Source organism: Protopterus annectens, chromosome 5.part0 (genome assembly GCF_019279795.1).
Source record: "Protopterus annectens isolate FY-2018-M chromosome 5.part0, PAN1.0, whole genome shotgun sequence".
Classification (NCBI taxonomy): Eukaryota; Metazoa; Chordata; order Ceratodontiformes; family Protopteridae; genus Protopterus; species Protopterus annectens.
This window is the reverse complement of record NC_056735.1, coordinates 729,857,673-730,001,851: the sequence shown is the minus strand read 5'-3', so window position 1 is coordinate 730,001,851 and position 144,179 is coordinate 729,857,673.

Genomic DNA, 144,179 nt, shown 5'->3' with positions numbered 1-144,179 from the left:
AATCCTTGCTGCAAACCAACATAGTGTTTTATCACAATTTTAAGTGGTGTCTTTCATTGCTTTCAACCTCTTAACTCTAGAATCAGGGACAAACGCTGAAATAATCAGGGACTTTGTTTAAATTATTAGTCCTATTAACTTCTGAAGCTGACAGAATGAAAGAATGTGAACCAACATGCATCTTCTGATGAAAATGGAAATAAAAGTCTAAACCAACTTTGCTAGAAGTAGTGAATATAGTAATAGAAATAAAACGACTAGAATTAGGATCTTTAGAAAAGGGAAGGAGCAAACTGCATAGTAAAAAATGGGAATTGTGGGAACAATATATGCAGAGAAGGAACTAGATTTAAAAGAAGGCAGGATTTGAATGAACTGCATAATGCTTAACTGACAATGACTGGATAGATTATAAGTGGTGTACAATGTTTGCAACTACAGTAGTTTGAGTGGTGTCTGTGATGCATAATGTTTGCAACTAAAGTGGTGTCAATGTTTGTTTTTCATTTATTTAAATGTAAGATTGCCTGTGTCATATGTAATAATTTAATAAAGGTGTTTTTGTTAAAAAAACATGCATCTTCTAAAGTCAAAGAAGTCTATAAGTCTGATTATTGTCATTATTTATTAACAATAATCTACATTTTTTCTCCCCATATCTCTAGCTTTAGGAGAGATTATGAGATACAGAGCAAAATATTGGGTCTATATTATAACAACAAAGTTTCAAAACTTTGAATGTTATAATATCGACCTCAAAATTTCGAAACAGCATAACATCGAACATTCAGAATAGTGAATGTTTTCCCAGGGAAAATATTCGCTGTTTCGAGAAACATACACACAACACAAGCACACCAAAATAAACAAACCACACACATACACTTAAAAAAGCCCTACTTCTAACCCTACACTAAATCGTACTTACACTAAAACCTATCCACTTACCTTAAGCCAACCCTAACCCTAAAGTCCCTAACAACCGCACACACACCTTACCCGCTCCCTAACCCTAAAGTCCCTAACTACCGCATACTCACCTTACCTGCTCCCTAACCCTAAAGTCCCTAACTACCGCACACTCACATTACCTGCTCCCTAACTCTAAAGTCCCTAACTTCTGCACACTCACCTTACCCGCTCCATAACCCTAAAGTCCCTATCACACACTCACCTTACCCCGATCCATTCGCACAATTATCTTAACCCAATCCAGAACCTCCATTCGCACACTTACCTAAACCCAGTGCATAACCTTCGCAACACAATGGAGTAAATAGTGAAGCCACGAAACGGCCGACCAAAAGTTTACCCTAGGTACATTTTCGACATTCCAAGGCTTCGCTATTATGCACTTTCGATCTACATCAGTCGATATTATAACATTCGAAATTTTGAATCTTTGTTGTTGCAATATAGATCACAAAATATTGAGACAAAATCAGGGATGACCCTGAAAATAAAGGTCAGTTGAGGAGTATGATATCATTTCCTTGTATTAAGTTTCTTTAGCAATGTCAAACAGTCTTCTCAGATTCCTGCTCTATAGTAATTCAAATGCGGGTAGACCCAGATGAAGCATGTGGTACCTCTTTCATTGAGAATATAGATAGAGTAATATCAGAATCCCAGTTTTACCATCTGTTTTCATAACTTTGCTGAGCATGAATTTTAGTGTTTCATTCTATGTTTCTACTAATTAATTGGACTGCAGATGAAATGGGAGTTGGCTGTAGACATGTTTTCCTTATGTATTCCTTTCACTCATTTAACTATTATTCCATTATTACACAAAAAATGCAAAGAAGAAAAAAAAAACTTACCAAAAAATGGTATGTTAGAGACTGGTCAAATTTTCTCTAGTCTAAAAGGCATATTAAGTGCCATTTTTACAGTTGGTGGAAAATACCATAATCTCAATGATAATCAAATAATCTAGATAATGTTTAGACCTAGGGACTTCAGGCAAGATTTAACTAGTTCAGCCAGGCTTGGATCCATTCCACAGTGGCTTGAATGAACAGCTGAAACTGAATTCATAATATCTTCACAGTCAGCCTATCTGAAGCAACAAAGATCATCCTTGTAGCACCTGGGTGCCTTCAAAGGGTATGCTTTCAGGCTCTCAGACTGCTTGTAGTTGTGGCAGCTATAATGTGAATTAAGTTAATCCCCCAATTTTTAGGACAGTAGACTCCTCCTGCACATGATGGTCCTTTTAGTGGAACTTAAGAGATCAGCAGAAAGGCCTCCATCTATTCATTAGACACAGTTTGCAAACAGGAAGAAGATCTTCATCTGTGCAGAACGGTATCTTCAAACCCCTTATTTGCTTCCAGTTTCCAAGTTTTTCTGACATATTTCAAACACATTATTTACTTGGATCATAGACATTTCATAATCATTGTGTATTATATTTCTGGCATTTTTGCACATTACAACTTTGTGGAAAGCAGAATTATGACACTACATTGGTTCATTAAGTAATTCCTTAAAGGTGTCCAGAGTCTTTATTCCCCATAATAAAGAACTTCATAATTGACAGGATTACCCATCACAACTGAACTATTTCAATGGCACTTGTAGTTCATCTTTTCGAGCATAATATTCTTGGTGGTCATGATTCTACTCTTAGGATTTTGGGGCTAATTGTTCTTATTTGCATGGAACCATGTTTGTTCTTTCATGAGGACTGCACATCCTGTAGGACTAATCCATTGTTCCTTCAAAAAATGGTTTGGTTTCGAAACTGTCAAACCAATCCTTTTGTCAGACTTTTTTCTTTGCAGAGGTAGAATCCAGGGCACAATCAAACATTAATTTTGGATGTGTACTGGTTCTTGCATTGTGAATGTACATCTTCAGTTCAAGTTTTACCTGAGTGGTCACAGGAGTGCAGAAGCACAGAATGGCTATGTGTTTAAATTACTGCAAGTAAAAATGGGGGTGGTAGTTTCTGAGCAAACCCTTTCCAAGTGGATTGCCAAATGCACTGTGTTTAACAGTCAAGAAGCTAACTAGCCATTTTAAATTGCTGTTACAAAGTTTGATGCTTCCTGAAAAGCTTGCTTCAAACATATCTCACTTGTAGACATCTGTGCGTCAGCCATATCATTAGTGTTTCACAACTTCACCATGTGTTATTATTTGGACTACTATTTCAGAAGTCAGGCTGTCTTTGGTATCTTGGTGCTTCAATAGCTGGACTTCTAATCCCTTGCCTTTATACCTTCCTCACCTGTAGCATCCTGGCTTAGTTACAGTGTCTGGTGTTCCTGACCATTATCGACCGCCTGAATTCCATTCTGCAACTGTGGAATAATTTAGTCTGTAATCTTTTACAAAACTTCCCCTCATTTCTTCCTTACTGGGGTTCCAAGGGCCAGTGTATGGCTGCCTAGAAACATTCCTTTATTCTGTTATTATATTTTCACACATTATTCATTATTTTAGAGTTGCTAGCCTTGCCTTTTATTTGGATTTCTTTGAAATTTGAATGGATCTGTCTTCAATGTGTCCATCATTTTTTTCAGTTGTTATTTTATTGTTTGGATCTTATTATCACTGCACATCTGCACCACCAGAGGAAATCTGCAGTACAGACGTTTATGATAAAAACTTCACTTGGATGTCCTCAGCTTCTCTTTTTATCTATTCCTGTACAGACAGTACATGTCATTTTGTCATTCAGGAAGTGAGCATATTAAGAAAATAATTGGCTGATTTTTGTCTGAGATAATATAGAGGAGTGAATATCACTTTCTGAAATTCAAGTGAACTTGTATGTTGATTTCTATGCTTATTAATAAGTTTGACTATTGGGTACTTTAGATTGAAAAGTAAGGACATGGAACCCAGTGTGTCTTCTGGAAAAAAAAAACACGACTTTGTTGATATGACTGATGTTTGCAAGTCTACATTTTCAGTGTTATTAACTTCAGCAATACTTTAGTTCACTTCTGCAACACCAGCCACTCCCTTTAATTACTATGAAATAAGTTCCCTCAGTCCTTTCAAAAGCTAAGAATACTTTATCCATGGGTCCTGGAAACATACCAGGTTGCCTGATTATCAGTGCTGAATATTGCCTTTCTGAACCCCTACTTAACCTCTTTTATCTGTACCTCTCCACTGGTTTCATTTTTGCAGCCTGAGGAAACAAACATTACAATACCATTACAGAAGGGTGGCCAAATCATGGACTCTGCTAACTGTAGACCCACTAGTCTCACTAGCATCATATGTAAATCCGTAAATTGCATTATTTCAGACTTCAGTAATCTGGACATTGAAAATCTCTTAATCCTGGACCTTCATTAATTCGGTTTTGTCAAAGGAATATCCTGCCTCTTTAACCTCATTAATTTCTTTGAAAAAGTAACTGAAGCAGTGGATAGTGGTTATGTAGTGCATGCAGCATATCTGGACCTGGTCAAGGCCTTTGACAGTATTCCCCATTCAGGCATTATTGACACACCTATAAATCTGAATATAAATCCATATATTGTGCAGTTGATATCTTAACTGGTTGTCTGACAGAACCCTTGTGGTTAGAGTGCAACTTCTAAAAGAAACAAGGCTACAGTAGGGCTCAGTTTTGGGCTTTCTCCTATTTTGCATGTTTTTCACAGACCTTTAGGCCAGCACTTCTGGCCAATGGTTAACCAAGTTTCCAGAAAACTGTAAATTGGATGCTGTTATTTTATCTTCAACTGACTCACAGTTGCTCCAACAGCGATTAGACCAGGTTAACAACTGGTGGAAGGGCAATGGTCTTAAATTAAATATAAACAAATGTAACATAGTTCATTTTGGTAAACAAAACAATTTTACTTACTATGTAGGAGATACATCCCTCCAATCACACACTGTTGTAAGAGATCTAGGCACACTTACTGATAATTCATTACTGTTTGACCATCATGTGCCCACAGCAGTTTGGAAAGCCTTTTATCTGACTCATCTAATTTCCAAAGGTATCTCCACTAGATCAAAAGAAGTTTTAATTCCCCTTTAGTCATATCTTATCAGACCCATTACTGAATATAATGCACCTTTTGGCATGTATTTGTCTAAACATATCATACAACTTGAGAGACATCAGTGAAACATTACCAAAAGATCATTGGCTTCAAAAACCTAACTCATCAGGAGAGACGGACAGCCCTTTTTCTATACTCAGTCTCTTACAGACTCCTTAATGGAGATTTTTGCCTAGCCTTTTGAGCTGTGAAAGACCAAATCCTAATTGATAACATATTCCTTTGCAGAATTAATGGTACCTTAACAGTTAAAGGAACTAAATCTTCTTCAGCAGATAAATAAAATGCATGATAGATTCATACCCCAACATATCTCTTACCTCTGGAAGAAACTTTCACAACATGTCAAGCAATGTAGCATCCTTGCCACCATCAAGTTAAACTTAGATAACTGGATGGCAGCTTCACATTCTCCTTTTGAAATGTTCTGCAGACTTTTTGCCTCATATTTACCAATGAACCTACAGACCTATTTACAGTTGACTTTTTTTGACTGTTAAGATTTTGTATTTTGTTTTGCTTGTGTTTATTTTCTTTCAGGATTTATAGTTTATGCTTATCACAAAAGTTTAGCATTCTAAACATCCCTTCTGTAATGTCATTATGATGGTCTTGTGCTAATCATTCATAAACATAACTGAATTAGTTAAGCAGTGTTTTCACTACATAGTTTAAGAAGGAATGTAGAGCTATTATTATTTATGAACTATGTCTACATTTCAGCTTTAGTTGTATCCAATTCATTAGATTAGTGTTTAATAATTTAGCTGTTTCTTTGCTGAAGTCATGTATGTCATGTGTTGATTTGTTCTTCATTGTTTAATTGATTATATGAATTCTAAATGATTTTGTCATGCAGCTTCAAAAAAGGCACAATATTAAATTTGATTTTGATTGATTTTTTTAATTCATTTTGAGGCTTTCTCTTTATTACCTTTAAGTTTTTTTTTCATTTTTGGAAGACAAGTTATGGAAATAATTTCATTTAGAAGAGTTTCGGAACTGCCAGTTGTTATGTGTGCTGAATTTTCACTATATTCTATAAAGGGGATTATTAGTCCCTACTAATTCATCTTTTTTGTCAAGGGTTATAGCAAACATTGATTTATATCAAAAAGTGCAGCTCTCTGTCTTCAGGCTTCATTCTTAAGGAACATGTTTTTCATATAATAGTTCCTAGAAGACAATTCCTTCTATTATCAGATCTGTTGTTGTCTTTCGGCTTTTCCCGGTTAGGGGTTGCCACAGTGGAACTCTGGTCCGCTAATGATTGGCAGTAGATTTTCATGGTGCCGAGTTGCCAGCTCGACACCCAACCTTCAACGAAGGCACGCCCATTCACGCATGTCTTTCAGAACACCACTCGACCTGCGGGGAGGACATGCAGACTCCACACAGAAGGCACTCCCCGCACACTAGCTGAGAATCGAACGGGAGAACCTCTTGCTGTGAGGCAACAACACTACTGCTGCATTGCATTAATTTGTGTGTCTTTTGCATCAACACATTGGACATTCCAGTATTTCAGTTGGACTGTTGGCTGTAAAGCCTTCAGACAATTTTGTTTGCAAGTTCGTTCATTACTCTACCATAGCAGCAGTCACTCTCATGACCTTCTTTAGAGGTACTTTTTTTGCTGTCCTGAAAGAAGCGGTATGATCTTCTAACTACACATTTATAAATCATAAGCTGGATGGTGTTTCCAAAAGTTTAAGTGGATTTTCTAATGTAGTATCCTGTGGATACAAGCTGGCACCTTCTCTCACTATTTGGATTAATAGCTGAGTATGCTACTCAACCAAACTAGGAAGACAGAGATAATTACATACTGTAATACGGTTATGTGAGCCATAGCAATGGATGACACCCTTCAGCATATCCTGCAGCATAAAAACAATGGGTATCTTTCCTCTGCTACTTTCCTAGACCTATCTAAAGCATTTGACATGGTCCCACACAAACAACTTATCTCTGTCCTCAATAACTTATCCTTCTCTCAATCAGTCACCAACTGGTTTCAGAGTTACCTGTCTGACCGCCAGCAAACCATTGTATGGCAGAATGACATATCTCCCCAACTACCTGTCTCCATAGGGGTTCCCCAAGGATCCATCCTTGGACCCCTACTCTTCTCTGTTTTCACCAATAATCTACCTCTGCCACCAAACATGGCACACTCATACAATACGCAGATGACTCATCCATCATCTGCTCAGTCCCTACCCAAACTGCAAAAAGTCACACAGGAAGCCTTTTCCTCTGTTGAAACTTGGTTATCCGATGTCCAATTAATACTCAACCCAAACAAAACTAAACTACTAATCTTCCAACCCACCAAACATACTCAAAACAACTCTCACTTTAACATCACATCAAAAGACACCACTATATACCCAAGTGAACACATCGAATTGCTAGGAGTGGAAATAAACAATAAACTAAAATTTGCCATTCACATATCCATGACCATAAAAAAAAGTCCACAAAAAACTAGGAGCGTTATACAGAAATAAGCAACTTCTCACCAAAGCAGAAAAGATTTCAATAGCAAATTCCCATCTTATCTCCACCCTACTTTATGCCTCTCCAATATATACCAACCTAAGGCAATACGATCTAAACAAGCTAGAGACCTGCTACAACAAAATCGCCAAATTCGCCACAGGGGCATCCTACCGTAGTCACCACTGTCTCTCACTTGCTGAACTGGGCTAGCTTGAACTCTCTCACCTCCTTCAGTGGTATCAACTCTCACTTGCCCGCAAACTAGTAAACCATCCACTAAATGTCCCATCCCTCCAGAATCTACTCCAACCCTTTCGCACCACCAGACCACTAAGATCCAGCAAATAAAATCACTTGCAGATCACTAAAGCCAATAATTCTGCTGGTGAAGCACTATTCTCTTGCACCATAGCCAAATTATGGAACTCCCTCCCACCCACAGATACCTCCATACCATCATGCATCCACTTCAAAACTTTACTAAAAGCGCACCTAAAAACATGCTGGCTATGCCCTTGCAACTCCCACTCTAAAAACACCCACCCATCCAACCACTACCTTTCTTTCCACTCCACTAACTACCTTGATTATAGCAAGCTCAGATGCTCATAAGCCTAGTACTTATTATACATCAGGAACGTCTTATTGTAACATTTGTTAATGTCTGTTATGTACTTCACAGATAAAGATTCTAGTTGTCTACTGATGTACTATGTTCTTCATCTGTAAATATGTTGTAAGTAATTGCTATGTTATATTGTTAATCGCTATATAATCCAATGTAACAACTGTCTGTTTATTTTAACTGTGGAGCTTTTCTCCTCAGGCCTCCGCTGAAAATGGACCTACGTCCAGTCGGACACTCCCGGTCAACAAATGTAAATAAATAAATAAATAAACAAATAAATGACTGAAGTGTTCTTGTCTTCACAATAAAGTCCCACCAGCCATTCCCTATTGTATTTTTTTAGCTTAAGTGTTTTGGTCTAGAAATATTGTTATGTTGAACAAAATATATTTTTAGACAATGTTCAATCATCCTGACATGTATGGCGGGTAAGCATGTTACTTTAACAAGGTCCAAATGTTAGGAAACCAAAGTGTAATGGCTGTGTAGAATGTTTGGTGGCTGTAACTTTTACTGTCATACTTGTCCTGGGATGGCCACTATGACAGCATGGTGGATTAAGTCTTTGTCGAAAAATATCCTAATTAAAAGAAAAATGTAACTTGTTTGACTGATTTTTCTGTATTAAAGAAGACTCATTTCAGAAGGGATGAAGGGGGACAGTTTAAAGTCATTACATTGCTTTCATATGCTTTCCAATGTCTTATTTTTTTTTTTGTGCTTTTGTCACACATACTGTCCTCACTGTGCTGAGTTTAACAAATGTACTATCTGAGGTAGTGCTGAATCCCTTGCTCATTTTTTAGAAATGGATAGAGAAAATCAGGGATCTTCATGCCCTATGATGTCCACCAGTTCTTCTGATTGTGACTCCTCTATCAAGGGTAGGGAGAAATTAAAGTATTTGTGGGTGGCAGACCACAAAGCTTTGTCATCAAATGGTCCACACAGACTAGTGGTTGTTGAAGGATAGAAGATGCCTTCTCAGTCCTTATAATGAGTGAGGGTATGTCTGAGGTTGCAGTCAAATACCTTTTGTAGACCGATATGCTTCATGGACCCTCATGTCTGCACAAGCCAAAGGACTAGAGCTGTTGATTAGGTCCAAGGTCATTCTGTAGGCCTCAACTTCTGACTCCCATGCTAGATCTTCACATAGGGAGGGTGGAATCTCAAAATCATCTGAGGGTTCATCAGTTGACTGTGTGCAGGCTGTGGCTATCTGCCCTGCCCTGGTCCCAGTACCACTGATGCCACAGCCAGACCCAAGCCTAAGGCCAAATCAAAAAAGATTCTTCCTGGGTTGCTTCAGCCTAGGCATTATGTTTTTCAACCCCAAAAGGCCTACCAGTAGGACTTTCTTAGATTGTCTAAAGTCCTAATCTAATTCAACATGTTGCTTCCAGACAGCACAGTCCAGCTAGACTTCCTGTTACCACAGAATCTGTTTTTGGATAAAAGAAAGAGGGAAACCCAGGAATCCTCTGATTCTTTTGACTCAGATATGGATGACTTGGCTTATGTAGACCAAATTTCTATTGGCTCATAGGCTGACTCTGACTGATGATATCCTAGCTTCAGCCTTACCACCTAAGGATTTCACCTTTGGTAAGACACTCTATAAAATTAAGGAGTATTTCCACTGGGAAGCTCAGGACTACCCCCAGTCCAAAGTGAGTGTCAGTGAATTCTTGAAGCTACATGAGCATAAACCTTTGGCTATTTCTCCAATACTAGAAGTGGTGGGAGACATCATATTGGACTCTTCCTTGCATCCTGACTCCCAACCACATATTCCTAGGAAACCAGACTGTTTTATTGGGTTCTGGATTCTCACAAACACCTGTTTAGGAATCCTACTTCTGATCCTGACTCCCAACCAGATATTCCTAGGAAACCAGACTGTTTTATTGGGTTCTGGATTCCCACAAACACCTGTTTAGGAATCATACTTCTGATCCTGAAGTGGTAACTCGGGATCCTCATGGAACTAAGGGCAGCACTTCTAGGAACCCTTTGGCAAATGAAAAAGAGGGAAGACCATTAACAGATATGGCAAAAACATCTATACTTTTGACTCTAGCTATGAACGCTCTCAGTTACCAGTTTCATATAGTTAAATACCAAGAAACTCTACTTGACCATATGAAGGCAAATCTGGAGGGGGTGGAGGAGTGGGCTCTCTCCATAGAATTGCTAGATATCTACAACTCTCTTTCTCAAGTTTCTAAGCATTCTTTACACTATGGGCTTTGATACTTTGGAAGCATCAAGCATGGTGGCTGCCTCAGGGTCTGTTATCTGCAGACATGCTTGGTTAAAGGAGCAACCCCTTCCACAGCATGTTAAGTCTGAGATTCTGGATTTAGCAGAAATTATCCCATTAAAAGAGAGAGAGAGAGAGAGAGAGAGAGAGAGAGAGAGGGAGAGAGAGAGAGAGAGAGAGAGAGAGAGAGAGAGAGAGAGAGAGAGAGAGAGAGAGAGAGAGAGAGAGAGAGAGAGAGAGAGAGAGAGAGAGAGAGACCCTGACCCCAGGCATCCAGCAGGGAGCAACCATGACTCAGCTGGGCCCCTCCCTATTCTCTTACCCTCAAGTCCCATGTTAACCACCCCCTTTCCCAACCTTCAAACCTTACTGTCCTACTACAAAACAAGAGGGGAGACATTCCCTCTTCTACCACAAATGGACCAAAATCACCCAGGACATATGGATGCTAAGAACTATTAAAACCGGTTACAAACTTTCTTTTGACTCTCAGGCAAATCCTGTAGGCATTCCTTTTGTCTCACTAAAATTATTTTGAGAGGCTGTGGCCCCAGTAGGTCTACTGCTGCAGCAAGACTTCATACAAGGGGTACCTCCCCTCGAAAGGGGAAATTGGTATTATGCCAAACTTTTTCTACTCCCAAGAAATGAGAGAACCTGGAGACCCATTCTTGATCTTATCAGATTAAACAGGTTCTTCTTTGTTCCCAAATTCAAAATACCATCCCTCCAAAAGCTCTACCTGTATTAACACTTCAGACATTATTGGTCACCTTGGATCTAAAAAAAATGCTTACCTACAAATTCCCATTGCAAAGTCTCACAAGAAGTATCTTCATTTCAAAGTTGGTGGAAATCACTATCACTCCTCTACCCTGCCTTTGGCTTGCTTACTACGTCTAGAGTATTCACCAAGTACCTGGCTCTAGTAATCTCCTACTGCAGGACAAAGAGCATCCATATATACCCCTACCTGGATAACCATCAGATCTAAGCAGATTCCATGGAGTAATTTCTACCAGCCCTATGTCTCACTATGGACATTTTCTCCAGTCTAGAATTCACCATAAAGCTGAAAAAGTCCAATCACACCATCTCAAAAACATTTTTTTGTAGGGACTTTGCTGGACACCAACCTACAGAGGGCTTTTCTCCAAGAGGAAAATATCACTTTACTGACACAGTACTTCCAATCTCTTCTTTGCATTTCATTAATTACAACAAGAGAGGTCCTGAGAGTATTGGGTTACATGGCCTTGTGTATTGTAATGATTCCTTTATCCAGAATGCACATGAGGAAGATTCAGTGGTGTATCAGAAGTGTATAGAACCAACACAGTCCCTCAACAAAAAGATTTATCTCCTTCCCAGTCTCAAAAGAGAATTAGAATTTTGGATCTCTGCTTGCAATCAGAACTTAGGGGTGCCCTTCAGGATTCCTTCTCCAACCCAGACCTTGACCACAGATGCCTCAGACCTAGCATGGTGGGGGGGGGGGCATTCCAATGGAATTCAAGCACAGGGAAAATGAGAAGCAAGCGTTTAAAAAGACACAAAAATGAACAGGAGATGATGGCTATACTGAAGGGCACTGCAGCTTTTAAAGAATTTTAAAGACTTACAGAAACCAGGGACCTTACCTATAAAGACAGACAACACCACAGTGATGTGGTATGTAAACAGACATGGAGGATCTCAGTCCTATCTGCTGTGTCACCTAAAAATGTCTCTGTGGGACACAGCTTAGACTTTGGGTCTGCACCTTCTAGCTCAGTACCTGACAGGGGAAAACTATTAACAGACCACCTCAGCAGGTCAGAGGTAATTTCACATGACTGAACCCTATAGAAGGACATGTTAGTACTTATCAGACAATCCTGGGGTGTGCCAGAAATAGACATGTTTACTTCAAACCAAAACAAACAGCTGGCCAATTGGATAAGCAATTCACAAAGAAGCAATGGGGGGATATATGCATGTCTCCCAAATGTGCAACAAAATCTAGAAGATTTAGGATCTTTGCTTGGAAGTGTTTACATAGGTATTTTTATACCTCAAGTAGACTCAAAGAAATGTTCCTCAGGTAGACAGCAAATATTGAAGGTGTGATGGGGAAGAAAGAGGTAACTGGGAACATATTTTCTGGGAGTGTAATGAGTTGGCAGACTTTAAAGACTCCCTGCAGACTGTTCTGTCAGAAATACTGGGTAAGCAGATTGTTGTAACTAAGGAAATTATTTTTTTGAGCTATGATACAGATTTGGAATTGCCTAGACATAGTAAGGCTTTGCTGAGTCTAATTATGAGTCTAATTATGATGGCTGCTAAAAAAGCAATTACTAGAAAATAAAAATCAAAGTCTAAAACAACTTTACTAAAAATAGCGAAGATAGTAGCAGAAATAAAACAATTGGAATTGGGATCTTTAGAAAAGGGTAGGAGTAAATTACACAGGAAAAATTGCAAATGTGGGAACAATACATGCCGAGGAGGAACGAGGTATAAAAGAAGTCAGGAATTGAATGAGCTATGTAATGATTGACTGACAGTAACAGGCTATATTATAAGTGATGTATAATGTTTGCAGCTACAGTTGTGTTGGCATGGTTTGTAATGTATAATGTTTGCAGCTGAGGTTGAGTTGGTATGGTTTATTTTCATTTATATAAATTTAAGACTGCCTATGCCATACATGATAATTTAATAAAAATGTTTCTTGTTAAAAAAAAAAAAAACAGCTGGCTGAGCATCCCAAGGCCTGGAAAATGGATGTCTTTCCTGTCTTTCCTTCCCACGGACAGGTCTGTTTCTTTACAAATTTCCTCTTATTCCTCTCATCCATATGTTACTTCTGAAAATCTCCAAGAGTAATACTGATAGCACCCTTTCGACCAAAGCAACATTGGTACCTTCTTCTCAACAGCCTAAGCAGGGAGAAGAGAAGGTGGACCTGTTGACTTACAAAAGGGGAACCATCATGCACCCCAATCTCAGTACCTTGAGGTTAACAGCTTGGCTAATATACTGATTGATCCTCAAGTCCTTTCTTTGGATGAGGATGTGCTAACTATCTAAAGGGAAGCTAGAAAACCAAACATTAGAAATTCCTATATATCAGAATAGAAAAGGTTTTCTGTCTGATTTTAACAAAAGAGCATCATTCTGAGGTCAACAAGGATCTTCCAAGTCCTAACCTGCCCTGCACACTTATTCAAGTCTAGTTTATCCTACTGTTCCATTAAGATTCATACTTCAGCCATTTCTACCTTCCTCCCTTTGCAGCCTCCTCTTTTCTCTCAGTCTCTTATAAAGCAGTTCTTTAAATGTTTTACCCACCTTAGATTACCCAAAAGAGCTTCATCACCTCCTTAGGACCTTAGCTTTATGCTGGAAAAACTCACTTTACCACCCTTTGATCCTGCAGCTAAAGGTGAAATAAAATTCCTTCCATGAGAAACAGCCTTTCTGGTGGCTATTTCTTTTGCTAGGTGGGTCTTAGAACTGCAAGCCCCCATGTGCACTGAGCTGTTTCTTATTTTTCACAAGGACAGAGTTACTCTAAGAGATAATCCCTCTTTCATGACCAAGGTATTTTCTGAACTTTCCTTAACCCAGATTATGCATCTTTCTGCCTTCTTCCATCACCCAGAAAATCAGGGAGAATGTATCTTTCACTCACTAGATGTTCACAGGCAACTCTGGTTCTATCTGGACAGGACAAAGTAATTCACAAAGTCCAACCAACTCTTTGTAGACTTTGCAAAAAAACAAATTGTGAATTTCTGTCAGCAAACTTACTATTTCAAAATGGATTTCTGGCTGTATTGCCTTTTGCTATCAACAACATGGAAAACCATTTACCAGAGCTACAGCTACAACTAATGCTTTCCTTAGAGGAGTTCCCACCATTGAAATTTTAGAGGCTTCTACTTGGTCCTCTAGCTATATCTTTACTAAACATTACAACTTACCTGTTTTCTCCAGAACCATAGTTGGTTTTACCTCTGCAGTCTTGCAGGGCATCTTAGCCTCTGCCTAAATTGCCTTCCAACCTCCCCCTTTTCAGCATTGGGAATCTTCCCTCATCATTATTACTGCAACAGTGAAACATGATGAACATTGTACAGTTGTGTCTACTTACCATAAATGTAGATGTTCGAGTGTCTTCACTGCTCCAGTAGCTGTTTCCTCCCTCCTTCCCCGCTGTAATCTTTTGTGGTTGGGGTGGGAACTCCTTTCCTATCCCTACTCCCATCCATTTCACACACTTTCTCCTCCCTCAGGTCTTTAGGGCCTGTTCTCCTCCCTCAGGTCTTTAGGGCCTTTTCTCCTCCCTCAGGTCTTTAGGGCCTTTACCTTCTTCAGTACACTGGTGACTTTTGGGTGCCTTATGCTCCTGCCCTGATGTTAAAGCTTGGGGGCTTTTTTGAGGGGGCAAGAAAGACCTGTAAGATGGAACTGGTAGATTACCCTTAAATGCAGATATCCTGATGTCAGGTACAGGGTGTGCTCCAGCCTAAGAAGAGGGCTTAAAATCATTGATATTCAGGCTGGCCAAGGGCTATAACTGAAAGAATAACCCACACCGTTATTACTGTAACAGTGAAGACACACAAGCATCTACATTTATGGTAAGAAAGAAATGTACTTTCTTCTTTAAAAAAAATTCAACTTATGGATCAGATGATCTCAGATGACCATCAGGAACAGATCTAGTTTTCCTTCTCAAAGTGGCTATGGAGCCTTTTACTGCTTCAGAAAGAGGAATGATTTTTATTGCCTTCTCTTCTTTGTTCTGAAGAAATTGTGAGTTCTGTTTGATCCTTGACCTTGGGCACTTCTTCCTACACATTCAGTTCATCAGGTTCCAGGTGGCATCAGTGGATGTGACAGACTAATTTCCCCACATCAGCATTCTGGAGACTTGCAGACATTTTTGAGATTTCTCTTTAGGACAGGCTTACCGGTCCCCAAGAGTATTCTGCAAGGTATTTATTGCCTGTGATAGTAAGAGGTACTACAGCAGAAGGGACTTTTAGTGTTCCTTTATTTAAGAAACTTCCTCCTGGATTTTCCTGCAGATCAGTCCATAAAAGAGGCTGTTTCTTGGACCTAACATAGCTGAAGTCCTTATGAATCACCTCAGACCTGGGGAGAAATCTGCTTTGATTCTGATGCTGAAGATGATGATTTTTAATGATTTGGAGTTTCTTCTGTGTTGTCACTTTCTACTTGATGAGAGAGCTGAGGAGATCACTGTCTTATTTTCTGGTTGTAAAAGTAGAGGTAGGTGTAAATTTACACCTTTCTGCTTCTCCTTGGCCTTATGGTCAACACTATCTTTAGTGTCCTTTCTGGCTCGCTTCCATATGATTAAACTCTTGTTGAAAGTGAGGTACCAGTGGCTGTAGAGTCAGCATGCTGTCACATAAATGGTCTTGGTTTCTGAACCTTATCATCCTGCTCTAAAATGGTGGACCAGTTCTTTCAATCTGAATGAGGTTTTCCTTTATATCACAGAGGCAGTTGCATGTTCTGATAATATATGCTTTGTTCACAGGCTGGTGACCCCACACAGGGCCCTTACTAATGCAAGAGAAATGATGAGCAGGAACAGGGACTTCACATCAACCTGCTCAATTTAGGGTGACATTGCCTGCTGTTGGGACTGTGGAGAGAGTGTTCAGATTTCAAACTCATGCTTGTCATTTCAGACAGCCAGGCCAGATGTGGTGCTTAAAGAAACAAACTGCAAGCTGTGTAACATTGTTGACAGCAGGTTCAGAAGACCTCATTTGGTCTTTCAAAAAGCCTGTATTACCTTAGGACTAAGACACATTTTCTTCCACAGTGGTTTTGAAGCTGCCCTTTAACCAGCCCATCTGTCACCCTGTTTTCCTCCTTGGATTTGAATCCAGGAGTAGGAGGGCCCTTCTTACTTTAGACATTCACTGCCAAATCAGGTTTGGCCTAAAAATGATGTACAACCTCAGGAAACCTGATGAGTTTTTAGTCCCCTTTGCCTCAGAAGAAGAAGCTTTGAGACTAGCTTAAGCAGACTGTCAATATAAATTATTAACTGCATTGTTATTACAAAGAAGTCAGCTGCCCATTGGTTGGGATAGTCAGTGGTTATTCTTCTAGAGTAATTGCTGATTTTAGTACATGCTTCAAGAATGTGCTCATTGCAGACATTTGCACCACATTTTCTTGGTCAATCAGTACAGACATCCCTAAGCCCTACAGCTCGGAAGCACCTAAAAAATAAATGTTTCATATGAACAGAGTTATACAGAGTAGGTCTGGGAATACCTTTCTTTTTTCAGTGGAATTAAATCATGGCTTGCACAGACAATGGGTACATGAGAGCTGGCAGTCTTTGAAGAAATATACCGAAAAACAGATCTCAGAAAGGAAAGTTCAGCTGTCACTTAATAAAGGGACCCTTTTAAAGATCAGCTAATAAGGCAAGAACTCTTATATCTGCTAGATACTTGTGAGCAATAATCTTTGATGCTACTCTTCAATGTTAACATTACCATTTTCAAAAATTCAGATTTAATTCTGTACTACAAAAAGATTTCTTTGTAACTCTTCTGTATAACCAATGGTATTTTGCCAGAGGGTTTTATTATAACTTCTTTTAGTGCCGTTTCTGATTCAGTGCAAGTGCGCTAATAATTAACCACAATAAAGTCAGTATGCTTCTTTGTCATATCATGTTTTGATATTTTATTATTATAGTAGTACAGTCTGTTTCAGGTAACCCAGTCTCTTAGCAACTAGACAACTACCTGGGCATATAGCTGCTAACTGTTTATATGTACAATGCTTCCAATGTGGAACATTCTTCTCTGTTGCAATTAAATATTCTTATTTAGTTTATTTTTTTAACTCTGGAAATTATCCTTTGGACACATAACACAGAGTAATAAACTGTGTGTTGTTTTGCTTACTTATTTCAAATACTGGTACTCTCTGATCTTGCATTCCAAACTGAAAGTAAGTATTACTTCTTGGAAGACTTCCTTCAGTTGATTGTCATTAGCACTGTAAGTTTAGAAAACGTATACAAGATCAACAGTTCACACTGACCTCTGGTTTATTTAATTTTCCTTTTTTAAAACACTGACCTGAAGTGGACCATTTTGGCTGTAACTGTGATGCCCGCACCCTGTCCCAGCAATCAAGGAGCCTCAGTCCTCACCACAAACACAAGTTAGGGGCGTCCCATATAGGAGAAAAGATAACAAATACACACAGTAAAGTACAATTTCCCTTAAGAGCACACAGAGATCACAGTCAGTCCAGGGCTGGTCGCTCCCTTGCTCTCCAGGTCCCCAATAAGACTCCCCACTGGCACAGCTATAGGGTCCAGAACTCAGCCTAGATGGGCAAGCTAAAACCTCCAGTACCCTCTCTATCCAACCAGTGCTTCGTGTCCCTGCCCAAGTAGCTGACACACACACTTTGAAATAAGAGTTTATACAACCACACAGACACTCCTGGGAAAGGCTGACACAGGTTCTCCAGCTGTGCCCCTATTACCCAGACTATACGGTAATAATTTCTGCCACCACCCAGCTAATAATTATCAGCTACCCAAAGGCCCTTAAAAGGGTGTCCAATTATTACTGTGCAATATTATTATTATTATTATCCAATTGATGTGTGACTGAACAGCAAAGCTATTGGAGTGACTTGGCCCAGGATCAATATTAAGCATGCAATGTACTCTAGAGCTTAATTATCTCTACACAAAACAGCCACAGTTAAAAGGGGTTTAAAATATTTAATAATAAATAATAAAAACACAAGACAATATTTCTACTACACAGTGCTAGTCAAGATTTCAGAGATCACAGAGAAATACTTAATACCCGCGGTGGTGGTGCTGTGGTAGCATTGTTGCCTCCCAGTAAGGCGCTGTCCAGTTCGATTCTCAGCTAGAGCGTCTTCTACATGGAGACATGCGTGAATGGGCATACCTTCATTGAAGGTTGTGTGTCAGGGCTGGTAACTCGGCACGTAAAAATCAACTACCAATAATTGGCGGACCGGAGTTCCGCTGTCACGACCCCTAACTGGGAAAAGCCGAAAGACACAACAACAAGAAATGTGGGTACTGGGTAAACTTTGAAGGAAGATGAAGACCTGTTGCTGATCCTGCTTCACAGCTAGCATGCTGAGTGGTAACCTAAATAAAAACCCTGCATGTTTGACTAGGGGGTTGTGTATGTAATATAGTGCGATGTTCAGACTTCAATCACCCCCTCCCCCTCACCCTTTCATCACTTTGCACCCTTCCCTTGTTTTATTAGTCTGGTGCCCCTACAGACTTGAGACTTCTTGGAACCTTTTTTTTTGGAAGCTGGACTCTTGGCAGTAATTCATGTTTACCCAGTTGGGCTGTCCCGGTTAACAAAACAGTGTTATATGACATACAATTTATTACTTGTTTACTGTTCATGCATACCCAACAGTTATCATAGCTCTCACATGTTGTACCATGTTACTAAATGGCAGGGGCTGTTTATCAGTTCAGGAAAGGATGTTTTTATGTTTATCTAAGCTTTGCTGAAAGGGTGGGAGGGGCTTGCTGTCAGCTCACTGCAGCTGAACGAAGAATCTCTGAGATTGCTTGTTCGCACACCGCACTATAGTGGGGGGATCGGGAAATAGGAAATTTACCCTTTGTTTCTTAATCTATTTTTCTTTGCTGTTAATCTTCACCATTCAGAATTTTTAGCCTTAAAGTCTGTATACTTCAAGCATTAAGGTATTATTATTATTATTAATTGTAGGTATGTATGCATTTATTACCAGAGCAGCAGGACAGACAGACACTACAGTAGTATAATGCGCCGTTGAAAAACTAAAAGAAAAAACTTGGCTTCACTTCCTTTAGGATTGCCTTACACATGCTTGAGGTGGTTTTTGTAAGGATGTGTGTTTTATCCAGGCAGGCCACCATGAGATTAATAAAAAAATTGGGAGCAGCTAATGGTCTTCTTTGTAGTTTGATATTTTAGTTCTTCTGCAGCAGGGCATATTTTCTAAAACTAGTATTATCTGACATGACAAGTAAAATAAATACACAGCACAGTGTAGAGGTCACAGGTCAGTATTACTGATGTGTTCTTTTTTGCTTCTGCAACAAGGCAAATAATTACAGATGCTACAACAAGCTCAGCTCAGCTGAAATTTAGCGATATTATATGAGTTTTCTATATAATTTTTTTTATCTCTGTTTCACAAAGTTTTGGGAATGTGGTTAGTTTTATTAAGTCAGAACACATTCTCTTTAATAGTGCAAAATGTATTACATTGTTGCACAATAAGTTAGGTTTTTGTCAACTAAAGACAGAAATGGGTGGTGGAATAATAAGCGGCTTGTTCTGAAACCAACTGATATTTGCTTACTGTCAACTTCTACTTTGGGCAGTGGACATTTCAAACAAAGGTCCGCTGAATTCGTAGTTCTGCTGGTGCTGGTTTGATAATGTGCATATAATATTTGGTGAGGCGACAAGCTAAAATAGATAGCCTGAGGTGTTTTTCCCCTTCCACACATAACCATCCAGTAAACTAATTTCATGCAAGACTGGATTAGCAATACAAATCTTTACAAGTATTGTCTTTAGAATGCTAAAATTAGGAAGCATCGTCAAACAGTGTTTGTAGTGCAATCTCAGTCGGAGGAGAGTTAGTAATATGTGCTAATAGTTTGTGATTGTGATTGTGACCAGGTGTAGGATTGCAGGTCCATTTGTATATGTAAGTTGCTGCTGCCTGGATCTGCAAAAGGGGGGTGGGGCACCCCTAGCCCTCACTCCATGGTTCCGGTGCCCATGCTGGAAAACCACACAAATGCAGCATTCCAGGGATCCGACTAAGGCTAATTAGCCATGTGCTCTCCCCTAGAAATGGCACCAGCATGTAATAATACAACAGATTGATTCAGAGAGTCTCTCTACTAAGTTGTTTTGTTTGTTTGTGCATTGTGTTTTGCCAAAGTACACCCTTTCATTCTTCTGGCATGAAAGGTTAGATGCAGATGTCCATGAAGGAGTCTATAAGAGACTGAGTACAGAGAAAGGGTTGCCAGTATCTCTTGATAACTAAGATTTTTGAGACCACTGATTTTTTTATCTATGAATTTTTGAGGTCTCTCTAGTTGTGTGATATGTTTAGACAAATGCATGCCAAAAGGTATATTATATTCAATAATGGGTCTGATAAGATATGAATAAAGTGGAATTAAGACTTTTATGGATATAGTGGAGATGCCTTTGGAAATTAGATGGGGTCAGATAAAAGGCTTTTTGAAATACCGTGGAGACACGAATGGTTAAATGATAAGGAATTATCAACAAGTAAGTGGTAAGTGAAACTGTTTTGTTTACCAAAATGAACTAAGCTACATTTTTAACATTTCATTTGAGGCTCTTATCCTTACACCAGTTGTTAACATGGTCTAACCTATGTTGGAGCAATGGTGAATCAGTTGAAGACTGAATAGCACCCAATTTACACTTGTCTGCAAACTCTGTTAACCATAGGTCAGGAATGCTGGCCTGAAGGTTTGTGAAGTATATGCCAAATAGGAGAGGGCCCAAACCTGAGCCCTGTGGTACAACACTAGTAATTTGTTTGCTTTTAGAAATGCCAGCTGCTACTCTAACTACATGGGTTCTGTCAGACAATAAGTTTCACCTTTACCACATGATATAAGGATTTATATTCAGATTTACAAGTGTATTAATGCCTTGGCCAGGACCTCACCACTGCATGCACCGCATAACAACTATCCACTGCTTCAGTTACTTTTCAAAGACATTAATGAGGTTAAAGATGCAGGACCTTCCTTTGACAAAGCCAAATTGACGAGAGTTCAGAGTTAAAGAGATTTTCAATGTCTAGATTAATAATGTCTAAGATAATGCACTCCATAGCTTTACACACAAAGCTAGTGGGACTAATCTATATATAGTTACCAGGGTCTGTGTTTAGGCCACCTTTGTGTAATGGCACTACACTGTCTGTTTTCCAGGCTTCAGGAATGTAACCAGTGGAGAGGATTAGCTTAAAGAGATTAAGGAGGAGTTCAGAAAGGCCACTTGGCACTCATATTTAGGTGACCTAGTATGTTATCAGGGTCCATGGATGAAGTATTCCTAGTTTTTGAGAGGGTTGAGAGAATGTGTTCCATAGTAATTAAAGAGGTTGCTGAGACTGTGGAACCTGTGGAATAGCTTTAACTGTAGGTTAGTTAGGATATTAGCTATTTCCTTTGGGTCAGAGAATGTAGTAGTATTGTGGAATAGCGCCATACACTGTTGGATGTTACCTCTTAACTTCCTGACATGGTTAAAGAACAATGTGCAGTTATGTAGTGGCTATTTTAAGTTCATTAATTCAAAATGGTTTCCTTAAGCTCTTTGTTAGTTTGCTTAAATGTGCTCTTAAATAGGTAAAATGAGACCTCTTATAAGCATTAAGCAGTTTCTTTCTCTTGTTATATAATTTACTTATACGGGTGTTCAGCCACAGGGATTTGGTTTTAAATTTGTCATTGTATTTGCTGTGGATAGGGACTGCCTTACCAATGAAACTATTTAAGTGGGAGTAGAAGTCAAAGGCATAGGTCACAGCTTTCACAGTGGTGTTCTTCAGAGAAGGATTACTGCAAAATACATTTACGTCATCAAGTAAATGAAGAAGATTTTCTTTTGACAAGTCCCTAAACACAGAGCTATTAACAGAGGAAGCATCATCATTTTTAAAGGTAAAGGTCAACAAATTATGGTCTGATTTAACAAGGCATGATGATACATATGGAGCTATGCAAGAAGTGGCCATATTTGTGAGGACTAGATCAATGATATTAGGACCTCTAAGGGGATGGTTAACTATTTTGGGAAAGAGTTAACATTTATAATGTCAAGCAAGCACTGTGCATGCTGACCATTGGCAGTGTAGGTCAGCCGGTTTATTGATGGATAGCTGAGTTGAAGCCCCCCCCGGCAGAAAAGTCTTGGGTTTAATGGGAATTTCAGCTAATGTGTTAAGGTAGCTACCATGCTCAGAAGGGGACGTAGAGGATGTTCTATTAGATAGCTATAAAATGGCAATTAGTCTTGTTTATGATAATTTAGATTTGTAGGAGTTCAAATGTGATGTCCCAAGGAATGTGTTATGAGGTGATATTATCCTTGACAAATACTGATACTCCCCCACAACTGCCAGTAGGTCTGAAGACATGATACACATTATACCCAGAAATAGAGGGATTGCTTTCATTGCTCTGAAACCATGTTCCTGTAACTACTTATATATGAATGTGTTCAAGTTGCAGGAGATCCTCAAGTCTGGGCATTGTTTTGTTAAGACTCCTGGCACTGAGTAGAGCCACATTAATTTGTTCCAAATTAGACAGTTACTAAGTTGGAATGTCCATCAGATGAACTCTATGTAAAAAAATGCACAATGGGGAAAGCAAAGGCATTAGCTAGAATGCAAAAGCCTAGGTATGAGAGGTGTAGACTATCCCTGGCACAGCAGAAAGGCTTGTCAGTCATCTCATTCCAAGGTAATGGATACTAGATCCTAGAATGACACCAACTACATAGCCAGTTATTAAAGCCAGTTATCTTGCCTTTGAATCTTGGCTTCATTCTGGGTGATGGCAAAATACCATTCAAGACCAGAGATTTTCCTGCCTCAGACACATGCATAGAATGTCCCTCTAAGTAAAGCATTTAAAGTTATTCACCCCCACATGGACTCCTGTCATGTCATAACATTATTTGTCCTGATGGAGAGATCTAAGAGCCCTAGTTACATCCCTGATCTTGGTTCCAGAAGGATAAGTAACTGTCACCCTATTCTTAATCAGTCTGGTGAGGGTGGTGTCCATATGCCATAGAATAGCATCACCTATTACTAAAAAATCACCATGGTTTGATGCAGTTTCAGCTTTGGAATCTGCACCCTTGTGACTCTTACATGTGAAGGGTGAAAGTAGGTGTGTTCGTGTGTAAGCTAATGTCTGAGGTTTCTTAGTCATTAGTCTAGGAGATTTAGGCAGTGTTCTTTTAACAACCTCAGCATAAGTTGTTTAAGTGGATGTGCTCTATGCTAATTGTGCATATGTGTTGTGCTTAGCGAATGTGTTCTGAGGTGAGAAGGTAGCCTCCAAGTTAAATAAATACTTGCACCCCTTACATACTGAATCACTGTGACGTAACAAGAAAGAATTTTTGGTAAATCATCATCATCATCATCATCAGCCCCCTTTTTCCCATTTTTCTACATGGGGTCGGGGTATCATGTTAACTGTTGCCAACTCTCTTGATTCAGTGCCACACTCCTGCCTCCTTCAACACTCATGCCTGACTGTCACAGATCTTCTTTCACACAATCCATCCACCTCTTTGCTGGACATCCTCGCTTCCTCTTAACTTCTTCCTGTCTGTCCCAAATCTTCCTCACCAGATTGTCTTCTGCTTTCTACACGTGCCCAAACCAACATAATCTGTTCTCTTTGATCTTTCCTGCAATTGGAGCTACTTTGGCTTCTGCTCTTATCTCCTCATATCTTCATCTGTCCCACAGTGTGCATCCTACCACCTTTTTCAGGCACTTCATTTCCATCACCTCTAGCTTCTTCAACTGTTCTGCCTCTACTGACCAGGTTTCTGTACCATACAATAGTACTGGTAGCACCACTGTCTTGTACACCTTACTTTTCAGCTTCTTTGACATTCTTCTGTCAGACTACACCTGATACTCTATGCCAGTTGGCTGTAGCCCCTCTGATTCTAACTTTGACCTCTTCATTCAGACTACCCTTCTCCTCAACTACCCCTCCCAGATATTTGAAGCTGTTTACCTGTTCCACTATCTTCCCTTCTATCTATATTCTCAGCTTCTTCTGATTTCCCCAATTTGCTGCCATTGCCACCATCTTACCTGTGCTTAGTTTTATCCCGTATGCCTTCAGATTTGCATTCCACTCTCCTATCCTTTGTTGAAGTTCTAGGTCAGAGTCTGCCTGTACTGCCACATCATCTGCATACAGCAGCTTTGTTGATCCATCCCCTCCAGCCTATTTGCTAATGTAGTCCATCACCAGTATGAACAGCAGTGGGCTCAGAGCTAAGCCCCGATGTACACCCACTCCCACTGGAAACCCCTCTGTGAGGCCGAACACTGTTCGTACTAGAGTCATTGGGTTCTTGTACATAGCCTGCACTAATTCTACCAATGTTTCTGAGACTTCAAACCACTGCAGTACTGCCCAGATCAGCTTTTTTGGGACCTTGTCATATGCTTTCTCCAAGTCTAGGAATCTCTCCTCATCTTTAGCTTCTTCACAAGTATCTGCCTCAATGCAAACATCGGGTCAGTAGTGCTGCATCCTGATCTGAATCCTAACTGCTCATCTCCCATCTTACGTTCTACTACTTTGCGTATCCATTTATCAATCACCCTCTCCAGAACTTTCATGCAATGTGATAGGAGTTTGATGCCTCTGTACTGCCCACAGTTGTGGATTCCTTTTGTTCTTGTACACTGGCACGAGTATGCTTATTCTCCAGTCATCTGGGATACGCCTTTCCCTCCACACTGCTATTAGTACCTTCAGGAGCCATTTCTCCCCTATCTCACCCAACATCTTTATCATATCTGCTGTGACCTGATCTGAGCCTGCTGCTTTCCCTGACTTCATCTTCCTTAGTGCTGTTCTTACTTCTTCCAGAGTGGGCTCCTCTTCTTCTCTCATTGTAGGCTGTTTCTGGGGCAGTACCGCTTCTGTGGGGTTTTCTTCATTCAGAAGCTGCTGGAAATACTTCTTCCATCTGCCTTTGATGTCCTCTGGACTAGTGAGCAGGTTGTTGCTGGTATCCCTTATGAAGGATGTCTATCAGTTACTTTGTGCTCCTTACTGAGTCATCTTCCCGAAGTTGGTACAGTGCCTCTGATGCCCTGTTCTTTGCTATTGCAACTTCTTTCTTAGGTTCTTTGTTAGCCAACCAGTAGTTCTTCCTAGCCTGGTCAGTCTTTTCTGTCTCCCACTTCTTCCTGCACTCCTTTCTTTTGATGACTTCCTGGACTTCTGCATTCCACCACCAGCTTTCCTTATGTACCTTATTTCCATACCTGGCTTGGCCACATATCTTTTCTGTAGTCCTAACACATGCTGTTTTTAGGTGCTGCCATTCTTCTTCAACTCCACCAATTTCCTCCTCTTCTTGGGGTGCTAGAGCCCTGAGTAATTCCTTGAACTGTTGTACTTTCTCTCCTGTCAACTTCCAGGTCTTCAGCCTGGTCTCTGTTGACCTTAGAGCCTTTTCTGACCACTGCTTGCAGCTGATTGTGGCAACTAGTGGTTTATGCTGTGGGCCGACTGTTTCACTGGGGATGACTTTGCAATCATGGATTCTACCCTGGTGCCTTTTTCTTACTAGGAGGAAGTCTACCTGAGTTGCATGTTGACTACTCTTGTATGTGATCTTGTGACTGTCTCTCTTACTGAACCATGTGTTGGCTACTATTAAGCCATTTGCCAGACAGAAGTCTAGAATGGCTTCTCCTTCTTTATTCCTGTTGCCTGACCCATGTGGGCCCAGGCAGTCCTCAGAGATATGTGCATTCAAGTCACCCATTATCAACATCAATTCATGTTGTCCTGCTTTATCTAGTAGGTCCTGCAACTGTTATTTAAATTCACTCTTTTCCTCACGATCACAACCCTGCTGTGGGGCATAGGCTGAGATTATGAATACTGCCCTATCATTACACTGGAGTCTGACTACCATGAGTCTGTTATTAATTCTGATGACATCCCTTACCGCCTTCTGAAGCCTCTCTCTCACCACAATTCCTACACCATTTTTAGCCTGCCCTCCACCTGAGTAGTAGACTCTGTATCCCAAGCTAAGTGGCTTTGCTGCACTGCCCTTCCATCTCATCTCTTGGAGACATAGGATGGCCAGCCTCTATCCTCATGTCATCCACTTCCAAGCTGCATCCTGTCAGTGAACCTACATTAAGCGTAGCAATTCTCAGTTCATGTTTGGCAGGTTGGTTGGTTTTACATCCAGCTTTCGAACCCAGGCTGAGCAACTAGACACCGGCCAGCCAGTAGCTTATTGACCCAGGGCTGCTGGGCTTTATGGCAGGCACACACTGGCCAATAGGAGTCCCTGGTGTGAGTCAGAGTAGGCCGGGTCCTCAACCCACTTATCAATGGTAACTACACATGCCCATTTTTTGGTGACATTAGTCAACATGACCAAATCACCTAGAGCCATATTTTACACCATCGAGTGGCTAGCCCTACCATGGAATGCAGTCTGTGATTAGTGTTCTGCTATCTTGAGGATACTACGCACCACAGTAGATGCCCAAACAGTTGGTCTGTACAACTCTTCCACCTATAGGGCACCATGTAGAGTCTGTGCTGCTGCCCACAGCTCCATTCATTGGTGAGTTTGAGATGGAAACACTCAGCATGTTTTTCGGACATGGGAGAAACCCCACAGAGACACAGGAAGAACATGCAAACTCCAAACATGCATTCATTGGAGGTCAGGATTGAATCTTGTACCTTGTGCATGGGAGGCAAAGACCTTAACCACTAAGCCATCTGGTCTTGGTAAATATGAGTTTGTTAATACACTGCCTCAAATTACCTAGTGCTGTCAGGCTGCCTTTAGAAGGGGAAAAAGCTGACTGAGATTCCAAACTGGCCAGAGTATGTGGGAGTGTATGTGTGGATGTATGAATGAGTGGTTTTGTAAGTATCGGCATGTACTCTTAGATGGTGCAGAAACTTAAAACAAGAGTTGTACTACAAAGACCTTGCCCAAACAGACATATGCTAGAAATTAATAAAGAAGGAACTGGGCCATTTTTTTAATTTATTTATTTTACATTTGTTGACTGGGATAGTCTAACTGGATACATATCCATTTTCAGCAGAGGCCCAGGGAGAAATGCTCCAATGGATGTAACATACGCATTCAACCCAATTTACAGATAAAACAAGTCATAATAACATTGTACAAATAAAACACACTTTACAGTCACAGTTAAATTTATACAGTCTAACAAACTTCTGATCTGGCGTAACAAATAACAAGTTATTAGGGTTCCATTTACAAACACAGTATAAGTACCCTAATATGAATAAAGATTTAGTCTGGCTTAGAGCAGGGAAATATGCAGTGACACTTAAAATACTCCTTGAGAGTTTTTTTGAAATGAGATAGGGTGGTATCTAGGGTAAAGTTAGCAGGAAGTGAGTTCCAAATTTTGTCAACAGAGTTGGCGAATAGGGAATCACCTGCTGTATTATTGGATTTGATGGTTTGCACTACCAGTCTATTAGATGAGTGGAGTGATCTGGAGTTGGAGTGGGGATAGATGATGTTTTTCAGTGCAGGTGTATTTTCTGGTTGGTTCAGTGCTTTGTGAGCCACAATAAGTTGATTATACTGAATCTGCCTGGGTAGCTCTAGCCATCCGAGATATTTTAGATTTTTACAATGATGTGTTCTGTAAGGGAGACCAGTGGCAAATCTAGCAATGTTATTATAGCAGCTTGAGAGTTTGTTAAAATCAGTTTTATTTAGGTTGGCAAGTAAAGGGGAAGCATAGAAGAGGGTAGATAGTAAATAGGAGCAGGCAATGGCAGTTCTAGCAGGTGAGGTAAGGAATGGCTTTATCCTATATAGTGAGCCCAGCTTTCTGTTAATGGTTTTGATAGTTTTGTTAATATGCACATTGAACTTAAGATTATCTACAATAACTCCTAGGAGTTTTGTATGGGCATCTGGTGAGATTATGGTACCATTATTGGACTTAATGGAGAGAGAGTTAGCACCATGGATCTTTGGGTGGGGGAGAAAAGTAGGAGCTTTGTTTTGTTAGGATTTAGAATCAGACAGCGAGAGGCAAGCCAGTTCTCTACTAGGTTAAAAGTACTCTGAGTTGTTGTTAGCAGCTCGGTTTGTGAGGTGCCAGTACAGATCAACATTGAGTCATCTGCGTATTGAATACAGTTGTCTGCAGGGATGACAGTGTGGAGGTCATTAATAAAAATGGAAAACGGAAGTGGACCCAGAATAGACCCCTGGGGGACACCTTGGGTGTTGGGTAGGAGGTTTGAGAGGGTGTTCTGCTATAAGACAGATTGTTGTCTATTGTGCAGGTAGGATTCGAACCACTGGAGAGAGTGATTGCATAGAAACATTGTTGCCAGGGTGTTGATGAGAAGATGGTGGTTAACCATATCAAAAGCCTTGGACAGGTCTAAGAAAAGGGCTGAGGATAGCTTGTTGTTGTTTCTGTTTTAGTCTATAGCATTTGAGAAGGTGAGGAGAGCTGTGGTAGTGCTATGATTTGGCTTGAAGCCATGCTGAGTGTTAGCCAGAAGGTTGTTTTGGGTTAGAAAGTACAGAAGTTGTTTGTGGGCACATTTTTCCATAACTTTTGCCAGAGGTGAAAGGATGGCTATTGGTCTGTAATTAGATAATTCAGTAAAGTTACCACCTTTATGGAGGGGTATGACACGAGATATTTTCTAGATATTTGGAACAGAGGCTTCTGATATGGACAGGTTAATTAGATTAGAAATGTGGAATGCTATGGTATCAGCAGCTTTTTGCAAATATTCAGCAGGGAGAAGGTCAGCAGCTAGGGTAGTAGGTTTTAATTTTTTGAGCAGTGATTGAATGAAAGCTATAGAGACTGGTTGGAAGCTAAAGGTGGGCTGGGTACTGGGAGTGTTGTCCAGTGGGCCATGTTATAACTTATCTTTTTGTAAATATGTCTTGAAAGATGTATGCTTTGTACACCCTCTGACAGAAAGAAAGTTTTAAATGCATTTCAACATACAATACTGAGAATGTTGTTTACTAATCAGTTTGTAATGAATGTCAAAGTTGAAACTGAAGCTTAAAGAATGAATTTGTCAGCATTTTTCTGATACAAAGCAAAATATTGAATACTACTAGGTAGTTAGTGAAACCTGAACGAAATGGGTGCATAGCACAGTTTCAAATTTAGAGTTATGCAGCATTTTTTAAGTATGAGAGGTGGGGATATTATTTTTAGATACAGAAATGGTTGAATATAAGTGGATTCTTAGATTATATGCTGATTCAAATCCAGGTTTGAACATGTCCAGTAGTATTAGACCAGTATTGAAAAGAAAACATTTAAATTATATCAAATAAGAATATATAGCAAAACTTTTTTTAAAACATTGACATTAAGAAAATATTATAATTTGTTAGTAAGTTTTTTAATGTAAAAGGTTTTTAAATTAATGCTACTTATTGGGCCGGATTCATGAGCACCTGCACTAAGTGTACAGTGTACACTGTTCTGTGTGTATAGATAACACAAGCATAACTATCACCTTCTTCCTCCTAATTTTAGTTTTATTACTGATTTTCTTGTAGCCTTAAATATCGAGGGGGATTCATAGAGGTTACCACAAATTATAGACTACATATATGCTAGTATATACATAGTATAGTTGTAGTATAACACTGTGGAGCCATTTGGACTCAATAAAGAATGTAATTGGAAATATATTATTTAATTGAATAATTGGATAATTAGAATAAATTTTAGTATTTAAGTGTGTATATACTGTGTGCTTTTACTCTTGGAAGGCCTTTGGCTGAGGCACTAAGTCTTTTATTAAAGCTTAACTTGATATTTTTGGAGCATGGTCCAGTTGTTGTTAATATTCAGTCCTACTTTTTGTGGTTACATAATATTGCCTTTGGTTTTTGCTCATGGTCATGGATCCAGCGAACAATATTCCTCATCTTTTTAGAGAGGATAATGGTCATGGCACCCAACGTTCGATGGAAAAGTATGTCTTTCAATTAAATGAGAAGGTCCCGAGAACTATGGATATTTCTGCCAATATTTGGGAAAAACATGTGTGTGGGCGGAATCACCGCTTTGTTAACCAATTCCAAACTGTTGGTTCCACAGGTACGGTGACTCTTCCTACTGAGCTACAGGAAATAAATGAGAAGCTTGAAAGCTTGTTGCAGAAAGAAACTAGTGCCTGCCTTAACATTCTATGCCTCAAAACATACCTGGAACTTAACATCGCTCCTCAAGACTTAAGAACATTTAAGACTCCCACCACCCTCTTTGATCCAGAGTCTGAAGATGACAACATTTTTAAAAAGAGATGGATTACAGCGGCAAACCACTGTTATAGGGAATAGATGCAGATCCTGGTTGAAATGGATCTTTTAAAACAAAAGAAACTTAAGGAGGAAGTACTTTTGGTAAGCTCTGAATTACAAAAGCAATTAAGTGTTTCACGGGTGGATGGTTTGCTAGCAGAAGTAAATGTTGAACTACTAGAATATGAACAAGAGTTGGTGGATAGGAAAAGCAACAAAATAAATAGAGACATAAGGGATTATAATGCCGATAAAGTGTTTCTGTGGAAACTCAAGTCTAAAACAGTGATGCCATCACGTGGGGGAGAGAAAGGTTATAAATCTACCTCTGCCTCCATTTTGTTTGCTACCTCTAATGATACAGAGGCTACTACAGAAGGAGACAATTAAATAGATGGCTACCCTTCATTACCCATAGCTCAGAATCTAGCAGACTTTAATAAATGCTTTTGGAAATGAGACCATACCCAATATCAGGGTAAGAAAAGCAGCAGAAACAATTGGGGACAACGAAAAAACTTTGAGAGATATCCATTTGGTAAAAACAACAAGAAAACCAGATGGAATTAAGAATGGTGGCTGTAATTTGAATGACTCATTGGTGCTTAATCTATCTGGTATAGACATTTCTGAAACAGTTATTTCAGTGGTAAATTTAGAATTAAAATTTATTCCTACAGTTCTACTGAGGTTACATGTAATAAAAAGTGAATTGTTTTGGCTTGGTAGGAAGTTACATCTTCTGGATTTTTTAATAAGCAAAAAAAATGTGTTACAAGATGTGGATGATAGTTTAAATGAATCTTTTTATTCATGTGTGTCTCATGAGGACAGTTTTCTTAATGACTCAGCCAATGCTTTTAGTTTTTTGAACACAAGTAAAATTCAGTGTAGTTCCATGTTTATACCACCATATGCAAATGAAAGCATTCAAAGCTTTATTTCGATTCTGAATTTTCGTGTTGAAAATTTTATTTTATACATTTCTGCAAAATAAGCACAATGTACTGTATAATTTGAATAAAAAACAATGGCTTGCTTTTAAAGAATTATGTGGCGATCGTAGAATGGTGGTAAAACAAGCTGATCAAGGGAACCTAATTTTGATTTTGAATCATATGCAATTTGTTGAAATTTGTTATATGCATTTGAATAGCACTGATGTTTATAAAAAATGTGAAATAACTAAATATTATGCAGCAGTTTTGTTGAAAAAAGGTTTACGTTTGAGGTATTTACAAAGAATGATTTAGAAAAAAAAGTGAGTATTGTTTTACTGTCTACCTAAGACACACAAAGGTATTTACAATTTAAGTGGTTGGCCTATTGTTTCTGTAGAAAGGTATTTTTTTGAAGAACATATGTATTTTGTGTATGCGCATTTGAAACCTTATGTGGTTAAGATCCCATTCATACATAAAGGATAGTCAGGATTTCTTAGACAAGATTAATAAGGTAGTTTGGAAAGATTGTGTTTGACCATAAAAAAAATTGTATATTAATATAAATCATAACATTGGTATTCAAGCCTTATTTTATTTTTTAGGGGATTCCCCTTTATCTCATTTTCACATAGAATTAGTTGTTTTTGTCTTTAAAATAATTATTTTGTTTTTAATAGAGAAATTTTTCATCAGTTACAGGGTACAGCCATGGGGGCAGCATTTGCCCCCATGTATGCTAATATTCTGATGGCTAAGTTTGAGATTAATTATACATATGGTCATAATTTTTATAAGTCACAAGTAGTTCAATATTTTAGATTTATTGACGGTTTAATTTTTTTAATGTGATGGTGATAGTTCTGAGGCTCAGTTTTTCATACAAGAAATACAAACAAATAATTTTGGCTTGAAATTTGATGGTATACAAATAGGGAAACAGGTAACTTTTCTTGATATTGATTTATCAGGTCTTTACACAGCTATACACAGAAAATCAGATAACAGCAATTTGTTCCTATATGGAACAAGTTGCCACCCTCAACACCTTATGTCAGTGCTACCATATAATGAATTTCTGAGGATTAATAAGCTATGTACCTTAGATAGTGTCTTTGAAAAGGAGATACAAAATATGGTGAACATGTTTTTTAAGAGGGGATATGATAGTGATATGGTGATGCAGTTTAAATTAAAAGTGTTGGAAAACCAATTTAAACCCACCTGTTATGAATAATTGTACCCTCAGTGATACTAGAGGGGGAAGACAATATAATAAAAATAATAAAAACAATAATAAAAAAGAAATATATTTTGTTACAGTGTATATTTTATCTGAATATGTTGTGAAGGAGGTAAGACAACACTGGCCTCTGTTGCCTAGATATAAAAACTTTGTAAATCTATTACAAAATTATGTGAACATCTCTTATAAAAGAGGTAGAAATATAGCTGCTATGGTGGTACATAATCGTTTTTCACCACCAGAGGCCACTTTAAGCATTAACATCTTCTTTAATAGAGGTACTGTTGCCTGCAATAAATGTTCTACCTGCAGGCATACAGTGAACATTTTTCCTATAATCAATGATACTAGGTTTTGTCCTAATGGTAGCTACACATGTTATACAGAGGGGGTGATATATACCTTAAAATGTATTTGTGGTTTCTTTTATATTGGGGAAACTGGTCGATCTTTTAGGATTTGTTTTCCAGAACATATCAAAGACATTAAAAATAAAAAGTTAGATAGCCGTTTGGGAGCTCATTTTATACAGTTTCATGGTGCTAAGCCAGATGGTTAAAAGGATGTATTTTAGAAAAAGTTGATTTATTTTTAGGAGAATGTGTGGATATTAAGAATACATTTTTACAGAAGGAAACTTTATTTATTTTGAAGTATAACACTTTGGAGCCATTTGGACTCAGTAAAGAATGTAATTGGAAATATATTATTTAATTGAATAATTGGATAATTGGGATAAATTTTAGTATTTAAGTGTGTATATACTGTGTGTGTTTACTCTTGGAAGGCCTTTGGGTGAGGCGCTAAGTCTTTTATTAAAGCTTAACTTGATATTTTTGGAGTGTGGTCCAGTTGTTAACAAGCATAAATAACACCTTCTTCCTCCTAATTTTAGTTTTCTTACTAATTTTCTTGTAGCCTTAAGTATCGAGGGAGATTCATAGAGGTTACCACAAACTGTAGACTACATGTATGCTAGTATATAATCTTTCTGAGTGAATAGACAGCACAAAAATGTTATAAGGGATAGTCTTAACTACTGATCGTGTACACATCCATGAATTTTGCCCATTATGAAATATTGGTTCATTAATTATGTGCTGTGTATTCTAGTTGTGATATTCTCTCTAGACTGGTCAATTAAACCATGTGACTATTATTTAATCTCTTGTGAGTCATTAGTTCTATGACATATTGAAAAAGTTTTTTTTTTTTTTTGCTGAAAAGCTTTGTTTGCTTTTCCTTTTGCAATAAACATTTTGATGTTTTGGAGCTCTGGCTTGAGTTTCATTTTTTTTGCTTGTAGGAATGTGCCATTTTATTTCCATAGTGTCTTCTCTGAACATATTGTGTGGTGAATGTTAGCATGCCTGCAGGTGCTTGTTTGCAGCTGTGTGAATGTGTGTGCATGCATGGGTGGCTGTGTATGTATATGCGTATGTATTTGCATGTAGGATGGTACCTATGCAACTTCAATTTGTGGGCTGGTGGTGGAACACTAGCAGTGTCAGATCTGATAGCATAGTGTTCAAATCAGAAACATGGTAGTGCTATTAATGAGGTGTTTCCCTTCCAGGCTTTACCTTGTCTCTGAATCAGAGATTATCACCTTCAATTAATTGTCAGTCTTAAGTTAGCCAATTAACAACAGCAGTAAAAATCTCTCTCAGAATTCAAGGGAATATCTGGATGGAAGTGGAGCTACTTCTTGCAGTGCAGAACAGGAGTTTTACAGTCTTTATTTTGTTTATTTTTATGCTCCTGTTTTTCTTGTGTGGTAAGTTTCTGAAGTACTCTTATTTCTTTCTTTCTTATTCCATATTTTGCAAATCTTAAAGTAAATCTCTTGCATACAAAATTGCTCACATTTCCTGCATTGGATTAAGGAATAATAAAGTGGCCCTGTGCTGTACCTGATACTTGTACACTTCAGGGTGCAGTTGCAGTGGTTAGTTCATGTTTTGATCTTGAACTCCTATGCATGATGAAGTGTTTGCAAAAGGGATTAGGGGTGTACATAGTCTCAATATCACTGCTTCTTTGTAGTCAGTTTCACATCTTGGGTTTCTTCTTAACATGCTTCATGTAGAAGTTACCACATTTGATACTAAATTAATACACACTTAAGTTTTTATCTGGTTGGCAGATTACTGGTCATAACCATCCCACAAGCTACCTTCTTTATTTGGGACTGGAACATGATGTTGGCATGTGCTTTAAGCCATTAGCTCACTATTCCTGTGAGAAGCTTGAGGTCCACTTTTCAACATGAATTATTATAGTGATGAGGAGCTATGGCTGAAGGTCCATCAAGTGGGTCATTTGTAAGATCTGCAGCAGTCTGGTCTTTGAGATACAGGGTAAAGGAGTACAAATCCAGGCCAAAGTCCAACCCTGTGTCCTTTCCTATTGCAGTGTACTATACCTCAGTCCTCCACTGATAGTGATAATTCATTTTATTATAAACATTCCTCTTGACATCATCAGATATGCTGCTCCAAGAGGCCATGTCTCTGCACCCTCTCTTTGGGATGCATAACCTATATGCCACAAATTAACAAATATTGCTTTAGGTGGTGTGAGTTTTCAAGTCCATAAGGCATACCACCTTGGTCAGAGTCTACTCTTTTAACCTCCACAAATCTGAACTTAGCTCACTATAAGTAGAGCAAGCTTTTTGAGCTTCTTCAGTGTCTTTATGTGTTTCTGTCTAGTCAGTGAACTTACATAGCTGGTCAAACAGTTGGCTGGAGATGAGAATTCCAAGAGGACTACACACTGGTCAACACATTAATTTCAAATCTACTTTTGAGAAAAAAAAGGCTATTGAAACTGTCAAGTTACACTGCCTAGACACTAGCAAAGAAGACATTTGGAGCACACTGGGAGAAAATGAACCATAAAAGGAGAAGAAAAAACTCTGTTCAGCAAAAATCAGTTCAAGTTTCAGATTTGGTACAGGAGATGGCTTCCAGTAATTTAGAAGAAAAATAAATCAGATATACTCAGAGATATTTGAAATAAATGAAACAGTGAAGGAGTATATTTACTTAAATAATAAAAGGCTGGAAAAAATAGAACATGGTTTAACTTGCTATTCAGATGAACTGATAAAACTGCATAAATCAGATGCTGAAATGAAGGAAAGTTTGGCTGAGTATGTATCTTCTCAAGAAGAGTGTTTTTTGTGATGCCCCTGCACTGGCCCAGTAATCAAGGAGCCTCAATCCTCACCACTAACACCAGTAGGGATGTGCACATTGGGAGTATGACAAGTACACACACAGTAAAGTACAATTTCCCTTAAGAGCACATAGAGATCACAGTCAGTCTGGCACTGGTTTCTCCCTCTATCTCTCCAGATCTCCAATAAGACTCCTCACAGGCACATGTATAGGGTTCAGATCTCAGCCGAGTGGTCAAGCGAAAACCTTCAGCACCCTCTCTGTCCAACCAGTGCTATGTGTCCCTGCCCAAGTAGCTGACACACACACACTTTGAGATTTGATTTATATAAAAACACACAGACACTCCTGGGGAAGGCTGGCACAGGTTCTCTAGATATACCTCTTTCTGCCCAGACTATAGAGTAGTATCACCTGCCACCAACCACACTTATCAGCTACTATAAAGGCCCTTACCAAGTTTTGCCTAGTTCTACTGTGTAATGTTACTGTTATCCAAATAATAAGTGTGAACAGAACTTTTAAGGCTATTTAGGAGTGGCCTATACAGTATCACCAAATGCATATGTAAGTACTCTAAGAGCTTAAATATCTCCAAACAAAACCAGCCAGAATTAAAAGGTTTAAATATATTTAATAATAAATAATAAAAGCACAAGACAATACTCATTAACTCAACACAGTGACAATAGATTTCAGAATCACAGGAAATATTTTAAAAAACATTGTAGGACAGTCTCACATAAATATAGAAAACAGCTATTCTAATCTTATTATTTTCCTATCTAGCTCCAAGAGAAACTATGTTCTAAATAACTTACAGAGCAAGGAAATATGGATGAGAAGTGCTGAAGAGATGTTTACAGGTCCAAAACAAGATATAAGATGCACAAACTTTCTCTCTCAGATAATTTTTAAGTTACTAACAAACATATCTGCTGAATCATCTCAGATTACATCATTCTTGTCACCTCTGCCTTAGTTCCCAGGCTAGCAGAAACTTAAAATTAACATGTCTCTGTTAAAAATACTTACATCTCAGAAGCTGACACCTCTCTCTTAGAAGCTTGCCTGAAACTGGAGGTCATAAAACAATTACCTTAGAAACCTGTAATTATCTCTGTTTCCAGAAATAGGAAAGCCTACAAGTCTAGACATTGTGTCTGCTTTGAGCTGAAACAGAAATAACAGTCATAAACAAGTTCCACTTATTTTCTTAGAGTTTTCAAGGTAACTCTGTATATTTCAGCCTTTACCATCAACACATACATTTGCAAAGGCATGTAGTTTATACACATTTCTGCTCTTTTCCAGCAGGGTACACTGAGATTACAATCTTGAAGCTTAGTACAGAACATATAATTTTCTTACATTTCTAAGGCAAGCATACAAATTATATTACTATTCACAAATGACATAGAATTATTTACAAAATTCTATCAAGCTGGGCTGGCAGTCTTCACAATTCTACCCCCCCCCCCTCCGAGAACCCTAAGCTAGTTTTTCAAGTTTTTCAAGTGACCTTTGAGAAACGTTGCTTGAGAGGGTTGAGTCTATTTGGGAATACCTTATCCCATTTCCTGTCTTGAGAGCCCATCTGCATTGGCATTGCTAACCCCACTTTGGTGCTGCACTTTCATATCATATGCTTGCAATCCTAGGCTCTACCATAGCAACTTGGCATTTTGCTGGCTGGCTCAATGTAACCATGTTAGGCATTTGAAGTTTCTGCAGTGTCTGCATTATGACTAGACATTCCTTTTCTACAGCTGCATAGCATTCCTCCCTGGGTTAGAGTCTATGACTGAGATAAACTACTGGGTGCTTTTCTCTCTCTGAAGAAATCTGGCTAAGAACAGCCCCCACCCCATGGTTCAAAGCATCCACCTGCACAACAACTTCTTTGCTATAATCTGGCCTGGCTAACACAGGGGGTCTTTCCAAAGTTCCTTTAAGCTTCTGGAATGCCTGCTCACATGCTGAGGTTTACACTACCTTATCTGGCCTGTTTTTCCTTGTCAGGTCTGTGAGGGGGGCAGCTATGGTACTATAATTGGTACTATAATTGGAGACAAACTTTCTGTAGTACCCTGCTGTCCCTAAAAATGCCCTCACCTGCTTTTTCGTAACAGGTGCAGGCCCATGCCAGAATGTCTTCCACTTTGGCAGGTTAAAGCATACAAATCATATTACTATTCACAAATGACATAGAATTATTTACAAACTACTATCTAGCTGGGCTGGCAGCCTTCACAGTTTCAAAAAATGGTATTGTTAGAAAACAGAGCTCACAGGGAAAACCTGACATTTTTTGCTGTACCTGATAAACTGTAAGGAACAAACTGTATTAAAATGTTATGAAGTTACAAATAAGCAACTGGACTGATGTTCCACTGCAGGATTTGTTAACTGAAATGCACATCATGTCTATGCTGGCCTTGAAAAAACAGCCAAGACCTATATATTAGTATACATTGTCTCATACCTTCAGAAAGAGTTGATCCTGACAAAACTGTAGCGGAAAGGAAAGGTATTAAAATTAAAGACAGCAGAATATTTGTGGAAAATGATTATTCATTATACATTGGGCAAAAGAGAAACACATTTATCCCAGCAATCAAATGAATAGTGGGAGGCAAGGTTTCAGTACCATATATTAGCCAGCTATATAACTCCTTCTATGACTCAAGAAAGGCACAATGCCTATTTACAGGAACTAAAATCACTTAATATTAAAACCAGTACCATTTTCATAGTTGATCTAAACTATCCAGCTATAGACTAGGAAACCTACACCACCACTAGTGCACAAGCACAAAGATTTGTGAACTTCATCAATGCAAATACCCTGGAACAATTAGTCAGAATATGCACTGGGGGAATAACATCTTGGATCTTTTCTTACTAATGTGAAGGCATCTTGTACCACCCCCCTTGGAGAGTCAGATCCTGTGTCCCAGCTCATAAGAATCATTTCCATAGTTACAGCCATTTGCTCATCCAATATTTCTGACATAGTACTCTGTAAGGAATTTAAAAAAAATGGCTTACTCATTACACTCCCAAAACATATGTTCCCAGTTACTGTACCCCTTTCTTCCCCATCACATCTCCAACCTTTGCTATTTACTGAGGAAAAATTACTTGAAGTCTGCTTGGAGTATAAAATACCTATGCAAACGCTTTCAAGCCTTCTGAAATTTGTTGCTTACTTGGCAGCTATACGTATACCTTCCTATTGTTTCCTTGTAAATTGCTTTCCCAGTCTCTTTTCCCAATCTTTTCTAACCTCTTCTGAATGATTCTTATAGTTATTGTGTAATATTTTATATACCTTACTAATTATACATTTTTAACATTAGTTTCTATTCTACATTCATCTAAACACTCTATCAGAACAGATCTTTCACTTAAGATTCTCATATCCCTTTTTTTCCACTACTCTGGTATTGATCCCTGTTAGGGAAGGTGGTGTCTATCCTGCAGTCCAGCCATCTTCTTGGCCTCATCCTACTATATTACTTTCCCTCTCTAGTTAATTGCTTCCTATACCTGGGTTGTTTGCCCATTTTCCCCAGTAAATTCCAGCCCCCTCTTGCTTATTTTCTATACTCCTACTTGGAGTCATTCCTTTTGGAAAAATCTCCTTTCTCCATTCTCATATTGGCTTAGTTCTTAGAATACTTTCTGCTGCTTTATGAATATAATATCCAATGTGTCTGTTATTATTCTCCTTAAGGATCTGCATCAAAATTCCCACTCTCTCCTTATTTCTTGAATTCCCCCCTGCTTCATCATCATCATCTCTTTTCACTTTGAATTATAACCTTCTGCTTGTGTTTTATATGTGTGTATATATATATATATATATATATATATATATATATATATATATATATATATATATATATATATATATATATAAGCCTTAACTGTGTAACTCTAAAATACCCCTTCAGATCAGGTAATCCTAAACCACCTTGTCTACTGGAAGAATCAACTTATCCCACTTAACTTTTGCCCTCTTCTCCTCCCAGATAAGTACCTTTAACTCTTTAGCAATTATTGTCCATAATGTCTCCTCAGGTTGCTAAAAATATGTCTGACCCAAATACAAAACTAAAGGGACTAAAAACATTTCACTGCTTGTACCTTACTATCCATATCCATAAACAAGAGCTTCCAGTTTCTCAGTTTTTGTGTTATCGTTTGTTTAGTCTCTTTACACATATCCTTTGCTGCCATAACAGAGGCCTTTATAATACAAACTCCAAAAGTCCTCATCGTATCATGTCCCCATAAATATGGGTATTGCTGAACCAATGTGTGTGTGGGTACATCATTTATGGATTTAGCCTTTGCTTTGTCTTCAGTAGTTTTATATTTTGAAAAGGCATGAAACTGTCTTGGAATGTTCCACAATAATCAGATGTCCTTGTCTGGATTTATCAGGTACAAAATAATATAATCTGTAAATAAAGCCAACTTTTATTGATGATCATACCAATTATATCTTTGAATTTCTTTGCCAATGGCTCTAAATATAAAGCAAATAACAAAGTGGAAAGACACCCCTGTCTGGTTCCTCTCTCTAAACACAATGTATCAGATATGAACACTCCAACTTTAATTATTGCCTCTGATCCTTCACATATCCTCCTAATTACCCTTATTATTGTATAAAGCAATTTACATTATTCCATTGACCTACTCATAAAATCCCAGCTTACTCTATTGAATGCTTTCTCAGTATCAAGACCCACTAACAACAGTGATATTTTCTTACATTCTGCTCATATCTGGATCCTTATTGTTCTATTAATGCTGTCAAATGTTTGCCTCCCTTGAAGAAAAGCACAATGATCCATATCTATTAATTTTGGCAAAACCTATGGAATTCTTTTAGCTAGCATAGGCTTAAACACTGTATAATATTGGTTTAAAATTGAAATGGGTCTATATAAACCTAGGACTGACTGGTGTTAAAGCACAGTTTAAAATATACATAAATAACATTAATTACCTTTTAGTCTTGAGTCAAGAATAACTCTTCAGAATGTGCAAAACATTTTCTTTTTATTTAAATCCACATACGTCAGAGCTGGGAGACTACCTTCACAGTGTAAAAATCAGTCTCACCAAGCAGCAAAAATACACAGTTTATATTTCCTTTTCTTATCATTATCATGCATGCAGAGTACTGATGTTGACAAATAGGGTCTCTGAAAATCCTCATGCTTCTCTCTTAGTGCTGCATGTGAACACTTGACAATCATGTTTTTAGTAACAATAATGTTTTGGAAAAACACAAGTCATCTGGCTTGTTAATCGGTCTTGTTTTCTGACCTTGTATATTTCAGTACCAGTAACATTCTAACTCCCCAGCATTCATTGTAACTACCCATCCCAGCCTGGGAAGGTCAGAGCTTACACAGAACAGAATCTTTTTTCACATTGTGTACTTTCCTCCCTTCCTGAGCATTGCAGACTCTGTAGACCATAGTACATCCCTTAACCCCTTCAGCACTTTCTTTACCTTCAGTCATCTGTTAATACACTTTACAGCTTAATATTAGAATGCAGTTGTGAAACACAAGTGCAATAATTATTTGTGGTTTGCATAACTATGCATCTATACTACATATAATTTTTAACATGAACAAATATTAAATAATTCATCAAACATATTTGTGAAGAAATTATAAGTTAATATGCATTTTGTGTAGAATAATCATGAGAGATGCATTTCTCTCTAACAGACCCCCCCCCTTGACACTACTAGTGTCATAAAATACACGATTACATTTTGAGTTTTCATTCAACTTAAGTTCATCATCAAGTACAAGTGGCATTTCACGTGCAGGTTAGATCAAGGACTTTATGATTACAGCCTTTAGAACAGAAAATATTAAAACAATTAAAAGAATAATACCAATTTTTATACCTTGTAATATACTAGTTCCCAGGTTACCAAATATACTGCCCAACCATCCAAAAAATGTCCATTATTTAGAAGTACTGTTCAAATATTTGTCCCTCTACTCCATGAAATTGGCCAACTTTTCTTGTTCATTATGATAGTAATATAAGAACAACAATGACTTTATAAGGGCATGTGACCCCCCCCCCTTTTGCAGCAGACATTATATTGAGTGCCAATCAGTTCCGTAACATTACAATTCATATTGCAGTCATTTTTCAGTTTGTCATTGGGATGTGATATGAAGTATGGTTAGCTACCCCCTGAAGAATTTGAGCAAGCATGATGATTTCAAGCATTGTCCTTTGCACTCTGTATCCAGGAGTTAATTGAAAATAATTTTTCCACCCAGTGGATTGCCTGCTTATTTTTCAGTCTACCTGCTGGAGGGTTCTCTAAATGTTGAATAGCAGGAGTAAACTCAGCCCACAATACAATACCTTGACCAGTTTGTGGGTAACCAGGGGTAGGCATGATCACCACAAATGTAATGATCCTCTATCATGCCCATGCCATGCCCCCCAGTCATAGCATCTTAACTGTAAAGAGTTCAACAAACTTTCATGTCTAGTGTCATTGTATTTGCTGATTTCCACTGGCACAGTCCTATATTTGGCATAACATATGTGTTCATGATTTATGGTGGCAAGCTGAAGAGACAACCTTTAAAAATTAGTCAGATTACACCAGGTTAGATTAGTGTCCACAGTGCACTGTTGAAGAACCAATAGGAAACTATTTTCTCTCAACCAGGTTATTGAAGGAAACAGCAACAAAAACAGAGCAAAAGTACCTGTTGTCACAGGATTCATCATGAGGTGCTGTTTTAGTTGAATTTTTTTCTTATACGTTTCAATGGGCAGATGATTTGTCCTTCACACTTTGATCTTCTTTATCCAGCAATGATGATTCATCAGGGGGCCCTACAAGACAGGTCTTCTTACAGTGGGATGAGTGAATTCAAGTTGGTTGTCTTGCACAGTGGACTGTAGCCAGCGTGGTGAGGATTACAAGGTAAAGGGCTTTTTACCTCAGGCTCTAACAGTTCTTTTTTTGGAAGGTTTTCACATAAACCTAGTCACTCGGCTGCAGTTGGTGACAGGGCTTGTCAGGTGGTGGATGAAGAGATACTGCTGTAAGAAATGATTTTTTTTTTCATTATCCGTTAGAGGTGATCTTTTCATTTGACACAAGGGGAGCAGCAGGAAGGGCTATGGGTCTTCCCATTAATATCTCATAGGGTCTCAATACTAGTCTAGATGATTGCAGATGGTTGGGACAGTGAAGACTCAACTTAAAAAAATTTCCATAGCTCCATGGTCAGGGAATTAAAATGAGTTTCCTGGTCACTGTTGATAGTACAAGGTGCACCAAATTTACAGAATCTGCTTTGTGACATGGGTGAGCTTTTACCTAATGCAGAAAATATAAAAATCATTACTAAAACATATTGCAAATTATGTACTTTAGTCATCTGGACAAAGTCCAGCTGTACATTAACAAAAGGTCCCCAAAGTGGTGGTAAGCATGCAGCCTTAATAATTGCATTGTATTCTAAACAATCACACAGCTATTAACATACTATACTGAAGTATTAAAGAGGAGACATTAGTGGTATACCAACTTTGGGTAATTTGATTAAATAAAGCTGTCTTACCTGCATGGGCTAGAAAAAGATATGCCCTTACCAGGTAATGTAGCAAGGAGGCAGGTGTCATCAGATGGCCGTCTGGATGTTGCCATACTCCATTAAAGGATTTAATATATCCATCTTTGAGCCACTTCTGAACTTCTGCCTGTGATGCTTCAGTTTGAAAACTGACACTTTATCAAAATCAAACGTCATCATTATTACAGTTTTACAATAGATTACATAAGAATTATTACGTCTATAATCTACTTTGTTGCATAATCTGCCAAATTATCTATGCTCTTTTGATAAGTACTCAATGAAAAATTTTTAACAGCAAGGAAAAAAAAAAAAAAAAAAAAATATATATATATATATATATATATATATATATATATATATTTTTTTTTTAAATTATTTTTTTTCTTCCAAATCTTCATTTTTATCAGACACCATCCACAAATTTATTTTGGTGTTGTGCATAGGAGTGTCCTTTAAGTCCTTTCTGAGGTAACCATAGCTGTAATTTTTCTGTTGACACTTTGTGTCCTTTTCCTGCAGGGATAGTTAAAAGATGTAGGGTATCCTGTTAACACTGCTGAACAGAATCAGATGCTATTAGTAAATTATTTACATATTGCGCTAACACTGACCCACCTGGAAATGTCACATCTTTTATATATATAGATTTTTTTTAGAATTTGAGAAAATAATGAAAGAGATTCAGTGCATCCTTGTGGCAACAGTGTCCATGTGTACTACTGTCCCTTATAAGTCAAAGTAAACAGAAACTGACTTTCAGAATGGATACATAGAGAAAAGAATGATGAACAGAGATCTGTTGCAGAAAAATATCTTTCTGTGGGTGGTATGCAACTAAGTATTGTTGTTAGTTTTGGAACCACAGGAAAGTTGATAATACTGCATTGTTTACAGCCCTCAGATCTTGCACAAACCTGTAAGTATTTTTTTTATTTTTATTTTTACAGGGAGACTAGGAGTATTACAAAGACTTTTAGCTGCCACTATTTATATCTTGTATCAAAGACTGAATTACAGGTTTGATTTCCTGTTGTGCTTTTGATTTCAGTGGATACTGTGGAATTTTATGGAGGGGTGTTGATGGATTCAATTTTATTTTTACAGGTTTTGCAGATTTTAATATACCTACTTCATTAGCATGTTTAACCCATACGTTATCAGGCACCTGCTGCAGCAGTTTTCAGTTGTCTGTATGCCTTCAAAAGGCTTTTCTTAGCTTTTGCTAAGAATTGTAATACTTCCCCCTCTGCTTCTGTTGGAACATGTAGATACACCCATTCTGGTATACAGTAAATGGTACAACCCAGCTTGCACAGAAGATTTACTGGCACAGTTGTACTCAAAGAAAAGAATGCCTTTCTTCAATTGGACCTAAATAAATGGGTATAGGTTTTAAAACAGGATATATATAACAGTAGCATTTGTTACACCAACTGCCTTTACCTTGTTTTGATACTGGTATTTGACTGTCTGAAGTAACTTTTAATGCAGACCTAGTGTTGCCAGTTTCACCAGGAATAGAATATACTTTGCATTTATTTCCACTTTAACAATGGGGCCTTTTTTTGATCCAGTGGCAGCAAAAAGATTAAGATTTGTTTTTGTTTTATTACCCTGCCATAGTCAGTATGGTGATTTGCAGCACTTAATAAGGACTTTAAATCTTTTTTCCTGCCAGTCTACAAGCACTTGCTTTAATTTATTTTGTACAGGGCTTATAAACCCTGTACAAAGGCAGCTGCAATAGCTGGTTTAGCTTGTTCATTTGGATCTGGTATTTCTGAATGTTTAGCAAACACTGGTTTAAGATGAGTCAAATAATCTGCACAGACTTTCTCTTTATTTTGCCTACATGCCTGACACACTTTTGTAATTTACCAATGCTATCCTTTTATCTATTAGTGCATTTCCTGTGGGAGTAAATTTGTTTTTATTTTAGCCTTTTCAAATAACTGTGTTCTTATTTCATTGGAGTAACTTCCCAAAGCACCTGGTTTAAATCTGTCAAAGTAGGGTTGTAATCGTTTTTGTTTTAATTCCTCCTTAAACCTTAATGGATTTTTTTACAATTAGAAAATATCTAGATATAATATGCAAATCAGCATTAGCACCCCATTTTTTAAACGTGCCAAAAAATCTAATGCAGAGACAATAGCCTCTTGTCCTATCCTCTCATGTGAGCACTTGTGATGAGCCACAGGAATGTCAGATACTAGTGCTCTTGTTGGAAAGGTAGAAGCTTTTTGAGAATGATAAGAAGAAGAAGAAAGAAAAACTATTTTGACTGCAAATGCTTGTTATAAAGATAAGAAGTGAACAGGAGAAATAAGTTCATATGTAACAGTACCATGCTGACCTTGTGGTCAAAATGCAGAGGATTGAGAAACAGCAGAATCTTGTACAGGAGCCACCTGTACCAGTACATATGGGGGTAGGGTGCAGTAGCTACTGGAGGATAATCATCCTCTTTAGAAGTTTCTGCTTTTTTTTTTTTTTTTTTTTTTGCCAAACTTATTTTTTTCCAAACCTGCCAAAATAGGATAAAGGGATTGCTTTTTACTGGTCTGTACTGCTTTCTTAACATATTTTACCTGTTGCAACAGTTGTTTGTTAGCAACCTGTAACTCCCTTAATGCTTAAGAGCTTCAGTATATCAAGAATAAAATTTGTTACCCACTTCCTTTGTTTTTCTACTTTTTTCCAAAATACCTTTCAAGTTCATTAATTTATCCCCATCATAAGTTCCATTTAATGGAAATACTCCACCAGAACAATTCTTAGTAAGCTGAAACCAGTCATGCAAATACTTACAACTTCCTTTATTTTAACTATGATACATAAAATTTGTAGGTGTTCCCTTTTCAGGAATTCAATCTTGCTTGCTTATCTTTGTTCCCGTTGTTCTCTCTCTCTCTCTCTCTCTCTCTCTTTTTTTTAAGATTTGGCTTACAGATACTGGATCCTGGCAGTTCAGAGGAAAGAAAAATAACTATATCAATCCACACACCATTCAGGGAGGGAAGGGTAGGAATTCTGTCATCATGCAGTGACAGAGTAGTTTTGATCAACCTTTTCCCACAGCAGCCTCTTGCTTTCATTGCATCACGAGCTCAAACGTTACAGCTCCAGTATTGCAATTGGGATAATTGTGTACAGAAATGACCACTCTTTCAGACCCTCTGAGGGTACTTTCACACAGTCACACCTGGACTTAATTTAACAGCAGACACATTTACATCCCAACATTCTGTAGGCTCATAAATTTGAATTAACTATACATTTAACTTTTCTCTTTGTCTCTCTCTCAGTGTCTCTACACTCATAACATCACACAACAATGCAGACAGTTGTACATTAAAGCAGCACAAAGCAAACGGTCATGCCTCTTACCTTTTTTCCAGAAGGTACCACCCTCGACACAAGGCACCACCTTGTGTTAAATTCTCTCTTTTTTTTGTTGTTGTTTAATATATACACATATACAGTAACAACTTGTCCTTAGTTGCTGTGGGATCTGCCCACTATAACCTTGAGGGTACTCAGGAGTGGCCTTAGGTAAACTGTTGTCCTAGGCAAAACAGCTCTACGGTGCCTTCCACCACACAACCCGGTGCCCCCATCCTGGTCTACATACACTAAATAAATACTGGAAAAGTACCACTCCTAGACCGGTGTCCTAGGCAGCCACCTAGTTAGCCTAAGCCTAAGGCTGACTATGAGGGTACTGCCCTCAACACAAGGCACCACCTTAAGTAAAATTGTCTTTTTGTTATGTGCACATAACCTTGTCCTTAGTTCCTGTGGGATCTGCCCACTATAACTTGTACATACAAGGAATAAGCAAATTTCTGTCATTCTACAAAGGCAGCAGACACCACATACTTAACAAGCAACTCAGTCATTCAACAAACAGGAACCTCATATACTTAAAAAGCAAAGCCAGTCATTCAACAAAACAGTACATATGATATACTTAAAAGGAAGATCAGTTATTCAACAAAACAGTACACATTATATACTTGAAAGCAAGGTCAGTCATTGAACAAAACAGGAAACATTATATACTGAAAAGCAAGGTCAGTCATTGGACAAACCAGTACACAGTATATATACACTTAAAAACTGTCAGTCATTTAACAACACAATAAACACATTGCCACCATTACTTTGAAATGCAGTTGCCTAAAAGAGAGGAAAGAAAGAAAGAAAAACATCTATAGCCTATATGTTTGCATAGCCTGAATAGTTAAATGTCTGATCTCTGACCATTCCATACAAAACAGTGTGGAATTTACAGAAGAACTTTCTGTGCTGGGCCCTTATAATTTATTCCACAGTGTTCCACAACAAGATCAAAGTTCAGATCTGAGTCACGGCACCAAAATGTTAAAATGCAGTTTAAAATATACATAAATAACATTAATTACCTTTGAGTCAAGAATAACTCTTCAGGATGTGCAAAACATTTTCTTTTTATTTCAATCCACATACGTCAGCACTGAGAGACTCCACAGTTTAAAAAACAGTCTCACCAAGCAGCAAAAATACACATTTTTATTTCCTTTTCAGTATCATGCATGCAGAATACTGATGTTGACAAACAGGGTCTCTGCCAAACCCTCATGCTTCTTGCTTAGTGCTGCATGTGAACACTCAAAAATCATGTTTTAAGTAACAATAATATTTTAGAAAAACACAAGCCATCTGGCTTGTTAATCAGCCTTGTTTTCTGACCTTGTATATTTCAGTACCAGTAACATATAAACTCTCCAACATTCCTTGTTACCACCTATCCCTGCTTGGGAAGGTCAGAGCTTACATAAAACAAAATCTCTTTCACATTGTGTACTTTCCTCCCTTCCTGGGCATTACAGACTCTGTAGACCATAGTACATCCTTTAATCCCTCAAGCACTTTCTTTACCTTCAGTCATCTGTTGATACACTTTACAGCTTAATATTAGAATGCAGTTGTGAAAAACTTAGAACTACAATAAGTATTTGTGGTTTGCATAACTATGCATCTATACTACATATCATTTTTAACATGAACAAATATTAAATAATTCATCAAACATATTTGTGAAGAAAATGTAAGTTAATATGCATTTGTGTAGAATAATCATGAGAAATGCATTTTTCTCTAACAATGTTCTTTACTGTCTTTGGGTAATACAGCCACCACAACTTTCTTCCAAGATGTTAGTGTTTCCCCTCCTTTTAAAACACTGTTAAAACCAAAATCTTCCAGATTTTTATCACTTTCTGCCCTCCTAATTTCCAGACTTCTACAGGAATACCATCTGTTCCTGGAGACTTTCCTGCAGATTGAGTATATGTCACCATTTGTATCTCATCTTCTTTTATCATAACTATTAGTTGTTGAGCCTCATCTACCTCTTTAACCTTGGCATAATTAAGTCTTCCATAAATATTTCCATTTGTGCTCTTTCTTGATTTCAAGAAAATAATAGAATAAAATCCAGCATGACAACCACAGCAATAAAAGTCTCTTTAATGAAATACCACATAAACAATTAAGCACTTTTGCATGTCAACATTTTTCCTCAGATCCTGATATAAAACACATAACATTAAAAGAAGCTATCAAACAACAGCTAATTCTAACAAGGAGCTGTTCCCCTAAATTATTGCTCACCTTGTTTTAAGTCTACACCCACTCAGATTTTTTGATTTCTTGATCTTTCTTGATTTCCACATTCCTCTGATTTTTACAAGTGTTCATAAAATTACTGAAATATCTCAAATGCCTCTGTAGGACTTCTGGTTATTTTTCTTGTTATAGGCTGCCTAAGTTTAGAAATGACATTTTCTACTTTCTTTTGCCTAACTTGTTGTGCTAAATTTTTTTGTGATCTGGAGTTTTTATCAAAATAGTTCCTTTACAGCAAATGTTCTAAATTTATGCATATTATCCAAATAGTCTATTTACTGTTTAGCACCCTGCAGTTGCACTTCTTATTGTTCTGTGAGATTCCCCTTATTCTGCAATATTTTAACCTTTGTTAACCCCCTAAATAATTCCTATTACTTCTTAACCATTACTTATTTTATTTCTACCCTTTTTAAACTCCATTTTCATTTTATCACACTCACTATCACTTCAAAAGAAATTTCTATCTTCTATAATAAATTTCAAATAATTTCCACTATGTATTGCTTACATTCCTCTCTTTTTAACAGGTAGGTGAGAAAGCATCATTGTATCATTTTTACTTCATTATCCTGCATTTTTATCTTAGTTTTTATTGATACATGATCTGAAACAGTTATTGGATGGATGTTGAAGCTTTCATCCAAATGCACATGTCCCTGTGAAATATGATTTCTATCCAGTCTCTCCCAGTTATTGTACCTTGGGGAATAATTTGTAGATTATGTCTGAGTTCCTACTACTGAATTCATGTCTTCCATACCAAATATTTTCATAATTTGTTTTCAGAAATATATCCTGTTTTGTTATATTTTTGTTTCTAGGTCCCCCTGATGCATCCTCACTATTGCAAATAAAGATCCGGTCCCCACCTGTAAGTAATATTCCCTGTTGAAAGCTGATTATTTGCCCTAGATTTTCTGAAGTTCCTTAGCAATTTTTGATAGAATATAAATACATGCCATTGTAATCCTCTTCCCTTGACAATAGTCCCATACTATCACAAATCTACTATTATTGTTTTTTTTTAATTCTTCTAACACTATTGTAGTTCTTCTAGCCATCAGTGTCATTACTCCTGTTTTCCTTTGTCCCTGATATTCTGCTGAATATCCATCCTGAAATCCTTTCTTTGTCAAATTTACATGCTCATTGCTTTCCAAATGCATTTCCTGCAGCATTCCTATTTGTACTCTGGATTTCTTAATATAATTCAATTCTCTTTCCTTATTGTCTGTACCTGTAAGGTCATTTACATTTCAAGATAGTATGGATAATATAGCCATTTGATAAAAAATTGTTGTTTCCACCTAATGTATGTGACAGATTTTTTTTAAATGTCTATTTCCAACATTTGCCTTACATGCACGCACTAATGTTTGGCAGGCTGATCTTTTATAAAGCTGTTTCTTCCCATCTCCATTTGAATCTATGTCACATTTTTCAATACTTTTTTCTTTTAATGGAAACCCTAAAAAAAACTGAATACATGTTTAGAACACCCCATCCCATGTTAACTTAGAACAAATACAGAAAACTATGTACATCTTCAAAAAAATTAAGTTTAACCTTCAAGATAGGAATGATTGTCCCAAATTGACAGCTGCAACCACATGCATCACCAAATATTAATATTACCTATGCTAAAGCGCATGTTATAGCCTGTGTGCACACTTACACTGATTGATTTGTATTCTTTTCTTTTTTATCTCTCTGTACTTCTCCCAGATGTAAAATACAGCATGTATACTTTCAGAAAATATTAACCTTTAGACCTAAAAAAAGCACTGGCTATCTTTAAATAAAACTATATTGTACATTGTTCTATTAAATACATTAAAGTATTTGGGCTGCTAGGGAGGCTGCTATCTCTTATTTACTTCCTGTACTTTCCAACTTTATTTTTCAATGAACTGCTTGCCATTGTACCTTTAAATTTTGCATTTCTCTCAGCAGAGAATGTTCAGAACTCTCAGGATTAATTGCTTGCACCTTCAGACAGCTTGTCACCCTGTAAAAGTAGTCAGCAATGAGAAAAAAAAAAACAGCTAACATCTCTGTAGATGTATGAAGGAATCTTTGTAAATTTCACTCAGAACAGAATATACAACTGTCTTAAGTTGCTGAAAACTCGATTCCCACTGAGAAAATTTGCTAATGAAAAAAAGAAAGCTGATATATTTTCAGATACAAGGAACTTAGCAGTTTTCATGGCTTTCATCATTTTGTCTTATTTTCCATGCCTACTTGCTTACAAAAACATTTATCTATAGCTTAAGCATGGGGTATTAATCTAGATAGATATCCACCCTTGTAAAAATAAGAAAAATTATATTAATTCTAAATATTGTATATCAATACACTTTTACACCCCACCCCAACCCATCAGCCCAAGATCACAGCATATTAACTTAATCTCATTTTTGTCCAACCTTTATTCTCTTGTTATGCTGTATAGCCTATATTTCTTATACCTAAAATGTATTTGTTTACTTTAATATCTTCAGCATATACAACAGTCACTGAAAAAGACTCCAGATTTAAAATACCCTTGATATGCACTATAGAAAAACTGCTTAACTATATAATATAGAGTTGCATCATGAAATGTTTTATGCAAATACTAAGAACATTTTTTGCTTACAATTATTTTTTCTTTTAATGTCCTTCAAAATATTAATGACACAAAGTAGGATATTTGCTTTCCAATCCACTCACAAGCAAGTACTGCTATTATTTATAAAAGCTTATAAATAACTCTAGCCCATCTAAATATCTCAAAATTTAACAATGCTAATCTTCTGATTGCATACCTCAAAATAGATCAAAAATAAATCTATATGTATCTCAGCAGTATACATCCCACCAGGCAACAACATTATCACAGCTGAAAATATCCTACATGGGATATCTAACAACATCCCCCAGGAAACCTTCATCTTAGGTCACCTAAATATAAACTGGCAATCCATAAACAGCAGCAACCACAAGGACTCTGTTCACCTATTTGGCTTCACCCAACTAAAAAGCTTCACCACCAGAATAAATAAAAATACTAATGGGCAGTCCACACTACATGGAATATTGACAAACAAACCCCATAATATAATTGCTTGCCAGATACTATAAGTGAGCACCTCCCATCTGTAATCAGACAACATGGTTCACCCAAACATATAATGTATAAACAAGTATACAATTTAAACAAATGTGGCAAAGACGTATTTATTATACCCCTGTCAAACTACAACTGGGCTGTATTAAGAGTAATGCCCCTAGATGAAGCAGTTGCTCACTTCAATTATACCTTCCTAAAATAATAAATGATTTAGCACCAGTTAGGACAAGAAGGGTAAAAACTAACACAGCACCATGGCTGACAAAAGAGACCAAACAGCTCATGCTGCAAAGAGAGAGAAAACATGTAAAGAATGGCTGTTGTTTGTCTTTTTCGCTTTTCCTGGTTAGGGGTCGCCACAGCGGAACTCCGGTCTGCTATAAGAATAAAACACAACATGCTTACCAAAATTTTAGATATCTCAGAAACCAAGAAACTTCTTAAATCTGACAAGAAATCATACTACAGTAATCTGCAACAAAAGCACCCAAACAACCCCAAGCTTTTTTGGTCCTCTTTAAATAAACTTACAGCCTGGCCATACCACTGCACCCTGTCCCTCTACTTCAGGCAACAAAGAGTCCATTGCCACTCAGTTCATCACTCATTTTATCCAGTCAGTTCTATCACTAATCAGTAACCACCACACTACACCCATTCAACTTCCATCTATTCTTGAAAGAAACATACTATTACTTTTCAGACCATCCTAACAGCAACCATAAAAATTACTAGCCAAATTAAAAGCTACAGTCTCAGCTGCTGATAACCTTTCCATGGAGTTTCTCAAAACAGGTGCAGAAGCACGAGCTTTCCCTTTCTCCATCCTGATCAACCAACCAATAAATGAAAAGCTGTGTCCCATCTAGCTGAAAAAAATCCATTATTGTGCCCCTTCACAAAGGAGGTACTTTAACAGAGTTAATAAACTATAAACCTATAGCTATTCTATCCCCCTTCTCAAAAATCCTCGAGAAATGTATTCACTCTCAACATATGAAACATATAACCAAACACAACCTCCTTTCCAACACCCAACAAAGTTTCAGGCCCAACCACAATACTACTACTGCCCTTCTCATTCTCACAAACAGAGTAAACCAATACAGAAATGAGGGCAACCTTGTTTCTTTACTTTACCTTGACCTTTGCAAAGCGTTTGACTCAGTGTCCCACAAAAAGCTCCTTTCTGAGCTTGTAACTCTAGGTCTCACTTACCCCTCCCTCTCTTGGTTTCACAGTTATTTATGCAGTCATCATCAGGCAACTAAATGGCAACAAAACCTTTCAGCATTTCAATCAATCTCTGTTGGTGCTCCTCAAGAGTCAATACTCAGCCCACTTTTATTTAATATTTTTATACTACCATAACACTTGCACCCAAGTACAATATGTTGACTATTCATCCTTTATCTGCTGTGCCACATCCATAATAAAATTATAGGAAATCATTCAAAAATCTTTCACTGACATTGAAGTATGGCTAAAAAATTCTAACTTGCTGCTTAATAAAAAAAAACAAAAAAAAAAAAAAAACAAGCTTATGCTATTTACTCCAAAAAACATTTTAACCAGGAACTTACATTTCATATTACCTCATATTACCTCAAGTAATAACACGAAAATAGAAGCCACAAGCCAAACTACTCAGAGTCCTAATAAATAACAACTTCAAATGTGATTACCACATACTGCATTCCATCAAGAAAAGTCACCAAAAACACAACTCCCTCTATCAAGCCAAATACTACCTGACAGATCAAGCAAGGACTACCTTAGCAGTAACATACCCCATTCATTCTTTATTATATGCTTCCCCTTTCTTACAAATATCAACACTATGTATACAATTAAACCAGCCTCCTGCTACTATGAAATAGTTAAATTTGCAACCAAACGACATTATTAAACACATCACTGCCTTGCATTAAAACAAACTGGCTTGAACTCCTAAACCAGTTGACATACTCACAACTAATCATTGCCCATGACCTATTTATACTCTACAGACAAATGCTCAGCATTGCAAAATATTCTACTGTACTATTCAGCCACTAGAGAACTTTACTCAAGTAATAAAATCTTACTATGTATCAGTAAGACATTCAACACTGCTGGAAACTCTACCCCCATTATGTGTCAAAACTCTGGAATAAAGGACTTCCAAGATGGCTGCACATTGAGTAGCAGCTTAATTCTAGCTCTCCCAGTGTGAAAACAGAAACTCAACAGAGAAGGCCAGTAGACTTTGTGTTTATGGGTACATTTCAGTAACTGGCTAGTAAGTGTACTGCCTAGATGCCAGGAAAAAAAGAAATACAGAGCACCTGGAAAAATCAGCTACAAGTGAGGAAGAAGCACTGACTGGAGAAAGTTCTGCAGCTGTTCAGCAAAATGCAATGCAACCTCCAGACATGACTTCCAGTAACCTACAGGAAGATATAAGACAACTGCACACAGGTCTGGTTGAAATAAACAAAACACTGATGGAGTATATCAACACAAACAACAAACGACTGTGAAAAATGGAAGAAGCTTTAAACAGATATTCAGATGAGGTGGTAAAGCAGAAAAATCAGAGGTTGAAATGAAGAAAAGGGTTGCTGAATATGAGACCACTCAGGAAGAGATGTTTAAAAAATAATAGAATTAGAGAACAGAGCATGTAGGGAAAACATGAGATTTTCAGCTATACCAGAGAAGCTTGAAGGAACAGACTGCATTAATTTTATGAATGCACATATAAGCAGCTAGACTGGTATTTCACAGCAGGAGTTGTCAGTTGAAAGGGCATGTCATGTGTATGCTCCAAACCTGGCTATGAGAAAGCAACCTAGACCTTTAATAGTAAAGATGCAATCATACCAGCAGAAGGAGTTGATTCTGACAAAACTGTGGCAGAAGGACAAAATACTAAAAGTGGGAGACAGCAGAGTGTTTGTGGAGAATGATTACTCATACACCAGGCAGAACAGGAGTAATTCCATCCCACCATTCAGGGAATATTGAGACACATGTCTGAGATTCAAACTGCTATACCCAGCTGTCTTAAAGGTATTCTTCCCTGAAGGGACAAAATCATTTTTTGATGAAGTACATGCTAAAGAGGAAATACAAATGTTTGTCCAACAAAAAGTGAGCTGTGAAACAGAAATGCTTCTTGTTCTTCTGGTAATAAAGACCACAGATAGACTGTACCTGTGAAAGCGTTTCCACTGTTTCAATGGAAAATGTTGGAGAGAAGGATTGGAACATGAGAGTTGACTAGAAGAATCAAAAGTATGTTGGAAATGAAGCAGAGACAGGTTCTTAGAGATGGAGATGAACAGTAATAAAATAAAGTAACTTAATGTGGGATTACAATGTAATAATTATATTTGTGAAATATGACAGAACAAGAAAAACTGTAAATATTGGACTTCAGAATTTGTTGGACTTGTGGGGGCCTCTAAAGTATTTTCCATACATCATGTCATTAATTTTCAGAAACATGCTTTGGGGAGAGGAAGAGAGGGGAGAAAATTAACTGTAACTAAAGAAAACTCTTTTCTTGATATCACTATTTCTGTGATGTATGGTTCTCTTTGTATACTATAAAGTAAAATTTTCTCAGATATTTTAAGAATAATGGGGATTGTAAATAAGTGCTGCTGTTCTTCTTTTTCCCTTTCTTTCTCCATTTTCTCTTTCTCCTTGTTCAGTTTTAAGAAATGTAGGCACCACAATGTAAAAAAAAAGCCTGGTTAAAAGAGCATGGCAGAAGAAAAATTAATGTGTTTCTTCTCATTCTTGTATGGGGGATGACTAGATTAAGGACCGTAGATTGATTTAGTAACATGTTTTAAGAGAAAGCAAGTAAATGAAAAAGAATATTGAATATTATAAGGTTTTTTTTTTAGAAAATGAAGGTATGCTTAGTAGCAATTCTGTATCTGGCCCTCATGTCTCAATGGAAACAATCTGATAATGAGAAATTGACTGAATGGTTCTCATGTTTCCATGGAGACAATCTGATAAAGAGAAATTAGTTGCAGTCTGGTGGAGAGTGAGTGGCTGGAAAAAAAAAAGAAAAAGAAACTGGCTAGGAGATAATGTTCTCTGAAAGCATTCAGGAGTTTTCCCAGCAGGAACAGCTATTAAGTTACGACAAAACTAGTTAGCACTTATTAGAAGCACAGGCTGCATGCATCTTAGCATGGATAACCTTTCTTTTATGTTAGCACAAGTTGAGTGTGGCTGTCAGTTTGGGACATTTGTTCCTATTAGGAGGGGAAAACTTCAATATTTGAAGGAGTACATAATTTTGTTTGTTAGTATTAAAATAATAGGTTTTAGTGGGTATCGGGGTTTATATATTTTTTGAGAGCTTTCAATAAAACAAAAAGTTTTGTAAGATGTGACATAGGCTCAAATGGATATGACAAGAAACAATTAAATAAAACTTCAACAGTGTATGCATGTAACATAAAAGCTGGAACTCAACATTTAACAAAAAGGTGTTATACATAAAAGGTAGGAATAATAACTTTTTAATACAATGATGCTTTCTGTAATGTCTTTAAATGTCAGTGGTCTCAAAGATAAACACAAAAATGAAAGAATAGTGAACTACATTAAAAATGTAGAGTGCAAATAGCTGTGTTACAGGAGACACACTTGGAAAGGACTGAACATATGATTTTGATAAAGAAAGGTTTTCAGTATGGTTATTCAGCAGAATATCTAGGACAAAGGAAAAGAGGAGTACTTATTTTAATTGTAAGAGGAGCTTCAGTAGTGATAGAAGAGGATAAAAAAGATAGTGGCAGTTTTGTAGTGCTAATGTGCTACTGGAAAGGGAGGAATATTATACTAGCATATATTTGTATTCCACCTAAAACTGCTATAATGGAGCTTAAGACAATTCTAGGAGAAATAATCGGTTTTCAGCAAGGAATATTACTTATAAGTGGGGACTGGAATTTAATTTGCAGCAGTGAATATGTGTTTGGAGGGCCCGGAAGGGAAGGTATAACAAGGGAGGGTAGATTTTTGAAGAAATGTATGAAAATATTTGGCACGGAAGATGTGAATTCAGTAATAGGAATTTGGAGTGAATTTACATATCATTCCCCAAGATCTAAAAACTGGGTTAGGCTAGACAGAATTTGCATTTCACTGCATTTAATTGAAAGTCTTGATACACACACAATAACTATTTCAGATCATGCACCAATAATAACTAAAATAAAAACAGAGGGTAATGAAATAAAAATGAGACACTGACGCTTTCCCACCTATCTGTTGAAAAGCGAAGATTTTAAGGAATGGGTAGTGGAGATTATTCAGGAGCTATTTGAGAGGATATAAATTACTTTTGAAAATATAGCTAGGGAGTGGGATAAAATTAAGGTGGAGTTTAAAAATAGGGTGGAAATAAAAAAAAGGAAGCTATGGTTAAGAAGTAACAAGAATTATTTAGAGGGACTGACAAATGTTAACGTATTGCAGAATGGGGGGAATATCATCGAACAAAAAGAGGATCAACTGCAGAATGCTAAGCAGAATTTTTTTTATTTATTATTATTAAGGGATTACCTTGATAATATGCACAAGTTTAGATTGCTGTTAAGCAACAGTTTTTTTGATAATAACACTAGAGCACAAAAACTTTCAGCACAATGACCCAGGCAAAAGAAAGTAGAAAGGGCTGTGACCAAGCTTAGGGAGCCTGTAACAAGGAAGATAACAAGAGATCCTGTAGAGGTATTAGAAATATTTTGGAAATTCTATGAACGTCTGTATAAAGCAGAGAAATATGGAAATCAAGAAAAGCTACAAATGGAAATGTTTATGGAAGAATTAAATATGCCAAGGTTAGAGGTAGATGAGGCTCAGTTACTAATAGTTAGGATAGCAGGAGATGAGATACAAATTGTGATGTATAACTAATCAACAGGAAATTCTCCAGGAATAGATGGTATTCTTGTGGACGTTTGGAAGCTAGAAGGGAAAAAAAAACTGATAAAGATATGGAAGGTTTTGTTTAACAGTATTTTAAGAGGAGGAGAAGTACCAACATCATGGAAGAAAGCAGAGGTAGCTATAATACCTAAAGAGGATAAAGATCCATCAAATCTAGCTTCATACAGGCCCATTTCAATACTAAACCATGAATATAAAGTGTTAATGTCTATAATGGCTAAAAGAATAGCAAAAGTAATCCCAAAATTGATTGGTATGGATCAGTGTGGTTTTGTAGAGGGGATGCAAACATCTGACAACATTAACAGAACATTGTTGATCAAGAGGGAAGCAGAATATAAGAAAATACCATTGTTGTTGGTGGGTCGATGCAGGGAAAGCATTTGATAGAGTAAGTTGTGACTTTATGAGCAAGGCAATGGAAGCATTTGCATTTCCTGAAAAAAATATAATGTTGATTAGGAGGATATATGATCTGAGGCAAAAATTAAAGTAGGTAGGGTCATCTCTGATAATTTCTACTTGAGCAGAGGAACCCGTCATTGGTGTCCTGTTTTCCCTTTGTTGTTTGCATTCTATTTAGAACTATTGGCAAAATAAAATAAGGGGCTTAGAAATTCAAGGATATAACTGGTATGGTAGTCAAGAAAAGCTGGCTTTATTAGCAGATGATTTATTTTTTTTACCTGACAAAACCAGAAAGAGACATTACAGTATTGTGGAACATTCTGAGACAGATTAAAATATTTTTGGATACAAAATGAATGAAGCTAAAACAAAGGCAATAGCAGTAAATTATGCACCCACATATGAATTGGCTCAGTGATATCCATGTTTATGGGGATATGATAGAATGAAGTATTTAGGAGTATGGATAAAAATGATTATGGTGTGGCAGCTAAGCATATGTGGGAAGAGACTAAATAAAAGATAATACAAAAAACTGAAAAAGGAAGCTTTGTTATATGGATATGGATAGTAAGATACAATCAGTTAAAATGTTTTAGTCCCATTAGACTTATACACAAGTCAGGCATATTTTTATCAACCAGAGGAGAAGTTGTGGATAGCAATTAATAAAAAGCTGAAGGACTTTATCAGAGAGGGGAAGACAGCAAAAGTCAAATGGGATAAGCTAATTCTTCCAGTAGAACAGGGTGGATTGGGATTACCTGACTTGAATGGGTATTTCCAAGCTACACAGTTAAGGCTCCTATACATAGCTCAGGTAGACAACTATATTTCAAAGTGGAAAGGGATGATGATGAAATGGGAGAAGCTCAAGAAATAAGGAGAGTCTGAGATTTTGGATGCAGGTCTTTAAGGAGAATAACAATAATAATAATAATACAGAATAGTATAGCTATAAAGTAGCAGAAAGTATCATAAGAACTAAGCCAGCATGGTAATGGAGAAAGCAGAATCTGCTAATATGGATGACTGCAATTAGGGATATAGACAGTAGGCAAGAGGGGGATTGAATTTGTTGAAGAAAACTGGCAGAGGAACCAAGGTATTGGGAGCAAATAACTAGAGAAGGAAAGATGATAGAATGGGAAGAAGCCAAGACTTTATTTGAACTGCAGGTTAGAGATTACCTTCCCTATCAAGGATTGATATCAGAATATAGGGAAAGAGAAATAAATAGGGGTTCCTAAATGAAAGACCAGCACTGGTAGAACTTTTAGTAGAATCTAGAACAGAAGCTGCCATTAAAAAAATGAATGATTAGTAGAGCATGTAAAATATTGCATCAGTCAGAGGAGGTTAGAAAAGAAACAATGGGAGGATATATGTATGTCTCCCAAATACAGAACAAAATTTAGAAGATTTAGGATTTTTGCTTGGAAATGTTTACATAGATATTTTTATACCTCAAGTAGACTCCAGAGAATTTTTCCTCAGGTAGATAGCAAATGCTGAAGGTGTGATGGGGAAGAAAGAGGTAACTGGAAACATATTTTCTGTGAGTGCAATGAGTTGGTGGACTTTAAGGATTCCCTGTGGGATGCACTGTCAGAGATGCTGGGTGAGCAGACTGATGTGGTGAGGGAGATGATTTTTCTGAGCTATGATACAGAACTGGAATTGCCTAGACATGGTAATGCTTTGCTGTGTCTAATTATGGTGGCTGCCAAAAAAGAAATTACTAGAAAATGGAAATTAAAATGTAAACCAACTATACTAGAAGTAGGAAATATAGTAACAGAGATAAAACAACTGGAATCGAGATATTTAGAAAAGGGTAGCATCAAACTACATAGGAAAAATGGGAATTGTGGGAACAATACATACAGGGGAGAATAAGGTTTAAAAGAAGGCAGGACTTAAATGAGCTATGTAATGTTTTTACTGAATATGACTGGGTAGATTATTAATGATGTATAATGTTTGCAACTGGGAGTGTGTCAGTATGTTTTGTGATGTTAAATGCTTGCAACTAGGATAGTATCAGTGTGGTTTGTTTTCATTTATATAATGTATGATGGCCTAAGTTATAAGTGATGGTTTAATAAAGATGTTTCATGTTTAAAAAATAAACTCTGGAATGAAATCCCCACACAGTTAGAAGAGCTAGATAACTTAAATAGTTTCAAAACTTTGTTTAAACAGCACCTATGCCAAAGATGACTATTCTTCCTCCTTGTCTGGCTAGCTCTACTCAGATTACTTTTCTCCAACTATTACAGCCACTTTGCTTCCCAATCTTTTGTACATCGCTCTTTCTCATACTGCACTAATTTCCTAAACTCTTACTCTTCTTCCTTCTCTCACACCCACCACTAACTACAAATTTGAAAAAGGTTTAAACAACTGAAAGCGCTTATCCAGATAACTGCAGCACGATTATGTTTTATTTTGTTAATAATGGAACTGATTTTAACTACTACAACTACTTTATTTCAGCTTGGGTGGCAGCAGCAGGATTGCTTTTTACATAAATGCAAATCATGTGTAATTTAAATGTGGAGCTTTTGTCCCCAGGCCTCTGCTGAAAATGGGTTTTACTCATTCGCAGTTGGTCTTTTCCCGGTCAACAAAGACAAATAAAGTTACCAAAGTTAGCAAAAGTCCAGTCTCTCTCAGCCACTTTTCCTTCTTCTTTTACTCAACTTCCGTGCTTTTATCTGTCTCTCAAGCATTTTCCTTTGCCATGTTGGAAAAGGTTTCAATGGCAAAGTCTCTCTATGAGCTTTATTGTCAGAAGAATGAGAAATAGTCCCTTTCTGTTTGCTGGCTCACTTTTTGTTGAATAAACTTTTTTTATTTCCTTTTTAGGCTGCTCTGTATCCCAAAATGTCTTTGATCCTCCAGCAAGAAATATTGTGAAGACAATCGGATAGAACAGCTTGAATCTTCCACATGACTCAACATTCCCTGATTGCTAGGATAAATTTGCTTCTCTTCTGCCTGCTGTACAGGAATAATCATTTTCCATAAACACTCTGCTGTGTTGAATGTGGCCTTTCAAATAAGAAATCCTGTTGTGGAATACCAGTCCAGTTGCTTATCTGTGCTTTTATAAAAGTCCAGTTTCTCTGGTACAGCAGAAAAGCTCAGGTTTTCTCTTTGCATTCTGTCTTCTAACTCTAACATTTTTTGAAACAGCTCTTCTTGAGAACTCTCATACTCAAGCCACACTTTTCTTCATTTCAGCCTGTGAGTTTTGCAGTTTTATTAGCTCATCTGAATAGCTAGTTAAATCGTCTTCTATTTTTCTTCCTTTTGTTATTTGAGTTGATATATCCCTTCAATGTTTCAATCACCTCCAGGTACATCTGATTTATTTTTTTCCTCTAAATTAACGAAAGCCCTCTCTTGTGCCAAAGCTGAAGTTTGAACTGCTTTTTGTAGAACAGCCGCACGATTCTTCCCATCCAGTGTTTTCTCTTCACCTTTTCTGATTGATTTTCTTTCTGGTTCACTGTATTTCTTCTTTGCTGGCATACAGGCAGTGTACTGAATTTTACCCAAAATGACAATTTCACTGGCTGGTATTTCTCAGTTTCTGCTTTCACACAGGGAGAAGTGAGTGTGCGGCCATCTTGGAAGTCTCAACACTGCATCTAGTTTTATTGGGCTGGGCCAGTGATGGCGAACCTATGACATGCATGTCAAAGGTGACACACCACAACATTTTGGGTGACACACCAGCATTCACCAACACCCAAGTTACCAAAGAAACTGAATGAACAAAAATACAAGAAATATGTGACCTTGATCTTATCTGTTAAAACTCAGCAACATAAAAGTCATTAATCAATGTTAATCAAATCAAATGCAATGTGTTCCATGTTTTTTTTCAGCTCAATTCAAAATTGCTATTAAAAGTAGGGTCATTTTTGGTGCACTATTTTAAACCCAATTTTAGTGCGCATATCCTTTTACCTATTGTAAGTCACTGATTTTTCTTTTACTTTTATAATACATAGCAGCACATATAACTGGATTGTATTTTTTAAGTAAATGAATATGTAAAGAAGTGTTTCTATTTTGTTCGGGAAGGGGGGAGGGTGACACACCAGCAGAGTCACAATAGGCATTTTCAGAAATTTTTGGCACACTGAGCCAAAAAGGTTCACCAACACTGGGCTGGGCCCTTCTTATTTTACCAATGGCAGTCCATGCATGCATTTGTAGCCCTGTGACATTTAAACATCTCTAATAATATGCCTTGGCCACATACAGTAATGTTTTAACAAATCAGTAATATAGAATAGATCTTACTAAGTTTAGACTATATAAATCTTTTTTGATGAACCAGTTCTCCACTCATACTCAGATGAAAGACTGGAGCTTTATAGTTTTTTTTTTGCTAAAAATAGTAGTCCTTTTCCCAGTGGTTACTCTAAAATATTCTCTGTATAGAGACACCATTTTGAAAATTATATCCTTATCAGCCATCTCAAGTGGTGTAGAGAGGTAAAGCCCTTGCTTAGACCCAGACAATATAAGTTTGATGAGTGGCATGGTTTCCTATTTGAGCTGAAAGGGAGGAAGAGTTAAAGGACAAAGTTTAATTTTGCTTGGCCTCTCCTGAGATTGAATTTTGGGAAGTGTTTGTCCTGGTATGCTCTGTATGGTAGAAGCTGCTGATGGAGGCTAATGATTACACAGAGGTGTTGTCCACAAGGGGTAGGGCCATGATTACATTGCATATGGAGGCACGATTGTGAACCTGAAGGCCTATGGCATGTCCCCTTTTCAACACTATGGCATATGCAGGGGACTGACAGAATTAAACAAAGAAAACCCCTGATAACTGTCTAAGTGATAGTTCGTGTGCTTGACTTTCACCCTCTGGGTGGTAGAGCTTTGATTGATAGTGAAAAACTTGATGGTCAACAAGCAATGGATACCTATCTCTATGAACCTATCTTCACTTTCACATATTTTATCAGCTACCTGTTAAGCACTAGATGCCCTTTCAGTAAATAAGACACCTGTGATTATCTGCCTTTTCAAGAAACAGGGCACTCTGCCATTGACCAATTGCAGTCTACCTCTCCAAACAATAAAAAAATTCAGCCCTGATTTTTTAATGTATATATCAGAAAAAAAGCAAACTTAAATGTAATTCCCTTCTGTCCTTGATCTACAGATTTTTCAAAGATATTGTGGTGATACACAAAGAGTGATATAATTGAGTTGCATTTCATGTAAAGAGGAGAGAAGAGGAGGCATATCCTAGTCTTGAGTGCACAGCCCAGATGAAAAACTGAAGCCTCTCCATCAAGGATATATATGTATAATGTGCAACTCTGTCAGTGGTGTATCAGTATTATAGGTCATTGTGTGTACTTAGTCAGCCACTATAGCATGTGCATATAAGTTACTGTGCAAGATCAGTGTTATTTTGTATAGTCAGTCAGAGTGAATGCAGGCATGAATGGAGATGCAAATGCAAGTGTATTTGAAGTAATAAGTGATTCAGTTAGCTTATGAAGTTTGAAGTACAAGTTCCAATTACAGTTCCTGATGTGTTTATGTACAATAAATATCTTGGACCCATTACAACACTATTGTCTCTTTTGAATGCATGAGACAAGCGACATGGTGTCAGAATGGGATCCAAAGTTAAAGCAGCTTATGAACCATGAGGCAAGGAGTTAAAACTGGAGAAATATACAGAAGTGAACCTGCAAACAGGTCAGCGTTTTTTTAAAGGTACTTAAACTTATCTAAATGATTTTTCGATTTCCGAATAAGTGGCAAAGCATTCAAAATGTTCAAAATAATTACAGAGCTAAACAAAATGTCCAAAATAGCAATACTATAATAAAAGTATTCTGAATAATTACAGAGGTGTTTGAAATAATTTCCAAAGTTTATAAAATGTACAAAAACATCTAAACCAACCACATTTCTTCATAATGTACTACTTTTTCGCATTAACTAAAGCTATTCAAAGTATCCAAAGTTTCTGGAATGTTCACAGTGTTTGCAGTGTTAAAGTAAAGTCATTTCACAGAGATTGTTGTGTTTTTGGGAATAATTACAAGTACCTGGTCTATGCTTATATGTAAATGAATTTTGTTGTTATGGCATACGAATTTTGCAGACCTGGACTGCTGGTGTTTCGTAATAATATTGCTGAGAATTGGAGAATGTTTGAGCAAGAGTATGATATTTTCATACAGGCTGCATTTTCTGATAAAGATGCACGTACAAGAGCATTTATACATTTTGTTATGCCGCGGTGGTGCAGTGGTAGCGTTGTTGCCTCACAGCAAGAGGTTCTCCCGTTCGATTCTCGGCTGGAGTGCGGGGAGTACCTTCTGTGTGGAGTCTGCATGTCCTCCCCGCGGTTGGGTGGGCATTCGAAAGACATGCGTAAATGGCGTGCCTTTGTTGAAGGTTGAACAGCTGATCGAGCTGGCACCTCGGCGTTCGTGAAAATCTACTGCCAATCATTAGCAGACCGCTGTGGCGACCCCTAACTGAGAAAAGCCAAAAAACAATAACAAATGTAGCTGGTTTGGAAGCCATTGAGAGGGAATATTTATTTGGGTATGCACCTGTTGTGTATGCAGGGGAGGGGGGAACCGCCATACTGTGATACAGTCTGAAATGCAGGAAGTCTGAGTGCTTAAAACGTAAGTTTAGGAAATGTGTAACCCTCAAATTAATATTATAATGGAAAGGCACATATTTTTCAAAAGAAAGCAGAAGCCTGGTGAAACTGTAGCAGCATATACTAATGACTTGAGGAATAAAGCAAAAACATGCAGATTTTGTGAATTACAAGATGAGTTGATAAAAGACAGGCTTGTGTGTGGTGTTAATGATGTAGTGAGAAAGATTTTACTTTCAGATAGTGATTTACCATTATGCAGAGTGATAGAGATTTGTCAAATACACGAGCTTACAGAAAAGCATATGCATATGGTTACAAATGAAAGAAGTATGCATGCTGTATCTTGTACTGTATCTGTCATTGTGAATGTTGATGGTGTACAACAGCAGAAAGCGAAGATGAAAAAGAAATATAAACCAAAAGGTGTGGCAGCATCCAGCCTTAACTATAAACCGAATGGGGCCGCAGCACCTAACCTTATTGTTAACTGTCGTAATTGTGGAAGCAGCCATGAACCTAAATGAGAGAAATGGTTAGCTACTGGTCAGCAATGTCACAAATGTAAAAAGTGGAATCATTTCAAAAGGCTTTGCAAGTCTAAGGTGCCACATTCTTTTATTAAAGAAGAGTATCCGAAGAAGCAAGTAGATCAGATAGAGAGCTGTGAGAAAACTTTTTATGTTGATGGTGTCTCTGTGATCAGTGAAACAGTTAATAGAGTAGACTATCAGTTGGCAGCAAAAAGTCAAATGTTTTATACTGTACAGATTAACAGGAAACCTGTAGAGCTTAAAGTAGACACTGGATCTAAGTGCAATTTTATATCAGCACAAATGTTTGCCAAAGTAAGAGCTGGTGAGAAACTTGATTCAGCAAAGTGTGCAAAACTAGTTGCTTATGGCGGTGAAGAGATTCAAAGTGATGGTGCAGTAGTTCTCACATGCCATTCTGCTGGGAACAGCTATGACTTGCAGTTTTACATAGTCAAAAGACACTTGCAGTCACTGTTAGGCCTCAAAGACAGTTTTAGAATGGGACTGATTTCATTTAATAAAGTCCACCATCTAAGTATGAACAACAATGATAGTTTAACACAAAATATTTTTTGTGAATATGCTTATATTTTCAAAGATGAGCTTGGCAAACTTCCAGTCACATACTCCATAAAGTTAAACCATGAAGTGAGCTCAGTTGTCAGACCAGCAGGGAAGATTTTGGTAGCAAAGCAGAACAAAATAAAAGCTGAACTTGAAAGAATAGTGAATTCAGGTGTCCTTACTCCAGAAGAAGAACCAATTGAATGGGTATCCCCATGGTATAGCTCATAAGAAAAGCTCAGATGATATTTGAATATGTATTGATCCAAGAGACTTAAACAAAGCACTTAAACATCCTCATCATCTGATGCATACAGTAGAAGAAGTAGTCGCTCTTATGACAAATGCTACTGCTTTTTCAGTATTAGATGCAAAAAGTTCCTTTTGCCAAATTTTGCCGGATCGCAAATCTTCATTGTTAACCACGTTCAGTATACCATTTGGAAGATACAGATTTTTGAGAATGTCATTTGGGATAAATTCTGCCAGTGAAGTATTTCAACATGTAATGGAGCAATTGCTTCCTGGTTATCCATGTGCTATTATAGTAGACTACATTATTGTAGGGGGCAATGATAAAGATGAGCATGATGGAAGTCTCAGGACAGTTCTAGACCATGCATGTGAAGTCAAACTTAAACTGAATTCTCAGAAATGCAAATTCAAATTGAAAGAAGTTACTTATGTGGGTCATTTGTTTACTGTTTCTGGCTTACAACCAGATCCATCTAAGCTAGCAGCAATTCTTGAGATGCCAGTTCCAGAAAATGTCACATCTTTACAACGTTTTCTTGGTATGGCCAACTATTTAGGAAAGTTCATCCCAGACGTGAGCTTTCAACACCCTTATTTGAGTTGGCACACAAAAATGTAAACTGGTCTTGGTTGGAACAACACCAAAGAGCATTTGATATTCTGAAGCTAAAAATTACCTGTAACTTTTTCGTGTGATGGTTCAAAGTATGGCCTTGGCACAGCATGTCTTCAAGAAGGCATACCAGTAGCCTATGGGCCCAGAACCTTAACTCAAACAGAGAAGAATTATGCACAAATTGAGAAAGAGCTTTTGGCAGTAGTGCTCGCATGTTTGAAATTCAATGATTATATTTATGGCAGACCTATCCAAATAGAGACGGATTACCAACCTTTAGTGACAATTTTGAAAAAGCCAATACATACAGCCCTAGCATTCCTGCAATGCATGATGCTAAAATTGCAAAAGTACAATTTTAAAATAGTCTATACAAAAGGCAAATATTTACACCTTGTAGACTTTGTCTATACCCCTTTTTATTGAATGATCATTTTAGCGAATATTTTCCCAGGGAAAAAACACAATGGGTCATGACTGTGAATTTGCCCTTTCAACCACTGTAGTGTGATCTTGGAGTTGGTATACTTATTTAGGGGGTGTGGTGGGCACAGCCCCCCATATTTGGTGGCATGGGGGAAGAAGCCCCCCACACGAGTGGATTTTAAATTTTGTGCTTTTTTGTGATGATCGATAGTTGAACTACTGGTTGCTGTTTGGCAAAAAGGGGTTTCAACAAAGTGAGTTTGATGAAGAGGTATTCATTAAATAGTAAGTTTGATGGTTTGATATAGACCCCAGAAAACACATCAGTACTTAGTCTTTGTAAACAACGTTATTTCTCTAGTCCTTGCCCTATGTGAATTTCAGGTCTCATCTTAGTTGTGCACTGCTCTCTAATAGACTAGAATTTCTAAAAAAATATAATATCACTTTAGCATTCTGGGTTTGGAATAAGCAACGCATCACGCTAATGCTAAAGTTGTCAGGTGAGAAAGATAAGTAAGAAAGAAAGAAAAAATATTTTAATGGTACAGTGCAATACTTGAAAGTTAGCAAACCTGTAGCAGTAATGTCGGTTTTGATACATATTCCTTGCCGGATAACAAGTAAAAGTTATGCAAATCTCTAAAAATGCAGGGATTTGACATGGACCTAGAATTTAATGACAATTTCATACTCTTCACAGCTCATCAAACTGGAGCAAAGCTGCAGTAAAATAGATTTGTCACAGACCTTGCCAATAGAACCTACCACTGCACAGCCCTCACAAAATTAAAATGGATAGAGTTCCCCAGCTACCTAAAATATACCCAGTTAAAAGTAGCCCATAAAATTATATAACAACCACATTCTTAAACATTCTCCTGCAATAGTGCTCACCCAAAAGAGATCTTTACTCAAAAAAAAACCTCACCTGCACACAGAAATATATTGTTTTCATGATAATATCCTGTATGCAAACTATATTTCTAAACTCTGAAATAACATTCTTTCATCTCTCAGACAACGAGAAAAAATACACAGTTTCAAACAAAGCCAAAGATTTTTTCCTACTAAACACCTGATTTTGCCACTGCTGCTCCCTTCCACACTAACCTATCATGGCAACTGCTCAAGTTAATTATCATGTCTACTATGTGAGTTAATGTGCTCTTTTGGTAATCATTTGAAATGTCGGGACCTGCTACATGAAGTCCCAAAATGTGGAGACTGAGTGGCTGAAAGATTGGACTTGTATATATCAAGTCTGAGATGCTATTTCTTAGAATATTTCCTTGTCTCCAATGTATGGCAATCACAGAGTTGTTATATATAAGTTTGGGGTGTGTGGGGGGCTTACCCCACATAAAAAGAACAAAAAGAAGTTTTAAGGAGAAGAATGATTTTTGAGATTCACTCTTCTTTAGGTTTTTGGTCTTTTTTCGGCTTTTCAGCAGTCAGTATTTTGAATACTAACTCTTCAATAGGGAACCAATGTTTTCTTTAATGCAATCTTACCTATGCAAATGTTTTATTTTTTATTTATTTATTTGACATTTGTTAACTGGGTTTAAGGCCCATTTTCAGTGGAGACCCGAGGAAAAAAGCTCCAAACATGACAGCAATTTACAGTAATAAAAATATTTAACATAGTACAATGAAAGATGTTTTTCAAGAGTTTAAAAACACAGAAAAGTCCTACATGCACAAGGAAGAAATACATAAAGTTTATACAGTGTAATGGATATATATATATATATTCTGACCAACAGAAGAGTAGATAGATTGTAGTAAGTCTACACAGAGTAGGGTAATAGTAGAAAGAGGAGGGATAGCTTGAAGGTGTATTGGGGAAAGCTTAGGTTGGGTCTTGATAATGGCAAGTTTTGGACTTAAGTAGGAGTAGTTTGATTTCTTTTTTAAAGCGTGGAGGGTGGGAGATGAATCTTATGTCTTGTGGTAGTTTGTTCCAGGCGCGGGTGACAGAGTATTTGTAGAGCAGTTTACCTACGGTCAATGAAAAAATTATAGGCAAATCAACAGAGGGTTATACTTCTCTGTCTGCTAATTCTGTAACTCACTTTCAGTGGTGTTGTTTATAATATGCTTAAAACTTTGTAAAGTACACTTTTAATAGTTTTGTAAAACCTTTAGTGGTTTACTAACTTGATCTTACTGCATAAGTTTATGTGCTCTTACAAGTATAAGTAAAATCATTGTTAACATCGGTATGAACTGGCTTTTGCCTGCAAGTACTATTGATTTTGTTTTATTCTAGCATATATAATAATGATGTGTATTACTCTGTAATCTCTGTGAAATAGTTATAATTTTTCAAATGTATTTTGGAGCTTTTCCTCCTAGGCCTCTACAGAAAAGGGATCTTTTATGACCATGTTACTACACCTTCCCAGTAACTAAATGCAAATAAAATAAAATAAATAAATAATACTCTTGAAGTCTGGAGGATGAAATGCTAACATATACTTAATGTGTTTCCTAGAGGCCAGTGGAGAAGGAGCTTATTATGGGGACAAAAACATCCTGTGATGACTCAGCAAGATGGCTTTTTTAGGACTTACTCAAGGCATTATAGGACACTGTAAAAATCATATCTGTGGGAGGAGAAAAAAATTAGGAGATGTTGCAAGAAACCTTTATTACTAGAATAATGGTACACTATCAGAAGAGGTAGACTGAAATGTTGGATGAAGGAATAACTTTGCCATGGCTTAGATTCATGCAGAATGGATATATGGGAGCTGGTGTGGCAAATGCAGAGTAGGGAAATAAGTGCACAATGAAGGAATAGCACCTGCTTATCAAGAATATTTGTCCTTGAAATACAGTTTGGCTTTAGACAATAGATACAATAATCTTTATAACAGGAGGACTGGGTTGTTTTCTATCCCCGGCTGTATACTTTTTAAACTTCACAGATCAGTGTATTCATGTGGGTATGTCTGCACATATAAATAGTTAATTATATTAGGTGCAGGTGTGTGTGTGTGTGTGTGTGTGTGCGTGTGTGTGTATATATATATATATATATATATATATATATATATATATATATATATGTGTGTGTGTATGTGTATGTATATATATATATATATATATATATATATATATATATATATATATATATATATATATATATATATATATATATATGTATACACACATATATATATATATATATATATGTATACACATATATATATATATATATATATATATATATATATATATATATCAAGAACATTGCCTGCAAAAGGTCAATATCTGTGGAAAGTGGAAGTCTGACAGTTGTGTTACATCAACAGTCCCAGGGTGAGGGAATATTTTCTTTCCTCTGTGACTGTGCGATCTTGGAGTTAGCATATATAATTAGGAGAGTGTGTGGGGTGTACAGTGGGACCTGCCGCCCTGCAAATAATGATATTATTTGTTTTTTTTTTGTGTTTTTTTTGCATGCGGTGAGGGTTTTACTTGTGCATGCATAGTTAATGTTTGTGGCCGATGTTCCTGTATCAATGACAAAGTTGGCAGTGTTTATGTTATTTTATTTTATCTTATTTTATTTCAGAACATCCTTAAAACAAACATAACAGCAACACTTAACTGGTCAAACAATAAGAGTACTTACCGGTTTGTTTTGTAATGCTGCATTTTAATTTGTCCCTGTGGAAAACAATTTCACTTATCTCACCTTAGCTGGTAATATAGGCACTTAAATGATCTTAGTAAGACAGTTTCAAGACTTAAAACTGTAGGTAGTGACTTATACTAAGAACTATAGAGAACAGTACTTCAAGCCTTGGTCATACAAGTTGAGACAGATTCCTTCCTGAAACAAATTAAGATTTGAAAAGCCAAAAATAATAGTAGGAACCTCATGATTTTTAGCTGGTAAAATGGAAATGAAATTAAAAGGCTCTGGATGTTTTCTGGGTACTAAGTAACAGCTGAGCAATGCTATAAAGAAGAAAACATAACTGAAACAAGGTTAACTACAAATGCCTTTGTCAGTATTAGCTTTCATCTCATAAGCATTTGTCTGTAGTCATTGCACACAGCATAATGAATTTTTTTCCCAACTTATATTTTTATATGCATAAGAATTGTTTCCCTTCCGTAAAATATACAGCATCAAATATATCTCATTTAAATACTTATAAATACTGCGTCACTGTCATTTTCAACCTCTGATGGACATGTACTATTAGTAATATTTAATGACAGTGCATCTGCCATGGCTGCATTCATAATTGCACTAAGTCGAGTTAGTGAACGTGATCTTTGATTCACGGGTGGCTCAGTTACATATTCTTCTGAGCTCTTGATGTGATCATAATGTTTTCCTTCTTCATCATAGTTGTACAGCTTTATGACTCTTCTTTTTGTTTGCTTAGAGTGATGTTGAAAAAGATTATCGTTTGATTCTGGATGGAAATTGTCCATACTTGATTGCTCTACAGACTTCACTTCTGTGGAAAAACTATTCCGAGAGCTGTATGAGTCTGAGTCAGACTGTGACTCTGAATCTGAAAAATTCTCAGTGGCTCTCATCTCTAAGCCCTTTAAATTATTTTTGTCTTCCATTTTGATGGTCACAGTATGAGTTATTCCTCTTTCACTATCATTCACAATGCATTCTTGATGGTCTGCTTGCAGCATGACCCTTTCAGAAATAAGTGCATTCTCAGCTGCCTCGTTTTGAAATGATTTGTCATGTTGAAAGCTGGGACCATATGCTATATCTCTTGTATAAGGACCACGGTCAGTGCTGTCTGCCATTATATATGAACCATTATTGCATACTTGGCTATCTTGATGTTCTGATGGTAGGTTATTGATAATGTAAGTTTCTTCATCACCTCTGTTTCTCACAGTCTCTTTGAAGCAGGGAGCGAGTATTTTGTTCTGGTCTTTAAAACCTGAAACCTCTTCACTATGCTTTACTAAAGGAAGAATTATTATCTTTTCCCCTTCTGATGTTTGTTCAATAAGAATGTCATCATACTGTGTTGAAATAAAACTGGAAGCCCGGGGCTGGGAAGAGGCATTTGATTCCCTATCACATGAAGGCAATGATATACCATTGAATTTGACATCATGAAGCAGCTGAAATGTACTTGTCTCATTAGTTAGCTGAATTTCATCATTTGTAAGATGTGATCTCACTCTAGGGGCTGGCTGTGGTGGCTGCCAGTCTTGGGGTCTTTGAGGTACATTTTGATTGTCACATTCTGCCACTTTATTGGAAACACTGCCCTTATTGCAGACTTCTGTCATATCATTAGAAATAATTCTTTCTTTAGGAAACTGATCAGCTATGACATCAGGAATCTGCTGAAATTGACTCGATTTATTAGGTAGCTGAGTTTCATCCACTTTAAGATGCAGTCTTATTCTAGGGGCTGGCTGTGGTGCCCGATTACCTTGGGGTCCATGAAGCATATTTTTGTTGTCAAATGCTGTCACTTCATTGGAAGCGCTGCCCTGATTGCTACCTTGTGTCTCATCATTAAAAATGTTTCTTTCCTTAGGAAACTGATTTTCTTCACATTTACGTTGATGTGCATTTCCTTGTAAATTATAAGAAGCTGATAACTCTGCTTCCTGTTCCATGGCTTCATTGTCTATATTAAAAGTCATGTTCACATATATTCTACCACCTGCTTCCAGATTTTGTACAGGCTTACTTTTAGATGTCTTCTGTTGCTTAATTGTGGCACAACATGTGACAAGCAAAGGTCTGCTAAATATGCCTAGAACAAATGCTGCTAAGAATGTCACGATTACTGAGGCCACGACAGCGCCAATGAAAGTTTCTTCAGAAATACCTGCCTGGTATCCTTCTGTTTCTCTGATTTTTCTAAGTCTGCTAACTACAGGAGTTTGCTGGTCATTTAAGGCAATGTTATATAATGTAATCACAGTTTTGTTATCATGCTTAGACTTGCAGTAGTATATACCCTGATAAACAGATGTGACTTCAGCAATTTCCAGGTTTCCATTAGTAGTTATAGTTGCTAGGAGAGTGTCATCCTGAATTATGGAGGACGAAATGGCGCTAAATACTCCAAATGGTGTTTTCCAGTACAGCAACTGCTCTGAAACAGATTTAAAAAAAAAATGAAATCACTATAATTTACTGAATTTTGTATTACTTGTTTTTTCCCTTTCATTTTACAGACCAAGGAAAAATATAATAAAAAGAACAAAATGGTGGAATCGAGGCACAGTGTCATACATAAACTAGCATATTCCAAACACTTACTTATTACTTATACATATGAATATATACATAGTTTATTTCCATAAAACTTTGAAGAGTGTCTCTTGCTGTGCAAGCATACGTTTCTAGACGGCTGACCATTCTGTTTTTGTTACCTCATGCAGAAGCAGCCTTAGGTCAACTGGTGCCCTAGGCAAAAGAGCTCCATGGCGCCCCCCCCACCACACCATCTGGTGCTCCCATCCTATTCTACCTAGACCAAATAAATACTGGAAAAGTGCCCCTAGTAGAGCGGCGCCCTAGGCGGCCGCCTAGTTGGCCTATGCCTAAGGCCGGCCATGACCTCATGCTTTATCATTTGGTCAAAGTAGACTATATCAGTGTTGTGTATTAATGCTAATTCAGCAGGGAATGTATCTGGGCCTTTCAGTTTCCCCCAAACAGTAAGTATTCAGAAGTATAAATAGTGTAATTTTTGGTTGTCAAATTCTGTCATTTGCCTAGGTAGATGTGCAATTGTTGATGGATAGCTTGCTTTCCTAGTTTGAATAAATTAGGTCATTAGACTTGGGATTCAAGTTATCAAATTATGTAGTTGCCATTATTTCTACTGCTGAACATTTTCTGTTTGAAGTAATATTGATCTTAAGAAAAAGAAAGGAGTGATTATATCTAATTTTATTTTATATTTTTGTTAACCAGGTTGTTGGGCTGGTAATTTTCCACTATGGCCTGAGCTGTAAGGCGTTGCAGTGATAAATTGTAAGAAGTACATATCACATTGCTAACATAAAATTACAGCTTGAGTCATTAAAACTACAAAAAAAAAAACCACTATGATTTGAACCGTGCAATAATTAAATAGCAATAATGTAGTAGTTGTGCTATTTCAAAGTAATGCACAATCATGGGGTGTTGGCACATACAGTCTGATGTGTTTAATACATACAGTCCTAGATGCTTCTAGATTCTATGACATTATCTGCTGTCTTTTTTTACTGACACATAGTGTGATGTGATTTGAAATATACATCTCCATTTACTTCCATATTTTCTGATCATGATGTCTACTTTTCACTTGTATTTCACTGAGCTTGTTTCAAAAGAAAGTGGTTTGGCGAAAGACCTCTGGAAAAAAAAATCATTCCTTCTGCTGTCTGCTTCACTGAGAGCAATGAAATGTTAACCAGCTTCCGGTATACATACTGTAGCACATCCTTAGTGGATCAATGTGGACAACAAAAGAGCTGAGTGGTAATACAACAGATATATTCAACCTGTGTAATAAGGTAGAATATTAGGAAAACAACTGTACATTATTTTCATTAAGCAAGTTTAGCTTGGGGTAGAATTCTCAAATGATTGATAAGAAGTTATACTTCATACATGTGATGTCTCAAGTAGGGGACAAGATAGTTGTTCTAGTAATGCCACATTTAATACAGTGGCCATTCGAGAGCAGTGGAAATGAAAATAAAATATGTTTGTAGAGGCAGCTGGGCATTGTTAGGAAGTTGGATTCAGCTGTTGGTGGGGCAATGGATCTGAAGCCACTTAGTTGTTGTGTTTGGTGTTTTGCAGCTATCAGTGGTTTAGAAGTAGGCTCAACTATGGAGTTCCCAATCAGTCAGCTGCCATCCTACTCAGTAAAAATGTAGAGCTGTATTTAATCAAGATGGAACAAATCTATATTGTACAAAGCTTGTAGAAATGAGGGTTTAGTTAGGATATTCATTCATGTATTCATTAATTTTCCAGTATTTGCTTTATCCATTTAGGGTTGTGAGGGAGTTGAAGCCCAGCATTTTGAGGGTCATTGATTCACCTACAGTATGTATTAGGAATGTGGAAGGAAATTGGAGCAACTTGCAAAAAACACATGGACACAGAGAAAATGTGCATACTTCAAACAGAAAACACCAATATGAGAAACCAGCTGCAGAAACAAGTACTGTGGGGCAGAAATGATAACCCCTACTTCACTTTGCCACCCTTACCTGTTAAACATTAAACAGAACAGCTTATACAGAAAGTAAAATATACACTGACATAATACTCAAAGTCAAACAGAGAAGTAAAGTAACGCCATGTTAAACCAATTAATGATACATTTGGGTCAGAAGAGGAGATGTGCAGAGCTCATGAAAAGCTACCCATAGAAAATAAACATATAGGTAAGTACAACCACTTAGTTTGTATATAGCTTAAGCCTTTTTCCAGTTATAGCTTTGTGAAGTGATATAGCTCCTCATATAGAGGATTGTCATCTGGTCTGCAGTTGTAACCAATTTGTTGTGTTCAAAAATGATGACAAGAAATTCACTTTGGGAATGATGTTAGAGAAATGACCCACTTAACATCATTTCTCAAACAAATAAAAAACTCATTAAGATTAGAGGCTAATACTACAGAGGATTATAATTCAGTTTCTGATCATAAGCAGGATGTTATGTGTTTGAGATATGGAGTCAAGAAATGTACCTTGAAGTGAATCATGGTATCCATGTCAAGAGCACATAGCTTTTTAGGTTATGACTGGAAAGAGCCAATCACGTTTCTTTGTAGTGTATGGAGCTGTACCTGCTCCTATGTTCTGCAAAATATTAAAAAAAAGGAAAAAGAAGAAAAGAAAAAAAATGTGTAGTAGTGGTAAATTAGAAAGGTGTAACCCAGTAACCACTGCAACACATAGAGCAGCCCCCCCCCAAGAAGAGTATTGGGAAACACTTTGTTTAGGCTAAACCCCCCCACAAATTCTGAAGAAAGGGTTTAAATTGGTTTAATGGCTTCCCACTGATATCAGAAAGGTGATTAACAAACTTTCAATCGATTTTGGAACATAATTGTGATGCTCCATGCAACACAATGCTTTTCAGTAAATGTAGTAAAACCTAGACATTCTGTGTTCTACTGCTACTGGGTGTAGGGGAGGGACAGCGGAGGTGAAAATGGGACTTTCTTGCAGGAATCAGAACTCATAGTAGCCTTGAGGATAGGTAAAATTTTATACTAAAAATTGTACATTTTTTTATTTATATGAATACTGGTGTAACACGTAGCTTAGATGATCTTTTTTTGTACTAAATTATACTAAACCCAACCCTGCCCAACAGCCACATATCACCAGATCCAGTTTCACCTTCAAACCTGTGCCCACGTCCTATATAAAACTACTCTTAAATAAACTTAAACCATACTGTTCTTCAGCCGATGACCTTCCAAGTGAGTACCTAAAAATAGCAGCCAATAGCATTGCCTATCCTGTCTCTGTCCTTATAAACAAGTCAATCCAGGAATCCCAAATTCCCCCTCTCACTGGAAAAAGTTACACATTATTCCTCTGCACAAAGGAGGAAATTCAACAGACATTAATAACTTTAGACCTATAGCAATCTTCCCTCACCAAAATACTTGAAAAATGTATTCAAAACAATTGCTAGACTATCTCCTACAGGAGGAACTCCTATCCCCTACACAACATGGCTTCCGTCACTCCCATAGTACTAAAACTGCCCTTCTAACATATATAAATACTGTCAATAAAGCTAGAGATAATGGCAAACTAGTCTCTTCCTTATTTCTAGACTTGTCTAAAGCCTTTGACACAGTTTGTCACAGCAAACTTCTACTTCAAATGTCCTCACTAGGTCTCTCTCAGCTCAGCCTTCTGTGGTTCAAAGCTACTTGTCCAGTAGGTATCAGTCAATAAAATGGCACCCTGTGGTCTCTCTTTACCTCACAGTTACCACCGGTGTACCACAAGGCTTTATCCTTGGCCCCCTCGTCCTTAACATTTTCAGCAACGCTCTCTATACTTTCAACAACAGGCCACACTAATACAATACACAGATGATTCCACTCTCATTTACACATCTAACAACATGGTACACCTCCAAACAATTACTTAGGAAGCTTTAACAGCCACTGAAACATGGCTTTGTAACTCACAACTCATGCTCAACCCCCAAAAGACCAAATTACTACTATTTTTCTCCATATCCCTCTTTCATGAAAAAACAAAATTTAAAGTCCTCTCTCTTTGATAATGAAACCATTGAAGCCACTTCTCATAGCCAACTATTAGGTGTGATAGTGGATGATAATCTTACGTTCGACCTGCATATACAAAATTGCATAAGAAAAACTCATCAAACACTAAGAATGTTTTACAGAACTAAACACTTTTTCAGCAACACAACTAAAAATACACTTGCCACTACTTATCTTTTCTCCACACTTCTTTATGGTGCTCCCATTTTTATTAACCTCCAGGCTTCACAAAAATTAAAACTTGAACAATGCTATAAAAAAAGTTGCTAAATTTGCAGCACATACCCCTTTCAGAACCCATCACTGTATAGCACTGAAAAGCCTAAATTGGTTAGAACTGCCACATCAACTAAGATATACACAACTTCTTACCACCTAGAAAATTATCCAGCATCCATCTACCTGTCCAGCACTAAAAAGAAAATCCTACACAACTATGTCCCCAGTCGGTCATTCTGATCCAGTGACGAAAAACTCATGTTATCTACAAACCTAGCAAATTTGCTAGGCATTGTCTGTACTTGTACAAAGTTGCTAAGGCCTGGAATTCCTTACATGTATCCTTCAGGTCTATACCCTCCCTCCTATCTTTCAAAACCACTCTGAAAGACTTGGTAGATAACATTTGGCTTTGTTCTTGCTCAGATCCAGGATAAACTATATCCCTAAATGTGAGCAAGTACCTTTTCATTCCTTATACCTCCTTATTCTCCCTTCTTCACTTCCTTACTTCCTTACTACTAGCTAATTATCTTCCCTAAATTTCTCTCTAAATATACCATAACCCCGTTTTTCCCTCACTTCATATTGCAATTCCTATTTGCATTAGACTATTACCTTTAATTTCTTTACAAACTGTCTAAAATTTATGTAAATATTAAATGATATTATGTCTAATTTGTTATAACTATTTAAACTGCAGATGTTTTTGTTTTAGTTTTGAAGATTGTGCAATTTATTGTTCTTAAAATGTTCTGTAATAATTTGGAACTTTTCTCCCCAGAACTCCACCTCAAATGGGTTTCTACCCAGTCAGACTTTCCCAATAACCAAATGTCAACAAATAAATAAATAAATAAATACATACGTACATACATATGCCAAACCTCCATATACTGAAGTTACTGCAGAACAGTTCCAGTTATGAAAGGATGTCCTAAGCATTTGAGTTGTAGGGCATAATCTTACAACTTCTTACTATCAATTCATTTATATCTGGTTAAAATGCAGATGCATTTTGTACACACTGAGTGTGTTAGATGTTCTTCAGTTTCTAAATCAGTAACTTGGTTTGGGATGCAGTGCTATTTTAAATGCCATCTCTGTGACAATTTAACTTTATTTAAAAACTCCATAAAGTTCATACTTAAGAACCTCACTATAAAATGTGTGTAATAGTAGGGTACTTATATGAATCTTGTTATTGAAATCACAGTGCTTCATGCATTACCTTATTGTATTATATTTTGTTATTAAAATTTGATGTTCCCATGTTATGATGCCTTGTTTTGTATTCTGTTTTATTACAGCAATAATACAGGGAATTTGTAACGGTTGATTTTATATAAATAACTGACTTTGTATTAAGCTTTTAGATTCATACAACATCTAAATGTGTAGTTATTTTCTTTCTCCACATTATAATACCATCTAACTCTGTAGTTGCTCATTGTTTCATTGCACTTTGATCAGTGTTAATCACATATAATTATTTATATTATTACTGTATTTGTTTTTGTCTTTGGCCCAGATCATGACTGAATGGGATCTTTGGCACAACTAACCATTCCAGTTTATCAAATAAATAAGTGAATAAATAAATCCATTAGTAGCCAATTATACAGGATTAAAATATTATATTCCTTCAAATGAGGTCTGTACCTAATTAAACATATTTGATAGATTGCAGGGTCATCAGTCTTTTATAGAGATATCATTAGTAATCTGAGAGTGTCATTTTGTCTTTTTAATTGCAGTCTCAATAGTCTCTTTAGGGTAATTCCTCCCAGAGTAACACTGATTCCTCATGAACCCTATTTACCTGAATGCAATTCTTAGTACTGTGATTCAGTTTTGTTCTGATGGTCAGGACCTGCAGTTCTTTACTTATTGGTGATGCAGGCTTGAGGGAGGTGAAGAGGTCAGAAAACCACCTTAGCCACTCCAGGAGGTGTGTTGCTTGTCCTTTTATGGTCCTACCTCCTTATGTGGTGACACTGCTTCTAATGGGTTAGGCTTGCAATGAGGAATGACCTTGGGGGGGTGTCTCCACCCTGGGCCATGGGCCCTGGGCCCTTAGACAACAATGTATCTCCAAACTTGCCTATGCACACAAACTTACAGCCACTTCCTAGCCCCTATCTCTACCAGGACTAGAAGTGGTCAGCCTCTCATCAATCCTGTCTTCCTCCTGACAGAGTCCAGCAGTCTGAGTCACTAAATGAACCTGGGCCAACTGGTCATAGCAAGGGCTTCATCCCTTTAGATCATCAAAGCTGGCTGAAAATCTCTTATGTAATAGGGAATGGGACAATAATTGCAAATGCTGTGTGCATCTTTTATCTGAGATGAAAAGGTCATGTTTAGAAGATGCATACATTGATTAAAGTTGTATCTGTAGTTCTGGAACAATTGGAGAATGTAAATGCATTTTGATGTGATATAGAAAATCTAATGACTACATTCAGCATAAAACATATCAGTGGTTTTCAGAAAATGTAAGCAATGCAAAGCTCTTCAATCATTCATGAAAAGTAAGTATTTTTTATAAATTTTAGAAGCAAGCAAGCAATATAAATTGTAGTTTTGCCAATAAATATAATGTGCCTTAGAATTTCAAAGACGATCATGTTATTTCCCTTCATTATGTTTTCCTATTTCTTTTTTTTTATTTTATATTCAAGTTTTTTTTTTGGCTGAGGTCAATTGACTAAGTGACGTGAAATATTCAAATTTTATTACTGAACTTTCTTTTGATCCTTCACTATTTATGCAAATCTATGACTAGCAACATTTCCACACAATTTTTTCAGGGCTTTGTTGCCCCTGCTATGACTAATAAAAGGAAACATCCATCCTTACAGTTTGCCAGAATTATAAATTACAATTTGATGCCATTTTCCAAGACTTCTTCCCTGGATTTTGTACTGTACTGCCTTCTTGGATGTGGTGTCTGTAGCGTTTCATAAGCACCTCACACTACAATAAAATACAAAAGAGACATCCATGTGTGATAAAATCATTCTATTTAGACACTTTCCTAATAAGTATACCATATCAAGACATTTTACAGTCATTATTATTTGATGATGTTGCCATAGTAGGTTTGATGGACACATGGCATTTCTTTGTTGTAACATTTTGGAGTTTGCAATGTCTTCCACTTAGAGTTCTCAAGTAACAAAGCTTCAGGAAGCCAACTCACTTGACTCAACTGCTCAACAAATGAAAACCATGAAAAAAAAAATAAAAGTAAGCTCTTTGCAAGGAAGCAAGCCCCAGCCCTCTGCATCCCCCGTTGAGGGTCATGCCCCCCACATCCTCAAAGTTATATACCAACTCCATGGTCATGCAGACATAGATAAGGAATGTCTCCCAAAAGAAAGGGATTAATAGTGGCACACACTTAGAAACCATACTAATGGTAATTTCCTATGAAAAACTGATCAGCGAGTTTAGCTTTGCTGAGTTGTGATTAGTGACTGGTTCCTTTTGCTGTTACACATGGAGCAGTAGAGTGGCCCTTGCTACACATGGAGCAGTAGAGTGGCCCTTGCAGCAGTATTCTGTCAACAGCTGGATATGAATGCACCCAAAATTTGCATTCTATTTAATTAATGTTGTTTACAGTTTCTGTTTTGTTCTTGCTGTTTAAGGAATACTTACAATAACACATTGTTTCTTGCAGTCTAGTAGAATTAATTTGAAAGGAAGTGTTTACTTAGACCAGGGAAATAATTTAAAATTATTTTTTAAGGTTTACACATCACCAGCTTGTGCTGCTTAAGAATGGCTATCCGACAAATTAGTTGTAAAATCCACTGCCAGTCATTAGCAGACTGGAGTTCCACTGTGGCGACCCCTAACCTGGAAAAGACGAAAGTAAGTTGTCATGGTAAAATTGCTCACCAAGCTGCATATGACATAAAAATATATAAGTTTTGCATGATAAATGTGAATTGCATAACTTTCTACTTGGTATCCTGATACCCAGTTGTCAAACTGAAAACATTATGATAAGTTTAATCCCCTTATGGGTGAAATTATTTGTGGCTAAACACTGGACTAAAAGAGAAATCTCACTCAAGGATGGCATTCCCTCATTTTCTTCATGGAAATTCTCACAGAAATTTCTCCCAATCACTACTAAGTTTTCTATTCTGTGGTCTAAACTAAACAAAGCTTGTGCCTCTGAACAATGCCATTTCATAGTCTTTAATTGCAGTTTCTGGTTGTCACTGTCTATGATGTCATCTTCTGCAATTCTGAAGTTTATAACCTCTGGTCTGTTTGCCTTAAGACATTTTTTTGTGATATTTTTCAGTAGTTTTGAAATGGATCCCTAGTATACTGGTGATAACAATGTTTTTTATACTACCACATGCATTATTCTCAGTTTCCCCCATGTTTTGTTTTTTGCCACATCTGTTCGTTGTTTCACTTACAAATGTGGATTCAAATATAATGAATACAAAAATGAGTGTAAACATTGTTGCATTTTTTAAAATCCTGACCTTAATTCTGAAAGTGAAGCAATTGATAATATTTGGATGACTAAAGACTGCAAACTGTACAAAATGTCAAAACTGGGGTGACTTATGTGACACTTCTTGATTGACTCTGTTCAGATGTACATTCTGTAACACTTCATATGCACATACCTACAATAACAGACACACACACACACACACACACACACACACACACACACACACACACACACACACACACACACACACACACACACACACACACCTAGGAACTAAAAGGTAAGCAAACACAGACTTAACTGTTTAAACAGTATATAATCACATGACGTCTCACATGCACCATAATCTTACAAGATTCTTAAAGACATACTGCACTCTGTATTACAGAATTGACCAAGATTATCCAAGAAACTGCTGCTAATTTTATTTTCTACTCTATTACTCACACCTTTAATTTTTACCTCACAAACAGGTAAAATGTTTGAATTTTTGAAAAAGAAAAAGGTTATCTGAACATCTAAAATGGATGAAATACAGGCATTCAAGAGGGTGGTGGCTACTCAACTACAAAAATGCCTTAACAAATATGATGTACTTAGTGACAGTTCACAAGGTGTGTAGAGGTCTCTGCACAATGACTCCTTTATGGCTAGCTCTTCACAAGCTATGTACCTCACAGAATAGATAAAGGTAAATGGACTGTGGACATGTTTGAAACTGAAAAATGCAGTTGACTGTATTGCTAATGCCTTGTTACTTCAAACACTCAGTTGGACTGAACTTGATGAGGAATGAAAGCTGATATATTCACATTAAACTAAATTATTCATAAAACATTGAACTGAGGATGCTAAAGTTGTATAATAATGGCAAACATAAAAACATTCATGAAAATATCAACCAAAGATATTTCATTTTAAGGTGCTTTCTTCTCTTTCATATATTACTACTTTTTATAAACTTGATATATGAAAGACTTATAAAGAGATTTAGCACTTTATAATGTGTTAAATATGTTTCCTATGTGTATTCATACTTACTATATTGTTGATGAATGTGTTTGATTATTATGTAAGTCTAAATGTTAAATCTTAATAAAGATAATGGAAAAAAAGAAAATATCAAAAAATAGAAGAGCAGAAGCCTACTTTCTTAACAAAAACAGTATTAGGCATTCTTTTGCATGAGGGCTATACCTCGAGATGGGTGATGGGGATGTTCTCCTGTACTAACTCAACAACTCAAAGGTATACAAAGAGCAATGAGATTGATTCTGTTTTCTGTGTGTGTGTGTTTATGTGTGTGTGTGTGTGTGTGTGTGTGTGTGTGTGTGTGTGTGTGTGTGTGCGTGCGTGCGTGTGTGTGTGTGTGTGTCTCTCTCTCGATATATATATATATATATATATATATATATATATATATTTAGATTTATTAAAACAAACAACTTCCAAAATTAAAAATAAAAAAATGAAAAAAAGTCACGGACACAGGCAGATCCTTGTGTAAATTTAGTGCTTTCATTCATTTACTAAATATTAGAACTTCTTCAGAATGAAAAATTACAGTCAGTGAGTGTTTACTGTACAACTATGGAGTTAATAATTATCAAATGTTAGGGTTGTAGCATCAAGCACTAGCCAGTGAGTATGTATGTCTTTTGGCTTTCCCAGTTAGGGGTCACCACAGCGGAACTCCAGTCTGCTAATGATTGGCAGTAGATTTTTACGGTGTCAAATTGTCAGCCCGACGCCCAACCTTCAAAGAAGGCACACCCATTCATGAACACACCTATCTGCATGCCTTTAAACATCACTCAACCGTGGGGAAGACATGCAGACTCCACACAGAAGGCACTCCAGCTGAGAATCGAACAGGAGAAGCTGTTGCTATGAGGCAACAACACTAACCGCTGCACCACCGCGGCCTACTCAAGCACTAGCCAGTGAGTGCTAGATGAATTTAAACAAATGAAAATGCAGTGGAGCTGGCAAAGTATCCATTAACAAAATGTATATATCATCAAATAGAATGTAGCAAACATGGTCATCTAACCAATAAAAGCAGTAGAGCAACCTGGAACCAATAATAAAATAATTAAATAAAATGTATAAAAGCACAAGTAATGTTTGTATTTATATATTTCTTTACATACATACATACATATTTATATTTCTCTCTCTCTCTCTCTCTATATATATATATATATATATATATGGGTCTACCTGACAACGTCGACAGCTTAGAACGCCGACAATGAGAACACTGATGCCAGAAGATCGACAACTGAGAAGACTGATGGATGAAAACACCGACGCTGAGAACACCGACATGGGAAAAGGCTGTGTAAGTATGTGGTAGTGACGGACGTTAGGGTGCGAGTAAGGTAAGTGTGCGATATTGACGGTCTGTAGGGATAGGAGTGGGTTAAGTGAGTCAGGGTTAGGGCTCGGGTTAGGTAAGTGTGCGGTAGTGATAGTCTTTGGGTTAGGGGTGGGTTAAGTGAGTTAGGGTTAGGGTGCGGGTTAGGTGAGTGTGTGATAGCGACGGACCTTAGGGTTAGGGTTTGGGTTAAGGTTGTAGATAGTTGTGTATGTGAGGTTTAGTGTGGGTTTGTAAGGATTTTGGTATGCTTGTGTTGTGTGTGTGCTTTTTGGACAGGGGATTTGTTTTGTTTGTTGATTGTCGATATTATGGTGTGTCGGGCATGTGAGGTTTCGTGTTTGTGAACTGTCGGTTATGTGGTGTCGGTGATTTCGTTGTCAGTGTTGTGTCGGTGTTGTCAGGTAGACCCATATATATATATATATATATATATATATATATATATATATATATATATATATATATATATATAAGTAGAGTGGAGTAAAACAATGCTTGCTTCTGTTATATATAGGAGCATTACTTTTGGTTGATGTGTGATTTTATTGACAAATAAAAAAGTTTACTTGATGAAAAGTCAGCTGATCAAACTGTACCAACCTTTTTTGAAAATGAGTTGTGCAGTGGAAATCAGAGAATGTACCTTTTTCACACTGTTGGCAATTTTTGAGTTGGCATATATAATTAGAAGGGGAGAGCTGTAAAAAACTTTGTGTTTTATTGTTTTTTTGATACTTTGTGGATCAATGTTTACTGTTTTTGACCACTACGTGTGTGTGTGTGTGTGTGTGTGTGTGTGTGTGTGTGTGTGTGTGTGTGTGTGTGTATATATATATATATATATATATATATATATATATATATATATATATATATATATATATATATATATATATATATATATATATATATATATATATATATATATATATATATATATATATATATATAGTTTATTGTGTGTAAGTAACTTTTCAAGTTTTCGGATAAGCAAAAAAAAGGAACCGATTACGATGTGTATTTGATCTTGTAGTTTGAAAATCAGTAACTCTAATTTTCGATTTGCTGATTTTCGAACTTTGGTGCTTTTTGAAAGGACGGATTCGTCATTTCGGTTCGCACAAAGGGCCATTTGGATAGTTGATTTTCAACTATTCAAAGGTAAACCATATATATATATATATATATATATATATATATATATATGTGTGTGTGTGTATATATCACACACATATATGGGGCAATACACTATTTTTAATAGTTATTTGGTCAACAGAGTAATGTGAGTGGCTCTTTAGTTGAGTGTGCTGTTGGTTAATTGAACTTTTTGTCTAACGTTTTTGCTGTTCATAGGTTCATAGGTAGGTACTAGGCTATCTGCCTGAGGGCATTTATAAGCCTAGCCAGAATGTGTTGGCTTTTGCCGCCCCATTGATTAATTAACTTTTCCTCTGTCAAGCAGAGCCAATGAAGTGATCCCACGGGTGTATTTTCTGTTACCCATCCACTCGTCAAGGTTCCTTTTGAAGAGTGTTAGTGAGGGGCTCTGCCTAATGTAATTTGGAATTTTGTTCCAAAGCATAGGGAGTCTCTGTGACAGGAATCTATCCCTCCAGCATGTTCTGTTTATTGTTGTGGTGAGGTTTAGCTCACTAGAGCGCGTGGCTCGCAGTGACTTGGATTTCTTTAGGTGGAGCATGTCCATCAATTCTGAGTTGGACATGGCTTTGTAAGTCAGGCAGAGATCACCTCTGAGTAAGTGATATGCCACTGAGTACAGCCAGAGTTTTTTCAGCCGGGCTACATAGGACATATGTTTGAGGCCAGTAATCCTCTTGGTGAGGTACTTTTGTGGTCTTTCCAGCTGTTGGAAGTGTCTTGTGAGGTACATTCCAAATGGGGCATTGTACTCTATGATGTGTCTAATGAGTGACGAGTAGAGAGGCACTATAACCTCTTTATTTCTAGATGTGAACCCTTTAGTAATTAGATGGGCCACATAGAAGGATTTCCTAACTACTTTGGCAATATGATTGTCAAAGGAGAGATTACTATCTACCTGGGTCCCCAGATCTCTTATTACCTCTTCTGTATTAAGGGGGCTGCCACCTATGTGGTAATTTGTGGGTGTTTTGTTTTTCCCAAATGGGATGACTATGCATTTTTTGGCATTTAGCTTGAGGCCATGACTTTGACACCAGGTGTCCGTCTCAGTAAGGCTCTCTTGGAGGATGTCTGTGTCAGCCGGAGAGTCAATTATGGCTCCAAGGTTGCAGTCATCTGTGAACTTGGTTAGCCATAGTCCTCCTGTGTTTCCCTGTACTTTTGAGAAGTATATGCCGAATAGCAGGGGGTCTCAGGACCGACTCATGTGGGACACCACTTGTGACTGGTTTAGAGTCAGACCTGGAGCCTGCTATTCTTAACGTGTGAGTTCTGTCTGTAAGCCAGTTGGCAACCCATCTCGTGATGTAGGGGTTTATGTTCAGGATGGTGAGTTTTTCTGTAATTCCCGAGTGGAGAATGGTGTCAAAAGCCTTGGCGAGGTCAAGGCAGGCTGTTTGAACCACCTTTCCCTCATCTATGGCCTTGGTGACTGTCTCGAAGAAGTCAACCAGGTTTAGTAGGCATGATCTGCCCTTAACAAAGCTGAACTGGGTCGGTCAAGTGTTTGGAGGTTCCCAATGTCTTTGTTAATGAGTTCCATGATGATGCACTCCATAGCCTTGCAGACCAGGCTAGTCAGGCTTATGGGGCGATAGTTACCAGGGTCAGTTGTGGCCCCTCCTTTGTGGAGAGGAATAACCGTTGCTGTGCGCCATTCTATGGGCATGTAGCTTGTGGAGAGGCTGAGGTTGAACAGCGTGTTTAGGTGGGGGGTTAGTTCATTCTGTAGTTCATGCAAGACGCAGCCTGGGACACCATCTGGTCCCATTGATTCTGTGTTTTTGGCTTTTGAAAGGGCTGTTTTCACCTGTGCGTCTGTGATTTTTGGGGCACTACACTTTTCTGGTATTGTTGTGGGCCTTTTTGGAGGTGAGAGTGGGGTGATGTTTGCACTGAATCTATCTGCCAGGATGTTGGCAATATCAGTAGGTTCAGTATATTTTGTGCTATTTTGCACTAGTTCAGTGCATATCTGTGAGTTGCCACTTAGATTCTTAACATAGCTAAAGAAGGCTTTGTGGTTATCTTTTAAATCCTTGGCTATTTTTCTTTTGAAGTTAGCCTTTGATGATTTCATGAGGGACCTTAGTTTCTTACTGATACTGATCAGGGATGTCTTTCCTTCTTGGGATTTGCTTTTTTTCTGAACTAGTTTCCTCCTTCTATTGTATAGCCTTTTTATTGCAGGACTTCACCAAACTGGTTTCCTTCTCTTAGAGGAGTGAGTCTTGGTTTTGCTAGGGATGGCACGATACATGCATCCTTGTAGGTGCTCATAGAGTGCATTTGTAAAGGTTTCTACATTTTGGGCAGCGTTATCCTTTAGCGTGGAGGCTGTGAAACTTACCACCTCTGTTTTAAGTAAGGTAAAGTTTGCTTTAGAAAAGCATTTTACTGTGGTTTCCTTAGTTGGGTGTGCTGGTGGGGTGTGGACATCCAGAGTGATTAGTTTATGGTCTGATTTAACCAGTGACGGGTTGACCTCCAGTGTGGGACACCTGTCACCCATGTTGGTGATGACCAGGTCCAATATGTTTTCACCTCTGGTAGGGGAATTTACCAGCTGATCCAGGGCATTTGAGTTGATGAATTCCAGGAAGGGCTGGGCCTGGGAATTTGTACTCGAGTAGTTTTCCCAGTGAATGGTAGGGTAATTGAAATTGCCCAATATCAGGGTGTTCGATAGGACCTTCATGTTTTCCAGTGTCTCCAGAAAGGTGAATTGGTGGTCCTGGGTCATGGAGGGTGATCTGTAGCAGGCCACAATTTGCATTGCAGATTTGCCCAAAGTTAGTTGCATATGGATGATCTCAGAGGTATCATGCTGCACCACTAACCTGGAGGTGTAGGTATCCTTGATGAATATGAATACACCCCCTCCTTTTGTGTTTTGGTCCATGTTCTGTGGCCGAAACATGTGGTATGAGTTGTAGCCCGGTAGTGCTGGGGTGCTCTCTGGAGCCTTAAACCAGGTTTCAGTTACTGCACAGATGTCGACATTCTCCATACCGAGGAGTGCTTTGAGTGCGTGCATTTTGAGATTTAAACTCCTGGCGTTGAGTAGCATAACCCTCAGTTTTTTGTTAATTGTGCTGTTTACGGAGGTGGGTTTGACTTTTGAGCCTTGCCTAAAAAAGGCACTATGGGGGCAGCAAGAGCCTTGGCCAGTATTCGAAAACCTAGGGGTGATAGGTGCGAGCTGTCTCTTGTGAAGAAACACAGCTTGTCGAGCATGATGTCTTAGGCTGACAGACACTGGATACCCTTTGAATGACACCAGAAGCTTAGCCAATTGTTGAAATTGATCATTTTTGTCTTTATACTGAGGTATCATTCTTGGTGAGGGCAGGATGCTACTCAGGGTCAGGGTCATACCAGCCTGGGCTGCATGATCAGAGAGCTCTTCCATGTCTCTTTTCATGTAGTCCAGGGAGGTACGTCTCAGGTCATTCACACCAACATGAACAATGACAGAGTCATATTTGTACTTGTTCTGGAGTGACCTGAGTACTTGTGTTATGTGGTGGATTCTGGCTCCCGACAGGCAGCTAACAGTAGCCTTCTGCTTGTCCAGCCTAGTCAGTGAGACATCAGTGTGCCTGACTATAGAGTCACCTATTACTAGTGTGTTAGGTATGTTATTTCGCCTTAAGGGCTGTGATTGTGCGGCACACTGATTTTTTGTTTTATGTGTTGTCTGGTTTGTGACGGGAAGTGCAGGTTGTTTGGGTGTCTGCTTTGGAGGTCTCTGATGCTTTTGCATGTTTTTATTTAGAGTCTCTGAGTATGATTTTGTGTCTTTATGTGTATGTTTTGCCAGTGCTGTTTTAGTAGGTCTGTGTGTGGCTGGAGGTGTGGTGCAAGTGTTAACCTTCTCCTCTTGACTGTCTGTTCTAGTCTTGGGTGGAGACAGCTTAGCTTCTAGTTTGGCTGTATAACTGCATTTCTTGCATATGTTAGTGCTTTGTGGTAGGAGGAAAGCATTGTCTGTGTACATGAGGCAGTTGTAACATTGCCTCAGGATACCCAGATTCACCAGCTGGACTGGAGAGTGCACCTGAAGTTGCCTTTTGGTCATGCCTGAATAGTAGGGTGAGCTGCTTAGTCGCCTGGTTGGTGAGGGGTGAATAAAGAGCCTTGCCCTGCTGGGCAATCAGTGTCAGGATATATTAGTGCTTGCTATTAGGTCTGAGTAAATGCTGGGCTGTAAGATGCTTTTTGAGAGCTTAGATTGAGAGTTAGACTAGTTTCAAGGCAAAAACAGAAGAGGAGACTTAGTGGAGCCGGGAATAATTTAACCATAGCTAACTGGCACTGCCCGGTGCGCAAAACCATGCAAACGCGGTTTTTATAGTAGAGAAATGAAAGAGATAGAAATTAGCCCAAAATGGCCAATAAACTACTAACTTATGTGTTGGAACCACTCCTCCAGGGACAGATAGGTTGCTCAAAGCTCCCCACTCTCACAGGTGAACAGAGAAACTTCCTTCATTCCAAGTAAGGTATGGGCAACTCAGAAACTAGTATCACAGCCCTGAATTCAGCACTAGCCTGAAAACTGGATTATGCTAGCTTAGAAAGGTGGGAAACAAGTAATTTATTTGTTTTTTTTTTAAGATAAGGCAAAAACAGTAAAAAATACACTTAAAACAGCTTTAAAAGACTACAGACCATCAGAAAAGGCTATCGCACTTTAGTGTGTAGCCTACAACAGTTAAACAAATTATTTAAATAAAAAACAACTTTTTAAAAGTGCAGGCAGTCAAATAAGTACAATATGTGAAAAAAAACAAGCTTTTAAATCACAATAAATGCCAGAAAATCTGCGTTTAGGCAGAAAAAAGTTAAGTACAGCAAGAAAGTACAGAAAACTGATACTTAATCACTCCAAAGTCTCTCTTCTAAGCTAGAAGGCTTGTATCAGTTTAAGGCTTTCTAGTGCTACCCAATAGGTTAGTTACAGGAAAGATGGGAAACAAGCGCAGATGTGGTATTTTAAACCAGAAAGTTGAAAGAGACGGACAAACTGTCCAAATGGTCAATAAACTACAATTTCTGGGCCAAGAACCTCTCCTTTCATGGTAGACAGGCTACCTAGTGCTTATCACTCCCACTGATAAGCTAGAAGGCTTTCTTCCAACACAGAAAGGCTTGCAGGGCTCAGAAGCTTGCCAACAGTCCTGGATACAGAAACTCCGTATCTGGACTAGGCTAGTTACAAGAAAGGTGGGTAATAAGCGCAAGTGCGGCTTTTAAACCAGAACGTTGAAAGAGATGGAAAAAAAATGCCCAAACGGCCAATAGCGATGATTTCTGGGCCAGGAACCACTCCTCTTGTGGTAGATAGGCTATCTAATGCTTACCACACACACTGATAAGCTAGAAGGCTTTCCTCCAACACAGAAAGGCTTGGGGGGCTCAAAAGCTTACAAAGAGTCCTGGATACAGCAAATCTGTACCTGGACTAGACTAGTTACAGGAAAGGTGGGGAACAAGTACAAACGTAGGCTTTTAAGCCAGCAAGTTGAAAGAGATGGAAAACTGCCCAAACGGCCAAATAAACTACAATTTCTGGGCCAAAACTCACTCTTCCCATGGAGGATAGGCTACCTAGTGCTTACCACTCTCACTGATAAGCTAGAAGACTTCCCTCCAACACAGAAAAGCTTGAGGAGCTCAGAAGCTTACTAACAATCCTGGATACAGCAACTCTGTAACCGGACTAGGCTAGTTATAGGAAAGGCAGGAAACAGGCACAAGTGCAGCTTTCGAACTAGAAAGTTGAAAGGGATGGAAAAAACTGCTCAAAAAGTCAATAGCTACAATTTCTGGGCCAGGAACCACTCCTCTTGTGGTGGATAGGCTACCTGATGCTAACTACTCCCACTGATAAGCTAGAAGGTTTCCCTCCAACACGGAAAGGCTTGGGGAGCTCAGAAGCTTACAAAGAGTCCTGGATACAGCAAATCTGTACCTGGACTAGACTAGTAACAGGAAAGGCAGGAAGCAAGCACAAACACAGGCTTTTAAATCATAAGGTTGAAAGAGATGGAAAAGCTTCCCAAATGGCCAATAAACTGTAATTTCTGGGCCAGAAACCACTCCTCCTGTGATAGATAGGCTACCTAGTGCTTACCACTCCCACTGATAAGCTAGAAGGCTTCTCTCCAACACAGAATGGCTTGGGGGGCTCAGAAGCCTACCAACAGTTCTGGATACAGCAAATCTGTACCTGGACTACACTAGTTATAGGAAAGGCAAACCAAACGCAAAACGGGCTTTTAACCAGAAAGTAGAAAGAGATGGAAAAACTGCCCAAATGGCCAATGAACTACAATTTCAGGGCCAAAACCCACTCTTCCCATGGTATATAGGCTACCTAGTGCTTACCACTCCCACTGATAAGCTAGAAGGTTTCCCTCCAACACAGAAAGGCTTGGGGGGCTCAGAAGCTTACCAACAGTCCTGAATAGAGTAAGTCTGTATGTGGACTTGACTAGTTACAGGAAATAAGCTTAGAATTTTTTTTTTGTTACAGAAAAGCAGCTAAAACAGCAATAAATACAATTCAAATTGTTGTGTAGGCCAGCACACCCGAGTGTGTAGCAACACTATGACAAATACAGTTGAAATCAATGCAATTAAATTAACAAATGACTAAAAAGCAAGTGCAGAAGGCAGTAAATTAGAAGGCTACTAACAAGCAGTAATAAGTGCAGAGTAAGAGCGACTGAACAGATAGCATGCAGAAGAGCAACTAAGACAGTTACAGTAAGAGCAGCATATATATATATATATATATATATATATATATATTTTTTTTTTTTTTTTGAGGGAGGGAACAGAGCATGAATAAGAGTCTACAGGGGTTGTCCTTCCCAAATGCTCTGTTTGTACACAGTAGGAGGGCCTGAAATCAGAATATGATCTCTCTGCACTCAGTTGAGTGAGCAAATGAGATGGGCCTAGAAGGAGTATCCGAATACAAATCTACAAGAGGGGCGGGCAGTTTCAAAGCCACCAACATTAGCACCAAAACAAGAACAGGGAGGGTGGGTAGGGAACTAACTGTAGAGAGACAGCCACAACTTCAGTTGAGTTAATATTCAGTGAAATACACAAATAAATAAATTAAATACAGTACTATATGCAAAAGAGCAGATAAAAGTGTACTTAAATTCACTTATATATTCAGCCAATTTCAGGTAGATGTTAGCCGGCCAAAGCGCTGATATTAAGCAGAGATAACTCAAAATGTACCACTTATATAAGGCAAGACAGAATGTCAGTGATGAGCTGAAACTATCCCCCACTGCTATCAATGGCTACACAGAAATTCTAAAAAATACTCTGTAGAGAGACAGCCACAACTTCAGTTGAGTTAATATTCAGTGAAATACACAATTGAATAAATTAAATACAGTATTCTTTGTGCCGGTCCCAAGCCCGGATAAATGAGGAGGGTTGTGTCAGGAAGGGCATCCGGCATAAAATTTTGCCAAATCATACATGCAGACAACAGTACAGAAATACATACCAGATCGGTCGAGGCCCGGGTTAACAATGACTGCCACCAGTACTGTTGGCCAGCAGGGTGCTGGCGGAAATTGGGCTACTGTTGGCCGAAGGAGGAGAAGAGGGGGAAGGCATGCCCGAAGGCAGGTAAAGGCTAGGACTGTGATAGTGAGGGTCGGAACTTTGAATGTTGGCAGTATGACTGGTATAGGGAGAGAGCTAGCTGATATGATGGACTGAAAAAAGGTTGGTATATTGTGTGTGCAAGAGACCAGATGGAAGGGGAGCAAGGCTAGGTGTATCGGAGGTGGTTTCAAATTGTTTTATCATGGTGTGGATGGGAGGATAAATGGCGTAGGCATTATCCTGAAGGAACAGTATGCTAAGTGTTTTGGAACAGTACGCTAAGAGTGTTTTGGAGGTGAAAAGAGTGTCGGATAGAGTGATGTTTTTGAAGCTGGAAATTGATGGTGTAATGATGAATGTTGTTAGTGCATATGCTCCACAAGTTGGGTGTGCGATGGATGAGAAAGAAAAATTTTGGAGTGATTTGGATGAAGTAGTGATGACTGTACCTAAGGGTGAGAGACTGGTGATTGGAGCAGATTTCAATGGGCATGTTGGTGATGGGAACAGAGGGGATGAGGAAGTGATGGGTAGGTATGGTGTTAAGCAAAGGAATGCAGAAGGTCAGATGGTAGTGGATTTTGCGAAAAGGATGGACATGGCTGTGATGAATACATATTTTAACAAGAGGGAGGAGCATAGGGTGACATACAAGAGTGCAGGAAGATGCACACAGGTGGATTATATCTTATGTAGAAGGGCCAGTCTGAAGGAGATTGGAGACTGTAAAGTGGTGGCAGGGGAAAGTGTAGTTAGGCAGCATAGGATGGTGGTTTGTAGGATGACATTGGTGATCAAGAAGAGGAGGATGAGTGTGAGGGCAGCACGAAGGATCAAATGGTGGAAATTGAAAAAGGGTAATTGTGTGGTGATGTTCAGGGAAGAGTTAAGACAGGCACTGGGTGGCAGTGAAGAGTTACCGAATAGCTGGGTAACTACAGCAGAGCTAGTAAGAGAGATGGCTAGAAAGGTGCTTGGTGTGACATCTGGAAAGAGGAAGGAGGACAAGGAGACTTGGTGGTGGAATGAAGAAGTACAGGAGAGTATACAGAGAAAGAGGTTGGCAAAGAAGAAGTGGGATTGTCAAAGAGATGAAAGTAGACAATAGTATAAGGAGATGAGGTGCATGGCAAAGAGAGAGGTGGTGAAGGCTAAGGATAAGGCGTATGAAGAGTTGTCTAAAAGGTTGGACACTAAGGAGGGAGAAAAGGACCTGTACCTTATTGGCTAGACAGAGGGACCGAGCTAGTAAAGATGTGCAGCAGGTAAGGGTGATAAAGGATAATGAGGGAAACGTACTCACAAGCAAGGAGAGTGTGTTGAGCAGATGGAAAGAGTACTTTGAGGGGTTGATGAATGAAGAGAATGAGAGGGAGAGAAGGTTGGATGATGTGCGGATAGTGAATCATGAAGTGCAGGGAATTAGCAAGGAGGAAGTAAGGATAGCTATGAAGAGAATGAAGAATGGAAAGGCTGTTGGTCCAGATGACATACCTGTGGAAGCATGCAGGTGTTTAGGTGAAATGGCAGTGGAGTTTTTAACTAGATATTTTAATGAAATCTTGGAAAGTGAGAGGATGCCTGAGGAATGGAGAAAAAGTGTTTTGGTACCGTTTTTTAAGAATAAGGGTGATGTACAGAGCTGTAGTAACTACAGAGGGATTAAACTGATCAGTCACAGCATGAAGTTATGGGAAAGAGTAGTGGAAGCTAGGTTAAGAAGGGAGGTGATGATTAGTGATCAGCAGTATGGTTTCATGCCAGGAAAGAGCACCACAGATGCAATGTTTGCTCTGAGAGTGTTGATGGAGAAGTACAGAGAAGGTCAGAAGGAGCTGCATTGTGTCTTTGTGGATTTAGAGAAAGCATATCACAGGGTGCCTAGAGAGGAGTTGTGGTATTGTATAAGGAAGTTGGGAGTGTCAGAGAAGTATGTAAGAGTGGTACAGGATATGTACGTGGGTAGTGTGACAGTGGTGAGGTCTGCTGTGGGAGTGATGGATACATTTAAGGTGGAGGTGGGATTACATCAAGGATTAGCTCTGAGCCCTTTCTTATTTGCAATGGTGATGGACAGGTTGACAGACGAGATCAGACAGGAGTCCCCGTGGACTATGATGTTTGCAGATGACATTGTGATCTGTAGTGAGAGTAGGGAACAGGTGGAGGAGACCCTGGAGAGGTGGAGATATGCTCTAGAGGGAAGAGGAATGAAGGTCAGTAGGACTAAGACAGAATGTATGTGTGTGAATGAGAGGGAGGATAGAGGAATGGTGAGGATGCGTGGAGTAGAGGTGGCGAAGGTGGATGAGTTTAAGTACTTGGGATCAGCAGTTCAGAGTAATGGTGAGTGTGGAAGAGAGGTGAAGAAGAGAGTACAGGCAGGATGGAGTGGGTGGAGAAGAGTGATTTGTGACAGACGAGTACCAGTAAGAGTGAAAGGGAAGGTCTACAAGAGGATAGTGAGACCAGCTATGTTATATGGATTGGAGACAGTGGCACTGCCAAAAAGGCAGGAGTCAAAGCTTGACGTGGCAGAGTTGAAGATGTTAAGATTTGCACTGGGTGTGACGAGGATGGACAGGATTAGGAATATGTATATTAGAGGCTCAGCCCAGGTTGGAAGGTTTGGAGACAAAGCCAGAGAGGCAAGATTACATTGGTTTGGACGTGCTGAGGGGGGATGCAGAGTATATTGGGAAAAAGATGCTAAGGATGAAGCTGCCAGGTAACAGGAAAAGAGGGAGGCGTAAGATAAGGTTTATGGATGTGGTGAGAGAGGACATGCAAGTGGTTAGTGTGACAGAGCAAGATTCAGAGGACAGGAAGAAATGGAAACAGTTGATCTGCTGTGGTGACCCCTAACGGGAGCAGCCAAAAGAATTAGAAGTACTATATGCAAAAGAGCAGATAAAAGTGTACTTAAATTCACTTATATATCCAGCTGATTTCAGGTAGATGTTAGCCGGCCAAAGCTCTGATATTAAGCAGAGATAACTCAAAATGTACCACTTATATAAGGCAAGACAGAATGTCAGTGATGAGCTGAAACTACCCCCACTGCTATCAATGGCTACACAGAAATTCTAAAAAATATTCTGTAGAGAGACAGCCACAACTTCAGTTGAGTTAATATTCAGTGAAATACGCAAATAAATAAATTAAATACAGTACTATATGTAAAAGAGCAGATAAAAGTGTACTTAAATTCACTTATACATCCAGCTGATTTCAGGTAGATGTTAGTTGAGAGTAGGAAGTTATAATTGGAAGGGTAAGTATGTGTGAATTTGATTCTAATGCTGAAAGTTTCAGCACTGGGGGTATGAATTTGTGTGCTAGTGTTTGTGGGTTAGACTAAGGGTTAGGTGTAGGGATAGATTTAGTGGTGTGTGTGTGTGTGTGTGTGTGTGTGTGTGTGTGTGTGTGTGTGTGTGTGTGTGTGTGTGTGTGTGTGTATGTGTAAGGTAACTGTGTGAGCCAGCATTTGTAGGTTAGGGTTAGAGTAATGGTTAGGCAAGGGGATTGAATTAGTATTGTACATGTGTTTTGCTGTATGGGGTGTATGCACAAGTGCCTTAAGTAAAAGTAGTGTTACAGAAAGGGTTAGGGTTAGGGGCAGGGTTAGGGTTAGACAGCATTAATAAGGTGCTGCAGGGGTTCTTAATTCATTATTTATTATACTACTACCTTTTCTACCTTGTGAACATTTCAACTATTTATCTTGTTGGTTATTAATTGACTTATTGTAATTGTTTTACTATTGCAGTATTCAGTTCATTACTAATATGCTAAATTTTATTGTCTTTCTTTTTTCTTTTTTTTCTGAATTTTTCTTCCACTTTAAGTGAGTTTCATTACTGCTTGTGGAAGGGGCCAGCTGTTTGCCCTCTTTTCATTTATCTCTTTCTGCTTTCCCAGACTTACTATTTATAAATTTAATTGTCTGGTTGTATTGAAAAATATAGTACTGGTTGTTATCATTATTCTTGCCAGGTGGTAACAGGTTCCAGGGCTTGCTTCATCCCATTATTCATCAGTTTCTGTCATGAGGTGAAATATTACACTAATAGGTTATCCTTGTTCTGTGTGAAGTACTCATGGGCCTTCTTATAATCAGAAAGAGATCGGTAGAACCCACTTCCTTGTAGGTACTCCTTATTTACCTTCAACTTCTAGTGCACAGGCATTCCTTCAGGAGTCCTCTGATATTACTGCCATCTCTGTGATGTAATTATTCTGAGTGGTTTTGTCATTAGACTTCATTAGATTTTGATTATTTTTGTAAAAAAATGTATTTGTATTATGATAAGATTTTAGTTTGCTCAGGTGGTTAGCTTTGCCACCTATATATTTGGCCATACCTTGTACCTGTTCTTTCAGTCTGATATTACAACTGATGATTTAATGGTGGAACCGATCACCTTGTTGGACCCATCTGTCATTTGATTTATAGTTGATCAACTCCAGGTGGAATCCCCAGACCTAAGTCTTACTCAATGCAGAATACTTGTCACAATCACCCCATACCTTTTGTACCTACTTTTGCCCAGCTTTTTCTTAACCATCTACAGGATAGCAGTAGCATAGACTTGGTAAAGTTATTTGAGGTCTGCAACTAGGTACTCACAGCTTTGTTGGATACCCAGGCCCCAGGTCCTCTACAACGAATCCATCCGGTTTTGCATGAGTCATGGTTTGACTTTGCATTCCATGTGTTATGTAAAACTTGCTGATGGACAGAACACAAGTAGTAGCATATTCAACTGGTTGAGGACAGGCTTACTCTACTTAACCTATTCTCAATATACCAGACAGAGGCCTCCTGGAAGAAGTCTCCGTACTTGTTCTAAGAGATGTCTGCTGCAGCAAATTAACCAATAGCTTTCTTCCAGGTGGTGAGGTGCCACTTCAATCGAGTCTGTCTCACAAACAGGAAAATTCTATTTAATGAAAAATGCAAGTTAGCTGCTCAGTATTTTGCCTCCAATCATAACCTGATCAGATCAGGAGTGACACACACACAGTGTGTACTGGGGCATATGACTGCTTTTACTTGGAAACAAGCTGTCTGCAGGTGTAAGCAATTAATCTTGAGAGTGCTGAGTACTCTTTGCTGAGAGCTGAAACATTTAATGGTATGGTATTAAGCAGTTCAGTGAAAAATACAGTTTAAAACTGTGGGAAGTGAATATGAAGTAGTAGCCTCACCAGCAGCCTTAGTACTTTAAGTCATTTAATAGAACAGTGCACAATTTAGTTTCTTTATTTAAAGGTAGTCAGTGTATGTTTTCTTAGGGCTAAAAGTTAATGCTCAAAGAAAGCACTCAAGCAGTTTTCAGATCTGGGATGGAATATGAAAGAAAAAAAAAAACAGAATGTTATCAGTGTAAGTGGGAACACAGGCTGTAACGTGCACTAGCATGGTTAGCCATGTATGTTAGCATAGGTAACCTTAATTTTGCCTATGAGTGCAGTTGTCAATTTGGGACAACTGCCCCAATCTGGAGGGGTAAACTTAATTTGTAAAAAATGTACATAGTTTTATGTGTTTCTTCTATGTTAAAAGGGAATGGAGGGTTCTAAAAATGAATTTAGTGTTTTCTTTGAATGTTTTCATTTTATCAAAATGTCTTAAAAATGTGACATAGGTTTAAAGGAGATGAAAAGCTACAACTGCATAAAAGATCCGCCTGCATTACATCAGTGCATGTATTAAGCAAAAAGTTGTAATATTTTAAAGAACTGTCATGTATAACATGGGAGTAATAGTTTTTTGTCATAATGGCTACTCTCTCCTTATCATGGAATGTAAAAAGCCTTATGGGTATAGACAAAGCAAAACGTATTAAATTATATTTAGAAATATAGGGTGCAAATAGTATTGTGGAAGACATATTTGATGGACATTTAAAAGAATATGGGGGAAAAGGAAAAGGGAAGGGATACTGCTTTCTAGAGGGGTGCCAACAGTGATGGAAGAGGGAAAAAAGACAATAAGGTAGGTTTCTGGTAATAAGGAGCTATTAGCAAGGGAGGAGGATTATGATGCCATGAATTTATATTCTACCAAAAACTGTTATTTTGTAGCTTAATTAGCTTTCACCAGGGAATATTATTTAGGGACAGAGACTGAAACATGATTTGCAATAGTGAGGATGTGTCAGGGAAACTAGAAGGGAAAATATAACAAAACAAAGTATGTTTCTGAAGAAATTTATGAGACTATTTGGTATGGGGGATATGAATTCAGTAGTAAAAAGACAGACTTATATTATTTCCCAAGGCAAAATAATAAGGCTATACTGGATAAAAAATATATTTCAAGGGAGCATGCATCTTTGATTGTAAATGGTGACACACCTCCAATAACTATTTCCCATCATGCACAGATAAAAACCAAGATAAAGATGTGGGGTAATGAAGTAAAACTGACATACTGATGCTTTCCTACTTACCTGTTAAAAAGAGAGGAATTTTAAAGAATGAACAATGGGAAGAATTATTAGGGCAGGAAAGCATTTCTTCAGAAGGGGTAGCCAATGAGTGGGATAAAATGAAATTCTAGTTCAAAAATAATGCAGAAATAAATCAGAGAAATGGGAAAGAAGTAATACAAGTTATTTACTGGGGTTGGCAAAGATTAAAGTACTGCAGAATAAGGGGAACCTCACAGAACAAGAGGAGAACCAACTGCATATTGCTAAAGACAAAAATAAATGAGTATTTGTATAATATGCATGCGCTTAGAAAAAGCAAGTAATTTTGATAACAACTACAAAGCACAAAAACCTTTAGAACAATGACTTGGGCAGCACAAGGAAGAAAGAGTTATTGACAGACTAAAGGAGCTTATGACAAGAAAAATAACCAGAGATCCTATAGCAGTATTAGGGATATTTCAGGAATTTTATAAAAATTTTATAGAGAAGAGGAATGTGGAACCAAAAAAAGGCACAAATAGAAATATTTATTGAAGACTTGATTGCGCTAAGGTTAGAGGAGGATGAGGCTCAACAATTAACAGTCAAGATGTGAAGAGATGAGATAAAAACTGTGATATATATGATCAATCAACAGTGAAGTCTCCAGAAACAGTATTTCATAGCTTGCTCTGAAATTAGGGAGGAAGAAAGTGATAAAGATGTGGTATTTCAAAAAGAGTGGAAGCACCAACATCTTAGAAGAAACCTATGGCGGATATATTACTCAAAGAGGGTAAAGATCCTTCAGACCCAACTTCATATACATTGATTTCAATTTTAAACCATGTTTATAAAGTGTGAATGCATATACTATCTAAGAGAAAGGGAAAGGTGTTGTGAAATTGATTAATATGGACCAATGTGGTTTTATAGAGTGTAGGCAGACATTTGACAACATTAATAGAGCAATAATGATCCACAGGGGAGCAAAATGTAAGAAAATACTACTATTCGTGGGTCTTGATGCCTAGAAAGCATTCAATAGAGTCAGCTGGGATTTTGTGAGGAGGGCAATAAAAATATTTGCATTTCCTGATAAAATAATATGGTTAGTTTGGAGGAGATGTACAAGAACGGCTAGAATTAAGGTGGGAGGATTACTCTCTAGCATAATGTTTTTGAACAGAGAAACTGGGCAGGGTTTTTCCTCTTTCCTCTTTGTTACTTGCTTTATATTTAAATCCAGTGGCAAAAAAGCACAAACTCAAGGATATAAAGAAATAAAGGCTAGCTTCATTTGTAGGTGATATATATTTTTTGTACCTGATAAATCCAAAAAGGTCTCTTCAGTGTTGTGGAACATTTTAGGTAATTTTAGGTCTTTTTTGGGAAATAAAATTAATGAAGATTACATGAAGGCTATAGCGGTAAACTATGTACTCATGCATGAATTGGTTCAGCAATACTTTTATTTATGGAAACATGATAACATGAAGTACTTAAGTGTATGAATTCAAAGATATTCTGTTATGCCAGTTAAGGATATGTGTGAAGAAACTAAGCAAAAGGCAAAAGAAAAACTGAGAAACTGGAAGCTTTTTATTATAATTTTATATTATGTTTTGAGTCCCTTTAGTTTTATATATACATGTCAGCCATATTTTCATCAACCAGAGGAGATGCTGTGGACAAGAATTAGGAGCAAATAACTAGAGATAGGAAGATAACAGAGTGAGAATAGATCAAGCAGACATTTGGACTGTAGGTTAGAAACTGTCTTCCCTACCAGGGATTAATGTCGGGGTATAGGTAAAGAGAATGAGATAAGGGAGTACTAAATGAAAGACCAGTTCTGGTAGAGTTTTTAGGTGAGTCTAGTATAGAAGCTGCTATTATATAAAGGATAATTAGAAAGGCATACAAAACGCAGCATGATAAATATAAGAATCAATTAGAGGACGTTTGAAAACATTGGGAAGAGAGACTGGCAAAGGCAGTTTACAAAGGGACAATGGGAGGACATCAGTATGGCTACCAAGTATGCAACAAAGTCCAGAAGGTTTAGGATTTTCTCTTGGAAATTTTTGTATATGTGTTTTTAAACACCAAGCAAACTTCAGAACATTTTTCCACAGACTGCAAATGCTGGAGGTGTGATAGGAAGAAGAGTGGTAACTTGTGAACATGTTTTTTTTTGGGGGGGGGGAGATATAACAAGCTGGCAAATTTTAAAAACTCACTACAAAGTACTTTGTCAGAAATATTGGGGAGCAAATGATTGTAACTAAGGAGATGATTCTTTTGAGTTGGGACACAGGGTCTGAATTGCTTTGACATAATAAGACTTTACTAAGTTTAATGCTTTTAGCTGCCATGACTGGAAAATTGAATTCAAAATCTAAATAATCTGCAAATGAAGTACTTAATATTGCAAAGGAGGCCAAAGAACTGGAGGTGGGTTCTTTAGAAAAGTGAAGGAATAAATTACATAGAAATAAATGGAATTTCTGAGGAAAATATATACAGAATAATGCTCAGGAGGAGCAGGAGAAGTGAGGTGTAAGGGAAGGCAGAAATTAAGCAATGTATATAATTTTGGAGTGAATGGTAATTGTTAAAATGAAAATATATATGTATATTGCATGAAAATAATTAGAAATATCACTATTGGTTGTTTTCTCTTAATGCATATATACTTATGTTATTCAATTATGAATGAATAAAGATGATTAGCAAGATAAACAATGTACTCTAGTTCTGTAAAGCCCCCCCACCAAAAAAAGAATGTTTAACTTGAAAAAATGACAGCAGGGTCAGTCAGTGTAATTTGTAGACAGCTCCCGTAGCCAGCAGTTATAGCCACTTTGTTGACTCTGTGTACTTCGTGTCTGATTACAATAAAATAATGGCTACAGTGATGTTTTTCAATTTTCTTCACTAAAATAGTACAGACAATATAACATTTCAACTTGTTTCATGCAAGTGCATATTAGTCCTGCAAATCCAGAATAATATCTGCTTAACATGAAATACAGTGGCAAGGCTAGCCACCTGGCGGTTTAAACCTTGGCTCTAGATGATTGTCACTAATGAAGTGACACCGTAACCCCATGTGTGTAAATGGGAAAAGGGGTTGAGGATGGATGGATGAGTATATGACGGTATGGATAGTCACTATAATCCAGAGACATACCCAAATCAAGCAATTATTGTGACTTTATTGACTATACATACTTCAGATGTATTATTGTGATAAAATAATAGTTACAATGCAATTTTGTTTCATGTAAAGAATTACCACAGTAAAGTATTCCAACTAGCATTTCACAAAAAACACATTAGTCTTGCAGATCTAGAATAATCACTGTTTTACTTGAGAAAAAGACAGCAGGGTCAATCCTCAAGCAACTAAACCTTTCTCCTCCTTGAATAGCCTCTAGAAGCTAATAACCAGAGACTCCCTACCTTTGTTTTCTTTCTCTCTCTCTCTCAAACTAGCCGATTCTGCTGCAATTAACTTTTCTTCAGAAGGTGGTTATGTTCACTAGGTGTGTTCCTCACCCTTCTTACCCCATCTGTCTCCTATCTGAACTTAAAATTCAGCAGTGCTGTAGTAGATTACATGTACATCACTCCTACATCCTCCTCATTCCTCACTAGAGCACTCAGGGATCCCTTCTCCTATTGCTCTCCTGGGTTTTTACATACCTGATAGTACCCTCATAGGCATTAGCAATTCACTGATTGTTCTCTCCAAACTCTCACGTACGTGTCAGATATAGTGTGTCTTCCTCACTGTTCTGCCCTTTCTTGTTCCTATTTCTTCCTGTTACCCCTTTTCTGGCCCATATCCTGTCTCTTCCCCTCTCCCTTTCACTTTTCATTTTCCTCCTAACTTAACTATATGTGATACCCCTCCATATACTCTCTCTTCAATCTAGAGATTTAGCCCCTCCCATGACTTACCTGCCCATACCTCCTCCTTACTACGTCACATACCTTCTAAAACTATAAATCTGGGATGCCCGGTGAGGCGCCATCTATATTACCTTGAATATTCCCCTGGCTGCTGTGTGCTCCTGGCCCTAGCGACTCATTCTAAGTAAGTTACTCTCAAGTGCTGTTATGGATTGTATTACTTGTATAGTGCTCAAATGTTAAAATTGTGCAGTATGTGTTCAGTTATTACATATAACATTGCATACCACTAAAGCTGTCTCAACTAATCTGTGATTGCCCTAATTGTCTAATAACAGCCTTTTGGAACTGCATTTCCCATGTGGAATTGCACGCTAAGTTGCTTCCTTGAATGAGCGATATTCTACTATTTTATTTATTTTTCTTTACTAAGTAATGGTGCAGTTAAAGGTGATATTACTCTGTATTTGTACTAAGCAACCCTCAATTACTAAGGGTATGTGCTGTAAAACATTTTATAATCACAACAAGACTAAATTTGTTTGGCTGTGCCTTTATACTGCCAATGGTAACTGTGCTTACTGTGTCAGGTTTGTGTGGATTACATCGCGTCTGACTGAGCGTTCTCATATACCTTGTGTTTCTAGCCTGAAATAGGTGATTATCAGTGTTTTTTCAGGGTTTTTATTTTACAACTGGCCTATTGTTACACATTTGGTGTTATTTCTCCTTGTCTTGGGCATTGTTGCACCAATTTTGCCTTTTGCATATTGTACGTACTGCTTCTTCTTGACGGAATCCCTCGGAATTGTAGTGTTTGACCATTCATTCATTAGCGGACATAGACAATGCTCAGGGGTTGGGAAACATGTTGTAACTCGCTGTCCATTGCTGTAATTAGCTCACAGCCTCCCAAGCGTATTTCAGCTGCATGTATCTTTACAGCTTTAAATATTACTGTGTTTTAGTACCATGGTTACTCTTATTGGACCTAGCTTCTACCTTGCATTGTACTGCGTAATTTACTGTAGTTCCATTCATTCATATGCTATATCAGCCCCTAGATTACAATTTATTATTCACACAGCCTGAGGGAATATGAATGAACTATAGCATTATATTATTATTGCTAAATGGCCATTGTAGCTCACTGAGCTGGGGTATTACAACATTTATAGGCTGCGCTAGACTGTATTTGGTGCAGCTGCTGTGCAAGGTCGAAATAGCTCATATGAGCTTGAAAATACTGATATTTAAAGGCTGCCCAAGGCTGCATTTAGCACATTGCCTCCTCACAAACATGTAAAGCTTAGGGGCTTATTTTAGTACTCCAGAACATCTGTATAGTTTCTGTAGCACATAGCTGTTATCATTGTTTGTTAGTTTCTATCAACTAGCTTGTAGAAGCCTAAGAGAAACTGCTGAGTTATTACTTACGGTTATTTTTTTTCTGAGTAGTGATTTCAATACTGTAATACACCCTCTTTACATGTAGCTCTCCACTGCTTTATTTTATTGCTGTTAATGTGTATATGTGTAGCTTAATTATCAAGTGTTTCGACTGAATGAATGCCTGATGTACTACCCTTATTATTGTAAAGCTGTTTCTGCTTAGTTTTGCACTGACTTGTTCTTATTTCTCCCTCTCTTTCCAACTTACACAGCTTTCCATCCCTCTATACTGTAAAGTGAAATCTGAGATTTCCTGGCCAGAGAATAAGGACCCCTTTCAATCAAAACCAGCCAACTCTACCTAATCTAAGGAAGCTTAGAGTCCTAGCACTGAAGGGAGCAAGGAAGTATGTGTTATACATACCTATGCGTATGACAGCCCTTTATTTTAAACTACCTACAGCTGTATCTAATAAACTATCTAGCCAGATGCCCAGCAGCCATGCACCTCTCTACCTCTAGCAACTAAACCTTTCTCCTCCTTGAATAGCCTCCAGAAGCTAATAACTAGAGACTCCCTACCTTTGTTTTCTTTCTCTCTCTCTCAAACTAGCTGATTCTGCTGCAATTAACTTTTCTTCAGCAGGTGGTTACCTTCACTAGGTGTGTTCCTCACCCTTCTTGCCCCATCTGTCTCCTATCTTAACTTAAAATTCAGCAGTGCTGTAGTAGATTACATGTACATCACTCCTACATTCTCCTCATTCCTCACTAGAGCACTCAGGGATCCCCTTTCCTATTGCTCTCCTGGGTTTCTACATACCTGATAGTACCCTCATAGGCATTAGCAATCCACTGATTGTTCTCTCCAAACTCTCACTTACTTGTTTGATATATTATGTCTTCCTCACTGTTCTGCCCTTTCTTGTTCCTATTTCTTCCTGTTACCCCTTTTCTGGCCCATATCCTGTCTCTTCCCCTCTCCCTTTCACTTCTCATTTTCCTCCTAACTTAACTATATGTGATACCCCTCCATATACTCTCTCTTCAATCTAGAGCTTAATCCCCTCCCATGACTTACCTGCCCATACCTCCTCCTTACTACGTCACATACCTTCTAAAACTATAAATCTGGGATGCCCGGTGAGGCGCCATCTATATTACCTTGAATATTCCCCTGGTTGCTGTGTGCTCCTGGCCCTAGCGACTCATTCTAAGTAAGTTACTCTCAAGTACTGTTATGGATTGTATTACTTGTATAGTGCTCAAATGTTAAAATTGTGTAGTATATGTTTAGTTATTACCTATAACATTGAGCTCCCTCATAGGCATTAGCAATCCACTGATTGTTCTATCCAAACTCCCACTTACTTGTCGGAACCCGCTCCGCTCCCCTACCCTATCCCCAATTTCCACCCACCCCCAGTGCTCCTAGTCTTATACCTCTCTAGCCACTCCCACAGTCCCATTACCAAATCCTAACCTGCCTCTAATTAGGGATATTCCCTAGATAATCCATCACTTCCCCCACATCTCTACATACTCCACCTCTCACTTACTACCTATAACTTCTATATCACAATGCCTTGTGCACCCATGTCTACTTACCTAAAACACTTAATCTTGTACTTGCTCCTACCCTCCCTTTTCTTACCCTATATACTAACAGCCTATGAACATCTCAACTACTCTAACTTCCACCATCCCTCTAAACAAACATCCCTACCAGCTATAACAACCACCGTTGAGCACATCAACATAACATCTACAGCCACCTATCTCCTCCCAAAGTATCATAGGGTTGCCCATATTACCTATAAACATCTCCAAACCAAGAAAACCCACAGCTTATTCTATCATCCTCTAATTCACACACACAGACTACACCAACGCCTCCTACTGGATGGTGATATTCATCCCAATCCTGGCCCCACCTATAACTGCCCCACTAACCCAGTTAGACTCTCTCCCTCTGCCTTTTACACCCCTACAAGGCCTCCTAACTCCCTCATCATAGCTCACCTAAATATGCAAAGCATAAACAATAAAGTGATCCACCTACATGCTCCCCTAGAAGTGCATAAATTTGATATCTTATGCCTAACTGAAACATGGTTAAAACCAGCAACCCAAGACTATGAAATCACCCCTCCAGGATACAATATTTTGATATTAGATCGCCTGAATAAGAAAGGTGGGGGCGTAGCCATAATATATAAAGCTGGCCTCCAAGTTACTTCATTAGATATTCTACCACCTTCAGATACCAGTACTGAAACTCTTATCGTTAAATTTCAACTAAACACTTGTAAGTCCATCTACATTATATGCTCCTATCTTCTTCCTGGTAATAATATCACCACCCTTGAAAATATCCTTAGCTGGCTTTCCACAAACTTCCCTCAAGAAACCATAGTGCTAGGTGACTTTAATATAGACTGATAATCCTACTAACCATATAAATTTACATGGCTTTTCCCAAACTATCTCCTCTCCTACCAGATTCCACAAACCGACTAATAAAGAAAGCACCTTAGATTATATATTATTATATAATTAGACAACAAACTAGTACTCCCTACCTTACCACTTACAGAACCACTCGTTCTAATAAACATTTTAACTCTACAAGCTTCCAAAGTGAACTTAGTGTTTGTGATTGGTCACCCCAATACACCTCCAGCTAGAGGATGCAGTGACATACTTCAACTCCAAATTCTTAGAAATCTTGGACTACCGTGCTCCTACTTGTACCCTTAGGAACAGGACAAAAATTGCTCCATGGCTAACTAAGGAAACTAAGCAAAAAATACAACTTGGAAACAAATTTTGGGCCAAATGGCGTACTACTAAAGACCCAGCCGATCATTTAAAATTTAAACAGCTTAGAAATACTACTAAAACATCAATACTATTAGATAAAAGAAACTTCTACTTTCAACTTCAACATACTAACCAGCATAAACCACAAAAATTCTGGAGAGCTATTAATAGACTCCTGCCTCCAGGCCACCTGAAGACACCAACACCATCAGGAATAGCCCATGATACTCCCAAACAAATTGCTGATGCCTTTACTATGTTCTTTACTGATGCCGTCCAGTCACTCGCTAACTCATTACCTTCTGTATCCTCCAATCTGTCTTCCTTCTCAACTAACTTAGCTCCTTCATTTCAGCTGCAACCTGTTCCTACAAACCTTATCTGTACCCTTCTTCACAAACTCAAACCATTTACCCCCACTGCTGACCTACTACCTGCCAAATATCTGCAAATTGCAGCTAAAGTTATAGCATATCCTATTTCTATCTGAATAAATAGAACCATAACAGAAGGTACTGTCCCATCCATTTGGAAAATCTCCCATGTTATCCCCCTACACAAAGGTGGTAATTCAACAGAATTCTCTAACTTTCGTCCAATTGCCCTACTCTCTCCCTTAGCTAAAATTATGGAAAAATGCATCCACCATCAACTGTTAGACCACCTTCTCCAAAATAACCTATTAGCTAACTCTCAGCATGGCTTTAGACCTTTCCATAGCACCACCACTGCCCTCCTATCATTTTCTGACCACATTATCAAAAACCGTAACAATAATAGCCTTTACTCAGCAACCTTTATTGATCTCTCTAAAGCATTTGACATGGTCAATCACCATCTACTGTTGAATATACTTAAGTCTCCTTCACTTGATACACATGCACTGCTGTGGTACAAGTCCTACTTAGCTAACAGGCAACAGGCAGTGCTTTGGGACAACAGTCTATCTAACACCTTCCTGTCACCCTTGGTGTACCCCAAGGTTCTATATTAGGCCCTCTTCTATTCACAATTTTCATTAATGATCTTAATGTAAACATTCCTCAAGCCACATGCATACAATATGCAGATGACTCCACATTAATATGCTCTGCTACTTCACCATCTCAACTGCAGTCCCTTACCCAAAATGTTTTTGAATTAGTAGAAAAATGGTTCTTACAGCGCTGTCTCCTCCTTAACCCCCAAAAAACTAAACTATTGCTCTTTACTCCCACAGAAAAGTCCACCCCTATTAACTTCACTATCAAATATAATAATGGCACAGTCATATCTCCTGACACTACCACTAAACTCTTAGCAGTAACTATAGACCACAACCTTAACCATGATATGCATATCAACAACACAATAAAGTCAATCAACAGAAAATTGGGCTCTCTTTATAAAATTAAACCCTTCCTTACCCCCACAGCTAGAACTACTATTGCCCACACCCACCTTAACTCTACTCTGTTCTATGCCTCTCCTATATACACTAATATATCTACAAGCAACCTCAACAAGCTGGCAACCTCCTACAATAACATTGCCAGATTTGCTACTGGCTCCCCTTTTAGAATCCACCACTGCCATAATCTGAAACAAGTGGGTTGGCTGGAGCTGCATAATCAAATTCTATTCCATCAACTCATTATTGCCCATAAGACCCTTTATCATCCATGCAAGACACCAATACTCACAAGTCTAATCAGCCCATATAAAAATCTTACACACCTACGCTCAGCAAATAAACTACTGGTATCTAGACAAAAAAACAACAATAAAGCAGGGGATTCTCTTTTCTCTAACACTGTAGGAAAAACCTGAAACCTACTTCCTAGTGAACTCACATCTCTTTCTTCCACTCCACTATTCAAAAAGGAAATCAAAATATACCTTAAAACCCACTGGCTATGTCCTTGTACCAACCCTGACTGACATCCCTGTTCCTGTTATCCTAAAGTCTGGCATTAAATGCTACTCAACCCATAGCTACTTTTAAGACCATTACCTCCTTCCCCTCTGTTAATCTGCTCATATAGCTATCCTGGGACTTTACAAAACTCATTCTTCACAGAGACTATTACATATGTTAGAAAAATATGTACTTAAACATATATGAAGTGCTAGTTTAAAAGCAAATAGTATGTAATGCATTTTATTCTATTTTACAATATGGCAGTAAGAATGATCTTACATGTAATTGCTTGAAGCTTTGGAGCTGCAGTGTGATTGAACTCTGACCCTGGCAGTAGCCAGCTCAGCAAACTTATGTTTTTCACTAATGATTATCTGCTGGGTCAGGAAAAAGTATGTATCTTCCTTCCTCTGAGATAGTTGGCCTTGTGAATATTATCAGCACAACTGCTATTAGTTAATGTTGCCAGAAGGAACAAAGGAACGTATTAAGAACCAAACTGACTATTGTATTCGAGCAGGACTGAAACCTTGAAAGAGCAACATTTACAGAAAGACATTATAACTGACCAGGTGCCTTGCAAGGCTGTATTATTCTCATGGGAAAGTTTTTAAAAAGTATAACCTCAGCACTTTCTTATGAATAGAATATTGTAGACTATAGTGATGTAAGTGCCCTGTGACTGACCACATCAGTAAGATGGGCAAAGCTGATTGTAAATACTATAAAAAGTTGATTACTTCCTGAATGTAATTAGTCAAAATTCTATACTTGTACTGTATAGTCTTTTGCCTCCTGGTGTACACTAGTAAAACGTTTTGAACTTGAACCTCCTGTATTATTGACTGTTATTTAAGAAAAACCTGATGATTTTACAGTCTGTTTTAATAATTTTGCTGACATTTTGGTCCTTCTTAGCCGGAATTCCCTTGGTAAGCTACAGATCAGAATACAACGGTGGTGGAGAAGCTGCGCAGGAGAAGTTACCAAAGCACGGTTCTTCTTGAAGTGAAAAGACCTCCGACTAAATTGTCGTGTGTAAAGAGGCTGGCCACTTTCTGATCTGTGGCTGAAGAGCAGAAAACTGGCCCAGAAGAAGAAAACGTGCAGTCATAAAAAGGGAGGCTCAGGTAGGAAGAATTTCCCTCTTTGCTTTTGTTTTAGATCAGGGACCAGGCTACAGTATAATGTTACTAAGATTTGTTTTAACAGATCAGGAACAAATTGCAGTACTGTATATTTGGTCATAGATCAGGAAAACAGAATAAAGTACACAGTCATTCTAGACAGGACTGAACAGAGGGAAGACGATACCACGTGGTAAGAAAAGGGTTACGTAACAGTCTTTTTAAGACATGGGAAATCAGTGCACTAAAAGATCGCGAGACCCGCCCCTAACTGATGACGCGAAATATATGCAATTGCAACGAGCAGATAATATCAGATACTATACAAAATGGGTTAACAAGTACGAATTTGACGGTAAATTAAACAAAATTTCATTAGTTAAACTTTTAAAACAGTTAAAATCTGATGCAGAAGGTCAGGCAAAAAAACAACGACAGTTAGGCATTCCTCAGGCACATAGATGGATTGAGGAAGTGAACCGAAGGGAACAGAAGATTAAAAATGCAAAAGCATTATTTTTAGATAAAGACGATAATAATACAGTAATAGCAACGGCCCCTCCCCCTCCACCCCCTCAGATACCTTTTTCAGGATATGAAGCAGGGGGACAAGCCAGTCCTCCTCCACGATATCCTGAGATTTCAGGGGCTTTGAAACAACCATTCATAAGAGAACCTATTGAAACTAGATCCCGAACACGTAAAACACTTAGGGATACAGATTTATATCAAATAGGGAGAGATTCACTAGAAGAAAGTGAAGAAATCTGTCCACTAATTGAAGTACCGAACCCTCAAGCAGGACAGGAAGGACAGGACCCAACTCTCCTAGTGTATAGACCATGGACACCGGAAGATATCCGGAAAGCTACAGAGGGAATCCCTCATCCAAAAATTAATCATGAGAAGTTTATACAAGATTTACAAGGTATGAGACTAAGTTACCACTTGAATGGGGAAGAAGTGGAGAAGGTAGGTAGACAAATTATAGGTCCAGACTGGCACATGATTTGTGGCACCTGGAACGCTCGTGACGGACAGCTCAAGCCACTCCTACACAGTGACGCAGAGCTAGATACCAGAGTAAAAGGTCTTACAGACCGAATCTCTGAAAAATGGAAACCTAGAGCAGATTGGACCTGTATTAATCAATGCATACAACAAGATAATGAAACTGTAGATGGATACTATGGTAGATTATTGGAATGTTTTAATAACCATAGTGGTATGCCTATTCCTGAGAATCAGAAGAATGATAGTTCATATGAACAGCAGTTGAAAAATGCATTTTTGAAAGGTTGTATTGCCCCTATTAGTAGTTTTATTACAAAACATATGATAGATCACAGAACGAGTAGGCTACAAGCCCTACTAGAGTATGCTAGGCATGCTGAAAGACATTTTAATAGTAAAAAGAAGAAGAAAACGCAAGTCTTCACAGCTGAAGACGGAGCAGAAGTCTTTGTAGTACAGTCAAATAAAAAGGGTAAGAGAAATGCTCAGGGTAATAAATACTCTGGCAAAACCTCAGAGGATTTAGAAGAAAGAAAAAGGAAAGGTGAGTGCTTTAAGTGCGGCAAAAGAGGACATTTGGCGAGGGATTGCAGGTCAAATAAAAAGGTGACTACTGAAGAAAAAGATAAAGGTGATGAGGATTGACTATATGATAGTGATAACAATCAGAACTCATCAGGAAAGGTTAATAGACAAAAAGAAAATGTAAATGTGGTAGAAGGGATAGAGGAAGTCCAGACAGATGCGGAGGATGATGAAAGTGAAGTTTTAGACTTAGCATTATTGAGCTTGGAGCTCTATTTGGCAGACACAAAACCGGAAGTTACACTTCTAGTGGAAGGAAGGGAAGTGAAATTCTTGTGTGACTCAGGAGCGTCACAAACTTTGATACACCCTTCAAAGTTGCCAGAACACTCTGAATCACCTGACTATATATTAGTGAAAGCAGCAAATGGGCAGCTATATAGGGAACCACTTTCCCATGATATAGCAATAACTGACCCTAGTTCAGGTATGACCCAGAAAAGTAAAATAGTGGTTTCTGCAAAATGTCCAGTAAACTTACTGGGGAGAGACCTTATGCAGATTTTTGGAATAGCAGTAGTTCCTACCATGCAGGGTATGGAGGCACAGAGACAAATGGATACTTTTGTAGTGCGATCGGAGGGCGAAGCCTATTATTGGTACAGCCAGGACTTAGTTACGACTGGTCCAGGGACAGTAACCAAAGAACTGATGAACGTAGCCATCAGTAAGGTATCCTCCCTTAACACTGATCAGCAGCATTTGTTACATTGTGCTCTATACTACTGTAGCACACCAGGACCTGATAAGGAATATGAGCAAGAATTGTTTAGAAATCCGGCCAATAGACTAGTATTGCGAACCTTATATTGGGATACTGAGGGTAACAGTGTAGCAAGTTGTTCACTGCCTCAGGAATTCATGAAATTGTACAAATCCAACAGACTGCTACATGTCAGTTTAACAAAACATAAAAACATGAGATGGGCAGATTTGGGTGAAAAAGTAACAAGATGGGAAAAACAAACTGATTTAGAATTATCAGAACAGGGTGTACAAAAACAAAAATTGAATTGGTTAAATCAAGCACGTCCAGCTGTACACTTACAACATAGTGAGGACAGCTGATTAGCATTTTTAATAGAGGAAGAAGAAAAAGCCTTGTTTGATGTACCAAGCATTCTTTGGTCAACAGGGAAATCAGATGTGGGACTTATTCGGACAGCAGGTCCAGTAACCATTACACCGAAATCAGCTTTTAGACCACAAAAAATACAATACCCCTTGAGGAAGGATGCAGAGCAGGGAATTAAGCCTATAATAGCAGCATTACTCAAGGAAGGAATACTGGTAGAATCTTTGAATTCACCATGTAATACCCCTCTATTTCCTGTTAAAAAAGCAAACGGGGAATGGCGGATGGTACAGGATTTACAAGCTGTAAATGATGCAATAATACCTAGAGCACCTACGGTGCCAGACCCACACACTTTATTAAACGACTTAAAGCCACAACAAAAATATTTTACTGTAGTAGATATAAGTAACGCCTTCTTTTCAATACCTATACATCCTGATAGCCAGTATTGGTTTGCCTTTACATTTCAGGGTAAGAGATATACTTATACTCGACTACCACAGGGATATTGTGAAAGTCCGACGATATTTGCACAAGAGATGGCTAGCAACCTGGCGGGATTTACTCCACCAGGGGGCAGTCAGATACTACTTTATGTAGATGACATCCTGTTAGCAGCCCCTACCCAGCAGCAGTGTAGGGAAGATACAATCGCATTGTTGAAATTTTTAGCACAACAGGGACATAAAGTAAACAAGAACAAGTTACAACTTTGGAGAAAACAGGTTAAATACCTGGGATATGTAATATCCAAGGAAGGTAGAATACTAGATGAGGATAGAAAAACAGCAATTTTACAGGCACCCAAACCAACTACCAAAAAGGAAATGATGTCCTTCTTGGGAACGACTAATTTTTGTCGAAGTTGGATACCGAATTATGCCTTGGAATCGGCTCCATTGGCTGATTTAATATTTAAAACACCAATGGCAGCACAAGATGTATTGCAATGGACACCTGAAGCAGAAATAGCTTTCTGCAGACTAAAACAATTGATAGCTTCATCATTAGTTTTAGGACTACCTAATTACCACAAAAGATTTTTTCAAACTGTAGATTGTAAACAGGGATATATGACGTCAGTTCTGACGCAACAGCATGGAAGTAAGCAACGCCCCATAGCTTACTATTCATCACAGTTAGACCCAGTGGCATGGTCTTTGCCACATTGTGTACAAGCAGTAGTCGCAGCTGCAATGGCAATACAGGCTTCAGCCTCAATGGTGTTATTCCACCCTCTCACTTTGAGAGTGCCTCATGCAGTCGCAATAATTTTACTACAAGAAAAAATAGCATACCTGTCTCCTGCTAGGCATCTTTCTTGTATGACCATATTGCTGAGCCAACCTCATATGACAATTGAACGTTGTACAACATTAAACCCATCAACGTTACTTCCGACCCCTGTGGATGGCACACCACACAGCTGCCTGCAGAAAATTGAGCAAATAACTTCACCTAGACAAGATCTTACTGATATACCTTTGGATGATGCTGAAGTAACATTTTATGTGGACGGCTCATGCAGAAAGGGTCCTACAGGGAAGAATCTAGTAGGGTATGCAGTAGTCACAGACACAAACATTTTAGAAGCACAACCACTGCAGCGTAATTTGTCTGCTCAAGCAGCAGAACTGATAGCCTTAACACGAGCTTGCACTCTAGCAAAGAACAAATGTGTAAACATATATACTGATAGTCAGTATGCCTTTTCTACAGTGCATGTTTTTGCACAGCAATGGAAGAACAGGGGGATGATAACATCCACTGGAAAACCAATTAATCATGCACAACTTATTTTGAATTTATTGGATTCCATCCAATTACCTGCCAAAGTAGCTATTTGTAAATGTGTAGCTCATACGAAACAACAGGATCCGATTTCAAAAGGTAATGCACGAGCTGATGCAGCTGCTAAGCAAGCAGCTTCAGACTCGGAAACTGTACTTTTGAATGAGGAATTACAACCATCTGAGATTTTAGATTTAGAAATGTTAAAAACAATGCAGACATTAACTACGAAAGCAGAAAAACAAAAATGGGAAAGACGAGGTGCAATCCTCGAAAACGGACTGTACATCTCCAAAGAAAAAAAGCCAATATTACCATCTAACTTATTTAGATATGCAGCCTTGTTGAGCCATGGGCAGAGCCATGTCTCAACAGGGGGGATGGTACAGTTAGTAAATAAAATATTCTAAACATACGGGTTTACGAATTACACACAAAAATTTTGTGCAGCATGTCACATTTGTAATAAACATCATGCACAAGGAGCATTCAAACCCAAACAAGGGAGTTTTCCTACACCACCATATCCGTTCCATACTATTTGTATGGATTTCATAGAATTGAATAAATGTGAAGGGAAAAAATACTGCTTAGTGATTATAGATATGTTCTCAAAATGGGTGGAAGCCTTTCCAACTAGAAATCCGGATGCAGCAACAGTGGCAAAGGCCCTGGTAAAAGAAATAGTTCCTAGATTTGGCATACCGGAAAGAATCTATAGTGACAATTGGACACACTTTGTCAATCAGACAATCCAACAACTTGGGAAATTCTTTGGGATCTCCTTGAAAAATCATTGTGCTTACCACCCCCAGTCTGCAGGACTGGTGGAGAGATATAATGGGATTTTGAAAAATAAGTTAAGGAAGTTGATAAGTGAGACTCAGAAGAATTGGATTTGCTGTTTGCCCTTAGCATTGCTGAGCATGAGAACAGTTCCAAATGTAAAGGGCTTGACCCCTTTTGAAATAATATTTGGGAGGGCATATTATGTGCCACAATGGAAAGCTCTCATGCCTACAGAGCTGGAGGCTGACAGCTCATTAGCTAGTCACATGAAAAAATTGTTAACTAATAAGACTGTTTTGCAGTTAAACTCTTTTTCAGATAAAGAACAAATGAAACCGGAAGCAGTACTGACCCCAGGGTCCTGGGTTTGGTTGAAGGTTATCAAAAAGAAAAATTGGACAAGTCCGAAGTGGGAAGGTCCATATCAGGTAGTGTTGGCGACGCCTACTGCAGTAAAGATTGCTGAGAGGTTGTCCTGGGTTCATCTGACTCACTGTAAACCGGTAAAGAACTTTCAGCTTGATAAACATTTTGTAGCTGATGCACCACAAAAGCAGGATGGCCAGGAGCAAAGTGTATAAGAACACAAATCAACCCCAAAGAAATTGTTTAACTGTCTTGCTAATTATACACCTATTGACTATGATCGTGGTGACTTGCCTTTTGTTGTGGTTTTTCTTGCATATAACCACACAAATAAAATTGACAAAACGTGATGAACTGTCTGTAGACTGGCATCCAAACATTAACACATACCTGGCCATGAAGCGTGTATATGTAGAGACTATGAATGTTTCGAACTGCTGGGTTTGTACTGCTATACCAACAGCATATGGAGGACTTTTGATGTCCGCTGTCCCTTTGGGGATAAATGAAACTTGGGAAAATCTACTTTTTGACACAGGTTCTGTGAGATCACAGGACAAAGTTGCATTGTATTTACCCATTACACAGAAAGGAATTGTTTGTTTCTATAAAAATGATACACTCCAAGTTGGTTGGAGTAACTGTAATATAACTGTATCTTACAAATGCTATATTAAGGCCAAAGATAAAAGTACTAGTTGTAGCACAAATTATGATTCATATTTGAGCTTAATGAAAACAATGATAAAAGATGTGCAGAAAAATCCTGAATTGCATAAACAATTATCTGTTATAGATAAGAAAATGTTTCATTTAGAGTTAACCCGCATCAGTACTAAAGTAGAAAACTGTTATTTTGTTTGTGGGAAAAATGCATATAAATGGTTACCTGAGAATTGGTCCGGCAGTTGTTTTTTGGGTTATCTGGTTCCAGCTATAAGGCATACTGCTGAATTACCTCTGGGTAAGATACGAAATGTAAGAGATGTAGCCCAAAGGACTGGGAACTCAGTCGGAAAACCTGCTAATCCAGTGGGTAAGATCGAGGCTGGCTGGAAAGACCATTCATCCGTGAAAGATAAAGAAAAATTAACTCATATGGACTTAAGTGACAGTATTATATCCTGGGCTGGAATATTCCCAGCCTATGGAGCAGTCAAAATCAATCTGGGAGCTGAGGAAATTGTCAAAACTTCTCGAAGTAATGAGTAATGCAACCTTTTCCGCTCTCGAACTTGTAACTGATGAACTGAATGCAATGAGAACTGTTGTGCTACAAAACCAAATGGCTCTTGACTTCACCCTAGCGGCGAGAGGTGGTACGTGCGCACTTATCAAAGAAGAATGCTGTGCGTACATACCAGATAATAAACATGAAATTAACGATCACCTAGAGGTAATACAGCAGGTATCGGCCATGACTGAACCAGGCCCAAACCCACTGATGAACTTTTTCCAGGGTCTGTTTGGTGGGTGGGGCTCAATCCTGATGAATATTTTGATTGCCATTTGTGTTGTTTTGCTCATACTAGGAGCATGTGTCTGTTGCGGGATACCCTGTATGAAAAGACTAGTTAGAGAATTTGTTGACATAACTGTAACTGAGACTATGTATCAAGACATTGAATTGGATTTATTAGTTCCAAATGAAATTCTTTCTGAAATGTAAAACAAATGACTTGCCTAGTTAAAAATCTCTGAGAGGAAAAGGCTAGGGAACAAAATGATGTTGTTTATGTTTCTGAATAGAATAAAAAGAATTAAAAGGAGGGAGAATGTTAGAAAAATATGTACTTAAACATATATGAAGTGCTAGTTTAAAAGCATATAGTATGTAATGCATTTTATTCTATTTTACAATATGGCAGTAAGAATGATCTTACATGTAATTGCTTGAAGCTTTGGAGCTGCAGTGTGATTGAACTCTGACCCTGGCAGTAGCCAGCTCAGCAAGCTTATGTTTTTCACTAATGATTATCTGCTGGGTCAGGAAAAAGCATGTATCTTCCTTCCTCTGAGATAGTTGGCCTTGTGAATATTATCAGCACAGCTGCTATTAGTTAATGTTGCCAGAAGGAACAAAGGAACGTATTAAGAACCAAACTGACTATTGTATTTGAGCAGGACTGAAACCTTGAAAGAGCAACATTTACAGAAAGACATTATAACTGACCAGGTGCCTTGCAAGGCTGTATTATTCTCATGGGAAAGTTTTTAAAAAGTATAACCTCAGCACTTTCTTATGAATAGAATATTGTAGACTATAGTGATGTAAGTGCCCTGTGACTGACCACGTCAGTAAGGTGGGCAAAGCTGATTGTAAATACTATAAAAAGTTGATTACTTCCTGAATGTAATTAGTCAAAATTCTATACTTGTACTGTATAGTCTTTTGCCTCCTGGTGTACACTAGTAAAACGTTTTGAACTTGAACCTCCTGTATTATTGACTGTTATTTAAAAAAACCTGATGATTTTACAGTCTGTTTTAATAATTTTGCTGACAACAGATAAGGATAATTGTACCCAGGAAGGCTTTTACAAATGTGTCACTGCTTTATAGATGGGTCACTGCCATTAAATGTGTCCCTGCCTTGTAAAGAAATATCTGTTCTTCTGTGGTATTTACACAATTCTTTTCAAATGTCTCACACCCTTCTAATTGCTTTCTCTCTTCTACTAGTGTTTGGTCAAAAAAAAAAAAAAACCACCACATATTTATTTTGTTTGTTATCTCACGTAGAAATCCACTACCAAACATTAGCGGACCGGAGTTCCGCTGTGGTGACCCCTAACTGGGATAAGCCGAAAGACACAACACAACATCTATCATAATTACTATGTTACCTTGAATACAATTATTATGTCTGACAAGTGAACTGTATCTGTAGTTGCAATATTCTGTTTTGTTATATGTGGAGCTTTTCTCCCCGGGCCTCTACTGAAAATGGACATATATCTAGTTAGACTAGCCCGGCAAACAAATGCAAAATAAATGTAAAATAAATAAATACATAAATTGTCATCCACAGATAGACCCCATACCCAACGACTATAACCATTTTGTTGAATGTGCATCTCTCCGACCTTCATCTATACAGGCACATATAAAAAGATACCCACATAAATGTGTCCATCAGTAGACGGCCTTTGTATGACTCTGTGCATCTCCGATTTCTGATTCTGATCAAGCATATTAGTAATACATAAATAATGGGTACAGTAATATATTTTAGTTCATTGATATCTGACCCATTCAGTGTAATCTACTGCAGTCCTCTTACATACACACACACACACACACACACACACACACACACACACACACACACACACACTTAAAAATATACTTACTTGCTGATAGTGGTATAAATAATACTGTTATAAACATGTTATCTCATATTGATGGTACCATCTGCAAGTCACGCCATCGTCTTTCACTTTTGGCTGTTAGAGGTACAAGTTATCTGATACAGCTTGAGCTAATCAGAAAGGTTGCTTTTTGCTTTATCTCGTAGCCCAAGCAGCCACTGTAGAAAGGCTGTTCCTGTACCCCCAAAACTGCAGAAGAGCCTGTACTAAGATGTAATTACCTTATTCACTATGTGGGTTTCCAGTCTGAATTATTTTATGGGGGTTTGCATGTGTTTACTGTGATGAATGGCATTATGAGGTATGTGTATTTAAGCTGTTATTAGTTTGTCAGTTAATTATTTTGGTTTTATTAGTGTGACTTCCTTGGTGGATTGCTGTTAGTGTAAATTATATGCTATAATTTATATTTTAAAGGCCACAGCTGTGCAGCAGTGCTGTATTTTACTTGGTCATTGTATCAGTCTTTAACATTTGCATAGAAAATAGACACCTGGGAATCATACTGCTTCTTGGTTATCAGAATTATACTCTGAATGAGACTAATTCTTTTTCAACTGATGCTGGGTATGGAATGCACTTTTTTGAACAAGCGTGCTGAAAGGGCAGTTTCTGTTTCTCTAAGGTGCACTGACATCGAAACCACTAATAGCAAGGGATTATAGAAGATGTGTGAGTGGGGTTTACCCCAACAATATATATAAATATATATATATATTATATATATATATATATATATATATATATATATATATATATATATATATATTGTGTGTGTGTGTGTGTGTGTGTATTAGGATGCATATGTGGGGTCTCCCCCTAACCTCAGGTATTAGGGGGTTGCTTTGATATGCTGTTTGATGAAAGTAGTTGTCAGCAATTTCTTTGTTGTGTCACTTGTTGGACAAACATTTTTGACAGATAATCATGAATCATATGTGTGAGTATGTATGAGGGGGTTCCCACAAGCAGACTTAGCATTCCAATACTGCTTCAAATTCTTGTTTTACAAACCCAGATCAAGTGGACTTCAACTTGTGATGTTCCTGTCTCTGAAATGGAACATCAGATGCCAGTCTGATCCTTTATTTTGAAATCATCAGAAATGATCATCCCAGTAACATTCCCCATTTTATACACCACATCATGATTTTATGTCCTGTGCATGCAGTTACATATATATTTTTCTTTTAAGTAAACTAAAAATATTGAAGTATTATATCTGATGGCAGTTATAAAATTGCTAACCAATTTCAAGGGGACTGTGCCCCACATATGAATTAAATCATAGTTTTTCATTTAAACAAATAAAAACATTGAAACATAGCATTTAGCAATAGTTATGCAATTGCTATCAATACTCAAGAGCACTGATTGGTTACTGAGTCTCAGATTCAAGGATGACTATTCAATAACATAACTGGATCTAGCACAGCCACAGAAAACACAAATATCCTGGAAATGAGCCATTGGCTTATAACAAGAATGCATGCCAGGGCTGTGTTATTCCTTGGTAATCACAAGCGTGGTATGAAGAAGTATACATGTCTTTCATGCCCTCTGGTTTATATGCAAATTATTACTACCTCACTTATAGACATGAATATACTGATCATTGCCGCTGAATGGTCTATGCCTGTATGGCACATGAGTTATAGGAATGACAACTGATAGTACATGGTTCTGGCTACATACTTTTTATAGTTACAGCTGGCTGCTACTTTGCTGATGTGGTTTTCATGATTAGCAGAAAGTGTTGGGGAGTTATTTGTAGTAGGTCTCTGTAGATATATACAATTGGGTAAGGCCACATATGGAGACTTTCTTCACTGTGTGTGCACCACTGTATGTGAATCACAGAGGGCTTTGGTATGCATTTCCTCTATGCAGTGTCCTTATTCTATGATACAGAAAGTTCATGAATAGTACCCCTTGTATAATAAACTTAGTCCTGAGGTGTTTCAAATTCTGGCTTCATTTTGTGCTTTGATCTTCCTTTGAAGTGATATCGTTATACAGTAATACAAATAGTAATGCCTTATTACTGAATAAAGGTCCGCTTGGTCCATCAACTCAGCACATTTATCTCCCTATTCATTATAACCATTGATCATATTTAATCTCTGTTTATTTCTTCCCCTTGCCAGCAACCTTTCTGTGATGCCTTGTACCTAGCACATGAGCACTCAATATTCAAACCAGATGTTGTTTTCTGTTATACTCCCTTCATTAAAATGCTACTTAAGTAGCACCTCATGATTTCTATGAAGAACTTCCTAATATCTGATATGAATGTATCCCCTTTGGATTTTCAGTATGTCCACTTGTCTCTGAGCTCCCTTTATGTGAAAAACAATTCTCTTACTTTTCTTACTTATCTGTGTGAAGTATATTAAAGTGCCTGCTTTGGCTGCATGACATAGGTTCTATGATCAAGATTATGATCCTCAGAGCTTTAAACACAAAATTTCAAGTCTGATACAGCAAATGTTTAAACTTATTTCTTAAAGTAGTTTTGCAGAAGGCCTTTACCCTTCCTGCACCATGATAAGGGGGTAGGTGCTGTTGCTTCCACACATTACCCCTACTACTCGCATATAGTTAATCCAAGACTGTCATACCTCAGAGTAAAGGGGTGTTTCCTCCAGGACACTACAATATTGGGCTTATTATACAGAACAGTAAAGTTACACTTTCTGGTTCAAGTTCTGAGGGTCATAGCATTTGCCTTGCTCCCATCTATTTCATTTTGCTTTATGTCTTTTGATGCATGTACAGTGAGGGTATTCATCAGCTTTGCTCACTCCTCATATTTTCTCAGGTCTGTACTCAAGCTATTCACCTATAAAATGTATTTAATTAATTGTGCAGTTTGTTGGCATCTGCATGGAACTATACAGTCTTCCTGGGCAGTTTTGTAAAGTCACTTATTAGGAAACTGCAGGTGATTATTGCTGGCAAAGTGCCCTGATAGTTCACTATCCCAGCACCATATAAGGAAATTAAGTGCCTTCAGTTAAGGTGATGTAAGGCATTGGATCAGACCACCACCCCGTTAATGATAATTAAATAACTACATTAATAAATAAGATGGTGTCATACTTTTACTTAAATAAGACTTGTACTTCAGAATCAAGATGGATAGTGGCAAAGCCTTGAAGAGAGTGAGCATCTAACATCAGAAAATTGGATGGAAAACTGAATTTGAGGGTGAAACTATGGTGTGGATCTTCAGTGATTTGCAGTGCTTATCACTGCTATTAATTTGCCATTAACTTGTGCTTTTATGTAGTTAATCTTTGCATTTCTGGACATCACATGGTGAATAACAGCTGATTAGAATGTGGCATTTTAAGAATTATCTGTAAGGTTCTTTCAACTGAAAATACAGTGAAGTTCACTTTTTTTCTGGAAGTGATGGAACATCACTTGAGGAGGAGATATGACAGTAAAAGGAATGCAGATCCTTTTTCACTATAAAAAGTACTTTTAATTTTCTTTTTGTTAATATCAACCACAACTCATGGTTTAGCACCTACGTTTGAAATTGCTAGGTAGTATGACTTGCTGCGATCAGCCTTAAAAACTAGAGACATATCTTACATAGCAATGAAGCAAGGCATTTTCTCATCTCTTTTTGTTTTTGCTTGCCCTGTTTGATTGATATCTGCTCATTAAAATGGAAACAAACACCTATTTATTTTTGCTTGTACTGGTGTTGTCCTCAAGTAACTTTGTAAAATAAGACTTTAGAATAATGTTCACTCACACAGTCTGAGGTTGTTAAATAATATTTGTAATGCATAGATGTTGAGCTTCACTTTGAAGCGTACCAACAAGAAGTGTCAACATCTGGGCAGTATATTGAATGACTAAAATGGAAGCAAAATGTAAGGGATTTGACTGGTCCACTGGAAAATTTGCTTTTGTCTGTTTGGATGGCCATATGTTTTGTCTTTTCTATAAAGGACATTATTTTACTTTCAAATGCAAAGACTGTGCTGTTACACACACACACACACACACACACACACACACACACACACACACACACACACACACACACACACACACACACACAGCACACACGTATATACACTGGATTTGAGTGACAGTCTGGACATTTCTGACTGTTGATGAGAATCTGAAAGACCTGTACTAGGTCAAGGCTTTTTCATCAGATTGGTGTCAGATCACATGCTGGGCATCTCGGAGATAACTCTGCTGCAAAGAAAACCTTAGTCTGCCCAAGATTTTTTTCCAAAATGTTCAGTCCTATCTAAAAACACCCAGAATGACTAACTTACTGTTTTTCCTAGTATCCCGTTTCGAAACTCTTCTTGTAAAGGTAAACAAAATTACCAGTCAGGTAACAGTATTCCAGATTGTGGCTAATGACATTACTGAAAACAAAGACTCAAAGAATGCTTCAGCAACTTTGGCATTATTTTCAACTTAATAAAAAATGCAGAACAGATAAACTCTTTATAATTTACACATGTAGAGCTGGGTACCAAAACCGTGTGCCTTTAGGAAGAAAAGGAAGTGCTTAGAGACATATGCAAAAATCTGGAACTTAGACTGAGGAATAACAATTCATGTATTGTCTGAATCCTAGAGCAGTGGTGTTAGACACAGCCACTTCAGACAATATTTATTAATTTTCAAACATTACTGAGACTTTGGCCTTGTCTTGCCATTGCAAATATTTTGGAAAGTGTTAAAATAGGAAAAGTTTGGTTTGCGGACATTTTGGCAGAAAACTAATAGATTCATTATTTCACTGATCACGATTTTCAGTTAAATCAGGATCAGTCAAAGAGAAAATGAAGGTTCACTATTATTATTCTGCACAGAGAAAAATGTCACATCATACACGGCAGAGTTACTAAATAGTTGCTAAATTACTTTTTTTGTTTGGGAAACAAAATTGCTTTCATGTTCTTATTTATAATTAACACAGAGCATGGTGACTGAGAAACACAGAATTCACACTGATTGGGAAGATGTCCAGATATACACTAAACCAATGGAATTGATGCTGAATGAATGTTTTTATGCTTAAGTCACCTAGGAAGAGAGTCAATATGGTGAACGTTTTTGCTAGAGCATACTGGTACCCACAGAAATGACAGCATGTTAATTATTTTAGAATCTTTGTCTCCTACATGCAGCCATGAATGTACAGTGTTGGGTTCTTGTATCTTCTGCTAGTAGGAATATCCCCTGATCAAGGAATGTTGGGAACATACTGAAAAATGGCCAATAAACCACCCAATAATGTTAAGCGATCATTAACATATTATTGCGGAAATACAAGACATACTCTGGCAATTTCTATGCTATATGCTCAAAAACATCAGTTTTGAACACTGGCTAGATGTAGAACTTAGCAAGCAGCTGAACGAAACAGAGTTGAAAGAGCAAGATTTAGCAAAAACATGGGATGAGCCAAAGGAGAAAAAAGGTAAGGGAACAGAGAAAACTGAAAATACCTGGATAGCGAATAAGCAATGTTATCTTAAAGCATTAGATGAAATAGAGAGGCTTCAAGAGCAACAAAATGGTGGCACTGTAGAGGATAGAAATGGTAAGATAAAGAAGGCTAAAGAAAATATGAGGGAGCATCTAGATAATCTAAATGCATTTAGAGGAAAAGCAATAAGGTAGGAGTACTATGTAGGAACTCCAAGGGTAAGTAAACATTAAAGCACAAATTAAGGCAACAAAAAGTGAAAGGATGGTGACATTGCTAAGAGATCTATCGACAGAAAGGAAAGCGCCTTGATTGCAACTCATATTCTACAAATTTCAGTTAATTTCTTTCACATTTTTCTTAAAAAATAGTTTTGTCAGAGTTTTTTTTTCTTGATATTGCATAGCATCAATAACCTGGTTCATGTTTTGCTTTAATGTTGTTAAGTTTCTTTATTCTTGAACCCCATTCAGTGAAGTTATCAAGAGTAACTTATAAACTTTCCAGTTTGGGTGTGAGCAACTGAATTTGCTTGTATTTTAAATGGTAAAAGTCACCCAAGGAGTCTCAGTGCCTGATAAAGATGTTTTCAGTAGTAGTGCCAAACTGAATGTTTATACCCTCACCCAAATTGTTTTCTTCATGGAGAAAAATCTATGCTCACAATCACTTCACCCTTAAGGAAATCCATATATTCCTGCCACATCTGTGACAAATCAAGTGACATTCTTTTATTTGTATTAACTGACTGCATTTTAGAGTTTAAACGAGACAGAAACATTTCTAATACTCTATACTTTTGCAGGTCAAGTTCTCGCCCTGTCTTGTTTTAACTTTTTAAAAACTGCTGATGTTTCTATACTTGGTTTTAGCATGGTACATCTGAGAAGTGAGGAAACATATCCACATCCACGTTTCTTTAAAGGAGGAGTCAGATGCAGTTCTTAAATTTGAAAGAAAGATACTTAGAAAATGAAGGATGCCTACAGCCAAGATTTTTGACTCTCTTCTGTACAAGCAGCAGTAAAATCACTAGAAGGTAAACCAACTGCAAACCTCTGCTTTCATTTACTGAAAAATCACAGTGCCTACTACTTTTAGAAAAAAAAAGCATACAAGGTGATTCTGCTAAGTAAAATAAATATTGCAACAATACTACCCTTTGTTACCTATACTAGATCTCTCGCAGAGCTTTTGTTTCCTTTCCTGACAATGTGGCATTCTAGAGCATTATCACCTGACCCTTAACACCCTCTTTCTACTCTCTTCATGAAAGTGATGTGTTTAAACCCTTGTCACTTTGTTAGGCTTCAAATTCATTCTTAGTGGGAAGAAATGCATGACAGTTATTACCTGTTGTGCTGTTGTTAATGCAAGGCAGTTTCAAATTACCTCCCTTCTGCACGTGAATGGTAACAGGATTAGGAACCTGGATGGTGTTGCTGCAGGCCAGCTGTTCCTCAGTAAGGGTAATTAGGTACTGTCCAGCAACCCCAAATGGTCTGTGACATTTTACCTTCTGAAGCAGTTTTTTATACTTAGGTTCCAGATGGATTGCTCTTTTTAGCTGGCAGTTACATATCCAGGGATTTTCACTGATATCCAACTCAGGAAGATCACTGAGCGTCATTATAATAGCAGACATTATTTCCAACATGTTGTGACTTATATTCAGTACCTGAGGAAAAGTCAAATAACCATCAATTAGCTTTGTTATGTTTTAACAAGTGATGCCCTGCATATAAAACACAAACAGCTCACTCCTTCATCAGACACTGACTACACAATACACTCTAATGTATACAATGCATTTCTGAACAGATAATTAACTTCTTGAATTATTTTTTTCTAAAACACAATGGTGGTCGAATGTGTTTTCTGGTCTGACTGAACTGGCAAAATATTCGTATAGATTTAAATAACAGGAAGAGATCATTTGTATAGTGATAGAGTTTCTGTAGACAGTCACACCTTTGGTGATTTTTCTTGAGATTTTCTCAGTTTTGTGACAGTGGTTTAATACATGGGAAGATGACTGGTTAGAAAAAAGATGGCATTATTATTTTATTTAAGTGCAATGTCTCCTAAAATAAGTTTTAACTGAATGTTGGTGCTATGTTTCAGCCATTCAAGATTCATCTGATCTTACCTTACCTTACATTATATTTGCTTGATAGCAGGAGACAGTGTGACTTGTACTTCTTTTTAAGGAGCTTAGTATTCTAGATCCTCTCCATTGTCCTCCCCTTCACCATTTTCCACCTGTCCTATACCCTCTTGAATGCCTCTGTGATTTCCCTCTCAGCCAAATATTTTGTAAGTCCAATCTAAGGGTCAGCATCCCTCCCTGTGAAAACTGTAAGAGATGCAGAGTAATTATTCCTTTCAAACTGCTGCATGTGCTTCGGCCTTCCTTCCTTGTCCTTCCTGTTTAGGATGACCCCTTCACATCTCCCTGACATGATCCTGTGCACCAATATCATGTCCCGCTGTCTCTCCTGGAATTAAGTGACTAAAGCTACTCTAGCTTCTGGTCATAGTCCTTCCTTTCCATCATTTTTGTTAACTAGGCAAGCCCATTGGACACGTGTCCCTTTTCATGGGTGACCCAGGAGCACTGTCTGGTTAAATCATATGCTCAGGCAGACAGCTTACAAGTGGAATTTAAAGAACTGAAACTCAGGACTACAAAATGAAACTTCTTAGCAGCTCATATCATTATACCCTCTGAGCTAAACTAATAGGCCATGGAGCTTTCTGATAGTTTGCGTCTGCATTTCTCACAGCGGCCTGATGTTCCTTTTCTTATATGGCCTCCATAATTCCACACAGTTCTTAAGGTGTGGTTTGACCAAGGCCATGTACAGAAGAAGCATTATATCTTTGCTTTTGGAACTAAGCCTTATGACTATATACCCCAGCATTCTCTTTGTTGCTTCCACTACCCCCTTACTCAGATTTGAGTGGTCCAGTCCTGGTATGATCAGCACAACATAGTCTTTACCTGTTCATTTGATAGTAGTTCTACTTATTGTATCTGATACTTTGCAGTAGTGCTACTGTTGCTCAAGGGCAGTTGTTAAATATTTTTACATTGCATCTCAACTGCCACATTTCTGCTCACTTGTTCAGCTTTCCATATCCTTCCCTGCTGCACCTATATTTCTTGCTATCAGCAAATAAGTTTATCCTGTTCACTGTTTCCACAGAGACATCTGAAGTGAACGTATTGAAGAATGCTGAACCAAAGACAGAACCCTGTGGTACTCCACTAGTCACTTCTCTAATTCCTGACATTATTCCTCTCACCGCAACCCTCTTTGTCAGAGCATTCAAGCATGTAACTCTGCATTTCCTTGGTGTTGGTTATTTTCCCAAAATAATCTAGTTTTTCTATCAGCCTGGAAGTCAAAGGCCTTGCTGAAGACCATGTACACTATGTCCACTGGCACTCCCTAGCAAGTTCTCTTGTAACCCACATGTAAAACTGGATCAGGTTTGTTTATCAGCGCCTTCTCACCATGAACCTATGTTGGCTGCTGTTTAAGAGGTTGTTCAATTGAATGGCCAGGGATGTTAACAGGAAATCAGTTTAGGGAATGGTCATTATGAAAATTGTTTTTCTAATGGTCAAAGACACGCATGAGAGACTGAATTACAGACATTGATTGACAGCTTGTTTAAAAAAGTGCTGGTATATTTGCTTATAGCATAGGTGATCCAGGGTTTTTCACATAACAGTACCCAATTTTGGTACATGATGTGTAGTTTGTATATATTCTTTAGCTTAGGTTTGATAGAATGACCATGCAATGGTTTGTAAAATGAAAGAAAATATTCATGATATTTTTTAACATTTGCTATAATCAGATCAGTGATAACTTTGTTTTACTCTTCAAGTCTTTATGATTGCATTCAGGCCAATAAAGCCAAACCCCAAGACCTGTGGACATGCATGTTTTGGCTTTTTTATTGACCTCATCAGCATGGTATGGAGGAGACATGTCTGCCTAGTAGGTTTATCTGGTTAACAACTAAATAACACTTAAAAACATGCCTGCCAGCTTTCCTTCTAAATGAACTCATCAGAATTGACATAAAGCCATGTATCTGAAACACTTGATGTCCTTAAGGGGTAGTTTGCATATATCCCATAGGACTCCATTACCAGAGGTTTAAGGTATTACACAGTGAAAACTCTAGCTTGGCTGGGTTTTTCTTGCAGTTTTTACTGAATGGTTTATCTGTGTGACCTTTTTACCCTATGGTTTGGATTTTAGTTGGGCTATTTTGCCGTCTCCTTAATCTTTATGGGCATTAGCTGGTTTGAAATGTTAATAAGAAAGCTAAAGCATGCATATCCACAGCTAGTGAGGTTTGGCTTTATTGTCCTGAATATAGCCATAACAAACTTTAAAAGTAAAAAAAGTCATGGTTGATCAGAAGCCATTCAGCTGAATATAGAACATTTGCATATGTCCCATAAGCCTCAATTACTGGAGGTTTAAGGTATAATATAGTGAAAACTCTTACTTGACTTTTTTTTTTTCTTGCAGTTTTTGCTGAGTGGTTTCACCTTTCTACCCTTTCGTTTGGACCCATCTAAAAGAGAGGATGAGATGAAGTGGTTGGAATTCAAAGCTGTGAATGCAAAAATACTTGTATTATTCTGCTAGGTCTTCATAAAAGGTGGCAACTGACTGGAAATGAGAAGATGGGCAGTGGAGGATAGTGCGTATATAATGAGTCTAAGAATGATTAACTAAAAAGTACAATGAAAGCAGTAATGTTTAATAAGTTCTAGGGAGTAGATGGCATAAATGAAAAGATTTACAGAAACTGAATAGCAGCTTTTGATATCAGGTAAGATGCAGTTGGCTAATTGGTCTGACTATCTTCCTGCTTTCTGGATAAGCTACAGATCCTGCTTAACAAACCTTTTTTTTTCTCCATCCCCTGCATAAGAACAGTGTTATGTAATTAACGCACATTGCTGAATTCTGTCATTGATTCAGTTGTTAACGTGTCAATTAATAGATGTGCTAAAATTCTTTGTGATTCTTTATTATAAACTGGTTTGAAATGAATCTGTAGCAGAACATTGCACTAGAAAAGAGTATATCATGAAATAACAAATTTGTTTAGCTGACAATATACACTGCTGACTTTAACAGAAGAAAAATAAAAAAAGAATACTTTGCAGGAGGACGAGCCCCTCTGTACCCCCATGGTGACTGCACTCCCTACATCTCCAAATATATTAACTCTTGAGATTGCCCCCAAAGTTCTGTGGTTTAACTGACTTAAATAGCAAAATTTCAGTGAAAAATGGGAGTCAGTTAAAATGATCAAGTTCATACTACAGCTTTAGTCTATGCAATAATAACCACATATCTAGTTTGGTACCTCTCCAGGAACTGGAAAGGTACTACTTAGGCAGTGCATATAGTGGTATGCCTAAGGCATAAGCTGGCTTTGTTAATTATTGGCTGGTCTCTGTGACTAAACTTTATGTCAAGTTCAGTGAGATTATTTAGAAGGAAAGCTGGCAGGCATGTTTTTAAGTTTTATTTAGTTGTTAACCAGATAAACCTACTAGGCAGACATGTCTCCTCAAAAGGCTGATTTGAAAGTATTGAATTGCCTGGTTGAAATACTTGCTTGAAGTCATACAGTTCGGAAGTGCAGCTTGAAGAGCTTTAATATACAGCTTCAGGGTGGTACTCAAAAGCACCTCATAAATTTAACTCTAGCCTAGACTAAATTGGCAGTATTCCATATGAAAACAATGCCATGATGATTAATGGAAGGATGTTGTATCATGGCTGTCCTGCTAAATGAAACTAAATTAAAGTGAAATAATTTCACAGAGCACTTGCACATCAAGTAAACATATTGACAGTTGTACTGGCAATATATTTTGCTCCTCTCACCTTCAGTGATAGCAGTTTGGTGCTTCAGATCTGAGCATGTTCATCAACTGAGTGCTCTGTACAGAGAGCAGGGACACCATCTTATCCACCCCTTTTTCCATTCAGTCCTGTTACATTATATTTATAATCCTACATTTCTTCACTTCTTTGTCATCCTTAAAGCTGTACTTCTGTAATTATATCCCATACTGTTGCATTACTCATTATTCATCATTGTTTTATTGCTACATAAGACTTTTCTCTTAGTATTATGGACTTTGCTTTTTTTTTAAAGTACTTACAATTAAATATACTTTGCTCACTCAATTTATTTTACTTAATCTGTCCTACTTAAACTAAGAAATCTATTCATCCATCTCCTATATTCACTACCTCCTTTTCTTCCTGGTATACACTCCCCATGTGTACCCATAGATTCCATTACATAGCATCTGTCTCCCCCTCCCTATTCTCTTGGTCCCCGTCAGGCTACAGATACAGATATAAGTTTTAAATATTTTCTGAGTCAATTTGGTGGTAGCAGATTTGACAAAGGACTTATACACACCAACCTTATTATAACCAAACCCTTCTGTACTCTTATTCTCCATAAAACACACACACACACACACACACACACACACACACACACACACACACACACACACACACACACACACACACACACACACACACACACCACCTGTCTCCTTTTCTATACACTCATTCTTTCTATCAGAATAGTGACACTTATATGGTCTTCATCAGTTTTCTTTCAGTTTGTTGGAAGTAAATTAGACATGGGATCTACCATCACACCTTCCATTCTTCAGCCAATACAGCCTATAACCTTTCATTCTACACTTTATCTTTACCCTGTCTTAGCTATTTGCTCATCCTGCTTGCTCTTCCCCATTCCTCTCTCTCTTGTTCATCATGTTCCTACTATACTTTCTACTCCTATCACACTGTCTGTTGTACTGTTACTAATTTCTTCTTTTGTTTCCCCTCTGTTCACCAAATCTTCATGCCCCCCATATATATTTCTTTCAGAGGCCCTACTTCACTTTCTACTTCTCCCCACACTTTCATAAACCAGCTACAGTATTACTCCATCCCAGCGTTACTCAAGACTATACACATCTTACAAACTCCTGTTGTACCTTAACAAATCATGATAACAATTCTTGCTTAAATAATTCCATCCACTCATTCCCTCTTAACCTATAATTACATCCTGTCCCTACCCACAAAACTACTCACCAACTTTCCAAATGTTATTCCCTCATTCTTCACTTGCTTGATGAATTTGAACATATTCCTTACCCCTCCCCCTCCATTTTCATTTCTTCCTACCAATATCTTAAGATAGCATACTTAAACTGCAAAATATTCACAATAAAACAAATTCACGTGAAGTGTGAGTGACCCAGTTTAAACATCAGATTTTGTCAGTTATCTAAAAAATAAATATTCACAACCTATTAAAAGATGCTGAAACATCCACCCCTTTCTGAAGCAAAACTTTCTCTTGCTTCAGAAATGACCATTTAGAGCTTAAAATCAAGGCATGGACATATTAAAATATCCAAGCCAGTGCAATGTCAGTTTCTTCCTTAGCCATAGAAATGGATCCAACCTGGGTAATCATATAGCTTTCCCAATGTAGGTAAACCTCCCTCTACATATCCTTAGTCAACCAACCTTCCATTCCGCAAATGTTGTAATACTCTCCATAAATTACTAGCACCATAGATTACTTAAAGAACCTCCATATTGCTTAGTGATTTTAAACCCTTTGTCTAGACCACATACAACAAGCTTCAAGTCTCAGTTCTTTTAAACATATCTCAGTTTGTCAGCTGTCCAGCACACATCATCTCTTAACACCTGTTCTGATTCTCTCATAGTTGTTCTTCTAGCTAACTTTCCTGACAGATGTTTTAATACAGAAATCCCTCCTAACTCCCTCAATGACCATCAACTGTATACCTTTTGCTTGTCTTTTAAAGTCACTAAGTCTCATACATTACAGTTGCTTTCTGCCCATAAAAACATTGGTATCATAAAATATGTATAAAATCTGTAGGTTTACCTCATCTGTAAATTGTAAATGATCCTAGTAAATGTCTCTCCATTTTAATCTGTCCTTTTTTTCCTAGCCAGCATATCCTATATCTAATCAAAATGTTAGGCAACATGATTTTCATTGCCCCTAGCTCATCAAGACTATTAAAAGCAAAACATGTATTTGGGGCAACGTTTTAACATCTCTGGAAGGCTACCAACAACCCTACCTACCCTCCTGATCCAGCTCAGAAACCCAGGTCAAGAAACCAGAACAACCATAAAACTATTGAACTATTCTGCTACAAAACATAATCGTAATAACTTCTGGGCAACTCAATACGTGACTGGAACTGGCTCAGAAAACTATTAATTGATGCAAAAGGTTACCATCCTAGTCCCATGACAGACCGAAATTATTTGATAATTTCTTGTTAAGAAATTAAATAACTCATCAAAAATGTATGCCATACAAATAAATGCAATTCACTGTCAGTCTACACCTGTGTTTGGAATGCTCTGCACACTGGCACAGTTAATAATATGTCATTTTGGGCACACTCGTCTGGGTGCTGGCTACTGAGTCAGTCATTGGTGAGGAATATAACACATATGCAGTCTTTTGCATGAACACCCTGTCATGATAGCTTATAGTTAGCTGTGTATGTGTTGAATTGCATAGCCTTGAAATACCCTTTGAGTGTCTCCGTATGTTACCAGCACTGTGCATGTTTCACTTCTGCATGCGCATCTCCTGTGCATGATCCACACGTTTTCATCCATGAAGAATTTGGCACACAGCACTCATTGTCTATGCATACACATCAGATTTTATTTAAATCTCATTAACATGCTTGCTTGCATTTGTGCTAGACTGTACACTGTGTGGCTAATTCATAGTGCAACATATTCACTTTGTATCTGGATCACTATGGAACCCTGTGCAGTAAATACCACTGTATATTATTCCAGTATCTGTTACTACTGCTTTATAGTACAACTATCACTCTGCATAACTTCATAATGCATTACATTAGCACATATTTTATATATTTTCTTGTAGTAGCTGCAAAGAAAATGAATTAAATTTCACAGTGCAAGAAACACAAGTCCTCCTGGAGTTTTTAAGTCAGTATGACTAGTTCCTGATGGGGAGATGGGAATCACTAGCATACGTATAAGTTACTACTGATGTGAATGCAGTGAGTGGTTATAGCTACATTGTGAAAAAATACCACAACAGTTTGATAGGCTTGTGGGACAAGCCCAAAAATGGACCACAGGTGTTTGCTGCACATTACCTTGAGCTTACCCATCCTACCTGGGATATGCTGTTAATGGAAAATGAAAAACTGCTACTGACTGCTGTCCCAGTGGTGTCCACAGAAGGCATCTTGGGTGGGCTGGAGGTGGGTTTTCCCCATAAAAGGGGTGAGCTGAGCAACTGTGCTGTGTTTTACCACAGCACTAACTTTACACACCACCAGTGTTATTCTGTCATGTCTTAATGAACTGTGATAATCTGTCAGTTTGTTTTTATACATCCTGCCAGCATTGTTTCCACATTCCCTTATTGTTTATGTGCCATGGGATGGCAGACCACTGGGCACAAGCCTGTGTGTCCACATCAACTAATGGTTGCTGATGTTTTTATATTGGGGCAAACAGGGGGCAGTCCATCCTGTCACATATAGTACCACCAGAGATGGCGACAGTGATGGTGTAGATTCAACCACAGGTTGTGATGGTGCCCACAGAGGAATTCCCTGTAGGTTCATGTGTGGTGCCCACACTAGTTGCTACCGTTCCATTCTAAGGGGACCTGGCACAAGTAGGTGAGGATGGGAGTGCATTTCATGTATCCTCATCTATCCAGAGTGGTGCTAAAATTGTGCTGAAGGAGATGACACAAGGATGGGTGATGTTCTTGCACCATGGCAACACATGGATAAACCTGCTAAGTGGACTTCATGACACTGTCTGCTTGATAGGGCAGCATAGGTAGGTACATTGATTTTCCATTTTTCCAGGTAAAAATACCAGTAAATTACAAATTTGGACTGTCTGAGAGTTGAAAAAATGTTATTTTCTTGGAATTTGGTATTTTAGGCCAGAGATGTAATTCCCTGCAAGATGTATTTCTGTTCATATTTACTGTTTATAATATTGACAGCTTGCATTAGTGAGTATTCTGTACCTAATTTTTAAAATATATTGACGCAGAATAAATCATTGTAATGAATGGATATTACATTTAAAAATATGGGTAGAATTCCTGGATTTCATCTCATGAAAATAGAATTTCAATTTTTAAAATCCAAAAATCTGTTCCTGACCATAGGCCAAGCTTTGGGATGCTGTGGCTGTGGCACCTATAGACCACTGGGGCTAACTACGGTAGTACAGTCTGTGGGTACACTTTCCCTCTGCAGTAGGCATGCATACCCTAGACTTTAGCCTTCAGAATATAGCCTATACAGTACATGTGCAGTGTAAAAGGAGTTATAATGTCCTCTTTAGACTACAGTTTGTCATAATGCAGTTGCTGAGACACTATGCCGATGGCTTAGCCAGGTCATGTCATGAGAAGCATGACACCAATTGGTGTTCTTCTCTACTATTTTGCAGATACAGCAATCTTAGGAACATATCTCCTGAAGAAGGACAGCTGCAGTATCATGCAGGATATCTTGTATATCTGTAGTGTACCAGTGCTGCTGCATTCGCTTCAGTATATGCATGTATGGACACAGCCACTCGGAGTACATCCTCTCCACTGCTGGCCATATATGTTGTGTTGTGCACATCTCAGCCAGCCCAGTCTATGGGCTTGCTTTGTTAGCAGTGAGGGGTATCACACTGTGACATGTGCACGCAGCAGGAGAGTAGGTGGGACAAGGCTATCTCCATTGGAGGCAGGGGTAGTATTCCTTGGGTTGTTACTTCAGGTGGGAGTTACTGAGGTCCAAGCCACTATGTGGCCATAGTTTCTACTACAGCCCACCTCATGTGCCTTTAACATGGTAAGGGATGGCAACACACTCTGACTCCTTGTTACATGACAGAGTTACAAAACAATATTATCAGTCTATATTTTGCTAACCATTAATCTACCGTGTGTTAATTACTGCTATACTTTGCTGTTAAGTATTACCTTCAGTTGAAGACTTGAACAACTATGGCATTCCATATATGCAGCATAGATTATTGTCATACCTACTGTATATACTGTATATATATATATATATATATATATATATAGATATATATATATATATATGTATACATACACACACACACACACACACACACACACACACACACACACACACACACACACCCATGGTGACATGAACATTGGCTCTAATTGATTATCACTGTTGAAGTGACACCCTGACTCCATGTGCAAAAATTGGAAAAAATGGTTGTGGAGATACATATATTGTGCTTTAATTTCATTATTATTTGCCCACGTCAGTGAGCATTTATGTGGATGGAAATCCCTGCTTTGGCCTTCGCACCACTGTAGCTCAAAACGTAACCTGTCATGTTTCCTTCTATTGTGCAAGTGGGCAAGTGGACACTGGGATAATGAGCTTCACTGTGGGACCCTTACAGTTTTCTTTGCTACATGATTAAATGAGTGTTACTCTTATTTCCAGCATGCTACCAACAATCTTATCTTAGAGTATGTGATAACAAAAAGCAGCTAACACACAAAAGGAGAAATCATTCAACATGAGGAAACAGTTCCCAATCTGCTGTCATTCATCCCCAGAAGTCTGTTCTATCTCTCAGTAATAATTTGAATCTATGTACTCGGCCCTTTCCATTCATTCCCATGTACATTACGATGGATTCATTACTAGGGTGAGGCAAAAGAGGCAGCTGTCCTGGGTGCAAGATGTTATGGGGCATGATCGACAGTTGCCAGTGGTGTGAGGAGCACAGTGTCGGCACTGACTTTTTGATGCTGCAGCTTCATAAATGAATACCAATGCTGTATTTATGGCTTGGCTGAAGAGCTGAAGGTGTTCCAAGTGTGGAGATTGTTTTTTTTGTTCTTCAACTTTGAGAAGACTTTTTTTTTGTTCCTAAACTTTGAGTTGAGGATTTTGGTGTGGGGTCTGCTCAGGGCATTCAGTAACTCTTGGCATTTGAGAAGGTGTAGATAGAAGATAATGACTTGTGATTTCAAGATGGGGAAAAAGAATGCATGTGAAAAGCACATAGGGAAGAGAAGAATACCAGTGCATTTAAAATTATGTCTTGGTGAAACTTGTTAACAGGCCCACTGTATAGACCACATAAAGATGCAGTTAAAGAATATATATATATATATATATATATATATATATATATATATATATATATATATACATATATACTGGACTGGTACTGGGCAGAAGATAGGGCTGGGGTGGAGGACTGAGGATGTGCTGGAGGTATGTCACCCCAGCCATAAAAACCATTTGATATATCTTTGCTAACACAATAAATAATACCTAACTGCATAACAGATTAGACAGCAGGGCATCAAGTTGGATAGATATGGTAGATACGGACTGATGTAAAAGGAGTGGAAGCTTTCGTGTTCTGGTGACTGGAGTCTGTATATAGGGTGCAAGGAAACACAAACTCTCCCTGCTTGGATGAGTAAGACTGCAGATATACAAAGAAGGCTTGTTGGTACAAGTGCCTTTTGATGTTACTGTAGTCATTTGGTACTCATGGATCATGCAGGCCTACCATCTGTAGTCCTCTGATATGTATGGTCATGCCAGGAAGATGCAGAGGGCTCTAGCAATAGACCACCTGGCCAGCGCTAGTAGATATTGTCAGGGTCCACACCTCCTGCCAGAAGAGATATTCCTGTTTTCCCTTGGTGGGCACTCACACATACAAACCATGCCTGGAGGGCTATGAAGTGGGTCTTCTTTATGCTCCATTAGGCATATCTATATTACATGCTACTAATACGTACATGTGGATTTTTGTATCTCACAGCTTAGTTCACACATCTCTGCACAGTGTAGCATGCAGTATCAGCAGTTCAATGACACCCATCAGATAGGGCTTTATTCCATGCACAACAGTTTGTTGTCAAGTAGGGGCATAGCCAGCATCTGGTACACAGAGCATGGTATGTTTTGTGCATGTTGCTTAACAGGTGCTAGTCTCAGTAGGAAGATAAAAAATTATTGCACAGTATCTTGCTTTTTAAAGGGCTGTGACCTCCCACTGTTCAGCTTTTATCAGTGGAGGCACCTGATGTATGTAGCAGTGCAGACCAGCTGAGACAGAATATGTCTATGCACATATGTATGTCTGATACAGTGTACCAATTATAGTGCTTGCTGAGTAATGGGCTGTGTGTAGTACAAGTTGCATTTTGATATGTATTATTGCTCATTATTAAATTTAGGTGGTTCATCTAACTTTGTCATTACAGCCAACATCATTTTCAGAGATGTTACTCCACGTGGGTATAGTTGACAAATTCACCAAACTGGGTATAAACCCCTACATAACTCACTGGATTTCCAGATGACTCACTTAAAGGATCCACAAAGTCAGGATTGGTGAGATCACCTCTATGAAGAGACAGGTCAACAGAGGGGTACCTCAGGGCTCTGTGCTGGGACCTCTCCTGTTTGGCATCTATTTCTTGGAGGTAAAGACTAATGTCAAGGGCTTTTAGCTGACCAAGTTAGCAGATTACTGTAAATTGGGAGCTATCTTAGACACCCCTCCATGACACAAACATCTTGCAGGGTCTAACACTTACAGACAGCTTGTAAACTTTCTACTTGTTCTATTTTTTGAAGTTAAGTTTAGCTACTTTTAAAAAGGGATGGACTGAGTGACAGATTACAGTCTCTCTCTCTCTCTCTCTCTCTAATAATGATCACATTCATTTAATAGGCAGCTTGCAAGCTGTCAGACTGTTTTTTTAACACTCAATACCCCATACAAGTTGAAACCTAAGACAGTTACCCTGTTTACCCATCCTTGCTAAAGCACTGAGCCTTTGTGAATTCTGTATTGACTTTGCCAATAACATTGTCCTTAGCCTCACAAGTGAGTTTACTGGTACACATACTTATTTTCAAGACAGTCCCGTGGTACAGGTGCCTGGCTGAATGACTGATTCAGGCTATTAATCACATTAATCACATGTGAATACCATGGGCACTACCAAGGTCCTTGTAGGATACACTATTGATGAAGTCATTACTACTACATGCCACCTAGAAGGTAAGGGAGTGGCACTCCTTTTTATTCATATATGCCATATTCTCACCTGGCTATATGAATTAGTCGATTGCACCGAACACCACCAAAAGACCTGCTATCCAGTGGAATATTTATATGGTGGCTCCTTATTCCTGTAAGTTGTTCAGGTGCAAGATATTTTCCCCAATGTGCTGCAGTATGTATGTGAAGACAACAACCATAATCTTGATGAAGATGATTGGGATATGCCTGGTATCTATCACCTGTCATCTGCTACAATTTCCCTGTAGCTAGGATGAGGAGCACAGCACCAACCTTAGTTTCCGTTAAGCTTCAGGTGTTCATAACATATGGTACAGGTGATGCCAACCATTTTCCTGTGTAGCCTGAATCTGTCAAGGAGCTCTAGACCTGTAAGCATAGAAGAGGTTCCATCATGCTTAGAAATTACAGCATCACCAAGGTTTTTCTTTTATGCTCATCATTACCAGAACATACAGTGTTTAAGCTGCTGCATCCAGCAAACTGTCTTTTTGCAACTGAATTCCAAACATTTTGGAGTGCACCACTCTCAGATGTGGCAATTGTCTGTTCAAGAACTGAGTACCACTTGATGCCACCCCGATTTACATCCTTACAGTGCTTATTACCAGAGTGCCTTCCCTGCTCAGCATGGACATTGTGTACATCTTGGTAAGCCTGTAACTTTTGTACAATTCAAAATATTTTAACATGACCTTTCCATCAATTTGTACTATGCTAGTCTGGTTAGCACACAAGCATAGGATTGATTAAATCTTCACAAATCCCACTAGTTGTCTGTAAATCTCTTTAAGGTACACTAGTTCATGTCTAGCTGAAAAACTAGACCAGGTCACTTATGGGATGAAAGCATTACACTTACTTTTAGTTGATGAAGGCCTTCAAATGCATTTGCTGCAATATTTGCTATCTGGTTATGCTGCAGGAACAATATAGTAAGGTAATCATAGCCTGCAAAGGCATGCGATTCCACTGATGTGATTTTGTTATGAGATACTGAGAGAACATTAAGAGTTGAGTGTGTTTCAAGAGCTGCAAAACATAAAGAATGCAAGAGATTGAACATTTTGTAGTTTAATTAAAAGCAATTGAAACACTGTAAATTTCAAAAATCTGTTCTAAATGCACACTGAACAGAAATGTACTATTTTAAATGTACCTTATTAAATATAAATGCTGCATCGATTTCTAACAGAAATTGACTTTATTTAATGCTTCCAATGTATGTGCTGTAATACAATATGCATGAATACATTTACTTGACATCACAACCTTGCCTTATTTATTTGTCCCAAGCTTTTAAGATTTAAGATCCATCAGTTATCTGTCATTGTTTATAATGCAAAATCTGTATATTGAACAAAGGAATAGCAAATCCAGTGTATGTACAGAGAAAGTCCAAGGATAAAAACTCCAGTCTCAGCACTCCTTTTGATATGAGGCCAGGTAGAAGATTTCTGAATCAGTATACCTTTGTCAGACGTGTTATGCATTGTTCATGTGAAAGCATTTCAGGTTTAGGCAAATTACTATTAATTTCCCTCACAGCTGGCTTAAAGCTGTCTTCTCTCGGCATGTATTTTTCTGTTGGGAAAGAATTGATATGAAATATTTCAGAAGTAACCCAGAATGCCAGCTATTAACAGCTTACTCCACTTCTTTGATATTATATTGTAGGACAAATCATAAAATCATGATTGTGACTTGCATTCCATTCCCCAGTAATGCCACCAGCATATGGATATGACATCATGGCTATAGTTTTTTGTTTGGGGTGGGGAATGGAGCAGCTTGACCCTTATCCCCAGATGGAGAGGTGGGTCTCTTGCATTACTTTGCCTTGTACCCTCCCCCTGTCATCCCTGGAAAATTCATGCCACCCATACTTCTCCCACCGAAGCCAACAACTAGTGTGTGTCTGTGTCTGTGTGTCTGTGTGTGTCTGTGTGTTTATTTTGAAAAGTGAATTGTTATTACAACCTTTTACAAATGACATACCTCAGAACCTTTATTATCACCAATATTTTAAACAGAACATATAAGATCTGTCTTGATGAAGGTGGTTAAAGCCAAAAAGTGCACTAAAATATTGAATTATTGCAATTGCCCTTTGCTGGTTTTGCCTCCTAAATATGTCTCATTGTTTAGTTTCCTCTGGTTTGGCTAGCCAGCCAGAAGTGAATTTTTTTTTTAATTCTCATATCTGCTGGCAACATAATTAAGGAAAATATAGTAAAGAGAAGTACAGTGGATATAATTTTGTTGATTCCTTGAGTCCTAATCTGGTTCCTTCAGAGAGTTTCCATTTATCAGCAGTACTTTGCAGGGTCCATAGAAATGCAGGTCTCAACTGTGGGCCATGTTATGGTACTGCAGGTTTGGCAGCTTATATCTATTAAGGTCATGTGCCTGGAGCAGCATGAAGACAAATATTGGTATATGCTTATCTGAAAGAAGGACCCTTTCTAATATTTTCAGTTGTTACAGTAAGAAGGAACTGGCTGTACACATATAGTTTGAATAAGATTTAGAAGTTAAGTAGAACAACTGTGTTGTTAATCTTTCCCTTACTAAAAATAAAATCCTGAATTTCCCATAGTCAAGAATCAATTTCTTCTGTTTACAGTTTCTTAAGTACATACTAAACCTTTCCCCTCAGTGTTGTCTCCTCTTACATTCATTCACTATCTTCCCTCATAGAGCAGGTATGTGTCATATGTTATTACATTTTATTTGCTCTAATACTGTGTAAGACAGTCAAAAGACTTTGGTAGTGTGTTATATTTGGAACACTTTCATTCAGATTGGATGAGCTTTATGTACGCTGTGTGTGTATATATTGGGAAAAAGGGGTTGAGGATGGATAGATATAACACTGTTTTGACATACTGGTTAATCCCATAGATGTTTTCTAAGTGATGGTGTTATACTGTGCTTATCAGTGTAGTGCCATGTTCTGATAATTTGCTCAATACAGCTGTATATTTACACTGCATTACTGTGGTTCTCTATTAACATACTTCCTGCTAATGATGAAGAACCACAAACTGCAAACCAGCAACTCCTCAGATGGAATTTATTTGAAAACCAAGATGAAATAAAATGCTCTAGCGCCTCGGCCAACAGCCTTTAACAGAGTACACTTTTTTAAAAATTCACTCAACTATATATAGCAATTTACAAATTGATTAAATAACATAATTGATTAATTACACCAATTATACACTTTCTTAAACCAAATATCTTTTTAAAAAGACACATACCTATATACATAGTTACTCAGAACTGCACTAAAAACTGTATGCATAATTACACAAAACTTCTCCAGAAACATTCTTGATTAAGTCCCCTAGGGGACATAGTGTTAAATTTCAAAATCAAAAACGCTTCTTTCTTTCTTAATATATGTTTTACTTGTTCATCATTCATAAATTTATTACAAAACACTTTTTCCAAAATTGTCGCTTCAAAACCATCCAGACTACCATTATGTATTTCATTGAAATGTGTGGCTATAGGACTGGTTATTTTATTATTCCTCACATCCCTTATATGTTCCTTTATTCTACAAGAAAATTGTCTTTTTGTTTCACCTATATAAAATTTATTACATGTGCATTTAATAGCATATATAACTCGCTCACTTTTGCATGAGAAACATTCATTTGTTTCAAAGTTTTTATTATTAATTTTATCAAAACGTATAGTAACATATCTACAAATTGTACACTTTCCACATGCCATTGTACCTTTCTCTTT